This window comes from Gymnodraco acuticeps, unplaced genomic scaffold (genome assembly GCF_902827175.1).
Source record: "Gymnodraco acuticeps unplaced genomic scaffold, fGymAcu1.1, whole genome shotgun sequence".
NCBI classification, from domain to species: domain Eukaryota; kingdom Metazoa; phylum Chordata; class Actinopteri; order Perciformes; family Bathydraconidae; genus Gymnodraco; species Gymnodraco acuticeps.
The window spans coordinates 431,524-536,161 of NW_022991072.1; the positions used below are offsets into that span (position 1 = coordinate 431,524).

Genomic DNA, 104,638 nt, shown 5'->3' on the forward strand with positions numbered 1-104,638 from the left:
TCTCTCTCTCTCTCTCTTCATCTCTCTTATGTACAGTATGTGGATCTGCATATAAAAAAATCATACCACGTAGTTAACTTCATTCGTATAAGTACTGGTGTAGTCAACATACATACATACACATTAATGAAGTACACAAATAACTTCTACTGTAGTTAAAAAGAAAATAGGAAAAATGTCCTGAGTCAGTATCAACGTATATCCTATATTTCTGGTCATTTCTGTGGTATATAACTTACTTTTGGGATATAAGAGAACTTAAGGGTGGATATTCAAATCACTTTTCATCCGTTGCATCCCCTCCTGGGAAATAAATAGACATCCCTGGGATAAATGTAGTCTTTATACAAAAATCTGTCCCTGAGCCCCTACTAATTAAGCTTATGTTAATCACTATTAATAATAATCCTAGCCCTCAACCAAAGAAAAGTGTTGCTGCCCTCTAGTGGCCGCTTAAGACAAAGCAGCTTGGTCCAACTCAGCCACCTGCACCTGACATCATAAGTGCAAATAATACTAAGTATAGCCATTGAGATATGGACAGTTTTTGTCAGTGGAGAAAATCATTTCGATGAGGTGCTTACTGCAGTTTGTGTGAGAAACGTCACACTTGTCTCAGGTTTAAGGAAATGTGAAAATCAGACAGCGAGACATCAACAAACAACTGAGCAGAATAAGAGGAAGATGAAGCTGCACTGATCTTCAAAAACATCGTCTCTACGCCTGGGGCTGCCGATATGGAATCAGTAGTAAATACAAAAATAATCGTTGTGCCTTACTGCTGTGGGACAATTCAAATGACAAATAACATGGTTTAAGATCCTTCACTGAAAAGCTTGTGTCTACAGTGCGGTCACATGACAGCCCTGAGTGATAAGCGTGGTGGGAACGTCACATGCTTTCATGACACAGCCAATGTCATATTCACAGCACCGGCACATCCCCACCTGGGTACATGTGTAGTTCCACCTGATCTCCAGCAGAGGGAGACAAAGCTTGAACTTTAAAATGTTGTTTTTTTGTTGTTAAAAAGTTTTGCAGTCTGCTGATGTCAGAGTAAAGGGGGACACAGTGAAGGGGCCACAGAGGGGTTGCCCCAACGTATGTCTTAATAAAAAAAGAATGTGATTTTGCTTTATTGCACGATAATGGAAAGAGTCCTGCCGGGGTAATTAAAGCAGCCGAAGCACAGGGGAGCAGGTTAGCCGATTACATTTGAAAACAACAACTACACAATTGCCTTGTGACAGGAAATTGAATACTTTAGAGATAACAGCCGTGTGAATCATGTTTTCTCACACAGGTGTGGACGGAACATAGAGGTATCACTTATAACAAGACAAATTGAAGTATAGAATTTAAAAATACATGTTGCACCTGTGTTTTGTAGGCACTAATTCAGGACTATGGATTTCACATCAATATAAGTCAAGTTGTTTATGAAGTTCAACAGAAATAGCTCATGTCTAGTGTTTCCATATCATTTGTAGGTCAGAGTGCAACGTGAGCTTTAGGTTATTACTGAGACAAGTCATTAGCAAGTATTATTGACACAACAAAGACAAATTATTGTGAAATTGGAGCTATAGATTTCCCCAGATTGCGGTCAATGAAATCGGAGGACACAATATAATAAACAAATAGACAAGATGAAAGATTGTTCATGGTGATCTGTAAACACTGTGTGGACAAGTCAAGGGTTTGATCAAACTACAAAGCGGACAGTAAAACATTCAATAATCTGCTTGAGGTCATGAGGATGAACTAATAATGAACTTTGCAATAAGATAAGATAGGACTTTATTTATCCTGAAGGAAATTGTTGTGCCAGAGTAACACAAATAAACACAGAAGCACAATAATAATAAAACTGAACACTGACAGTGCGGTTAAAAGAGCAATTCAATAACTACAGGAAACAGAGATGGTCACATAATTAAATGAACATTATTTAGTATTTAGTAGTGCAAAAAGAAACGTAGTGGTAGTTACGTAATTGCACGTTATTTATCGAACATTATAGATAATAATAATACAAATATTGACAAGACAGCTACTTGTGAGAGGCTACACCCAATTATAGCTGAGCCTCAAATGAAGGGCAGCAGACAAGGGAATGTCCAAAACAAATACAACTCTAAACATATGGTAGATGACACACTTCATATACTTCAGCGGGATCTGACACCTACTGTGACACCGCAAAACCACAGTTGCACCAAATTCTGAGTGAGAGGAGAGGAGAGACGCTGCAGGTGGAGTCTGATTTAGGGACTTCATTCCTGAGCCCTTTGAGCTCAGGAATGCCTTTCTGAGCTTTAACTGTAATGAGAGTTTATTTAAACGGAACCATTAGATACAAACACGTTATATTCTGGCCAAATTAAGAGCAGGGATATTAATGCATTACGCACCGTTCCAGATTCTATTTCAATCAGGGGTGTCAAACTCAATTTCATCACGGGCCACATCATCTTTATGGCTACACTCAAAGGGCCGGTTGTCACTTTAAAACTATATAAACATACATATATAAATATTTTATATATATAAAATTACTTTATTGCCTCTGCATTGGATTATTATCAGATAGGGTAATAACTTCATGAATAACTACGTCTGAAAGAAGAAGTCTAGGGCAAATAAGTGCAAGTCTCTTCAGTGAGAATGTCACACAATTATTTTAAAAGAAAAGCCAAATTCTGAAAAAAAAGTCAAAAAAAAGTGACATTTTGAAAAAAGTCAAATTTAAGATGCATTGTGGGACATGTAGTTTATGGACATCGTGCATCTGTAAATCGGCATGTAACCGTATAATAAACATATTACATTCTTTCAGAGCTCTTGCGGGCCACATGAAATGATGTCACGGGCCGGATTTGGCCCCCGGGCCTTGAGTTTGACACCCCTGATTTAAATGAAGGACGGAGATGAACACTAGCCATTAGCTTTAATGGGAAATTAGGGACTTGGACAGGAAAGTCTGTCTACCTTACCGACTACTGAGGTCTGGGAAAAACGAATTCAAAGATTCTACTTCTTTATCTTGTGAAAATAAAGTTAATTTGTATAGGTATAATACTGAAATGGTGTGTAGATGCATCTAGTTCTGGTGAAGCTCTACATTATCTGTGAGTGTGAGTTAAATGAACTCTTATGTGTGTTGTTTCCCATACATTGATTTATTTGTGGCGGGCCAACATTTTGTTTATTGTTTTTATTTTGGTGGTCTAATGGATAGTGAGGTGGGCTGATGATCGGAAGGTTGCGAGTTCAAATCCCGCCTGGAACACCACTACTAGTGTGCCCTTGAGTAAGGCACTTAGCCCTCAGTTACTCCAGGGAGAATGTGGTGCTGTCAGAGTTTCCGTTAGAATATTTTTATTCCGGTCAACATGTCCGTTAAAGTTTCAATCTTCCGGACAAATGAGAAAAGTGCCGGTCAAAGGTCTTTTTTGTTATTTATTGAGCTTTAAAACAAATTGATATGATTTGATATTAAACACACTAATCATAGTAGATTAACTACATTATTCAAAAGTGTTCAGTAATTTATAATAACACGGGAATAATAAACGGAGCGCTCCCTCCTGTCAGTATCCGTCTCATGCAGCTCGCGGATCCAGTAATGAGTGACCCAACAGTAAACCTAAACATATCTATAACTAGTTACGGTAGTTTGAGAGGTCATTAAAATAGCTACGTGTGATATTCTAACCTGGTGTGTGTTTTGTCCGCTCACGCTGCAGGTGATCATGCAGAGCTGCGTGTCGACTCGTCAGCAGCAGCTGATCTCTCTCTCCCGTCAGATTAGACTTCACTCGCGTTTATGTCCATATCGATCAGATCCAGCTAGTTCGAGCTAATGATAGGACTACCTGCTTATTAAAAGACACCTAAACAATAAGCGTCGCTATGCAACCGGGTGAGGCCGCAAAGTATAGCGCAGCATTATGCATTTGTTTACATGCCCACCGGAACCCCGAGGCATTACCAACAGATCAACGCACAATCAACCCATACAGGACATCTCTTTCTCCACATTAAGTGTTGGACATTAGAATTGACTATTCTTGTCTGTCACATACTCTTCTGTCTGTCACATAAGTGGCGCAAGTTGCGTAACTGATGCGGTATTGCGCTAAGGGGAAATTATTTTGACCGGACATTTTGACCGGAGAGATTTAGATTTGCCGGTCTTCAGCATATTTTACCGGTCATAGTCCGGTAATGACCGGCTAACGGGAACTCTGGGTGCTGTGCCCCCACACATAGAATCTAATTCTGTGGGAAACACTGATCTGTGAGGCCTTTTGATGACCTGTTGATGGTGTTTTCATTGTTTAGAAAATGCAAGCTAGGATACACTCCAACACCCATTCATAAGAAAAAGCAGCTAATGACATTTTTTACCGTCTATCATTTTTTCAATGAGTCTAATAATGCAAGAACAATCTCATTGTCTATCTTAAACATCTCTGTAACTTTGTGACCAACCACTCGTACACATGTGTCTATAATTGACTCGAGCCTGATGAATGTCACCTGTTCATGAGTATACATGAGTTTTTGAGATGTGATCCTAATCAGACATGTATCCACTTAAAAGCGAAAAGGAAGAAGCTTCACACTGCGGAGCTTCAAGCACTGCTGTCAGAAATCAGCAGACGAAAAGCATCACAAATCCAGCAGTTGGAGAAGTCATGTTGACCGATCACTGTGCTGTATTTTGTGAAATGACAGAGTAGTACAGCTGCCAACAATGTGTCATCAGAGCAATGCTTTACAGGCCTTTTGACAATCATGGAAATACTAGAGAGGAGAATATAATCGCCTAAAAGAGGGGATTTACAACGTGGAGCGCAACAGAGGATCATACTGAGTGACCCACAGAAAGAACCTGAACTAATGCAAGTTGCTGTGCCAAAATTATATATACAATAAAACAAGATACAAATCAAATCTAAACAACATCTCAGAATATTTAAAAAAGGACATATACAGTATACTTCATCAAAACTACGTTGACGGACACGGGCATTAGCCCAAAACAATTCCATAAAAAGAAACACGTTGCAGTTTCAAAAACAATGCATATAAAAAACACCAATATGCCAAAACACATGCAAATTAAGAAAGTTCTTCAACGACTTGACAACACTTGCGAAGCATCAAGAAAACATTCACCAACTTGATGAAACAACATTTTCTAGAACCGTTGCAAATTAAAAAAATTATGCAATAAACTCAAAACACAACGGGGACACAAAGAACGCTGTCACTCGAAATGTACCCGTTTTATTGGCTTATTTGAACAATGTCACAGATATTGCTGCAGATCTGCTGTAAGCTAGCTAGCTAACGGAGCTAACCTAATCACTTCAAATATACTGACAAAACACCTTCAATTATGAAACAGACAGTTGTCAAACTTCATAATCCCCCGAATGTCAACCAGCGCTCCGGTCCCAGCTGTGTGCGTCACACATCAGTTCAGGATGACTTTGTATGAGCAGAATGACAAAAGTTTACAACCAAAAAAGTCGCTTTACAGCCCTCATTTACATCCACATTACCATTTTGGGAAGATGGTAATCAACTGCTAAGGTTGTCTTGGGACTCTGAGTGTTATCTGAGCGAACCGTGGCACAGTGAAGGCTGCAAACCCGAGACTAACAGCAGCCTCATTAATTTGATGAGAAGCGTTTCATAAAAAAGACCCCACTGTGGACGACTGTCTGAGAACACTTCCAAAGAGGCTCTCCGCACGACAAAAGGTTTTTAAAACAAACACATCTATAGCCACACAAACGCGCCAATAATACACTCGCGCACTAACACGAGGGACTCTCCCGTTACCGTGGCAACAGACAGAAGTGCTCGTGAAGCAGTGACTCCTGTTCTGACGGAGGTAATGAGATTGAAGGTGTCCTGCGTCCGTGGTCCAACCCCTTCATCCACACTCCACTTCCTGCACGCTTTTTTGTTCAAATTCAAGTTTTTTTTCAAGTTATTCTTTAGAAATTAAATCCCAATATACCAAAGTCTTCTCAGCCCCTTGATACATCAATTAAATTCAGCTACAAGCTTTGTTTGGGTGTTAATGTTTTGGGTAAGCAGTAATCATTGACCTTTGATTTGAACAGCTCGTAGCAACTGAGCAAACAACATTGCTCTGGATACCCAAAGCAGTGTAAATGAAAATAACTCCCTCTTCTACACAAGCTCACAAAAAAATGAAATAAGAACCACTACAGATTTGTAAAAGGCCTTTCCTTTCTTCCTTCTCGTAGTTCTTGAAAGACAATTGTAATGAGCCTCTAGTGTCTGAGGCACTTTGGAAAAAATATATGAGACTGATAATCCTAAGAACTAACCACTCACGGCTAAAACTCTGAAATATATGGCATTATCTCCTCTGCTACACAATTATCAACTTGCCTCTAAACCGATCATTTCCAAATGTAAAACTTGGTCCTGACACATTTAAAAGTAATGTTTCCATACTAACCCTCAGGGGAAATGCTGTGATCCTTTGCTACATGTTTCACAAATACACCCAGTGTTTCCCATACATTGATTTATTTGTGACGAGCCGCCACAATTAAATATCGTCCGCCACAAATGGATCTCATACACACAGATTCTTCTTTTTTGGTGGTCTAATGGCTAGTGAGGTGGGCTGATGATCGGAAGGTTGCGAGTTCAAATCCTGCTTGGAACACCACTACTAGTGTGCCCTTGAGTAAGGCACTTAGCCCTCGGTTACTCCAGCGAGAATGTCCCTGTAATTGGTCATTTGGTATTTGTAAGTCGCTTTGGAATAAGGCGTCTGCTAAATGCCTAAATTGAAAATTATATTTTTTGGAGAATAAACCCACAGATCCTCAACTCCGGTGTGTTTCACTCATTAACAACGCAACACTTATCTTATTTGAGGGTGGGGTTGATGCGTGGACCACCCGAATTGGTTTAAGGGGCCTTTGGCTTTTCTTGCCGGGGGGGGGGGGGGGGGGGGGTGCGGCGCCCCCACAAATAGAATTAAATTCGGTGGGACACACTGACACCTAATGATATCTTTTTCTCTTTATAAGAACATATGTTTAATTTTCATCTCCAATTAAGTGCTTTCCTTTTGGGAATGTCCCTTGTTTTAGGGAACGAATCTGTTCGCCCCTACAGAGGCCACAAACCAGTGTTTCCGCCGCCAGGGGGGCGTCTTGACGGCCTTATTCAGCTCGGAACACCCTGAACTCGAGCCGAGGGCGTCCGACATCGGCCTCTTTTCAGCTTTTCGTATCTTGGACCCACGGTGCCTGCCGCAGGACAACGCGGAACGTGCGCGATTTGTACGCGACGAGCGGTGGAGCACGCGCGTGAACTGCGAGCGCCGGAGCCTCGCAGCGGCGAAACTGAGGCTCCGTGGTAAACTGCGGTAAAAAGAGCCGGCTCTTCTTCTTAGTGAGCCGAGCCAAATGATCCGGCTCACTGAAAAGAGCCGTAAGTCCCATCACTGACGTAAAGAGATGTGTGACCTGCTCCATCGAAATCAGTCGCATTGACCCGAAGACACATTTTGAGTTGTATACACTGTTGGAAAGAGGAGATTCTTAGCTTTCTAATGATATCAGGATTGTTGTTGTACTCCAAATATTAAGCAAAATATATCACATTATATAATGACTGTCACCGAGTCATCGTTTAGAGAAAAAGGCCTTTAAAGTTTCCTCTTCTCTGGAATCCATCGATCTGATTGATTATTAGCAAATGATCAAAATACTACGGAGGGAAGATATTTTCGTTTGGATTACTGGTCTGGGGCAAGCTCGCGAGTGTGTGTGTGTGTGTGTGTGTGTGTGTGTGTTTGTGTGTATTGTGTTTGTTTTCCCGGGGAAAACACTCACGAGAAACACCGACTGTTGTTATGCCTGCTGTGACGTCAAGTTACTCCGTTCTCCGCTTGTAATTATGCCGAAGCTTCAAAGTTGTATTTATCATCTGAATTTGCCGAAACAAGTTTAATATTCTGAAAGCCAAGACTTTGTTTAGTTGAAATCAAACTGTAACGGACCCTGCCGTGTTATCTATGATTACTATACGCCTTACTTTCATAACTTCAGCGGAGGGAGGGGGCGGCGCTGCGGAAGAGCAGATGGCGAGTGAGAGCTGTCATCTTCCCTTTACAAGCTTCAAACATGTATTTATCGTTTGATTTTGGAAATAAAAGTTTCATATTCTGAAAGCCAAGACTTTGTTTGTTTAAAATCAAACAAAACACCCGAACCCTGAAAACTATTTACGCAAATCCACGTTTATTTTGAAATGAGCCGTTGCGACTTCCGACTGATTTCGATAGAGCGGGTCACAAATTATCTATAAGGGACGGCTCAATTCAAAATGCAAGTCACGTGACACAACGTCACGTGACTTGCTCTCGGGGTGGACGCCCCTCTCAGCCCTGGTCTGGCGGAAACGCTGCAACAAACAGATAATTCTATGTGCGGAAAGAGTCAGACTTTCTTTACAGTGAGCCGTCTACCTCGTAAAAGCCCATAGCCTGTCATGTTTAATCGTGAAAGTGTGTGCAAGTGTATCTTAGGATTTTACATTCATGTTCTATTTAATATTGAACAATCAAATAATATTTGTTATTCTGAAATGTTGTTTGTTAGTGGAAATGTGTATTTCCACATGTATATATAAATATATATATTTTTTAATCTTTTTAATGCCATTTTATTTCTATTTTTGAAATATATTGGACTGTTTATTTCTGTGTCGTAAACGCAAAAATGTCCCAAATTGGGATCAATAAAGTATCTATCTATCTATCTATCTATGCTATGAACGCTTACATGGCACGTAATGTGTGTGTGTGGTGTGTGTGTGTGTCTGTGTGTGTGTGTGTGTGTGTGTGTGTGTGTGTGTGTGTGTGTGTGTGTGTGTGTGTGTGTGTGTGTGTGTGTGTGTGTGTGTGTGTGTGGTGTTGTTTCAAGAGGAGATGTGTGAATCCTGCAATCACCACTGCCTTCTCGTAGTTATTTCCGATGGCTGTGTGGAGGCGGAGGACTTCCTCCTAATGGACGGACGCCACTCACTGACATGATGCTGACTGCAGGCAGACAGACGCACCAGTGATACGCAGCTGACCACCACACAGGCTGGGAAATGCTGTCGGGCACTGACCGAGATCCCATGTGCAATAAACATGCACTTTGTTTTACCAACAGGTGGCAAAGGGAAACACGTGCGAAACAGCACTTGGAAACGTTTAATATGCTCAGCTGACTGATGTAAAAATAAATTAACTAATAACCTTTTCAAGAATGATTGTCTGACCTTACTGCTTTAATGTCCTTTGTGACAATGATCATGATCTCCCATACAACACAACACCAGTTGTTAATGATATTTCCTGTGTGGGAATTATCGCACCTCTGTATGAGGAAAACTCCGAAAACATTCATCAATCCGGCAAACAATCCTTTCTCTGCGCAGAATTCTTTGCAAATGAGGAAAAACTGAAGGCGTGCACACAAACATATATTATTCAAACACTAACCACAATTATACAAATACGTACTGCTCTCCCAAACAGCACATTTCAGTACGGACACAAAGAACATTTCTCAACAACAGAACCATATGCTGTTTTTTAAGGTCTGCAATAAGCGCCACTTGTTTTTTCTGTGATAACTTTCACCGCCCAATCAAAACAAACATCTCGGTGGCAGGACAGCTGGTACCCAGACTGTTGGATTTTGCTAAATTAGCTATTGAATCTTTTAAACCAGATACGCAAGGAAACTTCAGCACAGTACGTTTCGAAGTCAGGATTTAAAAGCATCCCATTGGAGCGTCGTAAAAAAAAAAGAAAAACGAAGCATGCGGCAGCAGAGGGGGGAAAGGAACACCGACACGGATTTCAATAAATACAGATGTGGGAAATGCATAATGGGCACGTTCAGGCCAGGTGTGGACGGAAATTATCTTTGAAATCGAGCCAATCAAATCACATGTGAATGTATAGATATATGCGTCGTATATGGTGAGAAGGGAATGTCGGAGCACTTCCTGGGACATCCAAAGGAACTGATTTCAGACTGTTCTTATACCAAGAAGTAGGCGCTGTGTCACAAAGGGCAGACGGTAGGTCTTTGTTGACATGTGAAGCTGAGCTGGAAACTCTCACCTTCACCACTAACACAACAACAACAACAACTGTTTAGTTTTGACATAGTAAACCGTCCAAGTATATGGATGCAGCTTCCCGGTGTGTAGATAATAAGACTCTGTAGTGGACTCAGTTATTGACTGGCTGACACTGATTTTCTGGGTGGATTACACTCATGTCCGGCTCTCTGTTTGCCCTTACTAGTTGCTGGTTATATGACCGGCAGATTATTGGGTTTTGACGACTGATTTAACTTTGTTTAAAATAAGATGACTCGGTGACTGCAACACAGCATTAAACACTGACTGAAATCACTACGGTGGGCATCGTTAAACTGTTGCAGTCAAAAACCAATGACAGTACGGAAGTTTTTTTGACCAGGGAGGACAACCAGGGAGCTCTATGGCAGCTTGTTGTATTAAAGTATCAACATGATCGTAGCTTGCTATATCCCACCCACTTTGCACGAGTGAGTGGGAGGACAGCTGAGATAGTCAATAGAGTTGCAAATGGGATGAACGCTTCAATCAACTTCAGGACCATCTGTTTTATTTTAGTTCTGCAGAACCCACTTTGTTAACTACACTCATGCCCCAGTTACCCATTCATATCTTCTCAAGGTTAAACTGGCCATCTCTGTTGTGTCCAAATACGCATGTACTGTGATATGTAGAGGACGTCATGCGTATGGCTCTGACCTGATATTCACTCACTTTACAACACATGTTCAGTAAACCATCGCTTCCTCAGAAATAACACTGAGCCATCGTATCGTTTAATATAAAGTGCTAAATATGTGTCCACTCAAACAATGATATCCTTAAACTGAAAGCTTTAGGTGGGAGAAGAAAAGGCCCAATCCCCACTCATAAATCTCTGCCATCTACACTACACACACGTCAAGTTTCTGACTGCTTATTGCACGGTTGACCATAGACAGACAGGCATATCCCATTTGACTAGGTGTCTCCAAGGCTCACAGGTGAAAACAAAACCAGCATCGCTGTCACAACTTGTAACAGCAGCCACATTCAGGCTCAAAGTTGAACCGTACATGATCAGAGATAAAAGCAGTCCATAGCAGCAGGGCTTTCTCGCTCAGTCCTTCTGAGTTGATCCTCTACCTTAGTGGACATCATTCTGGGATGCAGGTAACACTCACTAGTCCTTGATTTAGTTGTAACCGTAATCTGCAGCTTCAAATTTAACACAGGTAAGAAAAAGAGTCATTTCAAATAAAGAAATGCAAAAATGCTTTTTAGCCACCGGGAAATGTTTAAAAAGACAATAAAATACACATCCAAACTAAATGTATTCACTACTTTAACAGTATACGTTTTTGCTATATTCCCATATTTCTGCAGTTGAACATATTCAAACATTTTAGTCATATTCTCCAAAAGAATGCTTTGTATGTCTCTACCAGAAATGTTGTCATAAAAGCAATCAACTATTTTTCACATCCAACTGTATAAGTGAAAAAACACACAACATTGCTTTCTCTTACAGTTTAAACCGATACAAGATTGCAATGATGTGAAGCTGCACAGTCTATTTTCAGAATCCATGGGCTTTCAGTCTTGTCAATAAGTTCTCTGAGCTCTGCTGGATGGACCCATGCGCAGTGCCCAAAAGCGCAACAGCAACAAACAAAACGTTGCTGGATATAAACGCCCTGCTCATGTCTGTAGCAGAAACGCGTGGCGCGCTGTGGATCCAACAGAAACCATGCGAATGTGTATCCCGTGTCCAAAACACAACCAAGCCGTATTCTCTTCGCTGTTAACAAAGCCTTTACGGTCATATCGTCACGATCCAGTGGGAAAACATGTACCCTCACACACGAGTGCCTCCACAATAGCCACATGCACCGAGCACCATGAGGGAAGCACCGGACGGATATACTCCTCTCCGGCTGGCCTTTGAATCAGCGTAAACCAGTGTGTGTACGCATCCACTTACGCATCCCGGGCTGGGCGAAAGAAACCTAACCATCCCGAATAAACCGAGCGATCTTCCGTGTTGATACGCAATCCTGAGTCGGAGCACTACTAGAGAGTGGAAGCGCACGGCGATCGCTGCCGCCCGGGTCCCTGTCTATTGGTTCCCTTTCAGCTGGGGCAGCGTCAGCTCACACACAGTCTCCATTTGCAACTCCATCGCCCCCCATGGGCGTGCGAGGCCGCGGGCTGTGACGCAAATGGCACTGAGTGATTCGCAAATGACATATCTTCCTAATTCACTACCGTCGCCACAGGGACTAGTCCAATTCACGAGATATTACACACACACATATCCCTCCGATGGTGGGTGACGAGTAAATAAAGGCGGATGAGCAGTTTGCTCTACGGGATGCGATTGCATAACTCAGGAAACTTAATAAAATGTGCACGGAGGCGAGCGATGTGCAGTCTCCAAAGCTGATGTGCTGTTTCGGTTTGATCGTGATGGCCTGTGCCGTATCACTCTGCACACGATCAGTGCTCGACTTTTGGCCACAGGAGGAACCAAGCAGAGCGTACATACAGGGAACCGAGTAGCCTCGCTATGGTGGATGTGTGGTGGCCAAAGGACGCATGCACGTAGCTGACGGGGAGAGACAGGACAGCCGGAGTGGGACTTATAGGACCGCATTCACAGGCCATAAAGGGCCCGCATGAATACTATTGTGCTCTTTTATCCAAGAGTCCCCAACTATTTACAAAAGGTTGGCCAACACACACAAAAAAATATCGCGGCGAAATGGTGGCGGCGGTTACAGCAGCTGCTCTGCGCAAAGCAGCAGCACAATCATTGCGCCGCGCCGGACTTCCCCAGTTTTGTGCAAACTATGTGATTTGTCTGAAATACTTTTATGTGCATCTCATTCAGGCTGTCCTTGTCTGGTGAGCAGGGAACCAGAGCGCAGGGCAGTCGCCGTTCTCATGGCACGATTTGCATCGCCCCCATTATCCCCGAAAATCTCTTTTTACACGCTTATATTGTCAGCCTAAAAAACACAGTTTTGAACAACAATGGGACAGCTTGACTTGATCAAAGGAAAAGCCAAGTACAAAATGCACCTTTCACACCGTATAAGAGAGGCCCCTCGTAACGATTGCAGCATGGCAGGGGAGTGCGGCGTAAAAACGAGCTAACCCGAATAAAATACACACAAAGACAAGGTGCAATGCTTCCATAAATACGTTCATCGCCACTATGGTAACAACACTAAAACATCCGTCGTCATGTGGATAAGCATTAGGCCGGTGAGGATGGCATTATTATGAATGTAAAACGCTGCGTTTTGCGGCTCCGTGCCACCTTTTCCAAGAAGCAGCTTGGCGCACAGGACCGGTGACCCTTCCATCTTTGCGCGTCCTTCTATCGAGCGAAACCATGAACTATCTCACGTTTTGACGATTTACCATTGAATAAAACACATCCTACTAGCTGATTTCCTCTTTTAGGAGGTAAACGCTGCGTGTAGAGGCTGCTACAAGTCTCTGAAACTATTCCTCTCCCCGCCGCGGCCAGGCAGAAACAAGAGGGCGATGACGCCATTTTCTGCAAAAAACAACCATGCTCGGGAAGCCAAAGCGAAGGAGGTTTAACCCGCTCCGCAGCCCTCTTCCCCCGCTGAAACGCACTAAAAACAAGTCCTTACCTTGTCTAGGTTCGATGGGTGGTGTAATTGAGTGTTTGAGAGGGTAAAACTACGCGTTCGTAGCTACTTCGAGTCCGGAGATTGTTTATTTCGCCTCCCAGCGTCCCCGGTTCACTCTGAACAAGTTCCTCTGCGAGCCGCTGTCTTTGTGCACCCAGAGGAGCCTCTCAGTGTAAAAACCAGCCTCTGCGCAAAGGTGCAACCTCTACGTCCAATTTCAGCTTGAAATGTGGGAACTTTAGAGCAACATTGGCACAAAAAAGAACGATTTGACGTCTTTTGAATAAGAAAAGTTAGATTATTTTCCCGTTTTAAACCAAAGGCCACGGTTGTAACGCGCAACCTGTTTAGCTCTCCACGAGTCCACGACGCAAACACCAAATATTACAGGGGTGGATACACCCTCTCAAAACTTAATAGGCTACAACAGATAAATGGCCCTATCATCAACTAAATAGTTTGGGTAACAACCCGAATAAAGTCAATAATCTGAAGAAATGTGAGCCATTGATTCATTAAAATACACATTGTCCAAATTCAAATTTCTCCAAAAAGAGGATACACAAGTATGCTGCAGATACATTGAACACTGTTTGGTTTATTTTCCTACTATGAACCACATCTGACAATAGTATGGCCCTTGTTCAGCTAAGCATTAGGCTATACCGAATATTATATTTAACTTGTTCAACATCACTTTCTACACTTTGCCTAAGAGTACAAGGAAATACGTGTGAAAATAATGGTGTAACCAAGTGCATGTATTCAAGTACTGTATTGTATTTACACATGATGCTACTATATACTTTTACTTCACTATATTTTTTAAGCAGATATTGAACTTTTTACTCCACTACATGTATTTTACATATGTAGTTACTTTCCAGATGTATTTGCAGTTACATTATATTCCAGTAGTAAAGTAACTCAAATAAAAAACCCCACCAAGTGCAACGTTAAAGTGATGATCACAAAAATGCACCAATAAGTTATTGTTCTTTTATTACATCTGGAGTTGGCCATTTTGCACAACAAGTACTTTTACTTATGGCACTTAAAGTATAGTATTTTAATGCAGGACTTGTAGTATTTCTTCTTTTACTTGAGTACTTCTTCCAACTCTGTATTAATGAAGTATCATTCATTTGGATGGGAACCCACTTAAGTCCCCTAACAACATAACTTCTCCCACTAAAATGCTGATTCTAGTGTTTTCAGTCTCCTTTAAAAAAAATCCGATCAGTGCTAATAGAGAGCACAGAAAGCCAATACTGAGTAAATCAATAGTTGACAGAAAAGACTAAGCCAACTGTGAATAGTGTTATTGTGACATTAGTATTATTCAGTATTTGATTTAATGCATATCACACAACTCCCTTGCAAACAAACGTTGAAGCATTCAAACATATTTAAAAGTATACTCATATTTGGCAAGTGACTGCAGTGTTAAGTGAATTCTAAAATGTAACGGCTAGCCATGCTGCCAATGTACCAATGTAGATGTTAGCTAAGAAATAACGTCTAATAACGGTTTAGCCAAACTTAAAGTTCCTTTTATCTCACAACAACTGCTCCTTAATCACAACTAACCAATAATACCAAACCATGAAAATACCCAAAGGTTTTATCATATTCTAAATGAATTAATTGATTGTCGCGTTAGCATTTTAGCTAGATTATGCTAAATCTTACCAAAGCTAGCTAAATTAGCATAGATGCTTGATGCAGATACGGCTAAAAACAAAAGTATTGTCCTCGTTATGTTTTAAACTGAAAGGTGACACTGCTCTTCTGCGATTTTTCGATTTAAAATAACAATTATTTAAAATGTTATAATTTGTATTTTTGTACATTTATGGACAATAAAACCGTTTACAAGGAAATATAGACAGCACAGCCTTACCTTGGTCCCAGGCTATTGAACAAAAACGTGTATATCATCCGGTTCATCACTTCAATGTCTAATAAAATATGAATACTATTCGAGTTATGTCAAATATAAATCACACATTGACTGAAAAACAACTTAAATATCCATTCACTAAGTAGAGTAAAGTTAACAAGCACTACAACAAGCTAAATATTAAGCTAATGTTAGCTAGCTCGTGTATGTTATTCTATGTAGCTTAAAGTGTATAAGTTATGATTAATTAGGGGCAGCTGGTTAATTATCTTGTAAAAATGTGTCTATCCTGGAGTTTGTCCCGTTTTAAAAGATAATAATATTCATATCAAAACATTCTACAATACATAAATAGAATACATGAAATAAAGCTAATGGATTGAAGTAAACTGACTGGATAAAAGGCTGTGGTCAAACAATAAAGTTTATTAAACCTTTTAATGCATTAGTAGGCCTATTTTAGTGAAATTTTGTACAACTCATTTTTATATTTAAAACATCTCATCTCACAGGCTACTTTCCAAAAAATATAAAATAAGTTGTAACACAAGCACTAAAGATTGACTTCAGACCAGGGTATTAATTAAAACAGCACAATATACTAGTTTCATATAAATAATTGTACAGAGTAATACAAGATCAAGGTTATTTTATGGTCACTGCCGAGTCCTTAATGCTAAATAAGAAAAATGTATGCTTTTTATGGTTGAGTGATAGAAGGCTGCTTTAACAAAGTAATAAAGCTCTATCATTGGGTACATACTCTGTATCATAGATTGAGAACACAAAAAGTATGCTAATGGAGTAGTTAGTTTAGTTTTTAGTAAGTATAGAGGTATATCACATATTTGAAGTGTCGGGACATGTTGGAACTGTGAAAAAGATTATTTTAGCTGCCCAATAACAGAATTACCAAAGACATTTTCTATTTGGATATGTCTTGTGTAAGGGAGTTTACCAAGGCAGGTCACCATAAATACAATTGTACTTTTTATTCTTATATTCAGGTCTCCCTTGAAAAAGATATCAATGATCTCAATGGGACCTGTTAAATAAAGGTTTGAAATGAAATGAAATAAAAAAAACACATTACTATTTCAATTGTTCACGAGAAAACTATGAGGTTTACCTTCACTAACTGTACGGAGGCTCAGTCATTGGTACATGTTTATCTATAAAGCCATGTTGGGTAAACTACCAACTTATATATGCTCTTTGATCTCACAGAGAGTGGCAAGTAGCTATTGTCTGAGATCCCAGGATGTGTTTTTATTACATATGCCAAGTGCTAGGACTGTTTTAGGTACAAAAGCTTTTATGTGCGCTGCTCCTCTAGCTTGGAATACTATGCACATGTTTTTGAAACTGAGCATTTTGGTTCCCCTGCATCATTTTAAAGCTTGGATAGATTAAATGTTATTTGATACCTGTCATTGTGAATAGGTTGCCATTTGTACACCTGTATTTATGTTGTATGATGTCCTTTTTGTTTTCTGTTGTTTTTATGTGTAACCAATGTGCTGCAGGTCTCCCTTGAAAAATAGATTGTTGATCTCAATGGGATTTTACCTGGTTAAATCAAGGCTACAAACAAACAAACATGAACAACAATAGTCAGAAAAAGCTTTGAGTAAAGAAACGTTTCAGAGGTCTGAGCCCAGGTCAGATGTGGTACTTTGCCTCTGGCGATGGAAACGAAAAGAGAAGTATCGAAAGTGTCCCATGTGAGAAAAATGAAATGCACTCTTTGTTCTTTTTGCCATTATATCACAATCTAAGATACAGGCCTTTTTTCTCTCTAACATGTCTGTAGAATGCCTTGATTTGTTTTCTACACTTTGGTGCAAAACATTTCACATAGCTCAGATTGTGAAGTGTTGTAGCTGTAATATCGAAGGAGATGGATTGTGTTCATATTTGCTTTGACTTTTTTTTAAATATGTGCAGGTTTATAGTTTTTTTAGCTTTCATTATGGGAGGCGTGTGGCGCAGTGGATAGAGCCTTGGTGTTGGGATCAGGGGTCACAGGTTCACACCCCACTGCAGTCAGCATGTCGTTGTGTCCCTGAGACACTTCACCCCAAATTTCTCCTGTGGGGATTGTCCACAGTATTGAGTATGTAAGTCGCTTTGGATAAAAGTGTCTAACATGTAATGTAATTATGTTTTCACTCCTGTTAAGTAGCCATGTGTTGTGTCCCAAATGTGTCCATGTGTGCCACACTGTCTCCTCTAACAGAGGTACAACATAGTTTATTAACACAATCAATAAAGTACAATAGGCTTCTTAAAGTAAAATGTATAATAAGCTGCATACTCTAGGTCTATAATTAGGCCTTGAGCATGAAGAAGTACTATAACTAATGCCAATAGTAGATGGCACTCATGCATAGTTGTTGCAAGATGTTTACCACACTTCATGCCGTAATGGATCCAAAGATATAGCTATATATGTAGCTCACCGTGCTTTACAGAATATAACAAAATGAAAATGCCACACAGTCACAAAAAGCAAATAGACAGTGATGCTAAAATAGGAATAATAGAAAAAACAGACCATTAAGATTAGCATACTGGCTTTTCAATGGTAATTGTTAAGTTTATATTTAGTGTTATACCACTTTTATAGTATGCTATTTATTTTGTAAACTCAATTATACGGGCTTACCAACAGTGATTCAGGATTCCTCAACATCTTTGGCAGCATCTTCCCTTATATCCAGAGTCAAACCCTACCTGGTGAATCATTTTATGGGGAAAATTGCAAAAACTAATTCAAAATCAAACTGAAACCTCAAGGTTGGAGGTTGAATTATTAGAGCATATGAGTATTTTTATTTTTTAAAAGGCCCACTTAAAGCTAAGCGGCTATCCTATTCAACCAGAACAGATTTAGATTTGGACACATGGTGAACAAATTGATTGCACATGTTGTAAAAGATCCTTTTAGAGCTATTCATAAAGAAACAAATCATTTACCCCCCAGGTTAGGCAGCATTCAATGTGTTAAATGATACAAAAATGCTCTACATATCCTCAATTCATCCTAAGATCTTAAATCAATCTAAGAAAAACACTCTACTCATTGAATGCAAAGTGGGGGAACTTAAGAAGTTCTATAAGTTATAATCCCTGGCAGCTCTTTCCTTTGGGCTCATGAGAGCTCACAACAAAAGGTGCCCACCACTATCGGCCATACACAATTAACTAAAGCACCAGCATTATTCCATTATCATAAGAATGCTGTTTGCAATGGGGGGAGAAACTCCTCGGCATTCATGAACGTTGCCCGAATAGAGCCGAGAGCTTTTATCTTCTCAATTACATGCAAGCTGCATTTATCACAGAACCTAGTGGCGTGTTTGGACACTTTTTTCGTGCATGACAAATAATTTGTTTATGCCAGTCATTTAAAATAGCCTGTTTATGATTACAAGTGTTTGGAGGGGTGATGCCGGAGATTAGAGTATGGCTCGATTCCAGTGGGATAGTAAAATGCAAACAAGATGAACAGATTAGACAGAAAAAGAATTTCCCCATCCTTGGCTGCGATTATGAATTCAGCGGACGACCTGTGCAGTAATTGTTCACCCCGCAGGAGCATGTGAATAAATGAAGACCTTACTCTGAGTTTAACATCGTTTGTGCTGCATTGCATTTATTTTGAGTGCTTCTGATGTGAAAGTGGAGATAACTGACCACAAGGTGTCAATGTTGTCAGGTTTGTGTTTTGATGTCATAGCAGCCCATTAATGTAAAAAAAAGGAGGAAAGCAGCGGGTAGAAAATGCCTGCTGGATGTCATGCTCAAATAAATCTAATTGAATGTAGCGATTTGTCTGGAGAGCAGTAATAGATGGCAGTGGAGCCATCTGCACATGTAACTACAGCCTCTGCATCAGAGCCAAAGCAATCCATGCACAGGCCTCTGTAAAACGTCCTTAAACTGCCCAGTGTAATAGTACCAGGATGAAAAGCATACATTGTGTTTTAAGCTTTCCACTTAGAAGAAAATGCTGTTTGGAAAAGGCAGAAGTGGCTGTGCAGAACGGTAATCAGAAAAAAAATTATGCAGCAGCTCCTTTTGTGGAAAAACACTCAAAACTCCAGGCTTAGATTAAATGTTGGGGCATAATGTTGGGGATGCAGACTGACCATGAAGTGTTGTGAATGTTGGCCATATTTTATTTTAACATGGATTTGTAATCCTGTCAATAAGGTTGTTTGTCTGTCTGACCTTTGTCACATAACGTTTCCTTTTAACAGATAATAGAATTACCAACGAAATGGGTTTTAACTCACGTGAACAACAGGAACCCATGGACAATTTGATCAATATCAAAAAATGGCTTATACAGTCTGGCAGCACTTATGGCGATAATTGGTAAAGCACATGTTTTTTATACTTCCCTAAGATCCAAATTGAGTAACCACTTGCGATTTTTCCAGAGAATGTTGCCACAGTTCATAATACTGCAGTGGGCCAATCACCACCCAAACTCTGGCAGTAAATAAAAACGAAAAATAAGAAAAAGTAGGGATAAAACCGACAGTTATTTTGTCGTTAAATAAATGCATGATTTATATTTGTCTGACCTTTTTTTAATATTGATTCACAGGTAAAGATTGAAGAAAATCACAGGAGAGCATGAAAGGTCACCAATGAGCAAATATCTGGATAACTGCTAGCTGTGTCCTGTCATTCTGTTAAATGTCAGAAAAGAAAAGGAAAGGCAAGAAATAGCATGAAAGGCAGAGGTGATGTCTCACTGTCAACAGAGGCAACATAACAACAGTGCTATAAGGCACTTTATGTAAAATGGCACCACTGAAGAACATTTTGGCTTCCTTTGTATTCCCCTTACAGTACAGTATCATGAAATAGTTTGAAGGCCCCAAAAATGATCTCACCACCTTCCTGGCAGGTCAAAGGTTGGGGTCAGGTCTTGGATTCAACTTCATGCTGCAAGACGTTGAAAGTATTCCTGACGTCTGTGAAGAAAATACTATTTGTAACTTATAAACTAGTATTTAATAAGCAGCTGAGATCCCCCTCAAAGAAAAATGTATTTGCACTAGGGCTGCACGATATATCGTGTCGTGACGATAATCGCGATATGCGCATGCGCGATATTCACATCGCAGGACGTGCGATGTTTTAAATGTTTTCTTTAAAAAAAAAATGTAGGACTTGCGATATTAAGTAGGCAAATTAACTCAAAACACGTCATGTTACAATTGTTTTGCTGCTTGCAACAAAAGGATAACTTGCGCAGCTCTCATGTCAGGGATACTTGAGTGAGTGACACACAGGCTCTGCATGCACAGCAAACCACCAATCACAATCAAATCTCCAAAGCAACCGGACGGTGATTAAAGGTAAAACACTGAATAAAGTAGTTTCATGTGTTTCTTCAGGGCAGTTCGCCGCTGCTAACCGAGCTAGCTCAGCTTGTTGCTCTGATAACTTAAGATCCAGACGTCCGCTACTAAAATCCTTCATCCGGTTAAATATAGTTAAAAAATACCAAGTGTATAGCATTAAAGTTCAAGAAAGGATGGTTTGCGGGAAAAAAACACGGCCTTTTCTTCAATTCCTGTATGTTTTCATATCACAATATATATCGCAGGGGGGGGGGGGGGGGGGGGGGGGGGAATCGCAATGTCAATTTTTTCCAATTTCGTTTAGCCCTAATTTGCACTTAATTATGTGGTGCACAAAATGGGTATTTGTTTTTGTTTGTTTCATTTCCTTGTCAACATGGGGAGTTTTCTAGTTACAGCATCAGCAGGATATCTCCTTCCCTATTCAAGACATGTTCTGGTTAGTACACTCCATATTGTTTTAGTTATATCTTAGTTTACTGTGTGGTGTGTCCAACACTGGTTAGGAAAAATTGAAAGCTTTAAAAAGGTCCTTATGGTAAGGGTTTGTTGTTTTGAATTAATCAGTTGATTAGTTTCTAGATGAATTGGTCAAGAAAATAATAGTGAAATATGTCCATACCAGTGTTTTAAGTACAAGATGTCTCTTAATGCTTTGTTTTGTTAGACCCAAAGATATTTCATTTCATATAAAAAGTATTACACTTCACCAGATACGTTTTATTTTTGTTGGTTGATGATTTATACACTAATCGATTTAGTCTCATACTAATGTTTGGCAGGTATATTTTTTACAATTTGTTCACTATTTTATTCAGTGCGCCTGCAAAGTTCATGGCAGGTTGATGGGAATGCCAAATAAATAGACATTTTGAAAATAGGGATGGTGCTACATGAAACATCAAGGATCCCAGTACCAAAGGAAAGGACATCTTCTTCAGCCAATAGATGTTGAGATGTTTCAGTGCTGATCCACGATGCTGGGGAAAAAATGGTGGCAGAAAATGTGGAATAATGACAAAACCTGTTGTCAGATGTTGGCATAGAAGCAGACAGGGCTCAGCATTCTTCAGTGTTTCTGCATCTGGAAACATTTTAAAACCCAAAATACACACATTTGAAGCTGCTCTGACAAACACAGAAGACTTTTTTTTGCTCTAGTCCAACAACACAAACATGTCATGTGATACATCACTGATCATGAGTTCCTTACAGAGAAAACACTCAACGTATAAAACCCATTGTATCCCTCCGATGTCAACATCCATATCTGTCTAAAATGTCACGATTTCCTAATTTTCTCCTATGGAAAGCATGTGGGAAATTCTTTAAACTAGACACGTTGCTGAGTTTTGGCCTTACATTTGTTAGTGACATCCCAGTAAGTTTGACCTTCAACCAACACATTCTAACTAATTCATACTTGAGTCAAAGTGGACCAACTTTGAGGAAATCCGCTCTATTTCTCGCCTCAGTGAGACTTTCCTTCCAATTCAAAAGCTTGGATTACAAAAAACAACATCCACTTTCAATCATTTAATAAAAGCTTGGATATAAGAAAACATTTTATACAGCAAGTGTTGTTGTATGGTGGGAAATCCTTTTTTTGGTATCCAACTGCAGTCAGAGTGAATAACTCTAACAAGGCATGTTTGGATCAGACACAACAAACAATGGTGTGCTGGTAAACTCACCCACAAAACACTCCATCTTCTTTCACTGCAGTTGCCAAAAAAACACTTTTACAAATATATATATAGATTTGCTTTCAATATCTCAAACATGTATATAAATAGACGTTGATTAAAGATCTGGGCGTTATGACAAAGTGCAAAAAAAGGAAGGGGGAGGCTTTAAAAGAAACTGTTATACCTCCATCAAGTTCAAAATATACAACTGCTCTGAAATCCACTGAAAACTGTCTTAATTTTAGCTGCAACAGTGACTGTAACTTCCTATTTGTATTACTATAAACAGTAGGTCAGGTTGGGAAGTCCCAACAATCCTTTCAGCACTAAGATCATCAGCTTTGATCCATAAAAAAACCTCACTAAATTCCACACTTAACCATGGTTGTATCCTTTAAACAAACATAAACAATAGTTATACTAGTACATATGTTGGTATGTATATCAGAGAAAATGATTATTGTAATTGTAGGCATGTTAAAGGGATAGTTCGGATATTTTGAAGTGGTTTTATATGAGGTGTTGCCATGGCAGTAGAAGGACATATTTAAGCCACCTTTAGGAAGAGCCAACGTTAAAAGAAAATCAATATAGTTTAAGTGTTCTCTATATATTATTCAGACCTTTCTTAAGGGGAACTCGAGTCGTAATCTACGCTCTCTGCAAAGACACCAGGCTACATGGACAAAAACATTTTAGCTCGCAAATCTGCTAATATACCACTTCCTTGATTTTGTACGTGTAATTGAGTGACTCGGGTGATACGGAGTTACCCTTTAAAACACTGAAGTCATACAATAACACATCAAATACAATTCTGGGAGATAAAATGAGTGTTTTTGTGAATGGAGTAAGGTGGCTTTGAGGAGAGTAGAGATAACACCTTCAGCTCCCCGCAGGAAAAGTCTGTCTCACAGCAAGGGGAAGCAATGGAAATATCCAAAATTGGTCATACACTTAAATTGAAATATAGTTTTTTTTGTGGGACTATCTTTTGGATGGCTTAAATATATTTTGCTGCCATTCTTGTTTTTCCTGTCCTCTTCTACAAACACTGACTTTGGATAAAAACCTCATACAACCCCACTTCAAATCATCAGAACTCTCCCTTTCACAGATTAACTGTACATTGCGAGCACCCGGACAAACCATGTGTGTGTAGATAAGAACAATCGCTATGAATGAAATCAAAATGCTCTCAGTTACGCCACCTTTATCAGCAATACAACATGAAGACAGGATACATTTTTAGACACATTGTGGCATCCATCATACCAAGAAAAGAGAAATCCTCACATGTTTCTTTAGCTATACACCGACTTAAAGTGACAACCTCATAATATAATCATATTTTAGCATCTTTGGACTTAAGTTGTGGTAGTGAGCTCCTTTGGAAAATGTTTCGTACACCTAATGCTGAATTAAAATACATGTAAGGAAGCCTTTCTGAAAGGTAACTGAAAGCATTTTGACCAATCGATCCTGGAAGATTAAGATGGTTTCAAAGTGTAATAACTATTGTTTTGAGCATTGGAAGATTTATGAGAAAGGGTGGAACCACAGGCCAACATGAATGCGGGGTCCTTTATATGAAAATACTAACCAAAGTAATAGCATATGTCAGATACAGATTTATGGAAATAAAAAGAGCAACCGAGTAAACGTCCTCTCCTGATAGAGGCTGTGGCTGTCCTATATTAGGATTGCATACTTCTTTTATGCAGGTTTGAATGTGTTAACACTACAGAAGTGACAACCTTGGCAGGCGTACTTGAGTTGAGTGCGCTGTTGATGGATCTTTGGGTAAATGGAGGAGCTGTTAAATGCTAATTAAAACAAAAAGTGAAAAATGTGCAGGGACTGGCAAAACAACTCCTTATAAAATAGGAAAATTCAATTGTCAATCAGACTTTGCAAAGTTGCAGTATGGCTGACATCTGTTTGTGAATTACTGTATCAAAAAGAGTTTTTACGGTAGACTCTCCCAAGTCAAATTTGTTTGAATTGATACATTTTTTGTCTAATATTTCCGCCTATTATTGTGAAAAAGCCTCAGTTATTATAACATACTGAATACAGATACTTACATTTGGAAGGACAGACACAGCCCACACAGTTAAAGTCCATATTTAGCCGTTTGATTATTAATTCATATTCATTTAAAAACGTGCAACTAACAAACTCTTCAATATTTTGAGAAACCAGGCTGATCATTATCAATATCATTAAACACATATTTAGTTGGAGGAAAACATCTTTGTATGGCTCATATTCGGTAAAAGGGGACGATAATTAATAAATATAAAAATAATAAACAGATATGTACACATTTTCCACAATATGAACTATCATAATACTTTCAACATTTCTTCAAAATGCCATAGAAATGATTCTTTGCTTTTCCCGTAGCTCGGCACCTCGAGGGCGAGTTAGAAAACAAACATAACTTAAGAACGATAAATTATTGTACAAAAAAAAATAGATCCAACACCGTAGGCTTCATTCCTTTTTTTGGATGCAAGTCCTGACACACAGACAGGAGTTTGTGTTTCTTGCAAAACGAGAACGAAGACGAAATAAATCGGATCTCTTCCTAGATCTCGTCCTATATTGAAATACAGTGTCGCTTCCTTCCCTTGTGTTCAGGTCCGTGGTGGAGATAATGGAGGAAGGGAGAGAGGGGCAGTAAGAGCACTTTGAGCACAGCAATGCTGGGAGGGATGGGGGAGATAGGGGGGTGAGGAAAGAGAGAGCATTTCAGAGATGTTGACAGAGATGTTCGATGTAACGAGTTAAGGTGGCATAGATGACCGCTGAGGCCTACAGTAATCGTGTCAGTAGGTCCTTCAGCTTTAACCCGAAAAACAATCACTTACCTTGTCAGCTGAGTAAGAATAAAAGTCTCCCTAAAACTTGTACAGTGTGTAAATTCTGTCTGAAAATTCCCTTTCCATTTCTGGATCCCACTGTATTGTTCTGAATGCATGTCAGTGATCCATGTTTTAAAAAAAAGGTGGATAGGTGAAAGCGAACCGCCGGCAAACACTCCTGCGTCCCGGTGAGTGAACTGAGCTGTGATTGGATGAATGGGGGTGACATCACCGGTCTGATTGGTGCCGTCAGGGGAAGAGTGGTGAGGTCAAAGGTCACAAACGGTGGTGGTCTGCACAGCTGCCGGGGAGCAGGTTTCTGTCAGTGATGCATCTTGGCCTGCAGGGAGGGGACAGAGACCAATGAGCTGGCTGTTATTTGTTATTGTTCAAAGGTGGCTTTAATGCGTGGAAAGCAACTTCTAACACTTTTGAAACTACACATAAAACTTAAAACACACATTTAACTTGCCTTTAAACTGGATTTCTTACTGGGGCTGTGTTTGTTTTGCAACTATTGATATTAGGGCTGCCCATGTTGTGTATCTATCTTTTATATATCATCATGTATACCACAAATACAATAGTTTGGGGTCACATGTAAACTTGTCTAATGGTTCCCTGACTTTAGAAAGAGTTCGAAAAAACAACTCTTGACACTTAAATATTTTACGAGAGGTAAAAAGAGAGAGGAAAGAGAAAAATACATCCCTGATTGTGACTACATTTGTCCTTTTGAATTCAGAATGCACAGAAAAGGAGTGATGATTTGTTTTTTAAAGAACTGACGATAATATATACAGATCTTTCTTTCTTTTCTTTTTTCGTAGCCTTATATATTTTAAAACCTAGACTGCAGACATTTTAAAAACGCTAAGAATCTATGCTATCAGCTAAGTGCTAAAGTGAGATTTCCTTTATTGTCAAACTGTAAAAGTGTTTTTACTGCTGATTGTAGATCAGGGGTCGGCCACCATTGGCACACTAGGAATAAGTGGAATAAGTGTGCAAAAATATTTAAATTGTATTTTCGGATCCTGAACGAGGCCGCCGCCAGAGCGCGTCTCCCCGTTACAGAAGGAAGCCATGCACGCAACGCCGCTCTCTTTAACTCCAGCCGACTTGCTGCTGCTTTCCTCCGTGGTGAAGCGATCAGGGGTGCAGAAGTGCTGCCGGAGCGCGCCCGCACTTCACAAATTGCAGTACCCATAAGGAGCCGTACAAATGCCGCAGTCTTTTCGTGGCTGTGTGTTTAGTTGAAAGCCCAGTGGCGATCTGCTCATCTCTCACATGCTACACAGGGGCGGACTGGCCCTGTGTGTTCTGGAGAATCACAGGATGGACGGCCATCATTATTATCATGCCGTTCAAACCAATTATTAAAATGTGTTTAAACGTGTTTAATCTGACAGGTGAAAGGGGTCCACACACTGCTTCCCTGCAGCGAGGCCCCCCCCCCCTCCTGTTGACAGTTCACGAGCGCGTCCAGATTCTATGTTTGCAGCTAAGTGCTAAAGTGAGATTTCCTTTATTGTCAAACTGTTCATTTGTTTTTTCTGTTGATTGTAGATCAACATCTGTATCGTCTATGTAACGGTGCTGTAAATATAGACTCTCCAATAGAAATCAGAGCCTCTCACACCACCTTCCTCTCCTAATGGTGTCAAATAAAGATGTCCGCCCCCTACCTGTCTCGGGGACTCGGGCCCTGAGGCCAGAATTCCCACGCTGTCGCTCCCAAAGAGGCTCTCCATCCCCCCCGGTCTGCTCAGCTTGCTGGCCTTTGCTTTGAAGGAGCTGGGACTCCTCCTCTTCCTGCCCTCTGCCCCCCCGACATAAGGCAAGGGTCCGGAAGGGGGAGCAGGAGGGTGAGGGGGGGCGGAGGGTGACTCCCTGCTGGGGGAGTCGGGTACACTGCCTAGTTCACCACTGGAGACCAGAGGGAAAACTGCCATTAATCAATTCTGCAGTAAAACCATCACAGCACGTTTTACAGCGCTGTAAATATTTTAATATGAAAACTAAACACCTGTCGACACACAGCTGACAGGTGTTTACACAGAGCTTTGCTTTGAATAAAACACCCTCATGGGCTTCCATACATACGGTTGGATTATGTAATTATATATAATTCACTTATTTGTATTGTCTTCATGTGGTCCCTTGAGGATTTAAATGTAACTTAAACCTGCAATTCTCTACTAACTGAAATGTAAATTGTGAAGTGTATTCAATGTTTTCACTTGATAGGCTGGTCAAGCATAATGTACACTGCCTTCTATTCTGTATAGAGAGGTGAAGTCCCTCCCCTTCCGGTGGACCTCCATGGGACCTTATTTCGGAAAAAATATGTATTGAAGTCAATGGAGAGAGAAAGATTATCTTTCCATCCCGTTTGAATTGTGCCACGAATTACACATATGGTGTTTGTCAATTTAAAAGATAATTTTGCAATTCAAAAAAATTCAAATGTGTTGTAAAACTGTGAAGTAACACTTTTTGTGTGAAACCGCTCAATGAACTACATCTCCCATCTCGCACCACACCAAGATGCCCGTCACGTTGGCACATTTCACTTTTTTCTTTCAGAATGAGGCGGAAAGTATTAAAAGAGGTGAAAATCACTCCAAGTCTGGGCACGTTGAGAGCTGTACATACACACAAGGGGAGTTAGTCGGTTCAGTGAGAGCCAGCATGCGGGACCGGGATTCTGGGATTTGTAGTTGCGTATTTTTCATAGTCTTATATTTCAACAGTTTTACGACAAACTGTGACTTCTCTTTTACATGGAAATTATTTTTTTAATTGACAAACATCATGTGTGTAATTCGTGGCACAATTCAAACGGGATCCAAAGATACGTTTTCTCTCTCCATTGACTTCAATGCATACTTTTTCCAAAATAAGGTCCCACGAGTCGGAAGTAGATGGGCGGGACTTAGCCACTCTATATATTTATATTTCTCATTCGATATTAAACTCTATATCCTTCATGTACTGTATATATTGAATATGTTGCATATATGTTTATCTTTACTGTTGTATTTGTATTCAATTGTATTTGCCTGTAATGCCTTATTTAGGCTGATGTGACGAAACAATGTCCCAAATTGGGATCGATATAATACAGTCTTGCACTAATGTACATTTTCACCGATTTTGAAGTGACTGTTATTTTGTATATATTGATTGTTGTGCTTTTATGTATGTCTTAATGTGTGCAAATGTATACATGTGTCTCGTGATTAACATATTTTTATATATATTTGTATTTTTGACAGTATTTCGATCTCTCTGCTTGTTCACACAAACTGAAAGATTGAGAATAAAGTTGACTTTGACTTTGATATCTTATGTCTATGCTCATGCTAAGCGTTGCACCCACCTGCTGTGTGAGTTGTAGCTTTCCGACCCGTCGTCTCTGGAGAGCCAGTCCTCCCCTCCGCTCCACATCCCCCCCCGACCGAGTCCCTTCTTCCTCCCAGCTGCAGACGCCCCTGAACTTTGTAACGTTGGATGATGGCTGCTGCCGTTCCTCCTCAGATTATCCACAGTGGGGAAAAAGGAGGAGGCGTTTTTCCTCCTCTTAGCTCCAGAGTCCTCCGTGTCTTTGGATGAGCGGGGGGGGGGCTTTATGCGTGCCGTTACGGGCTCTGACGGGAGCGACTCGGAGGCTGAGCGCTCCGACTGTGGACGCAGACGGAGGGATGTGGGAGAGGGAGGAGAGGGGAGGAAGAGGGACGGAGGAGGGAGACGGCTGTGAAGAGACGGGGGAGGAGAGGGAGAGGAGGCTCTCAGGAGCGGGAGGCACCTTCCTGAAACTGGAGGAGGACACACCAATAAAGCTGAGCATTCACAACATAAATAATAAGGTAATGAGACTTAGATCCTAAACGTTAATCAATGTGTGGGATTTTATTTAACATTTGATTTCTGTTTTATGCATTTCCAGCTAATCACGCATCTTTTTCTCATGATTTTGTCTAAAAACATAAATGATTCCTTTCCCTATTCTTGTTTCATGATTCCTTTACAAACACATCTTTTCCCTTTTTGTATCTGTGTTGCTCTCCCTGATGCCCTTTACCTTAAATTAACTGGCTTTTTAAAATTTCATTTACAAAAAACACTGCGCAGTAGGGCTGCACGATATTGAAAAAAACTGACATTGCGATATTTTTTTTCCCTGCGATATATATTGCGTTTTTTTTAACTATATTTAACCGGATGAAGGATTTTAGTCACGGACGCCTGGATCTTAACTGGTTGACTCATCATACCTTAAGTCATGATCTAACATGTCATGATAATGCAGGTTGCTTACCCTCAAATAAGGGGGTTCATCTGTGAAGAAGAGAAGAACCTTTTTGGATCCAAAATAGTTCCAGATGGCAGATGTTGCTTTTCTTTTTGGAAGTAAATCTTTATTCTCGCCGGTATTGTCCTCCTGTGCTTCGCTCATTTTTTACCGGTGTTTTGATGGTCTGAAAACTAGCGGGTGTTATGGAAATAATTGTCATAGACGCCAAGATGTGACATACAGGACAAACCTTGATGTCTGTTTACCTCCTTTAAGGACACAGGCTGCTTAGCCAATAATGTTATTGTTCCCATTCTGTGACCGGTCAATACTGGGTCACAGATGGTCTGTGTTGTGGGTACACTGGGACACTTCCTTCTCTGTATTTGTGGACTCCAAGGTGAAATCTTCGAGGTCATAAGTGTCCGACGCAAGTAGCTCAGTGTTCCCACACTGTTTAGGCTATCTTCTCAAATATGTTGTTTACTCTCTGCGAAACCAGTTAGATGGGCTGGCAAGAGAGAGGCTCTCCAGAATTGACGTGGCAACTCTACCGTGAAGTCAGAACCTCTGACTCTTGGACTTGTGATGTGAATCCTCCGGCCGTTAACTCCAAATAAACCACCAGTGTTTGACATCAAAGCTACTGCTCTTCCCGTGTCTCCTTTCTGAGTCGGTGACTCCCACAGCATAGCTACACAGAAGTTTCCTCTACAGCGGGGCGGGGCCTGCTGTGATCTGATCAAGAATGATTGTGATTGGTGGTTTGCTGTGCATGCAGAGCCGTGTGTCACTCACTCAAGCACCCCTGACATGAGAGCTGTGCAAGTTTTCCTTTTGTAGCAAGCATCAAAATAATTGTAACATGACGTGTTTGAGTTAATTTGCCTGCTTTTAATTGAACTATTCACATCTTAAACTGCACTGTAACTTTTATCCATGTATTTTTTCTTTTAATGTTTCTTTTATTAGCTTTTCTTTTTAATGACTGATTTTAAATGCCATTTTCTTAATGTCTTTCATTTTTTGTAAAGCACTTTGAATTGCCTTGTGTTGAAAAGTGCTATATAAATAAACTTGCCTTGCCTTGCCTTACTTAATATCGCACGTCCCTGCGATGTGAATATCGCGGTTATCGCCATGACACGATATATCGTTCAGCCCTACTGCACAGAACATATTTTAATTGTTTTTTTTACCTTCTTATTAAAAGTTAGCTTACACAATATTTATATTTGGTAAATAAGACAAATCCAGGCAGAGCGATAACCAATAACAATAGAACTGTTGTCAACATGTTTTGTTAATCCTCCCCAAACTAAGTAAAGCTTAATAACCAGAGCAAGCACCGTCAGCATAGTATAAATATATATAGATCGGATTTGAGTACTTTCAACATGTACAAAATATAAAGTAAGAAAACAAAACAGGAATAAGATACTTAATATCCAAAAGTTCAAATTCAGGTAACACCATTTTTCTAATGAGTAAAAATGTATAAATCATGGCCTCGATATATTTTTTTCTGCGTTGAGCTCCACCCTGACTCAATATAAAATCTCTGCACAATCGATATTAACGTTCCTGTAACGCTCACCTCCACATATGTGCGTTGAGGTGTTTCTCCACGCTGTTCTGCAGCGCCAGCCTCATGCGGTCCCATCGCCTGTCGAACACGTAGTGACCCCGTCCCATGAGCCTGCTGCTGAACACGCAGTACTGCAGGGAGAGAGAGAGGGAGGGTATTAGGATGGGTGAGAAGTGGGGAAGATAAGAGCACGCAGAGATACAAAGGGAGTAGAGAGGAAGAGGAAGGAATTAAGAGGTGGGTAGAAGGAGCGAAAAAGAACAGATGACCAACACGAGTAATACTATCATCTAGAGCAGGGGTAGCCAACACGGTGCCCGCGGACACTTAGTCGCCCGCAGGGCATGTTCTAAAAATAAGCTCGCCAAGCAAATCCAAAATGTAAAAAATACACAAAACAAAAAAGGAAATGTAATTAAAAGAATCTACCCTATGCATAAACGAAACCTCAATCATAGCGAACTCTATCTACTTACTACAGCTCTATATCTATCCAACACCCCTCCTCCCCCACCCCCACAATGAATATCGACTAATCACGTTCTTGCTTGATTTGCGGGACCAGCGTTGCAGTCGGGAAGAAAAGCAATGTGGAGCGGCACCGCATGGCGTAATTTCCACTGGGGACAGGGGGGACATGTCCTCATGACATGTTACTTGTTAGACGCTTTTATCCACAGCGACTTACATACTCAATACTGTGGGCAATCCCCACAGGAGCAATTTGGGGTGAAGTGTCTCAGGGACACAACGACATGCTGACTGCAGTGGGGTTTGAACCTGTGAACCCCTGATCCGAACACCAACGCACAACCCACTGCGCTACACGCCTCCTCATGTTCCCCCCCCACTTTTCGAAATCCCGTTTGTGTCCCCCCCAGTTTACAAATATGTTTATTATTATTTTTTAACGCGAGCCGTCATCGCCACGGAGGAGCACACAGCCTGAGCGAGGAGGAGAGAGAGAGAGAGAGAGAGAGAGAGAGAGAGAGAGAGAGACAGAGAGACAGACACCTTTATCTATTTAATATAGATGTAAAAAATAAAGTAAGAAATCATTCCAATGTGTAGGCTACTATAGGACAGTAAAAAATACAGTTTGAAAGGGGAGTGATTAGTAAAATATGCATAAATAAAAAGAAAGAATGCTAACTAGGTAACATAAGATAATAATAAACCAGTTTAAATGTTTGTTATTGGTTGTGATCATATTCCAAAGATGTTTGGATTATTGAAAAGTATACAGCTCCCTTTCATCTGAGTGTTGAGAGCTGTATCCATACATTCATGTTGTGCTCAAAGTGCACCAGATTGATGCTTTTCACTTCAACATTAAAACAAAACTCTTCCCGGGGTTGTATGCCCCCGGACCCCCCTAGAGGAGGTGAGGTCCACCCCCAAATAAAGCAGGTTAAAATAATTAAATTGAATACATGTTCTTTTAGTAAACACTGAAAACTGGGTCCCACAGACCCAAACAACACACAAAGGTCAAAGGTAAGCATATCATAATGTTAAAACGTGCTAGAAGTAACTCACGACTTGTTTTATTTTTTGAAAGTAGTAGACCCCTGCTCTACACCAATACACTTAAATCATCTACTCGTCAGGATAATATTACAGAATCACTGAATCTTTAAAGGCGCCCTATTCTGCTCCTATCAGGTTCATATCAGTTTTTAGTGACATGTCTCCCTTTAACCTGTTGAACCCCATCCCTGTTTTTCAGGTCTCAGGCTCGAAAATGACATTCCCAGAACAAATGAGCATATCTTCCCTTCTAAAAGGGTTAAATTAATAATCTTTTTTCTCAAAGTAATGATAAACCTGTGAGTTGGATGTAGAAAAGTCAGAATCAATATAGAATTTTTTTATTTTAAAGAAAATTTAGATTGAACATAGTAAAAAACTGTAGATTATAGCGTCCGTCCTAAATTCTTTTTTACTTACAGTGAAAACTAACCTTTAATGATGGGATGGTAGACTACAAGCTTTAGGAATCCAAAGTACAACATATAATAAGTACCCTGTATCAAGATTGATGCAAAACAAGTGACATTTGACCTTTTTAGAGAGGTTTAGCAAAAAAAAAAACACTTCTGGGGTCATTTGTGTGGATTTTCCATATCTCTGGCCCCCCTTGGTCGATTTTGCTGATTGACATCTCTTTCTAACCGTCAGAGCCAATGGGATCGAGGGAAAGTTCCACACACACAGGTTACCAAATAAGGAGTGAGAGTGACGCGTAGCCAAAACCGGAGTTGTGACACACTCTGGTGGCTACCATTAGCAGCTAATTTTTATTGAATTATGGATTATCAATACTTTTTTCAAAGTGACAGACACATTGGATTAACCTATGGATTAACCTTCAGCTGCGTTTTTTCTCGTTTTAATGCCATTGAACACGACTTTTGATCAGAATAACAGCCAAAGTGAGCATATCTCCGTGTTTTTCTACCTAAAGAGAAAGTTCCCATCGGCAAAAACACGTGGGTTTGCTGTCCTGGCTCCAAGATGGTGGAATGAGCTCCCCATTGACATCAGGACAGGCAGATAGCTTACACACCTTCCGGCGCAGACTGAAAACTCATCTCTTTCGACTCCACTTCGAGCGATAGAACTATTAACGAAGCACTTATATACTAATAAAGGACTGGCTTATCTAAAGCCAGTTGAGTAGCACTTGAAATGTTTGGCTCTATGAAACCTGATGTACTTATATGATTCTGTTTTCTTCAAGGTTGTGTCTTCCTGGTCGAATGTACTTATTGTAAGTCGCTTTGGACAAAAGCGTCAGCTAAATGCAATGTAATGTAATGTAAAGCTACTCGTGTGTTGTCTGTATTTGCTTCCCCTGTCACGAGTTCAGATCGCTCAGTGATGATCCTTATAGTTCTATAATCTGTGGACTCTCAGGATGTTAGCTAAACTTGTTTGTGTGCTAGAGTTCTGTGCAAACGGCCTTAAGATTTTTTTCACTCGTGGCTAATTCAGAGGCTCAGCGTTAACTTTTGTGGGGTTTTTTGCAAAAAAAAAAGATCAGTTAGCTGAGTTTCTTCCCGTTACATAGATATGAAACATTCATAGTTTATTAAATATTCAGAAGCCCTCAGACCCTGTTTCCTGCAAATGATGCGTATTTCAGCCCGGGGGCGGGTCGATGGGGTTCAACAGGTTAATGTTCAAAAAGGTCTTTATTTTTCGCTGCAGCACCTCTTTTCACCCTCTGTCTGAAACCAGAACCCAGTCTGCCCTGATTGGTTAGCTGGACGGCTCTGTTGTGATTGGACAACCGCTTTGAGATATCCTCACGTACAATCTGACGGAGCACAGTCAGTTTGTTAAACAGGGCTTCTTTACACTTTTCTAACTGAAGAAAGCAAGGAACTTAAATGTACATTTTTATATAGAATATATTATGAATGTGTCCTTAGGTGCTTTGAAAGGCGCCTCTAAATAGAATTAATTAATATTATTATTATTATTATCATCAGTATCAGCGTTTCGCTTATAAAAACTAAAAAAGTCCAAATACATACATTACCATCATGGCCGCTTTTTAAACTGCTCAACCAAAATAGCGTACAAACGTTGATAAAAGCAAAAACATGGGCCTGAAAACGACAAAAGTATAGCAGACTCTGTGGAGTAATAATTGTAGACATTGCCTACAATTAAGATATGTAATGCCCCAATGTTATGGACTATAACCATGTGTGCTGGTGCAGCATTAGAAGTGATATTATTTACCCGTAAAGGCTGTGGGTGGCGATGGGAGGAGTGAGAGGCAGATCTGTCTCCGTCCTCTGGGGTCTCCGCGTCGCCCTCATCACTCGAGAGACGCCCGCCGTCTCTGAGGGGGGACGGCTGTGGGGGGGGGGGGCAGAGGGCTGGAGGTGGAGCCTGGGACCCTAGGGGGGAACATGTGAGAATACATATGTTTAAATGTTTTTTGTTGTCATGTATTGTGTCCATGTTGATGTTACACATGGAGCTGCTGAGATGCAAGTCAAATTTCAGACTCGATCTGACCTATAAAGTATTATCGTATCGTATGGGGGAGATGATTGAGGGGGAGACCGAGGAAAAAGGAAAAGAGAGCAATTTTATAGTAAGGGTTGAGAAGGCAAAAATGTAATTGGAAGGAAGAGGAAGTGAAAGACAAGAAAGTGATGGATGCAAACTGAAAAAGTGATTTGGCAGAAAAGAGTTTTAGTGAAAAAAGGAAAACAAATAAACACTAATGAACTAACAGTGTGTTAAAGGTCCCATGTCATGCTTTTCTGGTTATCACCCGTCCCCTTATGTGTTATGAAGGTTTTTCTGCATGTAAACGGTCTGCAGAGTCACAAACCCTCAAAGTACACCCTGTAGCGAGTAAAACTGTAACACAGAGAAGACCAAGTGACGTAACGACGACCCAATGGACCAAATGGTCAAAATGGACCAATCTGCGGAGCCGTTACGTTAAGACTTCCTCACACACACTCAATCTTTTCTCAGCTGCAGCTCCGCGGATTTCTCAGCCTGAGACGGCGGGACGCGGCGAGGCTGTGTGTGTGTGCTCGGGCTGGGTTTCGCTGTCTCGCCGCCCCCACGCAGCAACTAGGAAACCACACCAGTAAGACAGCTCACACTGTCCGCCCCTCGCAGCAGCGAGCCTCGCAACGTCCCGCCAACCCAGACCCCACGCAGCATTCTCATCTGTTTGTCATTACTGGTGTCATTTTCTGGTTGCAAACGCCATTGTAACACACAATCACTGATGTTCCGTTGTAACGGTGGTGGACTCATCAGAACAGAGTGGGCGAGCTGACCAATCAGACACTGGGCTCACAGGGAGGGGGGGGCAGGAGCTCCAACAAGGCGTGTAGGACAGAGTGAATACACATACTATACAGAGATGCTGTGAGAAACCAATGTGAGTTTGGAACATTGAACAATGTAAATCTATTCTAGTCGACCTCAACAATGGAGTTATGATCAGTAGAAATAGCCATGACCAGGGACCTTTAAAGTCATTCTTCAATCTTTTCTGCAGTGATAAAATGAACTTCCTCTTCTTCATGTTATGTGCAGAGAAAGAGGAAATGAGTTTTACATGGGCAGATAATATTGTTGTTTTTCTCGCACTGTTGTTTACAGCATCCCCTGGTGGGAAGAAACTAACTGGCTAGGATTTCACATTTCAGGCCCAGTACAACTCTAGCAGTGAAAAAGGAAATAAAAGTTGAACGAACAGTAAAAATCGTAAATAACTGTCAGCTAAAACGTAAATAAAACTTAATAAATAATAAGGTAATGAGACTTTTCTTTCAAAGTACAGATTACATTAAAAAGTTGTCTTAAAGAACGTAAAGATTAATAAAAATACATCAGTTGGAAAACAAGAAAATGGTTCAACTTGATGCAACTGTAATACATATTTAAAAGGAAGCAAATAATAGGCCTAGTTTTTTATTATTATAAACAACTAAATATCCAAATGTGGAATTTAGTTACAAATATATCTGTAGTTTAGCGTCAACTAGTTTCAGCTCTGAAATATTTTACTTTGTAAGCATGTTTTTATGGATTTATGTGGTTTAGATTTCCCTCTTTGTAAATAGATTCACAGGTTTCCACTTATTCCCCTCATTGTGATAAATAATAGACACATAGATCATCTGATGTATGATGATTTTATGTCTACACGTGCACATGTAATACTATGTGTGTGAACATCGTACCTGGGTATGTGTGCGTTAGCCAGCCGCAGCTTCAGCATGGACAGCGTGCGTCCGTTAGTGCAGTGCGGCCTGCTGGGAGATGCGGTCTCCTGTGGCGTGACGCTTCCTTCCTTCCTTCCCTGCGATGCGTCCTTCTCCTTCGCTGCCTGGGTCAGCTTGGTCCGCCCTTTGTGTTCGGCCAGAAGGACGTCAAAGTGTTTCTCTCGGCCTGAGACGGCTCTGCGGTGTGTGAGCGAGTGAGTCTGTGGAGGACACACACACAGAGAGGTTCTTTTCATACCTGGTGTTTAATAAGCACCGACAACAGATTTCACCTTATTTCCACGGAGACTTTGGTAATGAAAGAACTGATCTGAGGGGCTCGTATCATGGCTCTTTCCATAATCTCCTCACCATGCTGCTGCCCATGTCACACAGGACTAGCTCGGGTAAATACGGTCGGTGCGTGGCGAGCCTGTCCACCCTTCCAACTCATTTGGAAAGCAACCAGCTAACAAACATTTGGTTTTCCAGCGATGCTCCAAAGGATGTGTGTGTGTGTGTGGATGGTGACATACTGGAGGTAGTTTCTTTGCTTTTGGAAGACATTTTTGTTCTTGTACTCACTCTAAGATAATATTGAGGCATCTTGAAATGCCTTAAGACCTAACAAGTGCATCTAATACCTTCAGAAATATTCCAAATAACAATCTTTGATTCATTTAGCAGCTGCTCGGGAGAAATATACCTTTTAAAAACACATGTAATCTGAGATCAAACAGTAACAGGTGTTTTTTTTAGTGCTGTCAATCGATCATGATTAATCAGTTACTAGTGTTTACTAGTTTTTTGGGGAGGGATAAAACAAATACATGTGTGATCTTGTAATAAAGAAATGAATGATAAACTGGTAAGAGAAATATGATAACATGAAATCTGAACTCTTGGCATGAAGTCTGACACTTGAAAGATGAAGCACAGGGGGAAACTTAAAAGGGAAACTTCTATATTTTTCACCTGGACCGTATTTTCCATTTTGCCTGCTACGGTCTCTTTCGCTTAATACTGGACCTATAATTCAAAAATGTACATAAACTACTTGGATATTATTTGAGATTACATTCATGAATAAGGGAAAAAAGACAAATCGATCAAAAAATAAGATACTCTCTGAGATTAAAGAAGTACATTTAGGGGAAAAACTCAGAAATTAGCAAGAAAATAAACATTTTCTTGCTGTTTTTTAAAATTGTAAATACATCTGATTAATCCCAGAGATGTGAGATATTTGTATTCGTCTCCATTTGACACAAAACACAGGAAATGATAGTCCAGGTTGAACCAAAGTTTCCTTTTAAGACAGATTTAAGACACTCCTAGCCTCATAGGAGTAGTTAGGAGTAACTCCCTAATCTAAAATCATGTGTAAGAGCAGTTAAAGTTACAATCCTTTTGGGGAACACCACTTAAGCTTTGGAAGGTTCATAAAATATATCAAACGATCATGTCAACATAAACACTCTTTTGGGAAATAGGTCCCTTTCGTGAAATTGTGATCCAAGTGTAAATAAAGACGGCAACGATAAAATACAAACAACAATTAAGAAAACATGATTATTCTCAGCAGCCACTCTGAGAGAAAACATCCTCACACTACCCCGATAAAGTGATTAGTCAAGCTTGCTTACTCGCTAGGAGTAATTAAAGGGCCGTAAAAAGAGGGTTTTATAGCTGGAAGATGTTGTAGCCTCATCCGACATCTATAATTACCACATCAGGGGGAGTGTGGGCACTGTAAGGCCTCAGCACCCTGAATTAACTGAGACACTGACGGGGTCTGTGTGTGTGTGTGTGTGTGTGTGGGGGGGGGTCCTAATGGAGAAGGGATGATAGTAGACCCTTTAATATTTTTACCCTCATAAATAAACAAAGCTTTTTTCCTGGTCACATGGTCTTAGACAGGAAGCAGTCAGAAATGTGTATGTGTATGTATGCGTGTGTGTGAGTTACCTTGCAGGTGAGAGACCGGGTACAGGGTCGCTTAGTCTCAGGATCCTGCACTCCACAGTGTTTGTTAGGATCAAAAACTCTGCCTGTGACACACACACACACACACACACACACACACACACACACACACACACACACACACACACACACACACACACACACACACACACACACACACACACACACACACACACACACACACACACACACACACACACACACACACACACACACACACACACACACACACACACACACACACACACACACACACACACACACACACACACACACACACCACACACACACACACACACAACACACACACACACACACACACACACACACACACACCACACACACACACACACACACACACACATCACACACACACACACACACACACACACACACACACACACACACACACACACACACACAGAGAGAGAATTTTAAACAGCACATGTAATGTAAAAATAATGCAATGAGACATTTAAAAATGTTTATAATTGTATTAGCATGTTACTAACATTTATGTTGTCTTTTGTATTTTTATAAAAGTATCTTAGGAAAACGGTTGAACTGAATATAAAAGACAGGAAAAAGGATTGTGGTTGTCCATGCTTCCTCTGTTGCCCTCAAGCCTCTCAGGTTCGGGCAAACTTTGAATACAGGCCAAAAAACCCTTAAGAACTTGACGATCTTAAAATATGATTTAAGTGATGATATTATTCAATTATTGCCGGTAAAAACGACACGAAAAAACTTGAACTGTCTGATTAAGCAGCGCATCTACATAATGCGATACAGCAGATGGCAGGATGCACCTTGAAAAGACGTTTGCATCCGGCAATAAACACAGAGAGGAAGAACAAAAGCTGAGAGTAACATTTTCAGAGGATAACAACTCAACATCAATTATAATATATTATCTTATATGTGATTAACTTAAAAAAACATTTGAAAATCGATGTTTTTGTTGTTAACATATTGATGCCAGAAAGGTTGGGATAGGTCAGAGCTTAGGCATATACAATCATCCATCTTTGCTCACTACTTCCTAGTCCTCAGGTGTGCATAAACTACAGGTTATGAGCATCTTATGAAAATTGAAACAACGTGAAATTATCATTTATCTCGTAAAAGAAGCAGGTAATTACAGAAACAGGCTAAAAAATATATCATGTCTTTACTAAAAGTCATCATTGAGTCATTTCTTGTCTCCCTCTTTCCAGAATCAAATCACATGATCTGGTAGTAGGAGCCTCACTGTACCGAGTGCTCTTCCTCTTCAATCTGGCTTTTAATGTGTGATTGTTTTTGTATTATTTGACTTTAACTTTAACTATATATTTATTTGTTGTTTTATTTTATCTTCACTATATCTGTAAAGCGTCTTTGAGCACCTGTAAAAGCGCTAACAAATTAAATCTATTATTATTATTATTAAATTAGTCTCTCCTGAAAAATGTGTCAATAAGACCTTCCTTTTTGATAAAGCTTATAGTTAGGGCTGATTAGATTCAGCCCCTAGTTTTGCTGCTATAGGCTTAGACTGTCGGGGGACACCTTACTTCTTCCTTCTCTCTGTCTGTACCTGTGTACTCTCATGTTCCCAATAACCCAGCTTCCCCCACATTTCTTTTTGGTGCCTATCTACGCTGAGTCCTGAGTCCTGATCTGAGTCCTGGACGTCGAGTCGTGGCTGAACCTGTCACTGTGGTCCTGCCTGACTTTCACCATACTACTTCCCTGATGGCTCCCACAGGATTGTTGACATCCTCGTGGATTCATCTTCTTATTATAGACACACGCATTTCCAAATATTTGTACTACCTATGCTGTCAAATGTATTATCTTTTCGATTTACACACGGCATCTATTGCACGTCTGTCCGTCCTGGGAGAGGGATCCCTCCTCTGTTGCTCTCCCTGAGGTTTCTCCCATGTTCCCTTTAAACTGTAGGTTTTCTCCGGAAGTGTTTCCTTGTACGATGTGAGGGTCTAAGGACAGAGCGTGTCGTATTGTCATACTGATATTCTGTACACACTGTGAAAACCACTGAGACAAATGTAACATTTGTGATATTGGGCTATATAAATAAACATTGATTGATTGATTGAAGTCACATTTTCCTTTGTTTATTCAAATGATCTAAGACTTTTTCCTACTCCTAGTCTCTGTGATTTTAATTGTCGTTTTCTACCGCAAATTCAAGCGGACTAGAGCCAGTGAAAAACGATCCTGTAAGAAATCCTTGGCCTCCAGTTTTGCTGCTTACAGCTTTCCTCAAAAACCGCTCATCCAAACAACTTCACACTGAGATTCTTGGAGTCGTCAGCAGAGTGTTCAGTGGACCGGATGATCGCTTACGGACTAAACTGAAGGACATAGATACATATTTACTCAGAGACACTCTTTGCCTTTTAGTGTGAAGTGTACAGAACCCGCAAGCTGTGACAAATGGTTTGTGACAGGACGTACTGGCAGCCGGACAGGAGTCAACAGTGACGGACAGCCACAGGAAGCTCTTTAATGAACAGAAAACGCACTTTGAGGATGAAATGTAGCCCTTAACTTTAGGACTGTTGTCAGTTTAACGCAAACTTCTCTGGTGTTTATTGACTCTTCCTAAGACAAATGAAGCTCAGCGTAAGTTCAACCAGGAAGACCGTCTATTCACTATTCCTACGTAACTACTCTCTCTCCTCTCAATACGTGATCGGGGGCGTCACTCTCCAGCTTAACCAATCACTTCGCTCTATTCCCAAGAGCCTATCATAGCGCTCTGCCAAACCTTTTAAATCTGCTCTCCCCCCTCTGTCATCTGTCATTTCAGGTGACTCTACGCAACCCCCCTCCACCCCTGTTCACCTCCTGTCCCTCTGAATCCAGGGTCAAGCTAAGCCACACCCCTTCAGACCGAACCCAACTATGCATTCACCACCACCAGTGTCTAGACCCCAGGGGGGGTTCATCGGATCGGTTCTACCCTCCCGAATGATACTCCTGCACAACGGGGCCTAATCGCCAAAATCACCTCAGAGGTTACAGAAGTAAAAGTAAGATGATTATGGAACATTCTTACAATGGATTTTCTCAGTCATGAACACTATTTTCTGCCAAAGTTAACGATGGAGTTTTGGTTATTATTTCACAAAATAGATTTTGATCCATGTGCAGGATTCAGTAGATTGTCTGTCAATCAAATCTGATCAAAACTAAACCGCACTGTGATATGTAAGGCAGGTCAAAGTTGATCCATGAAGTAGCTTTACCAAGTGTTTACAACCAACTCGTTTTGAACATGTTTGAACCAAATCATTGATTAAAGGGGGCCATATTTAGCTTTTTGGAGTTTTCCCTTTCCTGAAATTTGGGTTTCTACAGCGGGAGTTTCTCTCCCACACAAAGGTACAAAATATGAACCTGAAAATGAGGATAATAGGTCCTCTTTAAAACACGTTGATTGTTTCAATTGACTTTTTTGTCCTTTCCTTTCAGCAATGAAGATATCGTACAAATAGCTGAATACAAGAGTGACAGACTCAAAATGCAAAACGAAATTAAAGCATTAAAAGCTTCAAAATTAACTTCAATTTTAATATCACTACTACTATTAATATCACCATGTTGTTTTATGAGTTGTCTATGCTGATACCAACAGCTTTTGGTAGACCTTTGTTGCCCGACACTAACTATCGACAGCCTCCAGTCAGCAGGTTATCTTAAACGTGTCACTGTCAGTGTAATCTAGTGCTGGCCTTTGCTATAATCCCTGTAATCTCTCTGCGACAGCCCCGATGCATGCGGGTTGACAGACTGCTAATTTGCAGGAACAACCACGTAAACAAACTCACATGCTGCTCACTAACAAGTTTACAAACACTTAAGAAGGAACAAGAGAGAGAGGAAGTATGGTGGTGAGACGCCAGGCTGAAGGAGATGAGAAAGTGAAACCAAACAGAAAAGCAGCAGAAGATGACGAGTGAGAAACAAGACGTTGATGAAAGGAGAGAAAATGCCAACAGAGCGAAGGAGTGTGTGTGAAAGGAAAACAAATGTGGTCGAGGTGGGAGGTGGAGAGTGAGACGATGAAAAAAAGATATAGAGGCGCAGGAGGTGGGGGAAATCTCTCAAGAACACGAGCAGCTTTTTGGCAGCGGGAGTGAATTAGAGGGTGTACATCACAGGAGCACAGCGACAGAGGGAAGAGGGAAGATGAGGAGAACATGACAGCGAAGACCTGAAGCATCCATCAAAAGTGTTTTAACTTCATTGATACACACGTTTACTTGATGACCACTAGATGTGCTTAAAAAGGACATTTTTGAGAGTCAAAATGAGAAGAAAAAAAAGCCGTTAAAACTTAAGGAAGGCATCTAACCCTTTCCAAAACACACAGTCTAACCCCCCGGCTGTGAGTTTGTGAAAGCATATAAACCAGCGTTTCCGCCAGGGGGGCGTCTGGTCGTCATGTGACGCCATTATTCAGCTCGGAACGCCCTAAACTCGAGCCGCCGGGGTCCAAAAAAATTAATAATTCGAGAGAAGATCGAGAGTTTTTATCGTTTGAAATGACGAAAAGGAAAAAGGACAAGGACATCCCTCTGTTGGAGGGGCAAAGGGATTCTTTTCGGAGTATTGAAGATCGTTTCCCCCCCCCCCTCGCTCTCCGGGTGGTCGCCCTCTCAGCCCTGGTCTGCCAGAAACACTGATATAAACCCTAAAAGTGTAATTCAGAGTTTGCCTTTAAAAGTAAAGATTTGTTTATTCCCTCTCCTCGTCGTCGTTTTTGTTTTGTGGTTTTTATTACGATTTATTTTTGTGTCCTATATCTTGTGGTATTGTATCAGCTTGTAACTGAAATAAAAGATTGAAAGCAACATTTAAAGAATCAGTTTTGTGACTCAAGGTCAAGAAATCCAGATGACAAACCAGCTGGCATGAAAAGTATTCAATTATTAAACGCTCCGCATTTCTTCTCCAAGTTTAGACCACATTGCACAAATTCATCAGAAAAGTTAAGGTGCTAAAAAACTTGGAATATTACAGGTATATGTATGAAAGTAAAACAAAACTGCAACTCCATGCAAAAGGATTTAACCAGACGTTTTTTTAAGTACTGACCTGAAAGTCTCTTTTGCGACCTGGAAGGAGTCTTCGTCCCATTTTGCTGCTTCTTCTCCAACAGCGACGTCACAGGCAGAGCGGCAGAGCGTTGGGAAGGGGCCGGTGAGGGGGGGGGTTTACGATCCAGAGGGGAAGGAGAGGGGGTCGAGGGCAGCCGTCTGTCCAGAGGAGAGCGAGCCGGACTGGGCCGTCTGTCCGCAGAGGAGGATGGAGAGGGGGTGGAGCGGGGGGTGGGCGGCCCGCGACCGTTTGTGAGCTTCTCGCTGGACCGCTGGGAGGCCGGGGGAGGGAGGTGTGAGGGGGAGGAAGAGGAGGAAGAGGAGGAGGTGAGGCGCACATGTGATGAAGGGTCGCCCCGGCTGAGGCAGGGGATCTTCTCCAGGCTCACCACTGGGAGGGAGACACTGCAGACGGGAAGAGAGGAGTTAACACCTGGGCGGCCCTCCACCAAAGAGTTTAGTCTAGTCCAGGTTGACTTGTTTAGCTGACTATAAGGGGTCAAGTTCAAACACTCTAAAGCCAAATGTTTTTGAAGAAGCATAAGCATCATGACACAAGAACCCTGAATAATTGTGGATGTAAAAATAAGAAGTATGTGCCCACCATGTCTTGTTCCGCGCCCCCTTCGGTGGGTAGAGGGCCAGAGGCGCCTTGCTGAAGCGTGAGTGAGGGTACTCTTTGGGGACCCTGAAGGCCAGCGTGCCCCCGGGACTTGGCACCACAGTGGGGGTCACTGCAGGTGCTTTTGGCTTCATGGGGACCAGGGGGGTCCTGGAGGGGGAGGGGGAGCTGTGGCGCTTCTCTGGAAGGTAAGGTAAGGTACGTTTAGTTATATTGCACATGTTCAGACACAGAGGCAATTCGAAGTGCTTCGTCATTAACACTTAATAAGAAGACAACAGAAAGGAACACAATAAATAACTCCATGGAATAACAGATTCATAAAAACCATGCATAAAAGAGATACAGAATAGTTTAACAAAAACATTGTAAATACGGTAGGTGCTAAAACAAGTTAAAATACTTCTGGGTAAGCAGCTGAAAAAAGTCGTGTTTTTAGCCTCGACTTAAAAGAACTCAGCGTTGGTGAACACCTCAGGCTTTCTGGAAGTTTGTTCCACAAGTGTGTTTGGTTCTGAGCCCCCGATGATCTCACAGCTCTGGGGGGCTCGTAACAGAAGCATTTCAGACACATATTGGGGTACCAAACCATTTAATGCTTTATAAGTTAGCAATACAATTTTAAAGTTGATTCTGTAAGCTACTGGTAGCCAGTGCAGAGATCTAAGAACTGGGGTGATGTGTTGAACACTGTTTTTAACAAAGAAATGTGTGAGGTCACATAGATGTGTAACAGTAACACAGACTCTGCTTTGATCAAGGTCATGTATCGCTAGCAGGGAGGCACTGATTGTGACATTCTGGGCCTGTACTGATGTTTTAAATTAAAATATGACCAACAGCCAAGGTTTTATAATTGCTAGTAGCTACTTCTGTGGATCTGGGTACTTTTAAAAAATAAATAAAATCTGATTAGCATCCAATCAGCACCTGTAGGGCAACTTCTTTATTTCTGCCAGATGGAATTGCTGTAACACAGAGGAGACAAATCTGTGCCAAAGACTTGCCACTAAAAAATTATTACAAATCAATTGAGTGAACTTCTCTCTACTCTCTAATTAGCATCCTGCCTGACACCATCTGAAGTGTCCATGTGTGATTAGTGCCACCCAATCTGTTATTGTGCGAAAGTTCAAACAAGAACCAGCTATTATAAACACATTTTGACCCAGATCTGATCAGAACACACAGGGGAAAGGATGCAGGAACAAGGGGGCAAAGAGGGGAATCAATCCCAAGGGTGTAGGGGGGGAGAATGAGAGGAGAGGAGAAGTAGAGGGGCTCACACTTACGGTTCTTGCTATGCATGTCTTTGTGGGAGAAGGGTGGGGAGGAAATGAGGGGGAGTGGTCCAGGACTGTCTGTCTCTCTCTGACTGTCTCACAGGGAAACTACACCCCAGCTACCTGAATAAAGACAAAGGGGGAAGACACGTCATAAACACACAAGGAGGTGAGGAAAACAGTGTTTTCATTTGCTGACAAAAGTGTGAATTTCAAATGATATGTACCATTTAGCTCCAACATGTGCACAGTCCTACGTTGGTGATTGTTATCCAGCAGCTAGGTAAATAATGAGACCTGCCCTTGTGGTTGGCTGCATTTCCAGTCTGCTGATACTATGCAAAACAGACCAGAGCGTGAGATGCTATAATACACCTCTGAAAAGCAGGTAGACTATGCTAAATGTCCCTATGAAGATCTCCTGGTAGCTATTTCTACCCGGGTCATTAATATTAGCCTTGGAAAAATACAATAAATACACATTCCCGGATAAATTAACACAAGTATGCGACTGCCCTAGTGTGCAGAGACACGTAATTACATAGCACATGCCTGAATCCGTGCATACAGCAACAGCAATTTAACCGAGCACATCAATCCACATGGATATCCCTGAGGAAGACATGGGAGGAAGACTGTGAAGAAGCAAGGCAATGTCTCCCTATAGTAACATGTGCAAATTGGACCGCGCAACTAAAAGCTAGCAGCTGAACCCTCAATCCATGATGGAGAAAAATGCCCCCAAAACCCTCTATTTTACCAAATATCTAACTATCTTGTCATCTGAGGGCCAAACGGGACACAAAGCAGATGGAACTCTTCCCCCTTATTATGTTTGATGAAAGGGAGAATCTAACTATAGTGAGAGTTAGATTATGTCTGTAGAGTAAATATGTATCCACAGTCAGTAGGAGGTTAGCTTCACTCTGCACAAAGACTAAAAGTAGGGAGAAAACCCCAAGAAGGTGTCATTTTAAAACGGTCCTTGTTGTACATAGTAAGTAAAGTGAGCTATAGAGGTTCTGGTAGGACGTGTTGCCCTCAAACAGAGCCAGGCTAGCAGTTTAGTGTTTTTATCTTTGTGCTAAGCTAAGCTAACCGTCTTCACCCTATAGCTTCATTTGTTTCCCCACAGACATGAGAGTAGTGTTGTTTTTCTTTTCTAACTCTCTTTAAAAAAGCCAATAAGTGCATTTCCCATAATGTCAATCCTTGAATGCAGTGCTAACATAAACTCAAAGGTATCACGCCTTTAGCCAAGTGCTACAAAATACCAGTAGTATCAGTTTAGATTAAGGGTGTAAAACAAACTCCTGAACAAGTAGCACTGATGTCACGCTTCAGTCAGTGCTCAGCATTATGGATTGTGTGTGTTTAAAAGTGTGTGTGTGTGTCATAATGTTGTACAACCCAGTTAATGAGTGTAGTAGTAGTAGCCCGCTAACAGTAGCCTGTTGCTGCAGAGAGTAAAGAGCAGACAGACTGTGTGTGTTTGCTCACCGTGCATGAGTGCACATGGAAGTGTGCTGCAGGTGACTGAAGGAGAGTGTGTGTGTACAATGTCTGTGTGTATTGGAGAGATTAGCGTTGGCATAGATTAGAATAACTCAAATGTGTTTGTGCGTGTGTGAAGTATACGTAAGTTAAGAACTTATGAACTAAAAGTGTGTGTTTTTCCCCATGCTATGTAGATTGTGTACTTCAGTGCAGTATTTGTATATTTTTGCAAGCATTATAGAATATGAGAATGTGTGTGTGTTTCTGTGTGTGTGTGTGTGTGTGTGTGTGTGTGTGTGTGTGTGGCAGGTGTGTAAATAGGCCAGTGCGAGCAGACTACTGGTGAGCCAGCTGTATTCAGAGTAACAGGATCAAAGTCCAGCGCCACATTTGCAGGTATGCATCTACAACAGTCGTCATTTCACACATTCAAAAATCACACTTTTTTTAACCACAGTTTCACACACACCAACCTAACAGTTAAATGTAGCTGTACTGCAGCTATACACCGTACAAGGTAAATAATACATCTATATGACACAGATGAGCCCTTTGCCCAAACTAAATAGACCCTTTACTTTGACATACTTTTCCAGCTCTGTCGCAGGTTTTTCTATGGATTCCTGTGACTGTTATTTTAAAGTTAAATACAAAATCAAACATTGTTTTAATGCTCTAGTCATTAAGTGATGGCCTTGTTTGCTTAGCTGTAGTTTTATAGCAGTCAAATTAAAACATAGTTATATGCAGGTTAAATTGTAAGACAACGAGAAGTAATAAACCATTCCCAGCTATTATTGTTGTATATCCAGTTAGACAGGAATAATAAACAACTTATTTGGCCTCATACATATTGCTTTTGGAACTGAGCTCATCCTGTGATAAGTTGGAAGCTAACCGTAGCGATTCACAATAAATGGCTGGAAGCCCAGGAAAGGTCACTAAGCCACTCCACCACAAGGGCACCTCACTACTCCTACTGCCTGCCTGCCTGCCTGTCTGTCTGCCTGCCTGTCTGTCTGTCTGCCTGTCTGTCTGTCTGCCTGTCTGTCTGTCTGTCTGTCTGCCTGTCTGTCTGCCTGTCTGTCTGTCTGCCTGTCTGTCTGTCTATCTGCCTGTCTGTCTGTCTGTCTGCATGTCTGTCTGTCTGTCTGTCTGCCTGTCTGTCTGCCTGCCTGCCTGTCTATCTGCCTGTCTGTCTGTCTGTCTATCTGCCTGTCTGTCTGCCTGTCTGTCTGTCTGCCTGTCTATCTGTCTATCTGCCTGTCTGTCTGTCTGTCTGTCTGTCTGCCTGTCTGTCTGCCTGTCTGTCTGTCTGTCTGTCTGTCTGCCTGTCTATCTGTCTATCTGCCTGTCTGCCTGTCTGTCTGCCTGCCTGTCTATCTGTCTATCTGCCTGTCTGTCTGCCTGCCTGTCTGCCTGCCTGCCTGTCTATCTGCATGTCTGTCTGTCTGTCTGTCTGCCTGTCTGTCTGTCTGCCTGTCTGTCTGTCTGCCTGCCTGTCTATCTGTCTATCTGCCTGTCTGTCTGTCTGCCTGCCTGTCTGCCTGTCTGTCTGCCTGCCTGTCTGCCTGTCTGTCTGCCTGTCTGTCTGCCTGCCTGTCTGCCTGTCTGTCTGCCTGTCTGTCTGTCTGCCTGTCTGTCTGCCTGTCTGTCTGTCTGTCTGTCTGTCTGCATGTCTGTCTGTCTGTCTGTCTGCCTGTCTGCCTGCCTGCCTGTCTGTCTGTCTGCCTGTCTGTCATTATGGCAATGCCCAGAGCCCAGCTGGCTGCTGATTGGCTGCTGAGCCCTCCTGTGGGTGGAGCCACTGCATGATGAGGAATCAGAGGCTCTCCACTCAGCTGGGTTTGTTTACATTGAGCAGGAGAGAGAGAGAGAGAAACAGATATGAGAACATTAGGATAAGTATCTAGGAATACTCTATATAGATATTTAAATGTGCTTAGTTCAAGGAAAATAGGATTATATTAGCAAATAGTAAATGGATGCTGGTACTTTATGTGTATTTCTTATGTAAATGTGAGAGAAAAAGATACATACACGTTTTTATACTGTTTTTTAAAATCAAGAAACATTACCTTGCCAACAAATGAGACACAAAGCATGGAGGGGTGACTTGGACAAGTTGCAAACAATTGCTCTGTTGCATAGATATAATTACATAAGAGTATGGAATATTGTTTTTACTGTGACTGTAACATCCAGGGACTACAGATGAGCCTCTTAGCTAACTCTGGTGCATATATTGCAATGTTTATTAATGTCCATTGTCCCCTATAAACGATTAAATACACAAAGATAATATCAAGCTTTATTTAACATTATATGAATTGTCAGCGGGAACTGGCTTTCTAATTTCAAAGAACTTTTGTTAATGGTTCACACACAGCGTAACGTGATAATGATAACATAATAGCAACACCACCAGTACACTAAACTAACTAGAACTAACTTTTGAGGTTAAGGCAAAACTCTCAAGATAATCATCAAGTGAGATCAAGAAATACACGTCAGCCCAAGCACACACACTTTACCACAACAACAAACTCAGACAGGAGCCCAAACAGCCAAATAATAAATAAAACTGATATTTTTTGGACCTGCCTGAGAGCTCAATTTACCCACAACTACAGGGACAAGCTAGAATGGAGGACAGACATCAGCAGCCTTTTCATCGATGCACTCGACTCGCTCACACACAGCAGGCCACCAGAAGCCGAGAGGAGATATTGTAGTAGATGAGAGAAGTGGAAGGAAAACACAGAGATATCTGAACACGGCATGAAGTGCTGATTCATGCAAACACACAGCTTCAGAGGCACGACTTGCACACAAAAACGAAATAGTCAGTTGTTACCGGGGCTGCTCCAAAGAGTTCAAAGCTTCATTCATAAAGTTCAAAGTCTATATCAAAATGTTTAATGCTGCACAGATTATTTTGGGCTCATCTATTCAGTCTGAATAATGTCACTATGCTATTAGTATAATACTATTTGAATGAGTTTCATTTCAAAGCGTCCAAAAGTCAACAATTATTTGACGTTCTAAAACAAGAATATCAGTCCAATCAAAAACATGTTTGAATGTTCAAAAAGCTCTTTATTTTTCTCATACTGCCTGTGCTGCAGCACCTCTTTTCACCCTCTGTCTGAAACCAGAGCCCAGTCTGCTCTGATTGCAGTGTTTCCCCTATATACAAATAGTTGCGGCGCAGGTATATTTTTGCTAAATCTTGAGACATTGCCACTGTATGTACTAGGCACGGCCGATTTTTGGCATAGGCCTAGCCCTAGACCAGGGGTTCTCAAAGTGCGGCCCGTGGGCCAATGGCGGCCCTCGGAAATGTTTCTGGCGGCCCGCGATAGTTAATGTGACACGCTGAAATGCATGCGTTATATTTGAATCCTCCATGGTTGTATCTAGTAAGAATTAGAATGAGTAGCTTTCCAGCGGTATCTCCTGTGAGACTGTAACCAGGGCACAGCAGCCAATATGGCCGCTCAAAGCAGCTTGACTTTACACTGTGGGATTGGTGGATTTGTGTGTCCGTCAAGGAAATCTCGGCCGGCAGCCATCAAGGTCTGAAATGACCAATGGACATCAAGAAATCACTAAGGGCCTACCCACCAAGTAAAAAAAACATAAACCACGTGTCTCCCATCAGTTTACGTCTTTGAGGAGAGAGAGAGACAGAGAAAATGGCTAAAAAAAACTTTACAGTTGCCGACTTCAGTAGAGATTTTTTTCGCTAGCAGCAGTGAAGATAGAGCCTCAGAACCTGAATTCTTCGACTCTTCTTCTTCTGAAGAATACAAAGACAACAACAAGGATCCATTTGGACATGGGTAAGTGTAAATATTACAGTAATAGTGTACTGGCAATGTGTGGGGAATACCGCGAAAATGAACAATAGGTTTATTGATATATTTTTTATCGATAGTCATGAACTTTTTATTGGACAAAATAGACTCCATTAGCAAACGTTTACTCTGTGTTAACGTTATTTTGGTGTGTAAAAGTGAGATTACATGTGTAGAGGATTAAATTAATCATTTATTCGTCCCACAACGGAGACATTTACAGTAACATGTTTTTGCCATCGATTATTTTATCATACTGTTCTGTACAGATGAGACTTTGTCATAGATTTATTTATATGTGTGCCTGTTATTATTTTACCGTCCTGTACAGATGAGACTTTGTAATCAGATGAGACTTTGTAATCAGATGAGACTTTGTAATCAGATGTAGCCTATGTATATATGTGTTTCTGTGATTTTATACTGAATGTAAAGTAACTGGAAATACCTGTGTGTGTGTGTGTGTGTGTGTGTGTGTGTGTGTGTGTGTGTGTGTGTGTGTGTGTGTGTGTGAGAGAGAGATCGAGAGAGACTCCTTCTGCAACCTCCCAAACTTTATTTGTATGTGTGCATTGTTATTTGTGCTTGAGCAACATTTTACTTGAACTTTATTTCAATGAAATTAGTTGTAATTATTGTCCTACACAGGCGGCGTTTATCCAGCAGCCACAACGTCCATCTGTGCCGGACCCCAGGTCAAGATCTACTGTGGCTCAAGGGCCTTCACCAGAGCCATCACCACCAAGGACCAGCAGACCAGCATCACTACAGCTGCCTCCACCTCCATCTACGGCTGCTACCAGGTCAAGATACACCTCAGCACAAAGGCTCCACCACAGCCATCACCTTCAACCCAGCCAGAAAGGAGGTCTCGTATAGCACTTGTACACCCCACCTACACAGCAGCCCATGCACCATCACCCCCACCTACACAGCAGCCAGACCCAATGTCTTGGAAGACAGACAAAGACCTTGACACTGTCTTGACATTTATAATGAATAGTTGGTTGAAAGTTCTGATGTTCAATATTGTAAATAGTGAGATTTTCCAGTTTCTTATATTTATATAAATAGTTGGTTGAAAAAAACATTTATAATAAATTGTTGGTTGAAAAAAAAAGGTTGAATGCTCAATTTGTATTTGTACACATCACATGAACCTTGGTATGTAATATGAAGTCATTATTCAGTCCTGATGTGGGCTAGTGGTGGTCTAATGGATAGTGAGGTGGGGTGAAGATCGGAAGGTTGTGAGTTCAAATCCACTAGTGTGCCCTTGAGTAAGGCACTTAGCCCTTAGTTACTCCAGGGAGAATGTAATCAAAATTGTAATTGTAAGTCGCTTTGGATAAAAGCGTCAGCTAAATGAAATGTAATGTAATGTATCTCAGTCCCTGCTGTGGTGAAAGTAGAGTGATAAACACCTATTTTACTCAAAATTTGAATTTAATGTTTTTCATTTTAGACATGAATAACACATTTATATACAGTGTAATTCAAATATTTCACTGCTTTTGTGATCCTAAGACTTTGGTAACCAAATCTAAAACACCAAAACAATTCGATCACGAGTAAATTTGTGTTTTCACAAGAGTTTTGAAGATTTTCCAAATATCGGATTTCACATTTTAAGCTTTTGAGCTACTTATCTTATCAAACAGTGCTCTAAGGTGAGCAATATGCATATATAGCAAGACCAGAGATTGTCCTGAACATTTTGATATGTAACACATGGGGTGCCATGTTAGAAGAAATACATTTAAAAGGTGATTTAAGAAAACATCTAAAAATCGAGAAAATACCCTTAGACTCCAGAGGGTTAAGAATGGTAAAACTGCACCCCCTGGGTTGTCATTCCTAAATTATGAATGACAGCTTGTGGAAAGTTTGCTAGACTACTGGTTGCATGGCAACTAGGCATCTCGCGAGTTGCGGTAATTGGTTAGTACAATAAAGAAAGGATTTGTTTTGGAATTATTTTGTGTTCCGTTTTTTCTTGGGCGGCCCTCAATCCAATATTGGGTACCTAAATTGGCCCTCACTCATCAAAACTTTGAGAACCCCTGCCCTAGACGGTCGCCTAGGGCGCCAGATAAGGGGGGCGCTGTGCTGGTACATTTTTGACAGTTGGCGCCTATCCTAATTTTTGGCCTTGATGTAACAACATTCATAATTAAGTAAATGTAACACCCTTTTCACCCCGGTTACACTTTTCATTTGCCCTGTACGATGGGCGCTGTAAGTGATGAAAGTGGGGGATGTTGGCTTATCAGGCGCCCGCAGCTCACAGCCAAAGTGCGAGTGTGGAAGAGAGAGAGCGAGCGAGGGAGAGAGAGAGGGGTTGTTATTAGAATCTGGTGCTAGCTGCGCTAACGGATATAAGAAGTAGATGTTTCTACAACCAGGGTGGAGGAGAGCTCTCCTGTCAGACTGAGAGGCTCAGTGAGGTAAAGGACTCTCTGAGTGTTTAGATAGTTAATTTTAGTCTAAGTCATCTCAGTGGGTCTCAAACGTTTTGACCACAAATTATGTAAACACATATTTCCAAGGCACTCCTTTATAATTATTAGGATACATAAAAACAGGTTTGAAATCGTTCCAATGTAAACTATAGGACAGTAAACCAAAAATATCGTTTAAAGTTGGAGAGATACAAAAATATGCATACATTAATAAATGTTAACTGGTAAAATAAGATATGAATGAACAACAGAAATAAAATAAGTTACATGTATTTGTTATTGGCTATGGTAGGTTATTGGTTATGTTCACATACTTATTTGATTATTAAAATGTAAACCGATCTTTTTCATATGGGTGTTTTAGAGTTGTACCCCCTAGATCAGGTCTCTAGTAATTGTGTGCTCAAAGTGCACCAGATTGAAGCATTTTACTTTAAAATGTTCAAAACAAAAAATCTTCCGGGGGAGCATACCCCCGGACCCCCCTAGACCAGTGGTTCCCAAACTTTTTGTGCCCAAGGCACACCAAAGGACAAGTAAAAATCTCGAGGCACACCTATTGTGCAAAATAGCCCTTATAACACGTGTTATCACTCATATCATGTAAAATATCTGTAAATATGCATAATTATTTACTAATGCCAAATAAAATGTGACAAAGACAACTATATTACTCATGAAATATTTATTAACGAAATATTTCAGAAATTAATTTGAAACTTTATCAAATTAGGCTTCATCAAAGCAGCAACACACTCATTTAAACCAGACAGGTCCCAACATTAAAAATGAGGCAAAGGAAATTCAGCACAGAGAACTGTCGATGCAAGGAAGCTGCATTGTCCATGGTCCTGAACTACAAATTATAAATGTAACATTTCAGCAATCAGCATTGAAACATGTGCTATTGTAAATATTTTGCCGACTTACAAATTAGTGAGATACATGTGCGTGTCGGGGCGCTGAGGAGAGGGCCACTCGCAAGTCCTGTTCAACAGAGAGCCGTGACCTCCTGTTGTTCTGATTACATATTACTTTAAAAAAAGTAATATATTACACTACTTCGTAACTATCTACATAAAGTAACTCGTTACTTTACTCGCCCGAGCACGTACGAACTGCGCATGCGTGAGTGGCAATAACTCTCCTTACCAGCAGGCGGCGGTAATGTGTATTTGTCATTCAAAACAGGCAACAACCGGAAGACAGAGAAGAAGAACAGACGACGTGATATAAACAAACAACAAATAGCTGTGCGGTAGCTTCACCTTAGCATGTGTTCTTTGCAGGTGTGTGTTGAGGTTTGACCACGTGGTGTTTACAGCAGTGGATAACAGCTTCTGGCCTGGACACAGTTTGCACCTCACCGTCACATTCCTGTCTATTCTTCGGACGAACTCAAAATAATGGGCATACCTCCACCCCTCGACAGTTATCGCTGACTCAGCCATGTTTATGCAGCACTGCACGTGGAGATGTGGACGCGCAAGTCGCGCAGATTACGTACATATAAACCTACAAAGTACTGATATAGTAAATTAAAAAATAATTATTTTTGTGTAGTTGTATATTGCAATAATAACGTATGGTTGTCACAAAATCCCACGGCACACCCGGACTTGGGAACCACTGCCCTAGAAGATGTGACGTCCACCCCCCAATTCAAACATGTTCATACAATACTGAATACATTTGAAGCCATTTTGACGTATATTACCTATGTCAATACGTTTCTGTTTTTGTAGTGTATTTGTCTTTAGTAGAGATTTTTCATTCATTCTTTATATATAAAATCTCGCCTAGGGCAGCAAATTGTCTAGAACCGGCCCTGGTACTAGGCCTCAAGAGCCTTTCTTGTGCTGGCAGACACATAGAAACAAATTGACGGGGCGCACTTCGCACGTGCACACACTAAAACATGACACGCGCTCACATTATGCTGGGCCCACGTGCCTTAGCACCGCTGCTATGACTCCATCCTAGGGGAAACACTGGATTGGTTAGCTGGCCGGCTCTGTTGTGATTAGTCAACAGCTTAGAGATGAAATTCACATACAATGTGTTGGAGCCCTTGCCAATAGAAGCGCAAGTGTTATATAGTGATGTCATTATGTTACGGAAGTAAACACAGGAGTCCAAAGGAGGCGTTTCAGTTAGGGGGGGGGGGGTATTTTAGCCGTTGCAAACCATTTACAAATACCAAAACCTATATATATATAGATCGCATTACAGGAAGGGGAAAACCCCCCAAAACATAATAGTGCTTCTTTAAATTTGAATAATGTTTTAATAATTGTCTAACATTGCCTAAAATATTGGTTAAAACCATGTATTTTAATTTAATAAATATCTTTATAACACCATATCTCTCCCTAATGAACTTTAAGGTTAACCCAGAGGCGTTAAGAACAATTTATTTGCACTTGTTCTCTTCACAGGCTCATGGGCACGAGCACTTCCAGTGTGAGGGATTTATTTGATATCCCACAGGGGCCATTTATGCTAAGAATACACAAGCTCTCCTTACTATAAGGAGACTTAAATAAACAAATCCACTAAATGGAGCGAGTCTCTGGGGTTTCAAACTCGGTATAGGTTAACCTTTCTGAACTGAACATCAGGCGTATATTAAACATCCATCCAGCACAGGACCAAGATTAAGTTCTGATCGCTCTCTCCATCTCACACACACACACACCAAAGCTTGAGCAGCAAACTGGGTATGGATAACTCAGAGCCACTGACCCCTGAGGCAGCCAACCCCCTCTCTCTCTGTGTATGTGTGTGTGTGTGTGTGTGTGTGTGTGTGTGTGTGTGTGTGTGGTGTGTGTGTGTGTGTGTGTGTGTGTGTGTGTGTGTGTGTGTGTGTGTGTGTGTGGCCTTGGTGCTGATTCAACGCACAGGTCAAGCATGAAAGCAGATCCCATGATGGATACACACAAATACAAGGCCGTTGCAATGAATAAAAAGGCAGGGTGACAGCATTTAAAGTAGAGCCCCCAGCAGGGGACAATGGCACTATGCTGGTGAGGATATTACAGAAACATGAGGAATGAGCAACAATGGGAGGAAATGCATAAAACATCATAAAGAAATCCTGACTTCTTCGAGGCAATACACTCAAAAGCAGTAGGATCATTTTTCACGTCATCATGATACAGAGCGTGTAACATTTTTTAAGAATGACGTTGATGTGACAGTATGACCTCGAGGTCACAGTTAAAATGACAATAAATGTGATGATGAAAATGATCCACACACACAACATGCTTACAAGCAGAGCTGGAAGAAGTACTCGGATCTTGTACTTAAGTAGAGTGTAGGAATACTCTGTTACAAGTAAAAGTTGATTATATTTCACATCATTAATCGAAAACTGCAAAGTAACTAAAGGTTTTAAATAAATGTAGTGGAGTAAAAGTACATGATTTACCTTTGAATTGCAGTGGAGTCGAAGTACAAGGTAGCAAAACATTGAAATACTCAAGTACAAGTTATTCAAATGTATACTTAAGTACAGTACTAGAGTAAATGTACTTAGTTACTTTACACCACTGTTAACAAGTCAGCATGGTCCACTACAGGGCCTGCTTGTAATCATACCGTTAGCCCGGGGATAGCTGTGTTCTACGGGGAGCTCTCGGGAGATTTCCACCACTCTCTGTGTGTGTGAGCACGAGCGTGATTTAGACCTGTTGTTACCCGACTCTGTGCGAGTGTCAGAAAGCAGGAATGCTGCCAGCGAAAGGGAAGGGAAGGGTGTGGAGGGGGGGGGGGGAAATAACAGCGCCTGCCAGGAGTCTATGAGTGTGTACGAGCCTCACAATACCACTGACCTCTTTCTGCTGAGAAACAGAAAGTGAGAATGTGTGTGCACTCAACCAATCCAGCAGCTCTCTCTCTGCTCTAGAAGTGTGTGTGTGTGTGTGTGTGTGTGTGTGTGTGTGTTCATTAAGCGTGACACTCGGGCTGGTGCACGTGCCGCAAACAGAAGGAAGCAGCAGCAGCTCACGGGCAGATGCGAGCGTGGTCAGTGGAGCCGCAATCAAAAACAAACAAAAAAAGATAGACGGACAAGGCAGAGGGCCAATCAGAGCAAAGATCCACTTCAACAACAAACACTCTAAAGTGGTGATGAATACCACCTACTTCATACACATTTTTTAAATTACATTCGTTGATTCACATCTCAAATAGATCATTAGGTTTTGTTGCTGAAGATTAAAGTCTCCATAGAAACTAGGGCTGTACCCGAATATCCGAATATTCGTTCGTTGGAGTACTATTCGGGTTTCAATTTCGTTATTTGTTTTTTCTTCAAATTGAATTGATTGACAATCTGCAATATCAACGTAAGAGCTTGTGCCTCTTCGGGGGGGGGGTTACACTAAACCATAAACGTTATCGTTTACTTTCTCCGTCGTTATATGTGTAGATATTACTTTTCTCCGTTAATCTCAGTCACGTTGTTTCCAATGCAACAACAACTTCCTGTCAACTGCGCTAACTCTCCTTCAAAATAAAAGCATGTCCATAAATAGGAAGCCAAGCCAAATTACACTTAAGACATATACAACTGCAACGAAAGTAACACACACAATGCGATATCCTTTTCTTCGATATCCGGAGCCCGAAAAATGGTATTCGGGACAGCCCTAATAGCAACAAATATTGCTTTTTATAAAATGATGGTAATCCTACTACAGGTGGTTTCAATTTAAATCACAAACTACTATTTTAAAGCTACATCTCCCTTGATATTTAACAGAGCATGCAGTTCAGTTGTATCAAAACGTAATACTGTAGGAGACATGGTTGGCAAGTCAGCAGTGCATGTGTGTATTGTATGTTTATTGGCCGTAAAATTATTGTTTTGAGAGACTTTTTCACCACCACTTAGATTTTTCTGTTCTGCATAACAATATCTGCTGCCTTAAAATCTGAAAAACAGTACCTTTCGACTCAGATGTTTAACATATGGATGTAGATTTGTAATGTTTAACCATAGACTATATATATTAAGTGTTAACCAACCCATTAGACAGTAAGATCTTCCATTTGCTTGCATTCTTTTAAGGACTGCAAGGATACTAATATGATCTAAAGAGGATGAATGCTTATCTTCATAATTGCTGGTCCCTATTCCTTGGATACAAAAGCTTGTGCAGAGAGCTATAGCTGGTCCATTATTGTTTAGTGTGTTAGAATCAAAGTTTTCGTTAGAATTGTTTTTGCCGGTCAAAGGTCTTCTTTGCTTTAAAACAAATTCATAACGACTCTATATTAAACAAACTAATTATAGTAGATTAACTACATCATTCAAAAGTGTACAGTAACTTTGGATAATAACACAGGAATAATAAATAATAATAATAATTTTTCCCTCCCTCTATACTGTGGTAGAAACCAACTACAACAAAATGAACATATTTTACCGTGATTTAATTGTAATACACGTTTCAAAATGATGCCGAAGTAACAACATACTGATACCGGTTAGTAAAAACCATGAATTAATGCTTTGACAAGTCTGCAGACAGACGGCAGGCGAAACACCTTTTAAAATGGGTGTTTTCTGAATGGAGATCGAATCAATCAGGCTAAGCCAACGTTGTATCTGCTCTGTCCACACTCACAACAACATGATACAGACACAGATTCAACAGCGACTGTATTCGCCATGTTCCAGAGGTAGATAAACTAGCTAAGTGTGTTAGGTCTAAATTGAAGTGTGTGTTTTGCTCTGTTCACCGGTCCGTCACAGCGGGCGGAGCTGTGATCATGCAGAGCTGCATGTCTCCTTCAGCAGCAGCTGATCTGCTCTCTGATCTCTCTCTCTCTCGCATTCATGTCCATATCGATCAGATCTAGCTGGTTCTAGCTAATGATATGACTGCCTGCGTATCAAAGGACACCTATAAGCGTTGCTTGGCAACGGGGGTGTGGCGGCAAAAGTATAGCGCAGCATTATGCAGCATTAAGCATTTGTTTACATGAGGGCTCAAAATGTCCCCTTCAGGAGGGTAAATCTCTTTCTCCACATTCAATGTCACACATTAGAAAGGAAGTGACTGTGCAAGTAGCGTATTGACTCTTCTTGTCTGTCACATAAGTGGCGCAACTGATGCAAAGGGGAAATTATTTTGACCGGAGAGATTTAGATTTGCCGGTCTTCAGCATATTTTACCGGTCATAGTCCGGTAATTACCGGCTAACGGAAACTCTTTGTTGATGAGTTTTAGGTAGAGGATGTTTCAAAGTGCCCTACAGGCAAACATATTGATCTTGCATCCATGTGACAACAGGAGGTAGCCCAAGGCTCTTGTGTGTATGTGTGTGTGTGTCCCTTGCTCAAGTGTATGATTATGACCTAACTGTTGAAGGGGTGTGTGTGTGTGTGTGTGTGTGTGTGTGTGTGTGTGTGTGTGTGTGTGTGTGTGTGTGTGTGTGTGTGTGTGTGTGTGTGTGTGTGTGTGTGTGTTACCGTAGTGTGTGAGGATGCCCTGGGGGGTGACCACCTGATCGCAGACATGGCAGACAACAAGACAAAAATCCTCCAGAGCTGGAAGCTGGCTGTAGACAAGCATCTCTAAAAAAAAAAAACAGGAAGAGAAGAGAGCACATTTAGAGATAAAGGAAAACAGCATGTTGAATGCAAAACTGTGAGCAAACAGAAAGGTCTGATTGAAGATTTGTTTCAGGCATTGCTGCAACTACTGATTACCTCATTATTGCTAAACTGGCAATTCTCTTTTTTAATTATTGGTTGGTCTAGAAAATGTCAAAAAAAAATAGAAAATGTCCATCCCAGTTTTCTCAAACTCAAAACGTGTAAATGTCTTTTTGTCAGTCTAAAATCTCAAGTTTAATTTTATATAAGAAACATAGGTATACAGGAACTCTCCATAATTAAACAGTATTTTAAGTTTTGCTTAAGTTGCTGATTGGGCTTTTGTCAATCAAGTCATCAATTAGTTGAATAAGCAGCTCCCTTTATACAGTACATTGCACAGTATACTAATGCTCTTGGTTGGCTTCTGACTACATTTTAATTTAGTCTTTAACCATGTAACTTAGGTTAAGAACCTTCTGTGATAAACATTAATTTATCAATACACAGCTTTAGGGAAGAAAAACAAGATTATTTTCATTATCGTTTTGGCAATTATTTTGCTATAAAAAATAAGAAACTTAAGGACATTTGCCTATAATTATTTTAATTGCTTATTTGAGAACATGACCAAAATATATCCAAACGCCAATGATACAAACAAAAAGTATACATGCTGAACACAAACCTAAATTATGCTAAAAGCATCTAAATCTCTGCCAGACTTAGAAACAAGTGATGCTCAAAATGATCAACTAGCTTTGGAGCTTCTTTCCAGATAGAGATGTGTCACAAAATCACATAACAGGGAAAAAGGACATACAATCCTTTGAAATACATGCTAGCATCCTGTGTTCTAGCTAGCATACAGCAACATTGTGTTACAGAAGACAACAAAAATGGACAGAAATATGGAAAATAGCTATAATGTCTTTTGGCTAAGCTTTGAAGACCTAATCTTCCTGAACCCAAACAAGCTCTGCTGACAGAAATCACAGAACTGATTAGCACAGGGCTTAAGCACTCACTGTGGGGAGGCGGTGTGTGTTTAGAAGTGTGTGTGAATGCTCGCAAGGGAACAAATAGAGAATATGTGGCTGCGTGTCGTCATGACCTTGCATGGCTAGCGGGTTTTGTGTCGTTTCGGAAGTCAAAGAGATGATAATGTCTCGTGCCCGTGTGTGTGTGTGTGAACCAGATCTGTGAGGTAACTAACGGTCAGAGCAGATCTACAAATATGTAGACAATGTGAGCTTGTGCACATACTGCAAAAGGTCAGAGTTGGTTTCATTACTCATGCATGAAGTTTTCAAGCACAGAAACACAAACAGTGAGTGTGAAACTAAATACTGAAATGAATGCTGAGTAAAGCGGGGAAATAAAGTGATATTGGCTGCTGAGGAGAGGCTCTCATAAGGACTGCAGTTGGATCTGGAGCAGCTGTACTCAATCAGTCTGCACTAGTTCACCTCGTAATACAGAAAGGGAAAGCATTTCTCTCTCATTTTTCCGACCTATAATTTCCAAGCATAAAGCAGGACTCAAGCCACAATGCAGACTCTCTGAATGTTTGTGTTTGCTGACCAAAATCTGTCTTGGTAGAGTTTGTTTTTGACTTAAAAAAGGGGCCCTTTTTGGTGTTTTCCCTTTCCTGTAGTGCGTTATATAGGTTTTGGTGCATTTAAAGGTCCCATGTCATGGCCATTTCTATTGATCATAATTCCATTGTTGAGGTCTACTAAAATACATTTATCTTGTGCAATTTTCCAAACTCGCATTGGTTTCTCATACATCTCTGTATAGTATGTGAATTCACTCTCTGTCCTAAACGGCTTGTTGGAACTCCTGCCCCCCCTCTCTGTGAGCCCAGTGGCCGTCTGCGAGACAGCGAAACGCAGCGAAACCCAGGCTGCAGTCGAATAGTCCATTTAGCTTAGGAACCTTCCTAACGGAATGAAATGACCCGGAAGTCCCTCAGTGGCAGCCATGATAAGTGCCGTTCGAATTCTCTAGAACAGGGGTGGGGAACCTCCGGCCCCCGGGCCGTATACGGCCCGCGAGACAATTTGATACGGCCCTCGAGGTAACACACGCAAAAAAGAAATCTAGACCGCAAAATAATTAAATAAGCGAGTGCCTGTTTTTCCTGGCCAAGGTTAGGGTCCTTGAACACAACACGAGCCTACCATGTCATCACGTGGTATATGTCTCGTCTGACAGGGGTGCAGGTCTGACGGAGAGCACCAGAACGCCGCTCCTGGGCGGGACCTCACACATGCAGTACCCATAAGGAGCCGTACACATGCCGCAGTTTTTGCGTGGCTGTGTCTTTAGTTGTAAGGCCAGTGGCGATCTGTTCATCTGTCATACTGATCATACAGTCAAACTTTGTTGTTATTAGCATCTGGTTAGCTAGCTATGCTAACGAATATAAGAAGCTTTTTCTACAACCAGTGAGGTAAAGGCACATCTTTATATGATCATTATAAAAAAACAAGAGAATAGAGTAAACAGGTATAAAATACTATATGACAGTAAAAAAAAAGTTGTTCTTAATAAACAAGAATACAGTTTGAAAGGGGAGTGATTTGTAAAATATCCAGAAAGAAAAAGAAATCTGCTTACATTTGTTTCATATGGGTGTTGAGAGATGTATCCATAGATCTCTTAATGTTGCTCTCAAAGTGCACCAGATTGATGCTTTCAACTTCAACATAACATTTAAAAAAAAAAAAAAACTTAAATCAAGTCCACATGGATAGGAAACTAAACACATTGGCACACATCTTGTGTCCATATCTTTCTGTTTTGGTGGTCATGCCACAACCGTGCACGTGTATACGCGAGTCATGGTAAGATATCTGGATTAAGAGGTTGCTTTTTCTTTGCACAGCATGAAAGAAAGGCCAAATGAATGGGCTGTGATTTTAGTATTTTTAAGCAGAGGTCAACCATTTATACGGCCCTCGGAGGATGTTGAAAAAATGTAAATGGCCCTTGAGAGGAAAAAGGTTCCCCACCCCTGCTCTAGATGAAAGGAAAGGAGGTTTCAAACTTCCTTTATAACCTCCTTTAGCTTAGGAACCACTGGACCTCCCTAACCGAAAGGAGAAAATGCTGCCCCACAATGCATTGCAGCCGCAGCATTTGCCGTCACACAACAGTCGGCCGTTCACGGAAACAAACGATTATGACGGAGAAATTATATCATGAAAGTTACGGTGCTTAAGCTTTTTAAAACGTATGTGGTAAGTTGCCAAAGTGCTTTGTTTTGAACGTTCATCAGTATTATAATCAAAAAGAGAAATATGAACGTTAGTTTTGACTGAAATGATCAAATAAAGTCAACATTTCACTGAGCTGTGTGGGGTTTGTTCAACTTTTAAAAGATGTTTGAATGGTGATATACACAGTGATAGATGTTAAGGACTAACGTTTATAATAAATACATTTGTATTTATTTTAATATCTTTTCATCAATCATACGTATTGGGATCATTTGTATTAAAGTGGACCGGAGGGAGAGGGTGACGAGCATAAGTTTCACTTTCATTTTTTATTTCAATTCCAACGTTGGTCATGAAGAATATGTTTCTCTGTTGTTCATAAAGCATAAAGCAACAGCATCAGAGCACGGTGCAGAGTCTCTAGATGAGTCCCTCCTTCTTATTGAACATCCATGTTGTAGTCCGCTGTATAGAAAACTGTAGTTTCCATGGTTACCCCACAGCAGCAGACGCACAAAATGAAGTCCGCTGGCGCATCATAAACACGTCGGAGAGTGAAAGTGCATTCGGATTCTCTAAAGTACCGCAGTCTCTTCTCCTAAGTCCTTTTGAATTCTCCTATCCACTATCCCTTAACCCTGTGACGTTTCACTCAGAGGTCAAGGGATAGGAGATAGGGTTACAACTTAGGAGCTGATTTTTAAACTATCCGACCGCAACCCCAGCCCGAAAAACACACACACACCCGCAGCCTGGCTGGGAGTTTGTGTGTGTGCTCAGGCTGTGTTCCGCTGTGTCTCGCCGACCCCACACCAGTGAGCCAGCTCACAGTGTCCCGCTCCTCGCAGCAGCGAGCCTCGCAACGTCCCGCCGAGTGTGTGTGTGTGTGTGAGGAAGTCCGCGGATTGGTTCAAACGTAACGGCTCCGCGGACGTAACCGCTCCGCGGACGTAACCGCTCCGCAGATTGGTCCAAATCCGAAATACGTCACCATACCCAAGAAGTAAACAATGGAAAAAGAGAAATCTCCAACGAGGCGTTCTGGGGCAGCATAGACAGGTCTTTTCTGTGTTAGAGTTTTACTCGCTACAAGGTGTACTTTGAGGGTTTGTGACTCTGCAGACCGTTTACATGCAGAAAAAGCTACATAACACACAAGGGGACGGGTGATAACCGGAAAAGCATGACATGGAACCTTTAATTGGTGTGCAAAGCCGAAAATCCCAAAGTTCTCTCCAGTATCAGGTCTAAAACCACCAGACTCAGGGACAGGTTCATCCCACAGGCCATAAGACAGTTAAACACCTGCACTTAACGTACATACAATTCATCTGGTTGCAACTTACAAATTATTTATCTAATATATCATATTCCAATTACTTGTATATAGACTCTCCTTGCACTATTTCTATTATTACATTACATTGCATTTAGCTGACGCTTTTATCAAAAGCGACTTACAATAAGTACATTCGACCAGGAAGACACAACCTTGAAGAAAACAGAATCATATAAGTACATCAGGTTTCATAGAGCCACACATTTCAAGTGCTACTCAACTGGCTTTAGGTAAGCCAGTCCTTTATTAGTATATAAGTGCTTTGTTAATAATTCTATCGCTCGAAGTGGAGTCGAAAGAGATGAGTTTACAGTCTGCGCCGGAAGATGGGCAAGCTATCAGCTGTCCTGATGTCAATGGGGAGCTCATTCCACCATCTTGGAGCCAGGATAGCAAACCCACGTGTTTTTGCTGATTGGAACTTGGGTCCCCCTCGCAGTGCGGATGCAGCGAGTCGTTTGGCTGATGCAGAGCGTAGTGCACGCGCTGGGGTGTACGGTTTAACCATGTCCTGGATGTAGGAAGGGCCAGATCCATTCGCAGCATGGTACGCAAGTACCAGTGTCTTGAAGTGGATTCTAGCAGTTACCGGAAGCCAGTGAAGGGAGCGGAGGAGCGGAGTGGTGTGGGAGAATTTAGGAAGGTTGAAGACCAGACGAGCCGCTGCATTCTGGGTGAGCTGCAGAGGTCGGATGGCACATGCAGGTAGACCAGCCAGGAGGGCTTTGTATTGTACTTGCACTATTTTAACTATTGTATCTGTTGTATTGTGTTGCACTGTTGGAAGAGCCTGTGCCCTGAGATTTTTATTGATATATCTACACTGTAGCTAATATACAAATGACAATAAAGCATTGAATCTTGAAAAAAAAAAAAAATGTCACAGTAGAGACACTAAATACAAATATGAACCTGAAAATGAGCACATATGGCGCCTTTTGACTGTAAGTTCTAAGCTAAGATACCAACTAGGGCTGCTCGATTATGGCAAAAATCATAATCTCGATTATTTGGGTTAATTGATATCACGATTATTGAAAACAATTATCCATTTACTTTGAAAACATCAATTTATTGGAGAAAAAAAAAAATGTGAACAGTATGTTTTTAACAGTTGATTACCCTGAACTTTAAGTCTAATTTAACAGAATTTTTTTTTTTTTTTATTCATAAAAAAAAAAAAAAAAAAGATTCTTAATACTTTTTTTTTATCGTTTTATTTCGATTACGTTGTTTTCGTAATCGTTGCAAGCCATAATCGTAATTGCGATTAATTGAGCAGCCCTAATACTAACACAAATGGAAAGGTGTGGCTGTGTGTGAAAACCGGCTTTTAAGTATTGTTATTGCAGTCAACAGCTTGTGAAGTAGTTAGGGTTAATAACTTTTTTTAAATGTAGGCAGTAGAACACTGCTGCAGGGTTGCCAAGTGGTTTCTGCCCAAACACATGAAACCTGTTATCGTTTCCTTTTTTTTGACATTTTCTTGTTAACAAACCACCAGGAAAGCCAGGCTAAAACATAACATGGCATTGACGGAAGAAAAAAGCAAGAATGCAATTTCCTCTGCGTCTGCCAAGTCAAATGCAAACTAAGTGCGAGGCTTATTTCTGCAGCCGGAGTTGTGTGTGTTTCTCCAGCCAACAGCCACACGCTGCCAAATGACTGACAGGCCTGAAAATGAAGTCCAGTAACATCCGTCACTGGTGAATACACATGTTTAGAGCTACTGAGACAATCAATCATTGGACACTGAGTACACTGAGAGTAAGTAAATCAGCTTCGCATTGAGGAGAAGCAGTCTAGACACTTACAGGTCAACAAAAGGGGTTTGAAATGGAGAAAGAAGACATCGAGGTTATCTGCCCTGCTGAAACTGAAACTGAAGAAAGAACACAGTAACATGTTCTGATGAAATGACCTATAACCGTTATGATATATCACCATTTCAACAGATCCAGAGGAGGGTGCGGGCTCCAGCTTCAGTAGATTTTCTAACAGGCACACCAGATAAAACAAGCTTATTAGCAGCTGGCGGTAGACCTACAAACTGTTCGGCAGTGGCTGAGGAGGTAGAGCGGTCATCCACCAATCAGAACGTTTCTTATTCATCTTGTCTTGATAAGAGAACATTGACATTAGCTGCAGTAGTTTTAAGGCTGCAGCATGTCTGTCACAAGGAGAAGCTGAACCAATGTGCCGGGTAATGATCACGAAATCGCCGTTTAAGAAGTCAAAACCTCCTTCGCCCCATTTATTCTCAAGGTCGGAATCATATGATTATGAAGTATAAAAGCCAGGATAAAAAATGAAATCCATGCCAGGGAATGGTTTTACTGATATGAATTTTAAAATGTTAAACTAGACTTGAAGACGGACTAAATCAACTTCAAGGACAAGCTCATTCCAAACGTATATCTATCTAAAAAGGGGTTGGATTCATTCACACATTATTTACAACACTTTCCTGACAGTATATGAACAGTTTTTAGGGCTAAATCTTACATTTATGTTCACAATCTACAATCTTGAGCCATGGTTTGATTATCGATTAATTGTTTTGGCAATTAAATGTTGGAAAAATATCATTCTTACATTAAAAAAAAGTGGTATTCAGTCCACTTTCACATAACATGAAGAAAAACAACATGTACAGTACAGTATACATACAACTAATCAAAAGTTACCAATGTATTTTTGGACTGTTTTAGTTTTCTAATGTAAACTTTACACTGTGTTGCTGTTATGCAGCTCTAGGCGACATAGATCTTGACACCTCCTTGCTCAGGCATTTGTAAGAAGTACAAAACATTTTGTTTTCTGACTGAGTTCAAGCGTCGACACGGTAATTTGAGCTGGAATCATTTGAAAGCAGACACCACATTATTAAATGAGTCATCTTTAATCGTCTGCCCGGTAGCAGCAACAGAGGAAACAAACAAGTATTATAAGGGCTAGTATTGTGCCATATCTCAACAAGTGGTACATTCCCTTCTGTTTGATGCATACTGCAGTTAAGTGCATTATAGATTAAATACATATATTTTTTCTTATTAGTATTTTGTTATATTATAGGTCGTTTTTTTGGTATATCTTTATTTTGTGTATATATATATATTTCAACTTTTTAAAGTGTCTTTTATAATTGTTTGTTCCGTAGTTTTTCTTCTTTTAACTGTGTTTATGTATGCACCACATTGCATTACATTTCATTTAGCTGACGCTTTTATCCAAAGCGACTTACAATAAGTACATTCGACCAAGAAGATACAAACTAGAAGAAAACAGAATCATATTATAGAGCCAAACCATTTCAAGTGCTACTCAACTGCCTTTAGATAAGCCAGTCCTTAGTTAGTATATAAGTACTTAGTTAGTATCTAAGTACTTAGTTAGTATATAAGTACTTAGTTAGTATCCAAGTGTGTTTTTTTTGTGCTTTTTTTCCCGCTCGAAGTGGAGTCGAAAGAGATGAGTTTTCAGTCTGCGCCGGAAGATGTGTAAGCTTTCTGCTGTCCTGATGTCAATGGGGAGCTCATTCCACCATTTTGGAGCCAGGATAGCAAACCCACGTGTTTTTGCTGATGGGAACTTGGGTCCCCCTCGCAGTGAGGGTGCAGCGAGTCGTTTGGCTGATGCAGAGCGTAGTGCACGTGCTGGGGTGTACGGTTTAACCATGTCCTGGATGTAGGAAGGGCCAGATCCATTCGCAGCATGGTACGCAAGTACCAGTGTCTTGAAGTGGATTCTAGCAGTTACCGGAAGCCAGTGAAGAGAGCGGAGGAGCGGAGTGGTGTGGGAAAATGTAGGAAGGTTGAAGACCAGACGAGCCGCTGCATTCTGGATGAGCATACATACATTAAGGCATATGTGTAAACCTACAATTAATCAGTTTCTGATTTTGAAATGAAAAACTCTAGACATCTTTATCATACTAGTGAGACATACAGCACCTCAGCTGTTTTCCATAGTGTTGATACACTCAATGAAGGTGAATATATATTTAATTATCACCTAAAGCATGGCTGTGATAGCACCGTGCTCCTGACGGTTTCCATCCCTATAATAAAGACAGTGATTATCATATAAATAGCAGCATGACAGCCTATTTGTAGTGAGAGGATGACAGGGGCTGTCAGTCCAGCCCGACAGAGTTGCTGTTGGGTTGTCATCGTCTCCTCTGTGTGAACGTGTACGAGTTTGAAAAAGAAATGGATACAAATCATGTCATGCACCACACACACACTCACCGAGTACAAATATGTGTGCACCGAAGTGTCAAATGTTATAGTTTAATCTACGATGAATCACTTTCTGCTGGATGAAAGTGTAACAAAAAACAAAAATTCGGACGTAATTCCCTGTTTGTGAGGCTATAGGGTGTGCGTGTGTGTGTGTGTGTGTGTGTGTGTGTGTGTGTGTGTGTGTGTGTGTGTGTGTGTGTGTGTCAGCAGGCCATAGTTTCAGGTTGCCAACAGAGCAGCAAATCTGGAAACACCGCTCCGGTTTGGCTCTGAGAGAGATGATGAGGCATGTGTGTGTGGGAGGGGGGGGTTGGTATTTGACCAGTGAGAGTGGTTTCCCCCGCTGTGTGTGTGTGTGTGTGTGTTATCAAACTCTCAGGGATGACTCAAGTGTGGGCCGCGTGATCCTGTAGGTATTTATACACGATGAAATGTGGAGGAATTCCTCTGGCTCCGTCACTAGTAGGGTGGAGGTGCCCCACAGCCCCCTCCTCGTGTACATGATATACAGGCTATAATATGTTCTCACCCAAAAGCAACACAGTAAAGTGAATAAATAAGACGGACTGGCACTAGCTTTATCCACTAAGGGTGAGTCCTACAAGTCTAACACATAAGCCATAAGCCATACATACAACTATCACAAAAAGCACTGCTAGTTGACTTATCTATAAAATAATGTAACATATCCAAAGATTATGGATCAGTTAGCCTAAAGTTACAAACAATACGGAAAACATATCTGCGCTCCAGCTGTGTTGAATTATTTTCCAACAGCACAATCGCTAGTAATTATACTATTAATGCCACTACTCAGATTTACTCCATGTTTTAACTTTCTTTTTCGATTTGTATTAGTGTTGCATTTGTTGAAATGTTGTATATTTTACAGGGTGGGGTGGGGATTATCTACCTCATGTTCTGTTACGGCCTGAACAGCTCGTTTTGAATCCATGAAAAGCACTTTGTAACTTTGTTTTTGAAAAGTGCTTAAAGAGCCTGTGACACGAGTTTCCCTCATCATCCAAACCCATCAATTTGAGTAAATATTGTCCCCTTGAAAACCGTTACTGAACTGATTTTGGATATTTGTACTTTGATAACCATTAATCCTTCAATGTTGACCATTTTCTGGATCTTCTCGGGATTCTTCAAGTCCCGCCAAATTATGTGTGACGTCATTGCGGGCACAGCGCTCCAGCTGCACCGTTCAGGATCCCAGCATCTGCATGTAAACGCACGATGGTGTACACAGCAGCAAGCTCAGACAGCGATGACAGTTTAATGTTGATCGTGTCTGAGAGCTCATATTAGGCTGAAGGATCGGTTTATGTTGTATCTGTTAGAAGTTTAGGAATTAGGTGCGTCAATATGGGCGATCATACGGTCATGTAGCCAGTGGTGGACTGGGACTAAAAATCATCCCGGGACTCTCGACCGGCCCACTTCGGTACCGCGAGTAAGTTGTCAACGGGGGGAGTGGGGGATGTGCTAGTGACTTATCCGACCGGCCCACTTCGGTACCGCGAGTAAGTTGTCAACGGGGGGAGTGGGGGATGTGCTAGTGACTTATCTGACCAGCCCACTTCGGTACCGGCCCATCGGGATTCGTCCCGATGGCCGGTCCGCCACTGCACCCAGCCCAGCCCACGTAAACTGTCAACGGGGGGAGCCTCGCTGCGGGGAAACGGTGGACCTAGTGTCCCGATCGGAGTGGGAATAATAATAATAATCTGTGCATTTTATCCATTAATTTCCCCAACATTGTGGTGAAAAAACCACACGTTTAATCCATGTTGGTGTACTACAACTACAAAAAGCATCGGTTTGTTTTCTCATCAGGAAATGCAGACAAACGACTCAAACAAACGATTTTTAAATCATCATCCTCACGATCATTTAATGTATCATATGTTCGCCGAATTGACATGAAAGCACTAATAAATGTAGTTTCATCCACTTGAGTTTACAACTACAAAAATAATCGATTTGTTTTTATATCACATCCGACGGGAGGAAATTCAGCAGCTCTCACTACCGATTTGTAATCCTAATTTAATCATCTTCACCACGATCATGTATGTTTATGTTCACCGAATTGACATTAAAGCACTGACTAATATGAATATACTGTAGTCAACTTCATTAAAACGTTATTAACGTGCCTAAACTCAGTAATTCACCATTTCTACGCATAACAACACACTTTGTCCGTGTTTGGCTCTATCGCCGCAGTGAAGCGTTCCCGCATTGACGTCACTTCCGGCTTCCCCCAAAACTTCAAAATGAGTCGAAGGAATTTCCCCGCGATGTTCGAAATTATTGATATTTATCGGAACGGTATCGCTTTTTCTTTTTTAAACTGACGGTTCGAGATTACTAGTAGCCCAATATTTCATTGCACAACAGTTGTTGGGAGGCTGTCACAGGCTCTTTAAGGTATTAAGTTATTATTATTGCTAGTATGCAGTCTAACAAGTATTCAACATAACACCTTCACCATGCCTGACACAAAACATCTAGTGATCTCAGGTTACTGTACTGAGGATTCGAAAATACTCATATGTTTTTCTAATGTAACACGGTGGGAGCCGAAACAATTAGCAAGTTAATTGATTTGTAAATCGAGAAACTACATTTGCAACTATTTTGATTAGGACTAAAGCGAAAACAACTCTAATAATCTTTGGTTTTCAGCTTCCTAAAGGTGGGGGTTCTGATGCCTTTCCTCGCACGCTTTTACAATAAAACTGAACAAGCAATCTGAATGCATCACCTTAGGCTATGGAAAATGATGATGCTGTATTTTAATGGGCAAAATGTAGATTCATGTAGAAATTAATCATTAGACACACGGTGATCACTGTAACACCGTTTTCTAATTCAAACACACTCCCAGTAATGTGTTTCCCAGCTAGACACATGCATTTAAAAGGATGTATGAGACGCAGTCGTTATGTTTTTGTGAGAGGAGGTTAAACAGAATTTAGTTTGAACAGTTTGAGGTTAGAATGGATCATTTCCAAGATCGGGAAAAAACAAGAATCTATGTCAAGATGTTTTTGAAGTTAGTGCATGGGTGTTTTTCATTTTGTAATAAGTAAGCAAGGGGCTTGTTTGTTTTTAGCTAATGACAATGGTCATTTAATTATTCTATACTTAGATAGCATTTAATATATTTTATTTCTTGGTGCAAGCTATTTTTCAGAGCATTTCTTTACAGAGTATGCTTGGAAATAGTTATTTGACGATGTCAGCCATGTCAGGAAGTGTTGTCCCTGTGTCCCCAGAGAAAAAGACACCTCTGGCTGCAGAGAACAAAACAATAACAGAGCATCATGGTGTTGACAGTGACAGCGTCAGTGTGTTTTCTCACTTCCTTACCTTCTTTGCTGAGCCTCACGGCTTTACCCTGGCAGAAAATCTGTTTGTCATCCGAGGACGAGTCTGCGTCAGAAGAAAACACAGAAGACACTTTACAAACCAGCAGGTGAGCATTGACAACAAACAGAGGTGGAAGAAGTACTCCGATCTGGAAGTACAATGGTGTAGGACAAGTAAAAGTCCAAAAGTATTATCATCAAAATAACTAAAAGTACCAAAAGTAAAAGTACTCTTGTGCAGATTGGTCCATCTCAGAATAATATATATGATATTGTTGTCATCTTGCAATATACAAATGTATAGAAATAGTTATCACCGTAATAAACCGTATTTAATTGTGTCTTAATTACATTATTTAATTTCATATTCTATTGACATGTATATAGACTTTTTGCACTACTTTTTATTTTATTATATATGTTGCATTGTTGGAGGAGCTCAGGTCAGAAAAATGTCATTGCCATTTCTACACTGTAGCTTTGTGCATATGACAATAAAACCTTTGAATCTTTGAATGTGTTTTATAATGATTGATCATGAAAGTGTTCTCAAAGCTGGTAAAGGTGCAGCTCGTTTGAATGACTTTGTATACTGCAGGGTAGCTTGTGAATTTACTCCAGGTGGAACTCAAGTCTGATGTGTTGATTATATTTCACATTATTAATCCAAATCTGCAAAGGTATTAAATACATGTAATTGACCTCTGAATTGTAGGACAGTTTAAGTACAAAGTAGCATAACATGGAAGTACTCAAGTAAAGTAAAAGTATCTCAAAATTGTACTTAAGTACAGTACTTGAGTAAATGTACTTAGTTACTTCCCACCTCTGACAACAAACTTTGGGGCCATGCGTAGTGGAGCCATGCTGGTCCGAGCCTGACTACCAGTTAGCATTATTAGCTAGCTAGCACTGGAGCTGGCTTCATATTGAAAGTGAAGCCAAATGAGTGAAGCTGTCAAAGCTAACAAACTTACATCCTGCACAGTTGAGAAATGTCATTACTGCACACACCAGTGCTACGAACTATGCACCGTAAAGCTTATCTCTCGACTGTTCAAGCGACATATTATGGTATTTCATAATAGTATTTTTTGACAGTTACTTTGCAGACTCTACTCAATCACAGACAGTTGTTGGACCACGCACTTCACCACAGTTTGTCCGCAAAAACAACAAGGGCTACCGACGTGCAAACTTACTGTCAACAAAACGTAATTTAGCCGCGGTGACGAAGGAAGACCAAGGCTCGCACAGGAAGATATCCGGACTTGGTATTTGGCGATCCAGTGTCGCCATTTCTCTTCCTTCTTGTTGCTTTGCTGAGAGCCGTTTTTTCTCGCTCTCTCGCTTTCTCTCTCTCTCTCTCCTTCGCACGCAGCAGACGAAAAACGAAAGAACCAGATATAGTGACGTCATGCTCGGTGTACGTCGTGCTTGTTCGGCAACTTCCGGAGGATTGAGAGGTTGAGGACAGACAGGGAGCTACTGAGGGGTTCAAAAGTTCAGACTGTGGGCACATTACAGATTTCCCTCTGTTGGACAGTTACACGGTGACATTATGTTGAGCTGAGAAAACATTATCTTTTTATTGGAACATCATTGGGTAATATACCAATGGACAGAATTCCTCTATTCGTCCCACATAGGGCATACATACATTGTTACAGCTAAGTGGATATAGAGAGACACAAAATAAAACACTATTAGCCTATGGGCATGCACATAATATTTGAAAAATAGAAACGTTATTCCAATATACAAATAACATTCGTAATATATTGTTGTCTAATTTACATATTGCAAACAAGTGTTATTAAACAACAGTGGTTTCTTAGTCAGTGTTGTTGTGTGAGTGTGTCAGTAATTCAATAGGTGGACCTGTCAATCACAAAGACAAGGAATAAAGCATAAAATAGGGCTAAACATGTCCATCTGGCTTTTTCTGGATAATAACAAAATGTTCAATCAATCAATCCAACCATTCAATTCATTGTATGTGTCACATTTAATCATGTAAGACCTAATTATATTGAAATGTTATTCCATCAGTTATTCCAATGCATTAACACAATTTGAAGTAGAATACCAAAGAGAATGAACTTGCATATGCAGTATTTAGTGGACCAAGTATGGGACTTTACTATAAAAAAAATAGGGTCATTTAACATTGTATACCCCGAAAAGTGTATTTTATTTTATTAGGTCCAACAAGTATATGAATATTGGGCCCTGCTTTGAGTCTAAAAAGTACAGTACTATTAGGGATTGCCAGGGAGTTGCAAAGGATTCAACACATCACATTTTGCATTTATATGTGAATTTAAAACATGCCTTAATCTGAGGTCACTGAAACAAACTGTCCCAGGATGCTTAGCTTCTCAAAGTGGCTCAGTAGGTCAAGCTAACAGCGCTACGTGGACCTCTTGTGGCTGAAAACAGAATCTGCGTTTAAAGTGCAAAGTCAGGAGAGGAGGTGCATGGTTTCGTTTCGTTTTTTACAGGAAACATGATGTCAATAGATCATAATATTTCTGCTATTAAGATTATACCGAACAAACTTAAATCTGACTTTTGTTCAACAGATAAACAGATCTTTAGGTCTGTTGCATGATGCTTACATCCCATGATATTAGACCAGAGCAGGGTGGAGGTAAAGAGGAAATGACAGTGTTAAACCAGAGCACGGAAATTACTTTGATTAATGTTTACTGTCGTTTCAAATCATGTCAAATCACACAGTCTACACACTTTATATGTTAATCTGTGGTTAAACCCTTCCTGTCTTTTCCTCTGTCACACCCACACACACCAGTGCACTTCCCTTTTCTTTCTCTTTCTTTCACACACACAAACGATGACTCTGACTCAGTGTTGTGTTTGTTTCCCGCACAGTGATCATGAGGTCATGACACAACAGGAAACATATTTTCCATCTCTTTAAGAGTCAAAAGAACGGATGTTTGTCAAAAAGATGTCCTCAAATACTCTCACTTTTATTATTCAACCTTCTAAATAGTTCTTATTTGTAAAGATACCACTTTATATTTACATTGTATCTTATATGAGCAGTTGAATCTGGATAAAATGATATATTTGGCACCATAAAATCATATATTTCACACACGGCTAGGGGCAAATGTGAATGAATGATTAAGCTAAATTATTTTTAAATTAACTGGCTTCCATATTGAGGCATGACAGGAAAAGGATAGACAAACACACGCACTGGAGTGTAAAGTGTCTACATCCAAACACACACATTTTAGATGGACAGGACGTTCACTTTAGAGACTTATGAAAAAAATCATTCATTTTTATTGATAAAAAACAAAGGTACATAGAAATTGTGCATGTCACAGCGTGTCTCAGTTTGGCAGGTTGAATGCACAGGAATCATTGACGAAGCTATAGCTAGTTTGATTATGATTATAAGAATGCAGAGGCATAACCAGTACACCACACACACATCCATTTAACTTAACACAGAGTTAAATGAATATACATCATCACATTTACATTATTTATCACCATATCAAAAGATAAAACATCATAAAAAGAAAATCAAAACTTCATATTCCTTCAAATAATCATCTAAAAATAAGAAAAAGTGACATTTTATAAAACACCCTAAACTTAAACAGGAGGAAACATGTTGCTTTGACCGAGCTGTTGATGCAAAAAGTGATGAAAAATTATTTTAAAAAAGGACATTAAAAACAACAATCAAGGAAGTGTTTAACCTTCATTTGGTACCTTAGGTTAGTTTTAATAAATCAAGGTCGCCAAAATCTCAATCAAGTATTCTCTACGGATTTACACTCTCGCATATTAAGTACCATGAGAATGCACTGTGTATGTCGTGATAAGAATATACTGGATGTACTTTTGTGATGTTATAGTAAAAACGTCATTTTACAACAACTGGATTGCAGATGTTTTAACACAACATGTTAAAAAATGACAAGAAAACATGAATCCTTTGTTGAAATTCTTGTTTTAGAAGGAGATTATTCCTATACTTCTATGATATGTTGTCCTTTAGCTTGAAGTAGTAAATTACTAGGTGGCTTAATATGTTTAGATCTCGTTTTATATATTATAAAAATCCTTGATTGGATGTTTCTGAGTTCTAAAGTATGATAGGGATGTTGTAGTAATCTCACGAGTGTCATGTTGTTTCCCTGCTATTGTGGAAATGTCTTGTATGTTACTGAGGAAAATCGGTGACACTTTCATATGGATTCGCCTCATCAGTGTCATTCATGACAAGCCAATATAGCAAATTAATAATCCTATATTTGTCCAGACATTTCAATAACCACTATCCCACCACTAGAGGGCGCCTGACCCAACAGTGAGAGAGCCTATGAATGAATGAATGAATGAATACTTAACCTTTTTTTCTATTTACACAAATTGCTTTCAATCTAAAAATGTATTTAAATGTTATCTAATGTAATCTAATCAATCAAATCTATAAAAATACTAAATACTAAAACGTCACAATTCACACTGATGCGAATGCATGGCTCAATTTAAAAGCCAATATGGACATATATTACCATTAGGGTACTTTTCTGAGAAGGTAATATGGAGTAATGCTTCATAGTGCACCACAGACAACCTTTCTTTTACCCTGAAAACCTGCATCACATTATCATTATTGTAGAAGATGTTAAACAATAAATTATTGTTAATTGTAGTTGGATTTGTATCATAGACAAACATTTCAAAGTACCTATTAGATTCATCAGTATTTAATAAAGCCATGTCAGCCATTGTCCTAAAATGGGACCTGAGATGTAAGGAAACCTCTCGAACAAGTCATAACGCTGCTATAAATCTAAAATATCAACATGTTTGGTCATTGTCTGTGCATGTATCTGCTTACTAAAGCAGAAGAAAAGGAGTAATTGTAATAAGGCACGTTTAAAAGGACTGGACGTACTTATTGCATTGGTTTTGCTATAGTGTATGAAACAGGTAATGTAAGAAATAGAATAGAAAAAGTCTAATCTAAACACTTCTCCTCCCGGAGCCTCCTTTCTCCTATCTTTGTAGGAAATGTATACTTAGTTTAGAACTGTTTTCAGTATGCTGTGAATGTGAGAGGAAAAGTACATGTTTGGATACAAATCAATTAATTTCTCCTTCATTTTATTTCTCTTTCATCTTCATAGAGCTTGTTTGTATTTACTCATGTCTTCTATCACACATGGTGCATGCAGTGTGCATATGCTCAAATGTGGGCTTGTATCTGCTGTGTGTGTGTGTGTGTGTGTGTGTGTGTGTGTGTGTGTGTGTGTGTGTGTGTGTGTGTGTGTGTGTGTGTGTGTGTGTGTGTGTGTGTGTGTGTGTGTGTGTGATTGAGTGTATATGTACTGTATGTGTATGTGTATGTGTATGTGTGTATGTGTATATGTGTGTGTGTGTGTGTGTGTGTGTGTGTGTGTGTGTGTGTGTGTGTGGCCTAGCATTACTATACTTGTGGGGACCTAAATCTGTTTACACAGTCACGTGTGGGGACTCGCCTCCCTTATGGGGACAACATGGAGGTCCCCATAAGGGGAATCATCAATTTTAGGGTGAAGACTTGGTTACGGTTAGGGTTAGGGTTAGGTTTAGGGTTAGGGTTAGGCATGTGTTGGTTATGGTTAAGGTTAGGATAAGTCTTCAGGAAATACATGTAAGTCAATGTAATGTCCCCTGAAGTGATATATACATGGTATGTGTGTGTGTGTGTGTGTGTGTGTGTGTGTGTGTGTGTGTGTGTGTGTGTGTGTGTGTGTGTGTGTGTGTGTGTGTGTGTGTGTGTGTGTGTGTGTGTGTGCTCTATATGGGTGCAGGGACCTGCTGTCTTCCAGGTCCGGGCTGAGTAGAGAATTTCTGAGAGTGCCAGCGGGTCTCCTTGTACACAAACCAGGCGTTCCCCGCCCACACGAGCATGTTGAGGTAGCCAAACACCTGGAGAAAGAAAAAAAGGGATTTTATTATTATTATTATCAAATTCTAGGGGGAAAAAAAGACAGCATTTTTGGTATGTGATGGATTTTTATATCAATCACAAACAGTTTGAGGTCACGTGTGTGTTCATTTTTAACACATTTGTTTTGAACTTGTGACAAAATAAATACAGCAGCAGCGTTAAAGTTAAAATTAAAGTGTTGTTGCTCCGTGTCTCGTGACTGAGAGTCACACACACTTCATGTAAAATCTTCAAGACTAGTATTTTAGAAATTGTGGGGTGGACACAAATCCCCTCTACACTGCTACATTATTTGGTATTTACTGTGGTAAATGCAGCTGAAGTTAATACTACTTGAGATCGGTGACAGAAATATCTCAATTATATATATACATTATATGTTTTTATATATTTATATTCAAATAATAATTCAAAATGACATGATACTAACAATAAATGCATAAAAAAAGAAAAAAAGGGGGCCATACATAGCACATATTTTGTATTTAATATAAACGGGGACCTTAAAAAATGTGTATAACAATTCCTGGTGTTCTTTCTTGACCTCTTTTATCTTCTATGTAGTTATGTATTGTGTAACATGCCATACAGTATGTTGTCAATATGATAATCAAGATATCTTTAATGGAAAATACAAATCTATCCAGCATTACAAAAGGCATATTACATTACACACTTTATAACTGTGTGTAACAACCCTCACCTCTAATTTGAAATGTTTTAAATCCCTCCATAGAAGGTGGTAAATAAACACACTAATTCCTTTAAGCTAATCCTCACTCTCTCTCTCACCACAGAGATGTTGAGGGGCCGCATGCTGGCGAACTCTGTGACCTCACAGGTGACGTTGGCCCCCCTGCAGACGGCCAGCGTGTTGCTGATGCCTTCAGTGTCCGTGGCATCCTTCACGTTCTGCAGACCCTTCGCCCAGGCCGAGGAGCACACCAGCCACAGGAAGACCAGGATGGCTGTGAGCAGGAAGTCCTGGAATGTAGAACAGACAGTCAGAAACTAAAGGTACGATGAGATGGACCCTTATTGATCACCGTAGGGAAATTGAGGTGTTAACATGGTTCACTGAGAACACACACTAGTCTGTGTTGGATATAGTGTGTGTGTTACATGTTGTGATCATGGATGTTGCCCCTTGTTTCTGTTGTGTGATTGTGATGTGCTGTATGTGACATGTATGTAGTAATATGTTGTTTATTGTTCTCTTTTATCCTTTCGCCTATCCTTTTTTTTTACAACTAATGCTGTTGATGTATTGTGATTTTAAAAAGGTATCTATTATCATTTGGCCGGGGACAACAGCTGGAAATTAGCAATGTTGGCTAAAGCTGCCCCATTTACAGTTTTTTGTGACAGCTGATCAATGGGGACTGTCCCCTCCCAACTGTCAAAGCTGGGAGGCGCAATGAGAAACGTTGGGGTGTTCAAATGCCTAACCACTAGCGCAGTGCACCTTGATCTTCTCGCCGCTTTAGATTCGGATGCCTTCTTGCTTTCCCTCAGAAGATTCATTGCCCATCGAAGCAAGCCAAGGGAAATTCTCTTAGATAGAGGTACCAACTTCCGTGGGGCTGTGAGGGAGCTACAAGAGACGTTTGAAGCTCTAGAACCAAAGCTGCAAGAGAAACTCTGTCAATACCAACTCACCTTCAAATTCAACCCTCCTAATTCCCCCCACTTTGGAGGTGTGTGGGAAAGGGAGATCAGATCAGTCAAGAATGCTCTTCGGGTTGTTGTTGGAAGCCAACCAGTGTCCGAAGAAGTCCTTGCCACTGTACTGGTTGAGGTTGAGGGTATGCTCAACTCAAAACCACTTGGTTACACTTCATCTGATGTATCTAACCTAGACCCCATCACTCCGAACATGCTGCTGATGGGGTGGCGTGACGTTTCCCTGCCGCAAGTTGCTTACGCACCAGAGTCAATGGGGCGGCGTAGGTGGCGCCAGAGCCAAATACTGGCTGATCAATTGTGGACCCATTTTATCAAGGACTATCTGCCAACCTTGCAATCACGGCAGAAATGGGAAAAGCCATCGGATAACTTGTAACTGGATACAGCTGTTCTTATAATGGATCCACAACTGCCAAGGGCCCAATGGCCAGTAGGGAAGGTTACCAGGCTACATTCGAGCCCTGACCAGTGTGTCAGGTCAGCTGACATCCTAGTTCAAGACAGAACTTACACTCGGCCAGTGGCCCGCTTGATATCCCTACCTGAACGGTCTAAATGAACATGGAATTCATCTTTCACAGCAGCTGAGTGGGGGCAGCTGTTGTGAATTCCCTGTGCTGCCCAAACACTGCCCTCTAGAGGGCTAATGGACATTCACCTGCCTGTCACCAAATGCTCCTGATTGGGAAAGTGACAGCAGGTGTGATTGGACACACTCAGGTGAACACTGATTACTACTGCTACTTAAAGAGCAGACAGACTAGCAGGAAAGCCTCTCCAGTCCTGCTCTCTCATGCGTCCCTGAGATTTTTGCCAAACTGCAGAAACCATGAGTTGGAGAAAATAAATGGAACTGAACTGCACTTTGTGATCAGAACTCCTTTGTTCGAGACTCTTAAGTGGTCAACATATTCAAGCCGGCAAAATAACAGTCAAATTCATTTCAACGACACTATAAACAAATAAACTAAACTAAACTCCTGGTATAAAGGACTGTCCGAGGTGCTTAGGTGTGCAAAGATAATAATAATAATAATAATAAATGTGATTTATATAGCGCTTTTCCTGGTGCTCAAAGTGCTTTGCTACAAGTCTCTCACAGCTTGATCAATACTTACAAAGATGGGTCCAAAGTCAGAGTCCTTGTAGACGTGCATGTAGCCCAAATACACCAGCAGAGCCACCATGCTGTACAGGAAGCAGACGATGGCCACGCCCACAAAGAACTCCACGGAGGAGGCGGAGTCTCCCACCATGTGTGTGGTGGTGGCTGATTGGTTACAGAGAGTGGCGTTCCCCTCGATGAGCGGGACCGCGCTCAACCTGGGAACAATACAAGACTGAAGGTTCAAATCACATCCTACTGAATTTGTAAAAAAAAATCCCCAAAAAGAGATGTGATTCTCACCTGAACGGGTAGTGAAAGTTGGCATCGAGCGTGTCATTCCTGCCATCGCCGCAGAGCAGAGAGATGATGTTCTTCCCTGAGAATCCACTACAGCTTCCAAAAGCAAATATGGCCGTGAGCTGTTTGTGGAGAGAAGAGAGGGACATTGGAGAGATGGTTAACACTTATGTGAGACAATTATACACAAATCAAGAAACTCTGAGATCACGATTCCTGGCTTTTTGTGAATATTTCCAATTATTTGGGCTTTGTTAATGAACATAGCATACATTTAGACAAGGATGAGTTTGTGTTTGACTTGTGGAAGATCAACCTCTGCTCCTACTGTTTAATAATAATTAAAAACATCTTCCCATTGACACCCAATAATACCACAATATTTCCCACAGTTATTGCATGAAATTATGAATTCTTATCTCACAATTTCAGTCTAGAGCCCTGGCTTCAAAAGTGTAATTTGTACTTTTTTAATGTTTGCCCTATGGGGAAAATACATATTCATAATTGTCTTGGTTTTCACTTCGGTAATTTATCATAGAGCCTTGCAGTGTTCGATGCAATGCATCCAAAATCGATGTTGTTGCTAAATATTGCCATATCATGGACCGTGAAAGTATTCCCCAAGCATTTACTATTCAAAAAATAATTACATTTGTGTATTCCCATATCAAAACAACAGTGGCATTATGTAGACAGACATTCATGTTAAAAATGAATGAATATCTGTTAGTGAAGATAAGGACTGAACTTGGTTACGTTATCATTTTATAGTTTTTTACAGACAATCAAAGCGACTTTTTAAAAAGGGTTAAATGTTAAAAATGTTTTAAATGGAGAGAATAATCAATACAACCCCAACAAATGAATGCAAAAACACTATCTACTATAAATGAAATGGTAAATGTACACCATAAACAACCATGATTGAATTGTTTTCCTTCCTACATACATGTATGTTTGCACAAAACAGTTGAAATATGTCACCAGAACTTCCCACCAGAAGAAAGTTGGCAGACTGAATCCCAGCGTCAGCAGAAAGAGCCAGAGGGACCAACAGATGGCCGGCATTTCACTCCACAAACAGCTGGAAATAAAACTCACTACTCAACCATTTTTACAAGATAAATCTGTTGCTCTTCTTATTTGTATTCTCTAACACATGTGTCAAACTCAAGGCCCGGGGACCAAACCAGGCCCTTGGTGGATTTAATTTCGGCCCGCAGGATAATTTTTCATTACTATTAGATCTGGCCCGTCGGTGACACCTTCACTCCATCCTGAGGGTCTCCTCCGCTCAGAGCCTGAGCCCAAACATCGATGACCTTGCACCCAAGATGAGATGCCAAGTATCTGAACTAGCATCACCGAGCAGCACACTGAGTTTAATGGATGTTTCCTTCTGCACTTTTCTTCTTGAGACAACAGGGCATGTTTGTTTTGTTCTTTGAGGGGAATTGTTTTTTTGAAGCTGTTGTTGGCCTGTGGGAAAATGTGATCATAAGAAATGAAGCTGCAGATAGAGCCATAAGAAATGAATGCAACTGATTATTTAATGTTGTTTTTATAGGCAATCATTTAAGCTTTGTTAGTTCCAGGTTTAATATTGTATGTATAAATGTAAATGTAAGTAGGAATAACTTGCATAATGATTTAAAGGACAATCAATGATCAAGTAAGGGGTGGGAATGAATAAGCATTTGCTTCCTCCTGCTCCCTTTCAGACACATATGATTTATTATTAATAAGAACACTTTTTTGTTGAATATATAAATATTATCATGAATGTGGATAAATACTGTATTTTAACAATACGGTATTCTGTTTTTCACATTTGTTATTTTTTATTTGTTATTTTTTTTGTTCAAAATAAAGATTGAAATTAAATGAAAAAAATATGTGCAATAAGTTCATTTCAATAAGTTTTGCAATAAACATTGAACCGGTCCGGCCCTCGACTAGTACCCATTTTTTTAATGTTGGCCCACTGTGTATTTAAGTTTGACACCCCTACTCTAACACAACATCACAGTCTATAATACCAGCTATGTGCAATATGTGCAATATATATATATATGCTGTTAATAACTGTGCAATACATACCTGGCTGCTAAATCTTCAGAAATGTTACAGGATGTGTATTTTGTAAATTGTGCATTTATGCATGCTTCTTAGGTAACATTAAGCTGTCTTTGGCTCTTTTCTGCTGTAACACATTTAAACGTCCCCTCTATGGGACTAATAAAGGTATTCCGAATCTGATTTTGATAATAAAAATCACAAAACAACATCATTTTCTATTTTATCCCCTGTAATTTCCACATTTGATCATCTGGCATACTGTATGTATTATCAGTAAGACAACAAATCATTGAGAAGGTTGGGTAGATGGTTTCTCTAACAAATAACATCAACAAGTGTCTCTCAGCTGAACCAATGCTGCCATTCAGCTGTTGAGTTATTTCCCTTAGGAATCTGATTCAGCGTATAGGCCATGTGACACTAATTCCTTCCTTAAAACCGACACATTATACATTCTTGTAGCTGCTGCTAAGCTTAACCCTCAAATTGCAGCAGGCCGCTCATTTTATTCCAGAGTAATGAGCTCACAGTCTCCCAGTGGTATCGCTTCACTCACACTGCAGAGATCTGATCTGTTCTCTTCAAAATGTGTTGACAGTTTTCACACATCCTAGACATGCATAGCTTTAAGTCTCTGCCCGTCATCACACATCCTGGCCGAGCATCTAACATACAGCTATTCATACACTGATAAAACGGAAACATTAAGTTGAATTAAATGTATTATGCCCACATATTTCACATAACTGTATTAGGTCAGTTGAAAGCAATAGTTTTAGTGTAAGATTTAAGATCACACTTGCGAAATACTCACAGAACAGGCATTTTACGCCTTTTTTAATCACGTGTTCTAGGACAGTGATTCTCAAATGGGGGTACGCGGACCCCTAGGGGTACGTTGGGGGTACGTGAGATAAAAAAAAAGGTTAATAAAAATACCATGCATGATTACAAAAATAATCTCCGTACAATAAGTGAAATAGAACAAATATTTGTAGAACCACCAAGGGGGTCCTCATATAAACATGTCAAATTTGTGCATTGTATTTTATAGTTTTTCATAATATATCATTTTGTTCATTGGTTTGTTAAACATACATATTACTTCAATTGAAAAACTCCTTGGAAAAATCGTATATATGTTGTTTTTTTTCATGCACAAAGATGAAAAAATCCTTAGTTTGTTGTCATTCATGCATGAAGGAGTTCATAAATCACACACTGATGGAACATCACTGTATTGTAATTATGTATATAGGCTTTTTCTATCAAACATTTTCGGGGTCGGTCAGGGGGTACTCGGCTGAGAAAATGTTTCAAAGGGGGTACATTACTGAAATAAGTTTGAGTAGCACTGTGCTATAAACTGAAGGCCGGTTTATATGTAAATCATACAGACAGATTTTTAAATCAACAACAACAATCCTTTTTTTGGCCACCCGGGCAGCACAGTAAGCTTTGAACACATTACTGACCTAATAACGCCTAAGCAGTTAGATAAGGTGAACTTGCTAGCAAACAGTTGCGCATCTAACACACACATTAGCATTCATTTGGAGTGTGTTTCTGAGGTAAGTCTGCAGTAGAATGATATGTTTTGCTCAAGAATAATCAAATAGGTCCCAGAACACGTCAAAAGTAGCCCCTTTATCTCAGAAAAACATGATGGTGAAATTAGGACAACTGAGATTTTGTCAATTAGCGCTTGAATTTGAAGCTTTTCTATAGACAGGAAGTTGATTACCTCGTGACGAATCACTACCTCCTGACATGAAAAGGTAATGTTTTTGTTGTTTCACGCCTCACATAACAAGGTGACAAAACACATGTAACCGACCACTTGAATTGTGTTGCATCAGCACAACTGTATCACATTCTCACTCTTATAAAATGCTTACGACAGGCCACCTCAACTTTTAGCCTTGAACTTCACTCCGCAAAACCCACATGCACACCCACACTTACTGTACACACACACACACACACACACACACACACACACACACACACACACACACACACACACACACACACACACACACACACACACACACACACACACACACACACACACACACACACACACACACACACACACACACACACACACACACACACACACACACACACACACACACACACACACACACACACACACACACACACACACACACACACACACACACACACACACACCTTGAGGCCTCTCTCCAGATGTTTCTCCAGATGTCATTGGCTGTCACTTCCTGTTTTTCTGGCTACAAACCCACTGTGAGCTACTTTTCACACACTCTTGTTCCCCTGGTTCTGTCACTATGGTCATGGATCCTCAGCGTGATTAACTGTACCAGGGTGGACCGAGCACAGACACCTCGACATGTTTAAGTCTATGTTTATATTCTCATTTTAAACAGAGCATAAATCCTAACTGTACAAACACTGTCGGGTATTTGTCAAGTTTCCAATATCACCATTTAGTCCTAAAACAGGCGACAACTTCTCCATACATGGCGACTTCCAAAGACTGGACAAACTGCAGCATTGCCACTGCTTATAAGTCTTTATCTAAGGCGTCCGACACATCTGCAAAACACACAGCCCTAATTTATGGACATTCCAGAGACTAGCAAATAAAATCCTAGGAAGTCTTTACGCATAACTGAGCTGTGAGACAGCATTAGCAGGTTAGTGAAAGTGAAGCAAACAATGAAAAGTAGAAATAAAGGACATTAAAAAGTTGATTTTGATCAGAAGGGCCGTTAAGATGGAAACAAATCTTGTTGAAAACTGAATAATCATCAGTTTTTCTCACACAGACTGACCAAAGACTCCTGGAGCATCTGTCCATTGTGTTACCGTTTCCCTCTGAGGCCCAATGAAGCCAGAGGCAGAGAGGCCTGGCAATGAGAAATGCCTTTATCATCATTATTCAACATCGTAAGTGAATGGGGCAGCCTTGTCTCGTTTGCTACTTCGACCCAGCTTCCTGTTTACTAATGTGTGGAAGATAATATCGAGGAAGTGGAGAGGCTAAACCACTCTAGTGCCAAGTACACACACTTTTCATGACGTCTCAGAGGTATGCAGGATAAATGGAGAACAACATGTTGGATTTCAGTCAATGCAACCCGCTGGAAACCCTCCAATATCATACTGCTTTTTTGGGGGGTTTTCCCTTTCCTTTAGTGTGTATAGGTTTTAGTGCATGTAAATGGTCTGCAACGGTTAAAATCCCTGTGTTCCCTCCAAAGGGATTATGGTAAAATAGTGACATCACTACGTAACACTCAGCTTCTATTGGCTAGCGCTCCAACATATTTTACTTGATAGGTCAAGGGGCGGGACATCTCTAAGTGGTTGACCAATCAGAGCAGACTGGGCTCTGGTTTCAGACAGAGGGTGAAAAGAGGTGCTGCAGCACAGGCAGTATTTGAAGAATAAAGAGCTTTTTGAACATTAAAGCATGGAGACATGTAGGGGAACTAAATACAAATATGTACCCTGCAAATTTGAATAAAATGCACTCTTTAATGTGTTTTAGTCATTGCTACACACTATTAAGTGGGCTGTGTCGCCTGTATTACCAAATACATTCCCAGCATTAAAGCAGAAATGTGGACACAGTTCATCATCCAGACCTCTGGGAATCACAGATGATGTGTACAGGGTTACCTAAGGCCAACAGAGTAGAACACACAGCTTTGTCCTGAGTCAGATGACATGTGTGCTGCTCTTTAGCTCGCTATGTGTTTATACTCTGAGAAAACAGAACAGCAGAGAGAGACTGTCGCCCCACACTGTTCCTCTGACCCAGCTCCCTAAGAGAACCGATTACTGGACTTTCCATTAGAAGCCGCAGCGTGTTTTCTCATTAACCACAAACTGTTTGCTCGAGTGCAGGAGCAGCCAACTGTGCACAGTTACTCAGAGGTAAATTATTGCTGAGGGATGCATTAATCTGTAACTGTGTTGTCTGAAGGGCAGGCCCACGCAGGCTCCAAGTGCACCGGACATAACTGAGATATACTCACTTTAAAGTCATGCAGTTGATCCAGACCATCAATCCATACATATAAGATAACCCTTTATTGATCCACTGGGGAGGAGATACAGTCGTTGCAGCAGCACAAAGATAACAAGATTAAAAGAGAAGTAAATACAAAAATCTATAACTATATTTCACAATAAATCTATTTATCTGAATCTATTCTATGAATATTGAAGATCTGGATTTATTACAAGACAGACAAATAAAGTTACGTTATACAGGCTATAGCCTATTAAAAAGTCTTACATATTGTGATAAAGCATATCTAATGCATTGCATAATAAATTATGTTTCATTCTTGTGGGAAAAAGTGTATATCTCTTAAGCTTTATTTATGTAATAAATCACATTAAAGCAGGCTTTTTATTCATTCAGTAAATTAATGAGAAAGGGGTAATGTATACATATGTTTCCTTATTGCATTTTCTTAAAATAAATTCCCTCTCAAACTGCTTACTTTGGAGATGTTTTCCCATAAGTGAAAATCGCCGGGAAAAAGGGAAAATCCAAGGACCTAGAAAAGGACTGGACCTCCCTGTCCTCTGGGTATGTCACACACACAGCCACACGCACACACAGTATCTAACTTACCCACTCCACCAGTTTGACGAAGCCCAGCGGCTCCTTCAGCGGGGACAAGTTCAGTCGAAATCCCGTCATCATGATTTAGCTTTTCGGATCCAAAAACTCTTTATCCAGTTGTTCCTAAAGTGTGGATGTGGGTCCAGCAGGGAGGAAAAGGGGAGTTGTCTGACAAAATGACGTGGTTTTACTGCCGACGCTGCAAGAAATGACCAACCAAACTTTCTTAAAGTAACTTTACCAAACCACTTGGGCTCTGAATCAAACTTTTTTCAGGAATACATGTTCTGAGAATACAGTTTTACTTATCTTAGGAAGTTTTAAGAACACATTTTAATTCAAAAATAATTAGTTAAGATGGATATTTTTTGCAGTGTAGCGTAAGTGTATATCGCTCATCTTGGAGATGCGCAAATTACGCAGGCGATGTAGGGGATAAAGCGCGTAAAGTGTGCCAAATTACGCTTGGCGTTAGAACAAATGTGTGTTAAGTTACAGGAAAGGCTGCATAATGAAAAAGCATGACACTATCTGGCATTTGTGTTCATGCACTAAGCTGAAAAACATTTCAAACTACAAAATGACCGAACAGCGAACTTCCTGACAACTTTTAATACACGCAGCTACAATGAAATAGCATGCACAGTAACACAAAAGTAACAAAAAGGCACCAGAAGTGTCCTACTGAGTGTTCCTTTGATCCATCCGCCAGAACCCGCAGGCTGCCTCCTCCTTGCCGAGTGAGCAGTCACTGGGACCCGCCTCCTTGGTGCTGATTGGGTCATATGACACACCATTCATTCTCAAAAAAATGTTTCAACAAAGAAAAAGAAAAACCACAGAGAGCAGCTGAGCCAGACTGACCCAGCTATCATAAAAAAGGGTACTTTCAAAACACAAGGCTCCTTGATGAGGGTCCCATATGTTGATTACTTGAAACAGCATTTTTTAAGGGTAAATATACCTTCAAAAAGGACCCTTTGAATATCAATAACTTACCAAGTTCTTAAAGAAAAGTAAGTGGGGGCAACACTATATATAAATAACAGAACAACTATATTTCCTTTACAACATTTCAAAACAAAGGGGTTGAACACATTCTTAGGGATGTTAGCCTTTGCAGACCATTGACATGCACACACACCCTCCTTGATATTGTTCTAGTTCTAATGAGGTTCTATTAAACCTGAAGAAATAGTCAAACAATGTCTTCTAAAGCTTTTCAAACGCTTACCAAAGTCTGGAAATAACAACCCTGATGACAACATGTTCACAACAGCAAGCCCCTCAATATATGGAAATGCAATACTTGATAGTAACGAAAAACTGCCACTGTAACTTAAATTGTTATGGTATGAGAGCTGATATTAATCCTTTTTTTCTGTTAATGGAACAATTCAGGGATGTGCCTTACAACAAAAGCATATCAACATCGATCAGATCATATTTTGAATAAGGGGCTCAGATGTAACACAACATTACAGTAAATGGTTAGCTAGCATTTAAAGAGTGTTTTAATTGAAGGATAACCCATATTGTCTAAATGGGCTTTGGACACATTTTAATTAGCAATAACTTGTTGAGACACTAAATATTGGTGACACTTTATTCCACAGCTTCATAAATTCGGAATAATTTACAAGTTTCCTGGAAAGAAATGTGTCATTTGGTACAATCATGGGGAAAATAGAAGCAGGGTTAAATCAGCACACTTCCAATGTAATCATTTCAACAACTGCAAGGCTCCCCTGCAGATTCGATAAACAACAGGTCGGCTTAACATCTTAACATGCAAATGGAAAATGGGCCTACAGACAGGCAAACTATTCAACAAGTATGAAAAGAAAAGTTAGATAAGTGAATAAACTACTTTTTAGGAGGGTTTTATAGGAGCTTATATACCAAGGACGTTTTTTTTCGTATTATGTTTTACCAAATTACCCTCTTTCTAGAAAATAAATTAACAATAGATCCCTAAAAAGAGCCCGATAGCTGACGACAAATAAGTTATCTAAACAAACGGTGAACTATATGTTAAATCTATCCTGTAAGGAAATAATATAAATCAACCATTCCAAATTGACAGGGTGCATCTTTAATCAATGTATTGTTGACAATATAGCAAGTTAAAATATAAGTCGTGTTGGGAGAGAATTTTGGGACAACCAACATATACATTACATATGTGTAAAACAACAACAACATAAAGAAAAAAAAGTATTCACAAAGTTTGTCAGACACACAAGGCAGGCATTCACACACATAAGCACATCGCACTGGCAGTCCAGTAAAGCAGGTTTGGATATTCTTCTGTTGGTACAAAAAATGGTTGACACAAATAATAATAATAGCATTTGTTGTCTCCTCCCTAACTGCCCCTCTGCTTTCAGTCAAACTAGCTGATGTATGTACAGGTGAGAAGGCAGTATGGCCGCATCGTTTGTAAATAGCCTATATTTACTGGCATTTTTCCTTCCTCGAGTCCTTCATACACAATAATATTTCGGAGGTAAGAACTGAGACATTATCAAAAAATTTTAAACCAGAGTTTTACTCAAATGCACCCCATAATTGGGAAAAGAAATAGCCTACTCCAAAACTCACAAAACAGTGGGAAAAAACCATAGGAAAATAAAGGACAGTCTGAGGTTGTTTCAATGTACTGCTAACTGTGTTGGTGACATCACAGGACTCTTCAAGGTCTTTTCTTAAATCACAGAGAAAGTGACTGTACGTGTGTTAGCTCGAGGGGCTAACATGTAGCAGCTCCCAAGGTGAACATATGTGAAGCTATGAATGTAAAGTGGCTAAATGACTGGAAAAAGTGTGGGCCAGAGAATAAAATAATATTACCCACAGCATTAAACATTTAAGCTAGTTAGCTAGCTAGCAAACGCCATGCTAGCAGCTCATTGAGACTTAACTTTGAGCTAAATGCTATTGTAAGCATGCTCACAAAGACAATGCTAACATGCTGCTGTTTAGCAGATATGACACATTTATGTATTTATTAAAGATGAAACAATGGACATTCATTACATTTGAGAACTTTAGACATACAGGCTAATTTTCCTTAGCAGCTAACACTAAACGTGGCCGCTCTACCATGTTCACCATTTAGTAAGTTAGCATGCTAACAACTGCTCATTAGCACAACATAACATTTAAGCTAAAGGGGAAAGTTGTTAATTTTGTTGGAATTTAGTGATACATCAAAGTTTACATTTGAATGTTAATACTAGTTGAACATTACATTTTTACATTTGTATGTGTTTTTTTTTTAATATGTTAGTTATTGTGCTTTTTATCATGTTTTTAATTATTGTTTTATTATTGTACTCCAATGGTGTTATTTAATATTGTACTTATTGCCTGTACAGCACTTTGGTCAACTGAAGGTTGTTTTAAATGTGCTATATAAATAAATAAAGATTGAGATTGAATTTAGATAAGAAGGAGACATTTGGTGAAATATTTTTGCTTCTGGTCTGAACAAACAACTTTTTCCTATGATGTCTTTAGATCCTCTTACATCTCTTCAACAGGAAAATCCATTTACATTGCCCAAAGGATATAACAGTCACTACTGTATCGCCATCAGTTTTTCACCAAGCTGCGTCTCCTTTCAGGATAAAAGCTGGACAAAGTAAAAAGGAAGAATGTTCTCCTTTCCCCCTGAACACCAAGTCAATTTGCATAATAGGAATACAACACAAACCTATAAAGAAAGAAAATCTCAGCACACACACAGCCGAACCAACATTTAACATACATTTCAGCCGAGGAGCCACATAATCTTTCATAAACACATAGTCTTCACTCCAGTGAAGAAAATTACAGTTTTTTTTTTACATCAACACTTGGTCTTATACAGCAAAGACTGGATCCAGAAAATTCACCATCGTGAAGACCCAATTTGAAAAGTCTTGCATTGTCATTTTAGTTTGTAAAGATTTTGAGTTCTGAAAAATTAGCTTCTTTTTCAGATGTTTAGATGACCAAATGCTTGAATTCTGTGGTACGAGTAGACCTTCATGATGTGAATGCTCTGTGGTCAACATAATGGCAAGTAGATGATCATTTGTATACCTTTACAGGTGCACCCATAACATTTGTATTTGGTGAAGTAGGAGTACAAAATATTCAGGCAGTGCTTGATAGATGTTGGCCTTGTATAATCTGGGCTTTAGCTACTGATAAAAAGCAGAACACTGGGGAAATGAAATCCTTCATCGCCCATAGGTACAGTAAATCTGCCCAATCTTTTATTTCCAACAGCTGTCCGCTAATGTTATCGGTGCACCGTTACATTACATACAATGATCATCATGTTCTTCCTTCACATAAAAGACAAAGCTAAGTAGATTCATACATGTATGTTTTTTTAAACAGCTTTGTACACAATACACGGGGCGCGGTCATTGGTGTGGGATGTGGCTTAACATTTAACTTTCTCTCACCGCCTCTCTGTCTTTGACTCGCCATGTGTTTGCTCCACATGCAGCTGCCAGGAACTCACTTACAATCAACTATTTTGCTTTTGTCTTACATGAAAATATCCACTTAATGGCGGCCAATTGCATTCTTACATTGGAATATGTCTAGCCTTTCAGTGCAATGTGCTGAAGTTACATTTTGGGCAGCGACGCATGGGAGTGAAACAACAGTTTGTCGTCATTATCACCACTTCTACCCCTCTACATGTCTTGCAGCTCACTGTAACTCGCACACACTTTATTCTCTCCCCCCCCCCCCCCTCTGTTGGAGAAACAACAACAGTGTTTGGAACTGAGGGTGAAGACAAGTGAATTTTAAGGGATTTTTGGGATTATTTCAGGGGGTTTTCACGCTTTGGGAGGGGGATTTATTAGCAGTGCACGCCACCTCTGAGGTGTCGACAGAGGCCGAAAGGTGACGGGTTCAGGGGAGTAGGGAAGGGAATTTGTTTTTGGGGTTAAAGGTGGATGCTGCACTCAGTGAAATGTTTCGATATCACTGTCCGTGAGCTTGGCATTGTCTCTGACTTCGTCAAATGTGTACGACTTCACCATCTTTCCCGTTCTGAAAGACAGTGTGCAGCAGGTCCTGGAGACAAAAAGAGAGGATTAAGGTTAAATGCAAATAAAGAAACAAAATGAAGGACGAGAAGGAAAAGGAGAACAGAGTGAGTCGAGAAAAGAGGCAGGTCAGTGTCCATGAAATGTATTTCTTTGTGCCAAAAGTGTCTGAGAGTTACTGTCAGCATTGAACTCACCACGCCATACTCCTCCAGGTCGCCCTTGCCCTCCTCCAGGGTGACAAAGTCTCCGCCCTGAGTCCGGTGCAGGGACAGGCGACCTTTCTTTGACCTCTTGTTAGGGTCCGCCACCGGGTCTTTGAACACATTCACCTATACAGCACAGAAAAAAATATATAAATCACATTTGGAAATGCAAGCAAAGTTCTGTGCTGATTTATAAATGCCAAAGTCATGCATAAACTTTTACTTTTGTTTGTTTAAAAGATATTTTGTGGCAAAAGAAAGCTAGCTGCTACATTGTAAAGCATCAGTTCTCACCCCCAGTCCGTTAGTGACCACGTAGCTGCATTTGAAGGAGCAGTTGAGCAGATCTCTGGTCAGTTTCTGCAGCAGAGCCCCTCCGGACCCAAAGGAAATATTCTCAATGGACCACCTGTGCTGCTTCATGCCCTCCACAATCTGAGGTAGAAATAAAACACAGTAACATGTAAGAGAAACAACCTACACCTCCTTGTACATGGCATCAGTAAGTCAGTAGCATGTTTTCAAACCTCTTGCAGTGTGTTGATATCAACTCCGTCTCCCTGTATGACTCTGATGTAAGGAGGGAGAACCTTATAGCCTTTGGAGTTCTCCTCTGGAGTAAACTTCTTACCCAGGATCTCCAAAACCTGAATCAAGAGAGGTTATAACAGAGAGAAAAAGTTAGCGTCTTAAATCAAGGTGTTCTTCACAATACTAGAACGGTATTGCCCTATCCTGCTGTTAAAAGCGATACAGTTTGTCTTTTATTAGTACTCAATAATGACAAATACTTAATTTGGTAATGCAATAACAACATTCTGGCTTTGTCGTCTGAATCAAGATGGCAAACTTTTGTTTCAGCATTAACATGTCAGCCCTACAGTTCCCTTAATGACCTTTTCACAATAAAAGCTCTAGACCTATATGCTGTATAACACATTTTTAAGAAGCAACTTAAATAATAGGTTAATAGGCGCTTCTAGAAAACAGTATCTCAGCTCTGTGACATGTTAAGTTGTAGAGATATAAACTGAAAATGACAAAGTATGAACATTATGGTGCAAGTGTTCAATATTAACACACCCTAAACTGCCTTGCATTGACACTGTCTTAATATATTCAGTTGTTTCCAACCCGTCTACCTTGGTATATCTTCTTAATTGAATTGATATTGAGATTATGCAGGTGTCTTATCAAAGTCATTATTTTTTTCAACACTAATTTTAAGATTCCTAGACTAGCTCTGTACCTTCAGAACGGTGTCCAGCGGGTTCCCTGAGTCTGGCCGCACCACCAGTGGAGCGTCTGCACTGCGCGCCACGATCAGCGCCCTCAGGTCCTCCCCCCAGATCTTCTCGCAGGCGTTGTAGATGTCGTAGCTGTCGCTGACGATGGACACGGGCACGTTGGGGAACTGCTTGATGATGTGCTCGAAGGCGTCCTTCTCGTGGTCCTTCCCCCACGCTGTGATGGTGCTGCAGAGAGAACGGAAGATCCCATATCATCAATCAAAATGATATTATATCGTGGTTGGCTTGAGTGATTGATAGAGATGGATTAAGTGAGAGGTTAAACAGCAAAACAAGTGAATGCCTAGGCAAGTAGTGAAAATGATGCATATCGGAATTTTTATTTACATTTCTACCCGATATATGTAAGTGGGAAATTAAAATGCTATTTTGATTACATTTTCCCTTTTCTGACATACGACTGAACTGCAACAGGCATTGATCAGATGTTAATACCACAGATCGGCCAGCAGAGGGCAGTGCACTCCAGGTATTACTTTTGGATGATTCTACAGTACAATGAAAATACAATTTGGCTTAGGTGTAGTCACCCACACCCTAATTTTTGTACTTGTCCATAGAAAAATCTGATCCCAAGACAGTTTCAGTTTTAGGTCCTAAGATAACAAGACATCTGAAAGGCCTGCCAACACCTAAATACGATGAAAGTGCCTGAAATCTAGTTTAAAATCTTTGTTTTGTGATATTCACTGTATGCAGAAGTAATCTCAGGCAATTTTCATTGTGTCAGGATTTAAAAAACCTTCTTAAAAAGGTAGTGTCTGATTCAGTTCCCTTACAGTGCAGATCAGACCTGAAACACTTTAAAAAATGTATTTTAAATGTACATTTCTCGGAGATTCTCCAGTTATCCCTCCAAGGCCCTATGATGCTTTGAAGGTGACACACCTCTTCCCTCTACATCAAGATCAAAGTGGAAATTCACCGCAACCCCTCCCTCTGACGTAGAAACCACACAGACTTTAGGAGGTGAGCCATGACATAACGGTTACTATGACAGCTACTGCCACCATCCCACAATGCACTTGTGAGGGGATGAAGAGTGCGCTGGAGCAGCAGTAACTGCCCTGGTGGCTAGGAAGAAGGGACAAGTGAAAAAGAGATGAAGTGTGTGTGTGTGTGTGTGTGTGTGTGTGTGTGTGTGTGTGTGTGTGTGTGTGTGTGTGTGTGTGTGCAGAAAAGATGGATCAGTGCCAAAAAACAGCACCAGAGACACGCGAGGGCCAGTGCATGTGCGTCAGGGCAGCAGCCAATCAAAAGCTTCACCTCCAGCCAATCACAGCCCCCCTCACAAAGGGCGGTCGATGAAGCAGATAATTAGTGTGAGGGTGACATAACACCGACCTCAGCCAAATGACGAGTCAATTCTCACTCATGCTGATCAATTCCCTCCGTCAACAGCTTTGGCCGAGAACCAGCTGTGATTTGAAACACGTTTTCCTATCTTGAAAATCTATTTGGCTTGAGGGTGAAAAAGTTATCTCCCAGAAGCGGCTCCCAGCCAAGACATGAAGTATCTCAGCAGAGACGAGTAGAGCCGAGTCCTGTACCCCTGCTGTACCCCTGCTGTACCCCTGCTGTACCCCTGCTGTACCCCTGCTGTACCCCTGCTGTACCCCTGCTGTACCCCTGTGCACTCTGGGAGAATGTGAATGCATTATGGCGACCATTAGCATTGTGCACAGGAGTTTGCAGCCTCTGGGGGCTAAGGTTCTGCAAACCTAGCACGTGCCCTCAAAAAGATTGGCTTGTCGCCCCTCCCTGAATTACTCAGCTGCTCAACGTCTTCATCATCCCATTACTCAGAACGCTCAACAAACTACTAAAGAGTGGTGAAGGAATGAGTCCGTTACCCAGAAATAAGTAAGTAGTAGTAGTTCTACTAATTGCTAGTGCTGAATGATGCTACTTAACGTTTATTTCAGAAACTTTGATTCTATGTTTTATTTATTTATGATCTGGTGTGAGACGATGGAGACAATAAAAACAAAGGGATGGTTTCATTCAAATATTCAAGATGGATGTTCCACATAACTGGTTTAGTAGATAAAACTCCATACTGTGTTGAGGGTCAAGCATTTCTCAACGGTTATATCCAAGTTAAGGCACATTCTTAACCTTGAACACATTTAAACGTATCTTTCATACTCCTGAGATTTGCTATGAATTCTGCTCGACTACTCCTGCACTTCATACTTGTACCTACAGCCAAGTTCTTCACAACTAAAATGTATTATAATATGAGTGTCTGGGTTTCCTTTATTCGCCAGACACGGCCGCATTTCATAGAATTAACACACTACTGATGAGCTGATCACCAGTTCTATCACCAAGAGAAAAAGGTTGCTTGGTCTAATTACCAAAATATTGTAATTTCTTGTTTGTTTGACTGTTGTTACACCTCCAGGATTGTCCCTCACTAAGTCAATAATGGGGACAATGAGAAGGGGAGGGTTTCAATGTATACTGTTCCCTTATTGCAAAGGTTTAATACTCCCTGTAACTGCAAGTATATGTCATTGTAACTGGTGAAATGTTAGTGTTAAGCTTTCTGAACCGCTACTAGTAAACCTGAAGCTAAGGGATGTGGCTACGCAAAGAACCAAGCAGGGACTAAGCTTTAATAAGCATAATAAAATACAAGTGTGTGTGTGTGTGTGTGTGTGTGTGTGTGTGTGTGTGTGTGTGTGTGTGTGTGTACCTGTGCTCTGCGGCAGGCACTGAGAAGCCGGGCACGGGGTCCTTGGTGCCGTAGTACTTCTTAATGACTCCGATGCCGGCGACCGTGTCTGTGCCCTTGAAGTTCACCAGATGGGCCGAAGCCCCGATGCCCGCAGTCTGCAAAGAGACGGAAGATGGTGTCATGGGATAAAAAGTTATTTCTATATAATCTCAATTCTAAATGACCTTGAAGCTGGCCGCTGTGGCTGTAAAGGCTTTGGCTAACTGTGACTGTGTTGTGATTGTGTGTTTTAAAAATGGTCTGAAACTGTGCTGTTATCATTCTTGGGCCAGGACTCTCATATTTTTAATCTCCATGAGACATTCTATGGATAATCTGGCATTCCCAAAGATATTGATATTGAAGTGACTGTTCTTTGTATATATTGATTGTTGTGTTTTTTATCTTAATGTGTGCATATGTGTCTGTTGATTGTGTATATAGGATATACATATCTGTATTTTTGTATTCGGGATTGTTGGAAACGTCCTTTCGATCTCTCTGTCTGTACACACTAACTAAAAGATTGACAATAAAGTTGACTTTGATCCTGGGTAAATAAAGGTAAAATAAAATATATATATAGTTTTTCATTTCACACCATTTTTAAATGCCTCCTAAGATCGAGAAAAATATTTCAGTCTACTAATATGCTTTTTCCAGAGGTTTGATAAATAGCACATTTGTCAAACTACTATTTCCAAAGTCCTTTAGTGTGGAGGAAATATGAAAACCTACTTAATTCTAACCGTTTATTCTTCAAGATAACTGAGCTCACTTCAGTCCGTCCCATCAGACTGTTCGAACCCATCGAAGCTCAGGACAGTTGGCCTTGAGTTAGGACTTTCGAGCTACAGTTTCCAAAGTCAGGAATTCCCGTTCAAGCTTAGGATTATGTTTGTAAAAATGATTTCATGATAAAAACAGTGTGAGTGTACCTCCTGTGAGGAGACGCCCCTGTAGCCAAAGTCATGGAGTTTATACGCCAGCTTGTCCAGGTTCCCAGAAGTCTCCAGGAGATACTTGGCGAGGATCTTCTTCTGCTCTCTGGAGTTGGTTGCCACGGTGATGGGGTACCAGATCTGCACCAGGATGGTCTGATGGAGGGAGGGAAAGAAGGACAGTCCAGTTTAATTTAATTTCATGGTGTCAGATCACTTTCCAGCTTCATCTTAAAAGGTCACCTATTATGCAAAATCCTCTTCTTCATGTCTCTTCTACATCAACATGTGTCCCCTCTTCTTCATGTCTCCTCTACATCAACATGTGTCCCCTCTTCTCCATGTCTCCTCTACATCAACATGTGTCCCCTCTTCTCCATGTCTCTTCTCAACATGTGTCCCCTCTTCTTCATGTCTCCTCTACATCAACATGTGTCCCCTCTTCTCCATGTCTCCTCTACATCAACATGTGTCCCCTCTTCTCCATGTCTCTTCTACATCAACATGTGTCCCCTCTTCTCCATGTCTCTTCTCAACATGTGTCCCCTCTTCTTCATGTCTCCTCTACATCACATGTGTCCCCTCTTCTCCATGTCTCTCTACAATCAACATGTGTCCCCTCTTCTCCATGTCTCCTCTACATCAACATGTGTCCCCTCTTCTCATGTCTCTTCTCAACATGTGTCCCCTCTTCTTCATGTCTCCTCTACATCACCATGTGTCCCCTCTTCTTCATGTCTCTTCTACCTCAACATGTGTCCCCGCTTCTCCATGTCTCTTCTCAACATGTGTCCCCTCTTCTCCATGTCTCTTCTACATCAACATGTGTCCCCCTCTTCTCCATGTCTCTTCTACAACATGTGTCCCCTCGTCTTCATGTCTCTTCTACATCAACAGTGTCCCCTCTTCTTCATGTCTCTTCTACATCAACATGTGTCCCCTCTTCTCATGTCTCTTTCTACATCAACATGTGTCCCCTCTTCCTTCATGTCTCTTCTACATCAACATGTGTCCCCTCTTCTTCATGTCCTCCTCTACACTCACATTGGTCCCCTCTTCTCCATGTCTCTTCTCAACATGTGTCCCCCTCTTCTTCATGTCTCTTCTAACATCAACTGTGTCCCCTCTTCTTCATGTCCTCTTCTACATCAACATGTGTCCCCTCTTCTTCATGTCTCTTCTACATCAACATGTGTCCCCTCTTCTTCATGTCTCTTCTACATCAACATGTGTCCCCTCTTCTTCATGTCTCTTCTACATCAACATGTGTCCCCTCTTCTTCATGTCTCTTCTACATCAACATGTGTCCCCTCTTCTTCATGTCTCTTCTACATCAACATGTGTCCCCTCTTCTTCATGTCTCTTCTACATCAACATGATGTCCCCTCTTCTTCATGTCTCTTCTACATCAACATGTGTCCCCTCTTCTTCCATGTCTCTTCTACATTAACATGTGTCCCCTCTTCTTCATGTCTCTTCTACATCAACATGTGTCCCCCTCTTCTTCATGTCTCTTCTACATCAACATGTGTCCCCTCTTCTTCATGTCTCCTTCTACATCAACATGTGTCCCCTCTTCTTCATGTCTCTTCTACATCAACATGTGTCCCCTCTTCTTCATGTCTCTTCTACATCAACATGTGTCCCCTCTTCTTCATGTCTCTTCTACATCAACATGTGTCCCCTCTTCTTCATGTCTCTTCTACATCAACATGTGTCCCCTCTTCTTCATGTCTCTTCTACATCAACATGTGTCCCCTCTTCTTCATGTCTCTTCTACATCAACATGTGTCCCCCTCTTCTTCATGTCTCTTCTACATCAACATGTGTCCCCTCTTCTTCATGTCTCTTCTACATCAACATGTGTCCCCTCTTCTTCATGTCTCTTCTACATCAACATGTGTCCCCTCTTCTTCATGTCTCTTCTACATCAAACATGTGTCCCCTCTTCTTCATGTCTCTTCTACATCAACATGTGTCCCCTCTTCTTCATGTCTCTTCTACATCAACAGGTGTCCCCTCTTCTTCATGTCTCTTCTACATCAACATGTGTCCCCTCTTCTTCATGTCTCTTCTACATCAACATGTGTCCCCTCTTCTTCATGTCTCTTCTACATCAACATGTGTCCCCTCTTCTCATGTCCTCTTCTACATCAACATGTGTCCCCTCTTCTTCCTCTTCTTCATGTCCGCTATCTACAATCAACATGTGTCCCCTCTTCTTCATGTCTCTTCTACATCAACAGTGTGTCCCCTCTTCTTCATGTCTCTTACTACATCAACATGTGTCCCCCTCTTCTTCATGTCTCTTCTACATCAACATGTGTCCCCCTCTTCTTTCATGTCTCTTCTACATCAACAATGTGTCCCCTCTTCTTCATGTCTCTTCTACATCAACATGTGTCCCCTCTTCTTCATGTCTCTCTACATCAACATGTGGTCCCCTCTGGTGGAAAGAGACCTGCTGAAAGTTTCAGGAACAGAAGAGTTTCTCTCGTTTTGATCCATTTCTAAAAATAAAAACCTGGTCTGAAAATGAGCCTGATCAGATTTGGCCACGTTATGAATGTCATAACGATGTTGTTGTCTTGTGTAACCATTATCCAATCAGCAAACCAAAGGTTAAACCCTCCCCCCCCTTATCACCTGAATCTCCTCTTAGAGCACCGTTGAGTTCTTTGCAACCAAATCTCTCTCAGAGGGGCGTGGGGAGGGGCTCCTTGCTTTCATCTAAAGTAAAGGATTATGGGTAATGCTGCAATGATCTGTTTTGGTGACATGTTTTGTATATATATCTGAGACCTATAATATATTGATGAAAAACAGTATAAATAAGGGACCTTTAATTCTTGTGATTACAAATTCATCTCAACTCTTGGACTTAAAACACTTTTCAGAGCCTATTAGGCCGGTTTAATCGAACATTAAACCAGTCAGCATAAGTCGCAGCTGTTTTTTCAGCCCTGAACGGACCAGTGAATGTCGGGTCCGATCATCCTGCGAGTATTTAACTCGTCTGAATACCCCAAACTAACGGGCTCAGAGGGATCAGAGGGGGCCGCTCATTCTCTCAAACATACATTCCTCCATGCCTCATGTCAACTCTGACCACACTCAAAAAAAGTGGATTATCTTCTCAACGTCCTCACCGCCGGCTTGGAAATCTACTACTAGCTAGCCACATGAATGTCTGGGAGCAAATGAATGTTATATGCTACACAAATGTGGCCAGGATCCGTTGAATTTTCAGAATATTGGGTTGCAGGTTAGAATTTTTAAGGATTCGATAAGCTAAAAAAGAAAGTAGAAGGAAAGGGAAGTCAAAGAAAACTAGTTCTGCTTAAAAGTTAGCAATGACTGAGAGTCAGAGCTACACTTTTCCGATGTGTGTATCTCACACGGCACTGTCACTTTCATTCGTGTACCTTTTGTTATTCATGTTGTATTATCTTTGAGTGTTTTTAAATGCCATTTTATAATATGATTCATGATGCTCTTAATGTCGTTTTTGTAAAGCGCTTTGAATTGTCTTGTGTTGAAAGGTGCTATATAAATGAACATTCCTTGTCTTGCCTTGCGAGTGCAGCACGATATAGAACAAATACTGCCTTAACAGAATAACATATGAGAAGTTTTACAATTATGTTTTATTAATCCTTATCTGTATCAGGACTGCAACTTTAATGAAAATGTAACGGAAAAGCAATTATGTACTCGTGCAATATCCAGCAGTAAGATCAATGTTTGTTAAAAGCTTAATATATAACAATATCACTCTTAATTAAAAGGTCCCATGTCCTGCTTTTCCGGTTATTACCCGTCCCCTTGAAGGTTGTTCTGCATGTAAACGGTCTGCAGAGTCACAAACCCTCAAAGTACTCCCTGTAGCGAGTAAAACTCTAACACAGAGAAGACCTGTCTGTGCTGCCCCAGAACGCCTCGTTGGACATTTCTCTTTTTCTTCCTGATACTAAGTGACGTAACGACACACACACAGACTCACAGTCAGGCTGCGGGTGTGTGTGCTCGGGCTGCTTTCGGGCTGGGTTTCGCTGTGTCCCGCTGACCCCACGCAGCCACCAGGAAACCACACCAGTAATCCAGCTCACACTGTCCGCTCCTCACAGCAGCGAGCCGCGCAACGTCCCGCCAACACGGCACCCAGACCCCACGCAGCATTCTCATCTGTTCGTCATTACTGGTGTCATTTTCTGGTTGCTAACTAACGCCACTGTAACACATAAACACTGATGTTCCGCTGTAACGGTGGTGGACTCATCAGAACAGAGTGGGCGAGCTGACCAATCAGAGCACAGTGGGCTCACAGGGGGGGGGGCAGGAGCTCCAACAAGCCGTTTAGGACAGAGAGTGAATACACATACTATACAGAGATGCTGTATGAGAAACCAATGTGAGTTTGGAACATTGAACAATGTAAATCTATTCTAGTCGACCTCAACAATGGAATTATGATCAGTAGAAATGGCCATGACTTTATTTTGCCATGATAATGTGATTCCCTCTAAAACTGCAAATAATATCCCAGCTTCGTGTTATTACATCAATAATAATTTAAATGAGATGTATCATGCAGTCCTTACTTTTGAATTCAGTATGTGTCTGACTATCTGCGCTTCTTTACATATGTCAACGTCTAATCTAACATAAACTGTTCCCTATTAAAAAGAAAATGTTGTCAAAGTAAGCGTCTAATTCAAGATACATCAGGTTAGATTACATATGAAATCACAACCACTCCCTTTCTAGTTAAGGGAATTCATCTAATATGGTTCGTACAAACTGTTATCGCAACATTTAAAACTGTTTCATGTGTGTTTAACAGGAATGACACCTTACATGTTTGTGGAACGTCATTAGAAGCAGATAAAGAGCTTTACCATCATTTAAGAACCAGGAAGTAGAGATTTCTGCAAACTTAAACTTTTTTCAAATTCCTCACTTAACTCTGCCGACTAATACTATGCATTATGCAGGTCACATGCCTCCTCAGACTTAATCATAATCTAAACTATAAAATCATGTGACTGCAGAGAAATGCCAACACCCGACCACACCCCCCCCCCAATTAGCGCTTGAATCTGAAGCTTTTCTATAGACAGGAAGTTGATTACCTCGTGATAAATCACTACCTCCTGACATGAAAAGGTAATGTTTTTGTTGTTTCACGCCTCACACAACAAGGTGACAAAACACACACACACACACACACACACACACACACACACACACACACACACACACCAGAGTCCTGCATCAGGTCGGGTACCCGACGGGTGACCCGCAAAAAAGGTGATTCGCGGGTGGTATTTTTTAAAACGCTTTTTTCCGGGTTCGGTTCTGGGTAAAACAAAGATGATGCGGGTCGGGTCGCGGGTATTGCATAATAAATATATTAAAATAATAATAATTTAGTTTAATGTTTAAATCCTCAGACCTCTCCCCCGCGGGACCGCGCATAATCGTAACCTCTGCAGTGCATCAATCTGCTGCTGTGTAAATTCTCCACATTCGAAATGGCTGAGGTGAAGCTCTCTAGCGGAGAATACAGCATTTTCAATAACACTTCCTCAAGAGCGAAATCCAACGTCTGGGAGGCTTTTTGTGTCATCCTAGAGAAAATAACCAACATCCCACGCTTTTTGAGACAAATATATGC

General features: G+C 40.7%; 4 protein-coding genes across 6 annotated transcripts in view; all 4 read right to left on the bottom strand.

Annotated features, from left to right (window-relative positions):
* The window catches only part of LOC117560029 (zinc finger protein 800-like), a gene marked incomplete in the record, with an annotated part of 36,695 nt that extends 22,524 nt beyond the window's left edge, over positions 1–14,171 (bottom strand). The window contains 1 exon segment of the mRNA XM_034236780.1: positions 13,821–14,171.
* Positions 14,172–22,630: 8,459 nt separating this feature from the next.
* atxn7l1 (ataxin 7-like 1) lies at positions 22,631–74,290 on the bottom strand. Its single transcript, XM_034236776.1, is given in 15 exon segments — positions 22,631–26,005; positions 27,354–27,594; positions 29,051–29,280; positions 29,282–29,486; positions 31,563–31,684; positions 35,307–35,409; positions 35,411–35,467; positions 37,286–37,527; positions 39,275–39,357; positions 44,405–44,811; positions 45,011–45,209; positions 46,321–46,434; positions 60,615–60,719; positions 72,935–72,997; positions 74,136–74,290. Coding segments are annotated over 12 exon segments (1,923 nt in total). The 5' UTR covers positions 46,337–46,434; positions 60,615–60,719; positions 72,935–72,997; positions 74,136–74,290; the 3' UTR covers positions 22,631–25,987.
* Positions 74,291–78,667: 4,377 nt separating this feature from the next.
* sypl1 (synaptophysin-like 1) lies at positions 78,668–90,120 on the bottom strand. 3 transcript variants are annotated; one of them, XM_034236774.1, is made up of 6 exons: positions 89,411–90,120; positions 88,735–88,848; positions 82,017–82,135; positions 81,727–81,931; positions 79,715–79,906; positions 78,668–78,900 (listed from the first exon to the last, which is right to left on the bottom strand). In XM_034236774.1, the coding sequence occupies exons 2-6, from the start codon at positions 88,804–88,806 to the stop codon at positions 78,769–78,771; spliced, it is 720 nt and encodes a 239-aa protein (XP_034092665.1). In that variant the 5' UTR covers positions 88,807–88,848; positions 89,411–90,120; the 3' UTR covers positions 78,668–78,768. The 3 variants fall into 3 exon arrangements, with proteins under 3 accessions (XP_034092665.1, XP_034092666.1, XP_034092664.1); XM_034236775.1 differs by having other exon boundaries at positions 89,397–90,120; XM_034236773.1 differs by having other exon boundaries at positions 88,735–88,924; positions 89,411–89,917.
* A 677-nt stretch (positions 90,121–90,797) lies between these two features.
* Positions 90,798–99,117, bottom strand: nampt1 (nicotinamide phosphoribosyltransferase 1; the record flags this gene model as incomplete). Its single annotated transcript, XM_034236772.1, is given in 8 exon segments — positions 90,798–93,782; positions 93,784–93,810; positions 93,980–94,114; positions 94,283–94,423; positions 94,516–94,635; positions 95,238–95,463; positions 98,000–98,136; positions 98,959–99,117. Coding segments are annotated over 8 exon segments (1,029 nt in total), but the record flags the coding sequence as incomplete, so codon positions are not given.
* Positions 99,118–104,638: the final 5,521 nt, after the last annotated feature.

Bases quoted from the DNA above. Each gene is read 5' to 3' on its own strand.
- sypl1 (XM_034236774.1), bottom strand. From the start codon at position 88,806: ATGATGACGGGATTTCGACTGAACTTGTCCCCGCTGAAGGAGCCGCTG. The intron at 79,907-81,726 runs GTAAGTATTGAT...TCTACATTCCAG, and splicing joins CTGACTTTGGACCCATCTTT to GACTTCCTGCTCACAGCCAT. The intron at 78,901-79,714 runs GTGAGAGAGAGA...TTCTTTCTCCAG, and splicing joins GGCCCCTCAACATCTCTGTG to GTGTTTGGCTACCTCAACAT.